The sequence below is a fragment of the Macaca thibetana genome, chromosome 1, assembly GCF_024542745.1.
Source record: "Macaca thibetana thibetana isolate TM-01 chromosome 1, ASM2454274v1, whole genome shotgun sequence".
NCBI lineage: Eukaryota > Metazoa > Chordata > Mammalia > Primates > Cercopithecidae > Macaca > Macaca thibetana.
In genome coordinates, this window is record NC_065578.1 from 57,662,474 (window position 1) to 57,806,652 (window position 144,179).

The 144,179-nt window shown below is 40.2% G+C and overlaps 2 protein-coding genes across 6 annotated transcripts; both read right to left on the reverse strand.

Moving 5' to 3' along the window:
- Positions 1-30,776: 30,776 nt before the first annotated feature.
- OMA1 (OMA1 zinc metallopeptidase) lies at positions 30,777-98,165 on the reverse strand. 5 transcript variants are annotated; one of them, XM_050803953.1, is made up of 9 exons: positions 98,077-98,165; positions 90,136-90,652; positions 87,850-88,078; positions 84,610-84,783; positions 84,405-84,512; positions 81,056-81,184; positions 78,013-78,087; positions 49,702-49,851; positions 30,777-31,234 (listed from the first exon to the last, which is right to left on the reverse strand). In XM_050803953.1, exons 2-9 carry the CDS (start codon positions 90,633-90,635, stop codon positions 31,025-31,027), a joined length of 1,575 nt encoding a protein of 524 aa, XP_050659910.1. In that variant the 5' UTR covers positions 90,636-90,652; positions 98,077-98,165; the 3' UTR covers positions 30,777-31,024. The 5 variants fall into 5 exon arrangements, with proteins under 5 accessions (XP_050659910.1, XP_050659930.1, XP_050659899.1 ...); XM_050803973.1 differs by having other exon boundaries at positions 98,064-98,132; XM_050803942.1 differs by having other exon boundaries at positions 98,038-98,121.
- A 28,948-nt stretch (positions 98,166-127,113) lies between these two features.
- On the reverse strand, positions 127,114-129,441 carry TACSTD2 (tumor associated calcium signal transducer 2). The gene has a single exon (XM_050803994.1). It carries the CDS (start codon positions 128,832-128,834, stop codon positions 127,863-127,865), a length of 972 nt encoding a protein of 323 aa, XP_050659951.1. The 5' UTR covers positions 128,835-129,441; the 3' UTR covers positions 127,114-127,862.
- Between the last annotated feature and the right edge of the window lie 14,738 nt (positions 129,442-144,179).

Genomic DNA, 144,179 nt, shown 5'->3' on the forward strand with positions numbered 1-144,179 from the left:
CTGTCATTCCCCTGAGGGTACGGCATGTCCTTTTGGTCTGCCACATGCAGCCTCATGCAATGGCTACCACAGCTCCAGGCATCACATAAGATGACAACATTCTGGGGCAGAAAAGTATGTGTTTCTTTCCCTGCGGCTCCTTTTTCTTTTGCAGAAATACTTTCCCTATGTCTTCCAGCAAACATATCCCTCATGCCTCACTGGCCAGAATTTCAACACATGCACATTCCTAAAGCACTTGTTGGCAAAATAAAGGAATTACCATGATTGGCTTAGATCAAGATTAACCCACTGGGGGCTTCAACCTCCTCCCCAGAAGTGTGTGATTACTTGATATCTATATAAAAATAGAGTTTTGTTAGGTAGACACATAGATAGGTAGATAACAGAAGGTAGATAACAGAAATTTTGCCCGTGATCAATTTTACAATTAGAAAACTGAGATCAAAGAGTTGCACAACTTGCCTCACACAATTTTGAATTGGAGCACAGATGAATCTGACCCCAATTTGTGCTTTTCTCTTTATACTGAAGCATGCAATGAGGATCAGATCCACAGGGAACTGATTCTGTGCTCCAAGATGGGGGGCTGGCCCTGGTGTTGAGCTTGCAGGTGAAGGAGCTCCAATTACAGGAGGAAACAAAAGGCTAGGAGCAGCAAGAGCCCAGTACATTTTCAAGGGAGAAATTTGGGGACAGGGGACACAAGCACAAGAAACTATAACTAGGGATCCCATTAATGTCTCAGAAATATGGGGAAAATCCCAGCTACTGGAATCCAGGCTCTGGTAGGCAGACTAAGGGAATGAGTAAAATGCTTGCATTCCTTCCCTGTCTCACCAATGAACTGCACAGTTGCCTCAGCTGTGAGGACAGCAGGGCTAAAGAATGTGAGAGTAGGGCAGATTATGAGAACAGTTCAAAGGTAGTCCATTCACATTTACAGAGTAGAGAAAAAAACAGAATCAATCAAAAGAAAGTGGAAGAAATAATCATTGAGGTAGAAAAAATGGAAATAGTGTAGAAGGCAGAACAAAATTTTCATAGCAAAGGGATGGTCAAACCAAGGTCTGGCATAGAATATGAGTGGGATACACTTGGATACATCCATGAATGCATGAATGAATAAATGGTTGAATGAATTGGCCAAGCACAGAGGAAGGGCCAGAGAGGCTGTAGTACCTGCATATACAATGGGAATGAATCTTAGCTCCCAGGGGTTGGAATCGATGAGAAAAGAGACAGATGGAATGCTCTTGAGGATAACTGGTCAATCTCAGGACTTGGGTCCTCTTGGACGTGAACATGGGTGGGAGCCAGGTTACCCCCACCCTTTTTCAGATGCAGCTGCAAAGTCAGGCTCTGCTGCCTTTCTGCCCTTCATAGATGATGTGCATGTCCTCTGACAAACTGGCCAGGGTCCTTGAAACAAAGCCGACACTACTGCAAATAACAGAAAACCAAGCAGATGGAACCTCCCAGGATGGGTGAGAACAGGATAGGACAGACCAACCACCAAATGTAAATTTTCTAAACTCAGGGATGACCTTGGAGGAGTCCTCGTGCTCCAGCCTAGGATTGTGTTCAGTCACACCCCTGTCCTGAAATCTCAGGAAGGCCTAGGTCGGAGGTAAGACACCACTTCTTCAAACATGCCCCCTTGATTTCCTAATCCAGTGTCTCAGTGCATGCTGTCCTTTCAAAGTGAAATGCTTGCCTACCCCACATTGATTTGTCCCCAAAGGAGACAACTCCCTGAAGCCAGGATGTTTTCTTACAGATCCCCTCATTTAAGGCAGCTGGGGCTTCCATATATCATAGCAGTCATTCCACTGTCTTTACAGCTGATAATTCGTCTGTTTTCCTTCTAGCCCAAGAATTTTTTTGAGATAGGAACTATATTTCATGTCTGTATCTGCAGTGACTAGCATAACACCTGATTATGTGGTCAAATCAGGGGTATTGATTGACATATATATGATTTTATGAGCAGGTATATAATAATGCATAAAAGAATGAGGGATATGTGAATGAGTGAATGGGAGTGACATAATTGGAGAGTAAAAAATAAATAAGGGGTTTCTTTTTCCAATCAAGATGGTATATTCACCCTTCACTCTGTCTTGCTCCTACTAAAAGCAACTGAAAACCCTGCAAAGAAATCATAGAGCAGCTATCTAAGGACTCTGAAAAGCAAATGATAGCAGGTGAATCTGCAAAGGAAACAACTTCAAGTAACAGCAAACTGTTGGTGAGTTTCCTGTTGATTTTTCCTCTAGGAGTCCCCCATTGCACCCTTGACTCAAAGGTGGCCTGAAATCTAGAACCATGCACTGGGTGAAAATAGAAGCCCTAAGAAAAGTCTTCTAATCCTGGTCCACGGAGTGGCTTCCCACTCCAGGAGGTGGAGCTCAATTTCTTTCCCCCCGCATGTGGGCTGGATTTAATGACTCATTTCCAAAAAACAGAATATGGAAAGTAAAAATAAAACAGTAACTTGACAGAGAGAAATGTGGCAGACAAGTCTGTAACCAAGTGATCAAGGTTAAGGTCAGCGGTTATGTTGGTATCAAGTATCTCCTGAGATGATACAATGAGACAGGCACTTCACCTGTGCAAGCCTATTCTATCATAAGAAAGTGTCAGACAACTCAAATTGAGGGAAATTTTACAAAATACCTGACCAGTACTCACCAAAATTGCCAAGGTCAGGAAAAACAAGAAAAGCCCAAGAAAGTGTTACAAATCAGAGGAGACCAAGGAGACACAATAACTTTTTAATTAATTAATTAATTAATCATTTTAGTGATGTGATTTTGCTCTGTCACTCAGGGTGGAATGCCATGACGCAATCACGACTCACTGCAGCCTCAGCCCCCTAGACTCAAGCGATCCTCCCGTCTTAGCCTCCCAAGTAGCAGGGATGGCAGGCACGTGCCATACACCGAGCTAATTTTTTTTTATTTTGATTTTTTGTAGAGGCAAGTTCTCACTGTTTGCCCAGGCTGATCTTGACCTCCTGGGCTCAAATGACCCTCCCACCTTAGTCTCCCAAAGTGCTGGGGTTACAGGCATGAGCCACTGAGCCCATACCTGACACATGATAACTAAATGTAATAAATCCTGAATTCGATCCTAGAGGAGATAAAAAGTCTTTAGTAAAGAAATTCATGAATCCAAATTAAAGTCTATAATTTGGTTAATAGTATTGTGCCAGTGTTAATTTCTTAGTGTTGACAACATATCATAATGTAAGATGTTAACATCAGGGGAAAATGGGTGAAGGATACATGAGAACTCCCTGAATACATAAAGTTATTCCAAAATAAAAAGTATATTTTAAAAGGTAAAGGATAAGGAAAGACATACTCTACAAATACTGATCATAAGAAAGCTAGACGGGCTTTAGTAAACATCAGGATAGAAAAAAATAGCAAAGATAAACAGATGGAGAGACAGTTAATGATAAACAGAGCAATAGAAAACAAACGACAAGTTAAGACTGGAAGAAAATATTTCCGGCTCACATATTCAATGTAAGACTTATATTCAGAAAAACATAAAGAAGTCTCAAATCTCAACAGTTAGAAGCAAAGCATCATTTTTTTTTCTTTTTCTTTAGATGGAGTTTCACTCTTGTTGCCCAGACTAGAGTGCAATGGTGCGATCTCCGCTCACTGCAAGCTCCACCCCACTGGGTTCAAGCGATTCTCCTGCCTTAGCCTCCTGAGTGGCTGGGATTACAGGTGCACGCTAACACATCAGGCTAATTTTTGTGCTTTTAGTTGATATGGGGTTTCACCATGTTTGCCAGGCTGGTCTCGAACTCCTGACCTCAGATGATCCACCCACCTCGGCCTTCCAAAGTGCTAGGATTACAGGCATGAGCCACTGCGCCCAGCCTGCATCCATTTTTTTAAAGGGCAAAAAAATGAGACACTTCACCAAAGAAAGTATTCATATGGTAAATATGCACATAAAAAGATGTTAAACATTATCGGCCTCTAAGAAAATGCAAATTAAAAACCACAGTGAGATAGAGACACCACTATAACCCTGTGAAAATGGCTAAGAAAAAAGAAGACAAAGCCAAGTATTCACAATGATGTGGGTCAACTGAAACTTTCACTCACTGCTGATGAAAATGCAAAATCACAGAGCCGCTCTGCAAAGAGGTCTGCAGTTTCACACAAAGCTAAACCTACACTTGCCATATAGCTCAGCAGTCCCATTCCTAGATATTTAATGCGAAAAAAATGAAAAAGTATGTTCACAGAAAATCCTGCACATAAATGGTATAACTTCTCTTTTCATAATTACCAAACACTGGAAACAATGCGGCGTGGATAAACAAACTGCAGTTTATCTATACAATGGGATACTACTTAGCAGTTAAAAACAATGCCAGACAACATGGATGAATCTCAAAGCCATCGTGCTGAGTGAAAAGACCATCTCAAAAGATGATACTATGCATGATTCCATTTATATGACCTTCCGGAAAAGGTAAAACACAGTCAGAGAGAACCAGTGATCACCAGAGGGTAGAGGTGGGGGAGTGTGAAGCACTCAAAGCAAAGGGCACAGGGAGTTTTGGGGGTGACAGGCTCCTCTGTGTCCTGAAGGTGATGGTAGTGTCACTAATCTATACATGTTTACTCAGGGAAAGGAAGTCGACTTGACTGTATGTAAGCTCATATAATAATTACAATTGAGAATAGCATAATAACAATGGTGAATGGTTGTATTCCTACTGGCGAGTCTTTGCTCACACTGTCCCGACCTGAAAGGATCTCCTTCACTCCTGTCAGCCTATCTGTACCTATAGCAATCTCGACTAATTCCTGGAATCCTGCCTCTGGAAATTCCTCTCCTTTTGAATCTCGCTGTCCCAGGTGGCCTGTGACCCGAGGCGTGCTGCAAAGGCTTTGTGAAATAAGCCCCTCTGGAGTCAGCCTCCTTGGTGCGCTGGGGATGCCATCCTCGCCTCTGCAGAAACACTGCTCACTGCCCTCAGGTGCTCTCCAAGGGCTACAGCTACCTCGGGTTCTGTTTCCACCAGGATTCTTGGCTGTATGGAGGAGAACCTCCCCCACCTAGTGCTGGCTCCAGTAGAAGGCATTAATTGATTGTAGGACTTCACAAAGATCTCACAGAACCTGTGACAGAAAACTAAGGAGAGTCAGGACTCAGGAATGGAGACCTGACCTCTAGCTCCCAGGCCTGCCCAGCCTCTCCTTTTCCCCACGGGTCTGCTCCAAGCCCCGGCTCTCCCTTACACCTGCTTTCTCCTGCTTGCACATCAGCTTGTACAAGGCCCCCAAGTCTTCCAGCTCCACATCACCCCCGCGCTACACACTAGCAGCAGTCTCTTTAAGTTTTCAATTCCAAATCTTGGAGAGAAAAATCAATTGGCTCAGCCCAACTTTTTAAATCTGCTACACAATTCTGGGCTTGGATTGGGCATTCACTTCTGGCCCAATTAGCAATTGGATAAAGAACGGGATCAAATGGCCTATGAGTTGCTCCATTGAGGGGCTGTGGCAAGAGCAGGCAATACAATAATTGCCTCTGGAATTAGCTCACAGAAATGGCAGGCTACAAACACACAGCTCTCCCTGGGATGCAAAGTCAAGACCAAACATCCAGCTGCAGGAGCAACTGCAGTTTGGGGGCAGCCAACGAAGCCTCAGCTTCAGACCCATTCAGATGGGCCAGAGCAAGAGGAGGCCCTGGGTGGGTGAGGTCAGGAGGCCTGCTAGAGCCAGAGGCTTGCAGGAGTCGTTGACCCAAACTCAGAGTTCACCTTGAGCAAGAGACGCCACAGCAGCACAGAAAGGCGTTGTTGACAGATGTCGGGGCAGGCCAGGGGCGGGTGCGGGGCGTGTCTGTGAAGGGTACTCAAGGAGGCAAGGAAAGGAACCCACGTCCGAGGGCCACACCTCCTTACTTTCTAAGTAGCATCGGCCTCCTCCTGCTCGCCACCACCTGGGGACCCTCCCTCCTCACCCAGGGCTTGATTGAGAGGCGGCTGCCTTGTCCCCTCTGCTCTAGGCCTTTCTGAGATTTCATCAGTTCCACCTGCTCACAGACAAAACAATTCTCCAGACCCAGTTTGTGACAGTAAAGTGCTCTTCTCCTTTCTCAGGAAAGAAAATATGTGGTCACACTCTCTTCCTACCTTTGAATATTTATTTGTTCTGTAAAACTGAAAATCCCTCCCTTCTCCTACCACCCCAAGAGCAGATCTAGCCTGACCTGCCCTCGTGCTGCCTTCAGGTCACTCAGCGGTGACTTGCACCGTCCGAAACTGCATTTGCACATTTTCTCTCCAGCTCACGAGCTCTTTAAAGAGAATGTCTTTTCCATCTGTTTCCCTATCACCTTGCACAGTTCTGAGGAAGTGTCTACATTTGAGTTCTTCCAGAAGCCACTCTGCGCGAGGGCAAGCAATTCAACTGGAAGAGGATCCCAGGAAACATCTGCAGTGGAACAGGAGCATGGGAGGGGGAAAGAAAGGCAGCCAAGGGCTGATGCATTTAAAATCCAGCTATGATTTTTGGGCAACTGGAGCCTAGCCCCACTGGGAAAGCCCTGGGAGTGCAGGATACACACTGCAGAGTCGCCCCTCCACAGGGCAAGGGAGCTGGGGTGGTTACTCACCAATACCTGTCAGCCATGTGGGAGGGGTGCTTCTAGGTGGCCTTAATACCCTAGGATTGCAGGCCCCCCCCCCCCAACAGACAGGCACAGTGCACGGCAGCAGTCAGAGATGGTCCTCAGCAGAGACATGCAGGCACTGGCCATTGGAACTTGGCAGAATTGGAAATGAAGTGGTCAGGAGGCAGGGAGAGGGGTGAGGTGGTGCAGTTTAGTAAACACCTACTGAATTATGCTCAATGAACTTCAGAGGTCTTTGGGAATTGACTGTTTTTCTTTTCTATCACTACAAAGGGATACACACAAAAAAATGAATGTTATTCTACTTAATTATTTACAAATTTGCAGAGAATCTTAGGCTGGTTACTTTGGTGTACTATTCCCTCCCAACTGCCTTTCCTTTAAAAAACAAATACACAAACGTATCCTCTAATTGGGTATCTGTCACCCATTGGACGGTTGATTCTGACTCTGTGGTTGAGTGAGTGGGTGGGTGTCTCCTTCTCTCCTTCCTCCCCTCTATAAGCATCTATCGCAGAGCTATGAGGTCAATCAGAGCAGAAAAAAATGTCCCCAAAGGGATAGCTCTTCATCAGTCAGGGGTACACATGCAGCAGGGACTCCAAGTCAGCCCAGAGCAGGGCCCTGGCTCTACCTCCACTCCGTGTAAGACAGTGGGCAGATTACATCACTTGTCTGTGCCTCACTTGCATCATCTACAAAACAGACATCTATCTCGCTTAGTTTTGTGGAAATGAAATTATATAAGGTATGGAAAGTGTTCAGTACTATGCTCAATACTTGGAATCTCTCAATTTTCTTTTCTTCCCTAAATTCAGGGTAACACTGTAAGGGAGGGTCAAAAGGGGGGAGAGCAACTGATTTCAAAGACTAGGATCGTGGGGATCCCCATACACATAGGAGGGAATTGAAGCACAGAGAGGTCAAGAAAATCATCCCAGATGACACAGCTCAGCTGGGATTAGAACCCAGATTGTCTGGCTACAGAGTCTACACTCATAAACACTATGCTTTACTGATTTGTCTGAGGGCAGGGTGTGAGTTGAATACTAGAAGTGGGAAGGTGATGAAATAGGTTCTTTGTAAGGCAAGAACTCAGAAATGCATTAACTACGGTCCAAAGCAGAGCAGGCAGGGGTGGGAGTGGAATGGAGGCATGGACAGAGGGATGTGGCAATGGAGGAGTGTGAGGACTGGGGAAGGCTGAGGGAGAAGGGGAGAAGGAAGAAAGGATCAGCGGGGATTTGTATTTGGCAAGCCTGTGGTTGGTTTTTGGCATGTATAACTTAGGGCCAGAGAGCAAGGTTTGCAGAAAGATGATGACACAAATCTTTAAAATATCCATTAAGTCACCAAATACTTAAGAAACTCCAGCTACATATAAGCTCCACCACCTCCAATTAGGCCTTAAGTATGGCTCAGAAATACCTAAGGAGCTCGCTGTTAAAATCCTAGCACTCAGACCTTACTATAGACAATTAAGTTAATATCTCTGGAGGTGAAGCTATGGGCATTGGTATTTTTAAAAAACATTCCAGGTGATTTTAATATGCATTCAGAATTGAGACCCCTAGAATTCATTATCTCATTTAATTCTTACAGCATCCTGGTAAGGTTCTATTATTATTATCTCAGAGAGGCTAAGAAACCGCTCAGAAGGAGCAGAGCCAGGGTTTAAACTTTAGTCTACGTGCCCGCAAAATCCATCCTTTCTGCCACTATGCAAGCTTAGAGCGTAAGGGAGTCTTAAAGGTTGTCCTGTTCCATCTCCTCCCATTTTGCACAGTAGAAAATCGAGGTCCCAGGATTGGAATGAATTGTCAGAGGTCACCCATACCAGTCATGTCAGAGTCCAGACTCCAACCTGCCTCTCCTGGCCCTCCGCGAGAATTCATTCTTCCCAGTCAGGCTGCATTCTCTTTTAGACTAGAATATTGATCCAAGAAGTAGTGAGGAAAACCACCCGAGAGTAAGGCAGTGCTCCCTCCCTCCCAAGGCTGGAAAGACAGGCACCATATTTCAGGGAGGTAGTGAGAAAAGGAGCCCCAGCTGGCCACCTCCTCATGTCTGCACTATAGCTCCAGCTCAGTGACAGCGAAACCCCTTATTAAGCGGCCTGTGCCATCTCATCTCCTGCCCTTGCTGAACTTACACAGCTCATGTTGTAGAGATTAGGGGAAAAAAATTCCTCAACCCCGAGGCAGAGCAATAACAACATGGAAGCCAACGGGGAAGGCAGTTCGTTGTCTTGGCTTGAAAAATAACGAAGGTGACATTTAGGGCTGCTCTGGCCTCCCTGTCATGGAGTCTCATCATTAATTTAACCGTCTCTGTTACAGACAAACTTCCTAGTCAGTCTTGGAGTGGGGGTGGGGGCTTCCTGTCCTCTGTGGCCCATTAAAGATGTAGGGGTCTTCTTTTATTTCCCTCTGTCCCCGCAGTCACCTGAAATCTAGTCTGTCCAATTCCTGGTGCTCACATGACATTTCTTCAGGAGAGCATAATTGGCTGTTGTTGACGGGGAAAGGTGGGGAGAAAAGGCAAGAAGGGTCCGCTACACATCAACGCTCTGCCTGGCTGATAGATGCTATTTTTTGAAAGCCCACGATGGACCACTCACTCATTCATACATTAATTCATTCAATAATTAATTACAAGTAACTCATTTGTGTCAGACACTGTACTAAGTGATGAACATGCTGTTTGATCCAAACAGGCATGACCCCTGTCTTCTTGGAGCATAGAGTCTAGTGCTGCCCAACACAGTGGTCACAAGATTCAGGTGGCTTCTTAAATTCAAATTGATTTAAATTACATATAATTAAAAATTCAGTTTCTCGTTTGTACTAGCCACATTTCAAGTGCTCAATAGCCACATGTGACTAGTGGCTGCCATATTGGATAGACAGGAAACAGTTCCATTGTCACAGAAGGTTCTATCAGACAGCACTGGTCTAGTGGAACAGGCAGACACTTTCTATATATTCTTGCCTCTACCCCTCATAGATCCTTTGGAGGTAGGTGTTGTTTCCCCATTTTAGAGAGGAGGAAACAGTGATCAGTTGGTCAATTTGGAGCCAGAATTTGAATCCAGGTTTGTTCTACTCCAAAATCTGTAAGTAACAGAAAGTTACCAGCATCAAAGCTACAGGTAGCAAAGTGGTTAAAAGAATATATTTTGCAGGCTGGGTACAGTGGCTGGCCTGTAATCCCAGCACTTTGGGAGGCCAAAGTGGGCAGATCACTTGTGCTCAGGAGTTTGAGACCCACCTGGCCAACATGGCAAGACCCCTTCTCTACTAAAAATACAAAAATTAGCTGGGCATGGTGGTGCATGCCTGTTATCCCAGCTACTTGAGAGGCTAAGTCAGGAGAATCACTTGAACCCAGGAGGTGGAGGTTGCAGTGAGCTGAGATTGAGCTGAGATCATGCCACTGTACTCCAGCCTGGGCGACAAAGATTCTGTCTCAAAACAAAACAAAACAAAACAAAAACAAAAAAACACGGTTTGCAGTCTACTTACCAAAGTCTAAATATTAATATGGCTCAGGTTTTGTTAACCTCTCTAAGCCTCAGTTTCCTCATTATATAAGGACAGTCATATAGTCACTTCATATTAAGGTAGAAATGAGTAGTGAGATAATATATGTGTGCATGATGCCTGAAATGGAGAAAGTCCTCAATGCATGGTAGCTGTTGTTTTTGATGAGAAAGCTGAGCTCAAGATAGGAGAATTAACAACAGCAGTTTAGGACCAGAACAAGATTAGTCCAGAAATCATTTCTTTGGAAAACTTGAGAAGACAAAAATTAAAACCACTGAAGAACATAGAGAGTGGGCTCAGGATTTTGAGCATTGCATTATCTACTACAATGTTATAAAATCACCCAAACCTAGGATCTTAAAACAATAAACATTAATTATCTCACTGTTTCTGAGGTTCAGAAATTGGGGAACAGCTTAGCTGGGTAGCCCTGGCTCAGGATCTCTTGCAAGGTTGCAAAATAACTGTTGGCTGGGGCTGTATTATCTGAAAGCTTGACTGGGGCAGGAGAATCAACTTGCAAGAGGATTTAGTGATCAGGCTATTGGCAGGAGGCCTTGGTTTCTCTTGGGCTATTGGTGATCATCCTGGATCTTTGCCACATGGGCCTCTACGCAAGGTTCCCCAAGTACTCTTAAGATTGGCAGCTGGCCTTTCCAAGGGCAAGAGGCCCAAAGGAGAAAGAAATAAAAAGAGAGGGAACAAAAATAAGAGTGCAGAGAGAGAAGGAGCATCCAGTCTTTTTATAACGTAATTTCACAAATCACATACTATCATTAATACCATATTCTATTTATTAGAAACAAATCACAGGGCCGGGTATGGTGACTCACACCTATAATCCCAGCACTTTGGGAAGTCAAGGTGGATGGATCACTTGAGGCCAAGAGTTCAAAACAGCCTGACCAACATGGCAAAACCCCATCTCTACTAAAAACACAAAAATTAGCCAGGCTTGATGGTGCATGCCTGTAATCCCAGCTACTCAGGAGACTGAGGCATGAGGATCACTTGAATGCAGGATCCAGAGGTAGCAATGAGCTGAGATCATGCCACTGCACTCCAGCCTGGGTGGTAGAGTGTGACTCTGTCTCAAAAAAAAAAAAAAAGGAAAAGAAGAAAATCACAAAGTCCAGTCCAACCTGGACTAAGAGAGGATTTATACTCCACATCTTGAAAGGAAGAGTATGGAAGAATTTGTGGACATATGTTGAAACTACCACAAACATGAACTGGGCTGAGTGCCCAGAGCTCCCTTTGAGCAGAGAGCATGGATGAGTCCACCAGAGTTGAAGCACAAAGGCTAGGTATGTATATACCATTTTGCTATCCAGGAGCTCTGGGTCAGACCTAGAGGGTATTAAGATGCCTGATCCTGTCAGAGGAGGAAATTGGCTCCAGTGGGACATATCTGTGGTAGAGATGCACATACGTGGGACTGGGCAGGGAAGGAGGGTGCATTATCTGTATTTTAATAGGATATGACACTCAGTACCCATATAACCTTTCTTCTAATTGGGGTGTTGTGTTTGGAGAGGTAGGACCAGAAATACTTCTACTGAGAAACATTTCCAAAATTGCATTGTTTTTTATTTCTGGCCAGAACTGAATTCCTGTCTCCCTTCCTTCACTTGGCATCAGGTTGAATAGTGAGAAGGAGAAGGAAGAAATGAATAGTTACTGAACACTTACTATGCCATTTTATTTATTTCTCATAACTCTCTTATCAGTTAGGTGTCACAAGCAGATTATTAGAAAGAGGGTCCCTTCCCACGCATGTGTGTAGCTGTCCGTTGTCCTGAATCTCATTGTTCTCTGAGTGGGCTCTACCCAGACCGTGTGTGTAATGATTCATGGGAGCTACGGGGAAAAAACATACTGGCCTTTCAATTTAGATATTTAAATGTAAAGACTATGAAGGTTTACTAAGATGCAATTTACAGATGAAAACTGATGTTCAGTATTTGTCACCTACTGTTTGTCAGAGATCCTGGAGAAAGTGTAAGTGCCCCATGGTGCAGAAGAGCCACCCATAACACTCTCACTTCATGTCTGGCTTTCAACATTTTATGGTTGATTAGGGATGACTTGTGCCCAGTCAAGTAGAGTTACAGATTATATTATTTAAAATACTACAGCTGAGAAAAGATTATGAAAACCTTCTGTATCAGCTAGAGGTTCACTGGTTATCCCAGTGGGCTGGGTACTTAAAAGAGTCTTCCGTGTAAGCAAGCATTTTTCTTCCACTAATAAATTATTTTAAATTACTATTTATTTTTATCTCACGCTTTTTAAAACTTCATCTTAAAAATGTCCACTTCTGTATGTTTTAGAAAGAAAATACTAGTACAGAAGTTAACTGTGTACTGTGTTAATATAGAAATATATATACATCGGTACTAGAAGCTCAAAATTTTTATTGCCAGTAGAGGAATATGATCAAAAAAGAGTGAAAACCACTGCCTTAGAGTCTAGTCCTTTCTTTTACAGTGATTGAAACTTGCTCTCATTCTTTTGAAGCAATTAAAAGGAAGGAAAAGGCAGGGGTAGTTAGAAGGGAGAAAGCAAAAATGGAGACACAGAAGAGATGAAAGGCTTTGGAGGGCCAGCACTACTCAGGGATGGCCCAGGAGAAAGCAAGAGAAAAATCTGTCTGAAGCTGTTTTCACATAATCACAGTAGCCAAGGACAAAACCACAGTCAACCCCAGCTAGCCTACTAAGCAGCTAAAAAAGGGTCAGAAAGGTACACGTCAAAGGATGCGGAGCCAGCAAGTGTGGATGTGAACAACGGTGGTTCTGTGAGCACCCCAAAGAGTACCGACGAAGGCGCTGAACTCTCTCCATGGCTAAATTATTCCCATCCGCTCCTGATTTTTTTCTGTTTTTATTTTCTATACTGATGAGAAATGCGCAGATTTTCACCCTGTCTCAGGACAAATAGAACTTTGACATGTAGTTCACAATTTATGTAACTGATTTCATATACTTCTGCCAGTTGTATCATGTTTCTGACAATTACAAATGTTTCTCTCCTCACTCCAAGGAATTGTGAGGCATCCACAATCATGCTGCTATCCCTTGTATGCTGCAGTCTGGGTGCTATTACTTCCATCTGACGCTGCAGGCAAACAACTGAGGCTGAGAGGGGTGACGTTACTTACCCAAGGACCCTGGGGGTAATTGGCAGAGACAGGATTGGGATCCACGTCGATCTGAGAAGGTACCTTAACTAAATTCTTTTCTGTATTCTAGGTGTTAGTCTGGATACCCTCAATCCCAAGGCATCTCAACCAGTAGCAATTTTTAGAGGTTCAGGGTATCCCCAAGTTGTTCTCAAAACTTCAAAAGTCTCATTAAAATGGCACGATACAGGGTTTTTTTTTTTTTTTTTTTTTTTTTTTAATGAATAGTGTTTGAATTGGATGAAGTCTTTCAAAGGTGGAGTTAATGATGCAAGAAAATCAGATAGGTGGTCAGCAGTGGTCAGAATATGGGGAGCCATTGTTTAGATTTTCACCCAGAAGACAAAGAGCCCGCGTTAAATCCCTTTAACTTTAATAGCATACAGCTTGGCCAGACTGTTTACTAAGTAGGTAACCTCAGGCTGTTCATTTGACCTATGTGCTTCAGTTTCCTCCTCTGTAAAACAGGGATGAAGACAGACATACCCGAGTGTTATTGTAAGGACTGAAAGAACTGAAACATGTACAGAACTTAAAACCGTGCCTGACACATAGTAGGAAGTCAGGGACAACGGTTGTTCTTATCGCTGTAACCTCAGCTTCCTTGTCTGTAAAATGGGGGTGGTTTATATACTATCTACCTCATAGGATGATTTTAAGACTCAAATGAAATGGTGAAAAAGTCCTTCATAAGCAATATCATGCTCTGCAGATGAGAAAGTATGCTGTAATTTTCACTCCTATGTCTCACATATGAAACAAGTCTAAGAACAGTGTATTCCAGCCAAGAAATTAAAAGCTTTGTTCCTTTGGAGTCAGAGTGTGTCCCTGCACAGATCAATGTTGCTGAAGTGAAAAGAGAGAGATTTAATTACCTTGAGCCTTAGTGCCTTCCCCACCGAGAACAGAGAGTTCCTGGTGAGAGGAGTAGCTGAGTGCGGAGCTGACAGGTCGTCGTATGAGTGCCTGGGGACTCCTAGACATAAGCTCCGTCACCTTCCTAGGGCCAGACAACTTGACAAGGGAAGAGCTGGCTCCAAGGAGAAGGTGTGAACCTGTGTCTTTGAAAGGCCATGATCTGTGATGAAATCTGTTCGAGTGTGGCACCCGGGGAGAATGAGGCTAAGGCTGCCTTCCTGGCCTTGCATGGCTGTGTGTAAATCTTCATGTTCAAGGCGTATGGTGTTTGCATACACTGGTATCCACATTCTAAGGGGTATGCGCACCCACATACTGAGTCTCATATGCATAAGGTCATATGCATGCTTGAGAGTCTGTGTGTACATGTATCTATGGCCTGGGCACATCCTGCATGCATAAATGGGTTTGCATGTGAATGCTGCTTCTGTCTCCATGGGCAAAAATGTGCATCTGTGTCTCTGCACTTGGCCTGGTGGACACGTACAGATGTGGATGGCCATGTGGACCCACCTGTGTGAGTCCATGGCGTCACAGATGTATGAATTCTGTACATGTCCTTGCCATGTGTTTCAGTAGAGTTTGAGAATCTGAGACAGGCTGTGGGGTTGTCCACCGGGACTATCTGTGGAGCTGGGTCTCCAAGATTGTGGGTGAATGCCCCAAAGCTAGGAAGAGATAGGAAGGTTTGCATGAGAGAAGCTGAGCTCACAGCTCCAAGCAAATGGATCCTGTATCCAGCCATAGGGGTCAAGGAAGACCAGATACTAAAGGACAGGAGGTGCAGAGCCTGGGCTGTGAAGAGGAGAGTTGAAGAGCAGGGAAGAACACACTGCAGAAATGTGGAAGCAAAGTGCTCTGGCCACCAATCCACAACTGCCAAGCAGGCACAGGCAGAACAGGATTTTCGTCGTTTAATTAGAGATGCTTCCTTAAAGGTATCATACCAGCTGTACCGTGTGTATGCATAGAAGACATCAGTGTGTGTATTGTCGTGTATATACTGAGGTCTGTGTTTGTACAGGTCCTTCCCGGGGCTTGACATATGATGTGATTGCACGTCAAGGATTTCCACTGTTACTCAGACAGCATTTAGACAGCACTTACTGTGTGCATGATGTGTTTGGGAGAGAATGGAATGAAGTGGGATCATGTCCCAAGTCCCTGAGGTTTTTATATTCAAAATGGGGCTAGAAACAGAGAAATATGCAATGCAGAGAAAAACTATAAGCAGCATAAATAAGATGGGTAGGAATTCTGCCTAGACTTGTGTTTGAGCCTGAACTCGGCCTTGTACTAGCTGTGTGGCCTTGTGAATGTTATTTAACTTCTCTGAGTTCCTTTTCCCTCATCTATCAGACATAGCATCAATATAACACCAAGATATAGCACTAGGTTGCTGTGAGAATTAAAGGAAGTAATATATCAAAGGCACCTAATAAAATATAAAGTACAAAGCAAATACGATGGATGTGGGCTTGCTCAGGCAGGCTCCTTGGAGGAGGAGGTGAGAACTGACCAGGGTGATGGGCAAGGCTTACCTGAGCCCAGGAGAGGATGCGACCATCCTAAACTCCATATCTGGCAACCCTTGCCCTCACACCTCAGCAGTATCCAAACACCATGCTTCCTCTAATCACTGCATATTGGGGCAGGAGAGGACCTTAGAAACTTGAATCTAACCCATCATGTTGCTAAGGCAGAAACAGACTCAGAAGAGCTCATCGAAGCCTTTCCAGAAGTTTGCAGCAGTAGCTGACACAGTGTGAGGCACTGTGCTGTTGCCTCACATTCTCAGCCTGGGTTATTGGCTGAGCTGTTGTTTACCAATACGGTATCTTTATCAAATAAGAAAAGTACCCGCCTCTGGACAGGTGCAGTCCATCAGAAACTCGCATGACAAGCTGTAAGCAATGTTGTGTGAATGCGAACTAGAACACTGTGCCTCCTTCAGGCAAGCACAGCCCCTGAGCCCACCACTGGTCACCCAGTCACAAGGTGGACTGCAGTCCCCCTCTCCTCTCAGGCAAGTGCCCTGCATGACCCTAGAGAGTGGCCCTGGGTTTGAGCCTGGCTAAGGCAGGGGTCAGCCAACATGTAGGCACTGATGATGCGGCAGGAAACAGGACATCGTCCTCACCCCCACAGGAACTCTCAGTTTATTGCAAGAAATGAAAACAACAACAACAAAACGTGCAACCAATCACTGTAAAAAGTTCCATGGGAAAGGGAGGCTACAGGCTCAGAGGAGGACCCCAAAGCAAGCCTCAGGATCAGGAGCAGCTTCGTGGAAAGATGGTGAAGGATTCAGGACAGAGCGAGGTGTAGGTATATTTGGCACGCAGCAGCGGTGGGAGTACAGGGCTTTTACATTTTGATGCAGCCTCATCAAACCAATGCATTGCAATGCCCCCTAAATCAAAAATGGATCTATTAAAATAATAATAGGTACCATCTATTGGGCACTTACCATGTGTTTTAATTCATGTACGTCTGTCACAACCTTAGGAGACAGGAACCGTTATTATCCACACTTTCCCACGAGGAAACTGGGGGGTTCAGTGCCTTGCCCGTGGTACCCATGGTCAGTGGCAGAAATGGGGGCTGCTGCGAAGCTGTGCCCCTCACCACTACCCGATGCCACCTTTTCTCAGGACTGTTTCCCTTGGCAGAGCCCAGGAACAGGGGCTGAAGCAGAAGCCAGACGTGGAGGGACACCAAACCTAGGGGAATGTGGTGGCCATGGAGAATATTCCTCTCAGATACCCAGCTTCAGGGAGCATGACTGCCCAGCGGTTCCCACAACTGCTTTCCCAAATCCAGCACAAACACTGTCCTGACTGCCCCTGGCCACCCCCAGCCGATGAAGGAGCAGGGCAGGGATAATAAGGAAGGGCCCTTCCTAGAGACTTGGGACTCCTCTCGTGGGCAACCTTGGCTCCAGGACTCCCAGACAGCCCTGCCAAAGTTTCCGTAGGATTGTCTAAAACACTTGCCCCATCCCCCCACTTCCCTCCCTTGCTCCTTCGCCGGGAGTCAGGGCTGCATCGTGGACTTGTGGCTTTTCCAGCCTCCCCCGGTCTCCACATTTTTCCCCACACGCATTTCCTCTAACAGATTTCTTGCATGTTTAATGCTGTCTCGGTTTCTGCCTTCTCGGAGGGCCTGGATTAACACAGATGTGGGTGGGTAGGTCTGTGTGGAAGCAATGTGGGGGCCCAGGGGAGGTCCCTGAAGCCAAGGACTCAGAGCCTGGAAGGCAGATGAATGGGATTCTTGGGTAGAATGCACAAGCGGCTGTCACGGGAAGCCCTGACACTCTGCTCTTTCATCTTCAGGCCTCAGAGAGGCTGCTCTTTCTTGAAAGGGACAATCCTCCTCCCCTGCCAAACACGCTCCTGTCTTCCCTCCACCTGGGTGACCAGTGGTGGGCTCAGGGGCTGTGCTTGCCTGAAGGAGGCACAGTGTTCTAGTTCGCATTCACGCAACATTGCTTACAGCTTGTCATGCGAGTTTCTGATGGACTGCACCTGTCCAGAGGCGGGTACTTTTCTACACGGGTGATGTTTCGCCTCCTTTTACCACCACAGCCCGGTTGACCAGCGCCTGTCCCATAACTGGTCTGTGACTGCAGGGAGTGCCGTGTTTGTGCATCTAAGCCCCCACTAGCTGGGGGGTTCCTTGTGGTGGGTGTCAGTCTGAGCCATTCATCACTGTATCCTAGTGCCTGGCGCAGTAGTGCCTGGAATGCAGGTGTTGTTCAATGAATGAATACATGAATACGTGAGTGAGTGGCCCCACAGCAGATCCGCGGCTTGCCTTGTGTGACGCAGATACAGTGCCTGGACGCAGTGCCTCCCAGGGGACAAGTGGGACCAGAGAGTCTGATATGAACCTGACCCTGCTAATGAGCAGGTGGGTGGCTCTGGCCATTCTCAAATTCGCTGAGCGTTAGTTTCCTTATCTGTGAAAAGCAGTGATAATGCTGAACTCTCCAAGTTGTGAGGATAATGCCAAACTTTTTGCCTGAAACATATAACAAAGTGGCTGCCACTGTAACAGGAACTCAAACATGTCAGGCCCTCTGGCCTGGCCCCCAGCTGCCCCACTGCAGACCTATTGCCCATATGTAGCAGCGCTCAAACGAAAGCACAACGTCTGCTTTTTTGATTATATTGAAAAAATAATTACTTAGGCTTTGCCGTCTGCACTACCTGCCATCTCTCTCCCCAGTCCCCGTTTTCTCTTCTCCTGATTATTAAAAACATAATAAACACATATTGCTCCCTGGCTACTGTCATAGCCACTGGGGATTAAGAAATAAGGAGATGAGAGTCTTTTTTCTTAGAGCTTGTGGTCCAGTGAGGGTTGGGGAGAGAAAGAGAATAGAAACAAACATAAAAATAAATAATTGCTATTTGGTGCAGTAAAAGCCACAATAGAGTAAGACCTCAACTGCTGGCATGTGACAACATATATCTGAAATTTCCCAGAACATAGCCAATTTCAAATTATTTTATTATTTTTCACTCGAGGCAATTTGTTGGGTATGATTTAATATGTTTTAAATTTTTATTATGAAATACTTCAGGCATATAAAAAGCAGAGGTATTATGAACAACTGTGTACCAACCACGCAGTTTAAAATACAAAACCTGTTTGCATTTTTCTTTTTCTCCTCAGTGGTAACCTCTCTCCTGAATTTGGGTTTATCTTTCATTAGTGTGTTTTTGGTTTTTTGTTGGTTGGTTTTTGTTTGTTTGTTTGTTTGTCTGTTTTCAGACGGAGTCTCTCTCTGTGCCCAGGATGGAGTACAGTGGTGCGATCTCAGCTCACTGCAACCTCCACCTCCCGGGTTCAAGGGGTTCTCCTGCCTCAGCCTTCCTAGTAGCTGGTACTGCAGGCGTGCACCACCACATCCAGCTGATTTTTGTATTTTTAGTAGAGACAAGGTTTCACCATGTTGGCCAGGATGGTTTCAATCTCCTGACCTTGGGATCTGCCCTCCTCAGCCTCCCAAAGTTCTGGGATTACAGGCGTGAGCCACCGCACCCGGCCCTTAGTGTGTTTTTATGCTTTTGTCACATATGTACTCATCTACAAATTATATATGACATTGTCTCACAAGTTTTAAAACTTTGTATAAATGTTACATACTGTAGGTATCACTCTGCAACATTTTTGTTTTTGCTCAACATGTTTTTAAGATGTATGCATGTTGATACCTATATCTCTAATTCATTCATTTTTGACTGCCATATAGTATTCCATTGCAAGATAATATCATAGAATTGATCTGTTTCCCAGGTGACAGACATGTGGGTTGGAGAAACAGAGTCACCGTGTCTTTCCATTAGCATTCTTCAGGAAGTAGACACCAAGATGGGATTAGCTGTGCATGAGATGTATTGGAGAAGCTCTTGTGCATGACAAAGGAGAGGATCAGGAGCAGGCAGGGAGAGCCTTCAGACTATGATGTGGGTCCCACATGCGAGAAAGGAGAGTGGGAAAGAAGGAGAAGGAAGTAGGAAGAGCTGTGACTACAGTGCAGTTTTAAGAAAGTTTTGGCCAGGTCAACAGGGAGTCCTCATGCAATAGTCATCCATGACACCATCTCATGTGCAGCAGGAATGGCCCAGCTCTAGTGCCCCTGCTATATTCAGTTACTATGGGTCTGAAGGTGTGGCAGCTAGAGCATTTGTCAGTCATGCACTCCACAGAGGACTCACTTGAAGAGTGATCTGAGTGGTACCCCTCCATGGCCGCTACACTCTATATTTATCCTCTATCTTATGAAAAGAAAAGTGAGATGTTAGAGAAGGTTATCACAGGACAGTGTCATTAAAGCTGGGTCTTAAGGGACTGTCGCAGGCATCATTGCTGGCCAGCAGTCACAGCAAGTCACTTTCATTTATTTTTTGTATCTATGTTGATCTGTGCTGCCAGGAATCTGCCATCAATGATCCAAGAGGCTCCATGGTAAGGCTTTGGAATCACACAGACCTGAATTTTATTCTCATCTCAGCCATTTGGGCATTGCATAACATTGCATAAGTCTTTTCACTGATGTAGGTCTCACTTTTGTTATCTGAAAAATGAGGATGGCCAGACCTATCTCATGCAGTTGTTATGGGGATTAAAAACATGGTGTAAGCATAGAGTCTGGCACCCACAGTAGGTACTTTAAAAAAAAATGTTAGTTCCTTCCCCATCCCACTATGACATTATTGGGGAAAAGAGATCTATTCTTACATGTAGTAATTTTTCTCAAACTGATAAATGTTAAAAAACTTAGGGTCTTAGTTCTGTAAACTCCAGTTATCTATAGCAATCGGGGTGAATCAGAATGATCTCCACTGAACCTTCTAATTCACACCCATCACTCTTTCTAAAGCAGCAATTTGTGATTAATCTCACTCGAGGGCTAAATCAGTCCAAGCGCTTCCAAGGCACTTGATAAAGAAGCTCTCTGATTTATAGCAAACACCATTATTGAGCGGTGGCAGGGAGAAGCCATTGGGGATTTGTCTTGCTGGAAACTCTCTCTGTTGGAGCCATTTCTTCTATTTTCCTGGGTGAGAGCTCAATTTATTTCAAAACAGATGGATGGAGTTCCTCGGTGAGGTAGGAGGAAGAGAGGACTTAGACAATTTTAAAAATAAATTATAATACTTAATATTTTAAATTTGTGAAATTCTTTTGGCTTACACAGACATCAGGACTTGACAGAAGGCTAGGCATGTAGTAGGCCTTCCATAAACGTTTGTAGAAGTGTACGATCATCTCATTTACTCTTCACAGCAGCCCCAGGAAGTACACTGAGGCCATTATTCCCATTTGAGAAAGAGGGAATTTGAGGTTGGCAGGTACGAAATAGCAAAGCTGGGACTTTCTCTTTATTTATTTATTTTTATTTTTAATTTTATGTATTTATTTATTTTTGAGATGGAGTCTCACTCTGTCACCCAGGTTGGAGTGCAGTGGTGCAATCTTGGCTCACTGCAACCTCTGCCTCCCAGGTTCAAGCGATTCTTGTGCCTCAGCCTCCCAAGCAGGTGGGATTACAGGTGTGCAGCACCACACCCAGCTACTTTTTGCAGTTTTAGTAGAGATAGGGTTTTGCCATGTTGCTCAAGCTGGTCTTGAACTCCTGACCTCAAGTGATCCACCTGCCTCGGTCTCCCAAAGTGCTGAAATTATAGGCATGAGCCACCGCACCTGGCCAGAGCTGGGACTTTCATGCAGATCCAGGCCTGATCCTTACCCTTCACCATGCCATCACCCTCAGCGGTCCAGGAGCAGCACTGTCAAACCCATTCCTGGAGCACGGATGTCTGAAGCACTGTCTCATCACCAAACTGGAAGTCTGGTTAGCCAAGACTGCAGTTTCTTTTTTGCCTATTCTTTGTGCCCATGCGGTTCTATTCCAGAGCACATTTATGATACATTTGCGTCTCGCACGCGGTCTGTCTTCTTGACTCCTGTCTACTTAGAGCCTGGCTGTTCTTCCAGTGACCTTCATGAATGGCTGTCTTATCTTTGCTTGAGCTTCTCCTATGACTGAGAACTCCCTACTCGGCTGCCCAATGTCAAGAGCTCTTCTTACTTGATTGAACCAACCTATTGCCCCTGGAATGTAATTCCCCTGGACTGTATAGACTTGGATCCAGGCAGAATCGTAGCAGCAAAAGCTTATTAGGCCTTCCCACTTATGAGCTGTGTGACAGAGGGGAAGGGATTTCATTTTTTTAAGTCCTGGTTTTCTCAATTATAAAACAGAACCAATACTATTTTATCAGTAGGAAAACTTGTAGGTGCAAGTAAGAGAATACCAAATTAATAGTGGCATAAATAATAAAGACATTTAATATTTCACTTCACAAGAAGTTTTGAGGCAGGCAGTGCCAGCACCACCCCAGCAACCCAGTGCCACTAGGGTCCTGGGGTTCTAGGTTGGTATCCCGGGGATTTCCTAGGCCATCATATCTTCACACAACACTTGGAAGGCAAGGATAAAAGACATAGGTAAAAACAAACAAGCAAAACAGACTTTTCTGTGACCTCTCTCTTCTCAGGGAGGAAAATATTCGCTATTCTTGGAAAGTACTTGACTTTGCTTTCTTTCTTATTCATCAGATATAGCTACACACCCATTCCTAGACCTGGTCCTGGCTTAGGTGAATAGCATTACATAATTGACTTAGACATTCATGATGTCTCGGGCAGGGCGTACTGCCACCTAAACAAAATGACGGTTTGCAGAAAAAGAAGAGGAAGAGTGGCTGTTGGTTGGTGATACGGTTTGGATCTGTGTCCGCATCCAAATCTCATGTCGAATTGTATGTAATCCCCAATCCCCTTTTTGGAGGTGGGGCCCAGTGGGAGGTGACTGGATCATAGGGCAGGTTCTGATGAGTGGTTTAGCACTATCCCCTCTGTGCTGTTCACGTGATAGTAAGTGAGTGAGTTATCACAAGATCTGGTTGTTTTAAAAGTGTGTAGCAGCACCTCCCCGCCGCCCTGCTCCCCCCATCTGAGGTGCCTTGCTCCCCTTTGCACTTGTGCCATGATTTTAAGTTCCCTGAGGCATTCCCAGAAGCTGATGCCACCATGCTTCCTGTACAGCCTGGAGAACCATGAGCCAATTAAATATAGTTTCTTCAGAAATTAGTCCAGGTATTTATTTTAGCAATTCAAGAACAGACTAATACAGCTGGGCAACAACAGCATTATTGGATAATATATGCAAAGTGTTTAGTAGAGTTCCCAACACCTTCTGCTTCATAAATGTTGACTATTACTATTGCCTAGTATTATCATAAACTTTCATAAAAAGTAACCAGGGTCCCTCTGATCATCTCTTCTCCACCTAGGACTTCTGTTCACCTTCAATTATGCCCTACCTTGATAGTCATGCTCCTTGGAAGAAAAAGACACCCTGGGTAGGGCTATCTTATTGCCTAATCCCATGGAGTGTTACTCACGTGTTACTCCAGGAGAATGTACCCTCTGGAGGTGTGACTGCTAGCCTCAATCCTGAATAGGAGTAAAATAGTTCTTCCTCATCTGTCTTCACTACTTCATCTTATCTGAGATGTGGCCTCCCCTTGTCCTTGGTATATTTTGTCCTGATATAATTTTATAGTTTTTATTTTGTTGTATTTTTGTCATTGGCACTTTTCATAAGTCTTGCTTAGAAACTTAGCCTGAATCAACTTTTCAGCATCATGGGTAAAAGAGGGAGAGGTGGTTCCCTTCAAGTGAGTCAGTGACCAATTGTGGCCCCTGAGCTTGACCATGGGTGCGCTATCTGTTCTTCTTAGGTCAGTGGTGATGTGGGGAGGGGGCCTCCCCAGCTCTGCTGGGACATTTGAAATAGTTCAAAGAAAGAGACCTCACCAGTAGAGGACAGAAAATCCAAGGTGGGTAATGGCTGGTTATTACTTAAAGCTATCTTGAGTAAAAAACAAAAGACTGATGAAAATCCTTTTTTATACTTGTCTCTTGAAGTTCTCTGCCTTACAAAAGAATCTCTTAAATAAATGCAGTCCTGGCAAGAAGTGAATATGCTCTCAGGCTTTGGGCCCAAAATTTTCCTTTGTAAATCACGTGTGGAAGTAGGTGGAGCATATACCACAAAGCAAGAAGCAAAGAGCAGCAGCTAGCAGTGGCCACTCACCATGTGCCAGGCCCCTACAGGCATAAACCCACTGCCTTCTCAGGGTGCTCTATGGGCAGGTGCTATCGAAGATTTGTTAAGACAGGAAGTAGTCCCAGGAAAACAAAGTAATTTAAATGACATTTCCCCGCACCGCACTGTATTGCCATGCTTTACAAACCATCCAGCCAGCCAGAGCCAACCTCCCAATGCTTAATGCTTCCAAATGGCATTTCATCTGGGACCCAAGAGCTTGCGAGGCCCAGGTAAGTCTTACCTGGGAAGTCTGAGTCAAGTCACTCAGACCCTCTGGGCTCGATTTCCTCATTCATAAATAACATGGGACAATTTTATCTGCCTCATAGAATTGTTGCGGGAGTCAAGCGAGCTACTGCATGTCAAGTGCTTTCAGAGCTTGGTTTGTAAGAGGTCTCAGTAATGAACGGTGGCCATTATTATTGCTTTTGTTACTGCTCTTATTGTTAGGAACTTGATCTTACCAAGCCCTAATGACCCCATCTCCAGAACAGTCTGACCCAAGGACACTCTGCAGAGAAAGTCTGAACACCGCCAAGCAAGCTTCCCAAGACTGGTGTGTCTTCCCAGCCTGCGTTTCCTTCACATTTCAGCTCCGACAGATTTCTGTGTTCTGGATGAAGCTGTTGAGCGCTAACTCTGCAATCTGTTCTGGCTGTTCAATAAACTTCTCTTCCCGGACAAGCTGACACACGCATGTAAATATCACTTTATGCCTGGACTTTGATTTCTGAGTCAAACTTCTACTTCATGGTGGCTTTTAGGGTCATTCCCAATCCAGAGCCTAGGAATCACCAATAAAGTATCAAGCTTTCCTGTGGAGCGTGGATGAAAAAGATGAGGATGAAAGAGCTTCTGCCCTCAACGAGCTTTCAGGGCAATAGCTAGCTTGCAGCACAATGGGGTAGCTGCAGTAATATAGCTCTTTCCATTGCCACAACATACAGGTGACGATAAACTGAGCTTTCGAGAGGCTTAGTGACTTGGTGGATCTCACAGCTGGTAAGGAAGGCAGGATGTGAACTCAGATCTTCTGACCTTGAATCCCCAGTGGTTTCCTAACCTATAGGTTTATGCAAAAGTAATTGCCTTTTAAAAAGTGCCATTTAAAGGTAATGACAAAAAAAAAAAAAAAAAAAAAAAAAAAAAGCACTTTCTTTCGCACCAACCTAATAGCTCCCCCTGGGAGAAGGAGTTGGTTCATTGTGATGAGCTCAAGTCAAAGCTGGTGGCCCATGTGACTTTAGGTAGCTATTAGGGTCCAAAAAGTGTCCTAACTTCTGTGTCACCAAGGGTCAACTGTATGTTCCTGAGGCTGCTGGGCCTGTTTCATGAATACCTTTTAGTTAGTTGATTGGCTCATTGCAAAGGGAGCTGGTGTTGAGAGACGAGATCATGGAAAGTTTCAGGGACTATGGAGCAGGATAAATGCTCTAGGCATGCGAACAAAGCAAAGATCCTAAATAAATGTTTCCCACATTGCCCTGCCAATTGCTCTCATTTCTTGTGTGCGAAGGGAGGCGTATTAAAGACAGTGAAAGCCTTTGAGTCTCACAGACCTAGCTAAAGTCCTGGACTACTAGGTCAAGTTACACAGTCCTGTGAACCCCCATTCTCTTATCTGTAAATTAGGAGGATAAAACATGCCTCACAGGGTTGCTGTGAAGATTAAAAGGAGGGAAAAGTTGTAGAATCTTGCCTCAGTAGGGCTCAACAAATACTAATTCCCATTTTCCCAGTCCATCATCTGGCGAATGGATTGGTGATTCCAGGAAAAGACTGGCCTTATTTCGCCAGATTTAAACATTAGAATGTAGAAATTGAAGGAAATCAGGAACAATCTCCAGACAGGAGCCGTAATGGATTAATAGAGTTAGGTTAATTATTATTAGTAGTAGTAGTATTGAGACTGAGTCTTGCTCTGTCGCTCAGGCTAGAGTATAGTGGCATGATCTCGGCTCACTGTAACCTCTGCCTCTCCTGGGCTCAAGTGATTCTCCTGTCTCAGTCTCCCGAGTAACTGGGATTACAGGCACCTGCCATCATAACCACACCTGGCTAATTTTTGTATTTTTAATAGAGACAAGGTTTCACCATGTTGGCCAGGCTGGTCTCAAACTCCTGACCTCAAGTGATCGGCTTCCCAAAGTGTTCGGATAACAGACGTGAGCCACTGTGCCTGGTTGAGTTAGGTTAATCAAACACACACACACACACACACACACACGAACTAAAACAAAACATGCCATGTTACGAGGTGATTAACAGGAATTTCATCCTTCACATGTATACCTATGCTTAAAATGGATATTTTTACCATCTGTCATAGACTATTAAAATGGGTGCTTTTAAATAAGGGAAAAGAGGTATTCGCCCTGCTATTCACAAGTGAAGGGTGGAGGGAAGTGCACATTTTTCATCCTCACTTCCTATATGAGATTTGTTCAAGGAAGTGGCAGTACATGGAGGAAGAGGACGGACTTTGGAGTCAGAAGATGAGAGGGTTTGAACCAGTTCTGCCATAGAGAGGTGAGTAGTGCTGGACACACATTGACTAATATTTTTGAGCTTCAGTTTCCAGGTAAGTGGAGGTAACAGCTCCCTTTCCAAAGAATGCAGTATTGCAGAAAGAACACTGGATTACAAATCAGTGAATTCCTTAGTTCCAATCCCATTTCAGCCATTTACTTGAATGCATACTTGGATCACTTGCCTAATTCCTCCAAGCTTTAGTTTTCTCCCCTATGAGTAAATAATGCCATTTGTCCTTTCAATTTCATAGGCTGGTTTTGAGGATATAATTCAGTACAAAACAAGACAAAACAAACAAAAAAACCTTGTAAATAGTAAAGCAAATATGCTAATGAAAATCTGCTATCATACCAATATAAAATTTAAGCTACTTTTTTGATCAGATTAAATGTCATTTCAGATAAAATTCTCAAGGGATCTATCTTGTTTCTTTGCCTACTGAAAGGATAAACATTAGGTTTTAATTCTAGTTCTGGCACTTACTTCGTAAGCCCTGTGGTTGCATATCTCCCACCATGCAGTAGCCATTCTCTTTGAGTGGTGTTGACTCGTACCCATCCTCAGCTCCAATGGTGGATCCTGATAAGTCCAAGCCAATCAAGATAATGCCATCCCCTGCCAGGCGATTGCTTCAGGGGTGCAGTTAGAGTGTTAAAGGCTTTGCTTCAATAGTTGGGGTGTGAGTCAGTCACACATCCAGCTGGATGTGAAAGCATGCAACCCTGGGAGCTGCTGGCAGCCATCTTGATATCACCAGGGAACAGCTGAGAAAGATTGCAAAGAAAAGAGCCCTTGCTCTGACAATTGTCATGAGCCCCTGGATTAAACTGTGCCTGAAGCAGCATACTTCTGGGCTTTTCTGTTAGGTTGAGGCAACAAATTTTCTTGGTTGGGTTTCTGTTGGTTTCTCTGTTCTTGCAAGTAAAAAACCTTAAGAAATACACCATGTAACCTTGAGCAACTTCCCTTACCCTCTAAACTTCAGTTTCATGATAACAGGGCATAGTAGAATAGAATGCCTACAATAAATAGGGTCACTGTGGGGTTCGACAGTGCTTGAAAAATGCTTAGCACCATGCATAGTTGATATGGTTTGACTCTGTGTCCCCACCCAAATGTCATTTCAAATTGTAATCCCCATGTGTCAAGAAAGGTAAGTGATTGAATCATGGGGGCGGTTTCCTCCATGCGGTTCTCCTGATAATCAGTGAGTTCTCACCATATCTGATGGTTTTAAGGGGGAGTTTTCCCTGCTCTTGCTCGCTCTTTCTTGCCTGCCACCATGTGAGACATGCCTCTTCCCCTTCCGCCATGATTGTGAGATTCCTGAGGCCTCCCCAGCCATGTGGAACTGTGAGTCCATTAAATCCCTTTTCTTTATAAATTACCCAGTCTCCGGTGTGTCTTTATAGCAGTGTGAAAATGGACTAACAGTACAAAGTATGCATTCAGTATATGGTAACAATTTTTATTACATTTGCAGCTCTAAACTTTGTGTTAAATGCTTTAAGTATATCATTTCACTTGGTCATTGGTCAAGCTAGGAGGACTTTTTTGGTCCCCATTTTACAATTAAGAAATGAAGGTTGGAGAGTTTATGTGACTTGTCCAGGGTTCCACAACTACAGAAGCAGAGATTTTACAGAGTATGATTGTTTCTCCTTTTTTTCAATCCTTTGAACAGATGATTATTGTACAGTGTCAATAAAATGTTAGTTGAATGCCTATAATGTGCAAAGCATTATAAGTATATAGCAGTAAATATATATGCTGTCCTTCAGTTTTAGAGGATAGTCTCACACTATCTGAATTATAGAGAAGATCACGTTGAGTTTTTGTCTTGGATTTATTAGCATCATGCTCCTAACAACTAAGTTAACCAGCCTATCATCTAAATCCTATAGGCACATGAAAAGTATTGACATGAACAAAGTAGTTCTGCAACTAAGTGTAGAACATAGAGCTTATTTCCATATAAAATTAAATATATATACACACACACACACACACACACACACATACACACACATCTTGTATTTCAACTGCTATTTAATTTCTTCTAAAACATTGAACTGAACTGTAACATTCCTTTTACATTTGATTCCACTGGTTAAAAAAAAGTCTTTTTCATATACTATAAAGATATTATCTCTGCTCTTTCTGACATGGTGTCAACTTATATATGTTTCTAGCAAGTCTGAACAACACTATTAGAAGTGACAATGGGATGGAAGAAGAATAGGTCTTTGCTACATTGTTTTCTTAGGAAATCTGCAGGAAAATCTAATGCTGTGTTTTAGTGTTTACCTTTAGGTGACATTCTCCAAGTGTCTTTATGTGTTATGGAGTGCCTTTTACAATACTCCAATCACAAGGCGTGTAAAAAATGATTATATGGAGAATAGTTAATGTAAACCTCTTTATGACCAATGTTGTCTTATGTGCAGATCAGGAAATTCCTTACAAGTAATGTATAATAAGCCCTGAGAAACATAAACAGCCTCTGAACTTGTCTTCTTAACATCTAGATATTTTGTCTAAGAAGATTTAATAGTGTCAGGACACATCCCAAATGAGATTTCACAGGCTTTCACAGGCAGGGGGAGAGGTTCTACTCTCCTACACTGCCTCATCTTCAGCTTTTCATGTCAATTTTGATAGAAGGGTCTGAGAGAGAACCTATAAAATCAACCTGCAGAAAACACAAGTGGTCCCTGATTTCATAATTGTGAGATTTTTACTTATATTGAAGCCATATGTGGGGAAGCTAATGAACAACTGAGAATAGTTTGTTCCTTGTCTTGATAGCTTAGTCTTAGATATCTGAGAGTTGTGAAAAAATGGACAGATTTGTAGTCAGATAGATTCAGCTTTGTTCTATCTAGGTGAGAGACATTGGGTATATTATGTAACTTCTCCAAGCCTATTTGTCATTGTAAAGTGAGAATAATAAAAACTAGTAGGGTTATGGAATAAAGATAAATACAGGGCCCCATTCATAGCAGGTACACAATACAAAGTAGACCCTTTCCTCTTTAATTCTCTAAGAAAATATTTATTTAATATAATGTATTTCAAGAAAAATGTCCTTCTTAGAAATATAACCTAAGCATAACTAGATTTCACTAGTTTGGGAATACAAATATTAAATAACTCGTATTTCCACATTTATATAATGCAGCAATTTCTGGGCGCCACTGGGGGTGTGTCTTGTGCTGCTTCTCTTGTCGTTTTCCTCCAGTCCCCTTGTTGATATCCGCTGCTCGGGAAGGTCAACTTGGGGAAAGTGCCTTGCCTCAGCCTCTTTTGATGGGACAGTGCCTTGCCTTTGCCTCTTTTTCTTCTCTGGGAACCCCAGGGATTCCCAAATGGTAATCTCATGGAGCAATCAAATGACACAACCTTGTTAAGACTTCAGTGTACCAGGAACATGCTGTGTCTCTGTGGAAATGCCCTCTTCCCAGTTCTGTTTCTTGCTTTGTCATCTGAACCGCTAACTGTACTTCTTTTGCCTCCCTATGAAAATGTGGCACATATACACCATGGAATACTATGCAGCCATAAAAAAGGATGAGTTTGTGTCCTTTGTAGGGACATGGATGCAGCTGGAAACCATCATTCTTAGCAAACTATCACAAGAACAGAAAACCAAACACCGCATGTTCTCACTCATAGGTGGGAACTGAACAATGAGATCACTTGGACTCGGGAAGGGGAACATCACACACCGGGGCCTATCATGGGGAGGGGGGAGGGAGGAGGGGGGAGGGATTGCATTGGAAGTTATACCTGATGTAAATGACGAGTTGATGGGTGCTGACGAGTTGATGGGTGTGGCACACCAACATGGCACAAGTATACATATGTAACAAACCTGCACGTTATGCACATGTACCCTAGAACTTAAAGTATAATAAAAAAAAAAAAAAAAAAAAGAAAGAAAATGGCTTCTGCCAGTAGCATTTTCTCCAGTCATCCACAGGTGAAGACAAGGACATTCTCTATCCTGAGGCCCCCTTTTCCACATAATCCCTCCCCAGTGCAAACTATTTCCTGCAAAAAGATAGCTTCAGACTGTTTCCTACTTCATCAAAACCACCCAGACTTAAAAATCCAGTTTAGGCTCAGCTGAAACCTTCTCTACAATAAAAACTACTGTATGTGCTCATTTCTCATCCACTAGGGGTCTGCCTTCTAAATCAAAAGCAAGTAGAAGACAGAGTAAAATGTGTAATATAAATTTATTCTGTGACATTTTCCTCATTCAAGATATTTTAACATAGATTAAAATATATCAATATTTCATGAAAAATAAATTCTAGAAGAATTTAGATAATATCTGTAATATACATGATTTGACCCTGAATATCCTTTTTTTTTCTTCACTTCAAACATCATTTTTTAAAAAGTAACATAAAATGATAAGGATTGCAACATTCTTCATATATCTTGTGTCTCATAAATTTTAATTCAATTGCCAGTTCTTTTCTCAACTACGTATGTTAATGGTATTTGCTCCTGTTTTTGAACGGAACGAGTATCCATTTTCTGTTTCTTTGTGATATTTAGGTCTTCTTTCTCTGATTCTTCAAGAAAATGCTCCATGCTGAGTTTGAATAGTAATCGAGGGTCTGGTTTAGACAGTGGTGGGCAATTACACATCTCTCTAATTTTGAGAGCCTATAAAGACATAATAAGATAAAAAAAACTATATATACATCAATATATTCAGATTGTTTCAGTAATCCGTAATATGTTCCATGTAAAACAAATAAAGAATGCATTGTGTATTTTTTTAATAAAAGGTATCTTGATTATGACACATAAAAGGGAACCACTGATAAATCCACAGTGAACAGTTGTTTTCATGATTTGGTCAAATAGTATTATTTTAAAAACAACAACAACAATAGTATTAATAATCTGTAACCACTGCCCAAATGCTGTTTTGAGGGTAAACAAATCTTAGAGATAGCTCTGTGGTTTCAGTTAAACTCTAGCTGACCTGAGAACAATCATTCAGATTTTAAAAGACTCTATGAGAGGTTTTCTTCAAGAAAAAGAAAACTGCAGAATATAGATGACATACTGAAAAAAGATATATATAACTGATATAGTCTTGGGTAAAATTGATGATAAAAACCTAGTGATACAGTTTGGATACGTCTCCACCCAAATCTCATCTTGAATTGCAGTTCCCATAATTCCCACGTCATGGGAGATAACTGAATCATGGGGGCAGGTCTTTCCCATGCTGTTTTCATGATAGTGATTAAGTCTCACAAGATCTGATGGTTTTATAAAGGGCAGTTCTCCTGCACATGCCTTCTTGCCTGCTGCCATGTAAGACATGACTCTTCTCCTCATTTGCCTTCCACCGTGATTGTGAGCACCCCCGCCAACCCCCGGCCATGTGGAACTGTGAATCAATTAAACCTCTTTCCTTTAAAAATTCCCCAGTCTCAGGTATGTTTTAGTAGCAGCATGAGAATAAAACATTGCAAAGGAAGGAAAAGTAATCACGGTGTACTATGGGGCTCAGCTAGGACTAGTGCTTACAGTTGAAAATACCAAATCTTGATGAAACCAAAAAGTACGATTTCATCATACTGAGAAGGGGAGAGCTCATGGGTGTGTGCATGCACAGGGTGTGACACTGGAAAGAGAGGGCTCACGTCTCATCCTGTACAGTGGAAAATAAGTAAGGCCCAAAATTGAAGTTAGAACGTAGCAACATAAGCATGTTATTTAGACACAATGGGAAATACTAAACAAATCATCCAATAGAACTGGAAATAGTCATCCCTGAAACAGATGGCAGGGTCGGAGGACTGGCTGCCGATTTAAGTAACTAGCCTTAGAACTATTTAACTCTTCAAAGTGGGTATATGGATAATTTTAAGATATAAGAACTAAAATAATTTTAAGGAAAAATGGTCTCAGTATTTAAGGAGTTTTAAAAGAAAGACATTTAGGAGAAAAAGCTAATTTAGTTTTTTACTACTTCTGGCTTTCTGATACTGATGTGTCTTAAGGGAAGTTAATAAGGCAGTAAAGGAGACAATGTTTGGGGGACAGGTAAAATCTTAGAAAGACTATCCAGGCAAGGCCTCACTGATAAGATGATGATTTGGGGGGTCAAGAGGGGGGACAGACCTGAAGGACATGAGGAAAGAGACCATGTGGCAACCTAGGGAAAAACCATTCCAAGAGGGAGCTGCAAGTACAATGGAGATGGGAGTGTGCCTGGGGTGTTTTGGAACAGTGAAGAAGCAGGTAAGCTAAGTGGAGCAGGGTGGAGGGCAGGAGCAGATTATGTAGGACCTCACGCTAAGGTCATGCTAAGGAATTTAAGTTTTACTCTAAACAGCCTGCCTCTAATATTTGTGGGGTCCATGACAAGAATGAAAATGGAGGCCCAGATACCATGTCTCTAAACACCTAAAAGCAGTAAGTCAAGCTAATACATTACTACATAAAATCTGTTCTATTCTTCTACTTTGAGAAATACACATTCAAAATTACCTGGAAGTCCAGGTACAAAATTAGAATTCTTGAATTTCAGAACACGTAAGACTGCAGGGAGCTTACTGTGTAGCTGTTGACACTAGCCTGCCCCTCTCCCAGTCCTAGCTTATCTGGCACTGTAAAGGGCCTTGTGTGCATGTGTCCAAGGAAGAGGTCCACATGGGCCCTGAAAGCAAGCTCAAACATGTTTGGGCAAGGAATTCCAATATCTCAGATACCCTGAGTTGGGTGTGGTAGGGGCACAGGTTCTTGTATGCAAACATTTCATTGAGTACCACAGGAGAGGGGGACTTGTAGTCAGAGACGAGCCAGGTAGACGTCCTCTAAGTGAATGGGGTCAGGGCAGAAGCTTGGGTCTAGGAGCACTTCTAGCTCCCATGAGGCTATGAGTTACCATTAAGGTAAGCTAGAGAGTTTGAAAAAGCATTACTTAGTATGAAATTCTTCAGTGGCAGTGGCCTTGTCTTATTTTTCTTTGTATTTCACAGCAGATTTAAGATGTTCCTTATATCTACTGAGTGTTAAGGAAATGTTTAAGTAAACTGAATTGACATAAAAAGAAAATGTTTCCCAACTATAGCACATACAGCACTTAAGTAAACAGAAAATCAGACCCTCAGCTAAATGGTGACCTACTGTCCAAACTGGGATACCTTTGAGAATGAAAGGAGATGCTAGTGAGATTTGCACTGAGACATCAGGCATGAGCCAAGACTGTCTCCGCAAAACTGGGACGTACGGTCACTCTTGCATTAGCTCCTTTACAACCATGTTAATTTTCTTTCCCAAGTGAGAAGTTTACCTGTCATGGCTGCTATATCAGTGTAGTGCCTACGTCTAAGCACTGCACTGGGATCAGTAAAGGGGGAGAGTACAGACTCCAGCAGGTAACAGCTGGCACAGCTGAGTGTGGCAATGAGAGATGCAAAGCAACAAAGAGAGGAATAGGATGCCATCCCCTATGATCTCTGTGTATTCAGTAAAAACTCTTCTATTTTTCTTAAATTCTCTTATTCAGTCTTTTTAATACAACAAATATTTAGAACACCACAGTGAGTAAAGTGCTAGGTACACATTGGTCAGAATAGTCATGGTCCCTGCCCTGATATAATTTACTTTGTATTTCTCCATTACTGGGCATTAGAATTGTCCCCATAGTTGTGTCTATTTGGCTTTTATAAATTACCCTGCTATAAAAATCTTTGTTTAAAAAAATCTTATTTTCTCACCTCCATTTGGAGTTATGTGAAGTCTAACACCCAAAACAGAATGATCTGATCAAAGAGTAAGTGCAGGTAGATTATAATTTATGTTATATAGGACCAAACTGTTCTACCAGAAAGGCTTTGTCAACCTTTAATGTCACCAGCAATACAGGCATACTTGAGTTGTTCACAGTTATTCACATAAGATTTCATGACTTTTATGTAGATAATGACAGAATTTCAAACCTCAGAATCTTTAGAAAATATCAGTTCAATTTTACAGATGAGGAAACTGAGTCTCAGAGAAGTTAAATGCCAGGCAAGGAACAAAAAGCTGGCTTGATCAATGTTTTTAAGAGCTTTATTTGCTAAAACTTCGAAATAACCAAGATGTCCTTCGACAGGTGAATAGATAAACCGTGGGATATCCAGACAAAAGAATATTATTCAGATCTAAGAAGAAATGAGCTATCAAGCCATGAAAAGATATGAGGAACCTTAAATGCATATTGCTGAGAGAAAAAAAGCTAATCTGAAAAGGCTACATAATTCCAACTATATGATATTCTGGAAAAGGCACAACTATGGAGACAGTAAAAAGATTAGTGGTTGCCAGGGGCTAGGGGGAGGGAGGAATGAGTAGGCACAGAGTGTATTTTTATGAGAGTGAAACTACTCTGCATGATGCTATAATGGTGGATACATGTCATTATACATTTATCAAAATGCACTGAATGTACAGCACCAAGAGTGAATCCTAATGGACTTTGGGTGATAATGATGGGTCAACATAGGTTTATCAATTGTAACTAATATTATCAATCTGGCATGGGATTTTGATGGTATGGGAGGCTGTGAGTATGCGGGGGCAGATACATAAGGGAAATCTCTATACCTTCTACTCAACCTAAAAGTTGAGGCTTTAGAGTCTAAAAATAAAAGAGTTTATTATTTAAAAAAAAAAAAAAAAAAGTTGGCCTGGAAGTAAAAAAGCTGGGTTTAGAACCTGATTTGTTTTTATTGCTTTTGCCCTACATGCTTTTTGTGCTCATGCTTTTTTGCACCACATGATGTTTCTTGAGTGAATTTTTTACTGAATAAACATACTTTGGAGATGTCTGAGCTAGGTTTCTTTAATTGCTAGAAATACTATATATTCTTCATACAGGTTTTCTATCACCACTCCTTCATGTGTGAACTGCTTCTCCTCTCCAACTATCTATCAAGCAGAATCGTGTTATGACCATACATATTTCTATCAAATCTTCATCTATTTTGCATAGTAAGATTTTATCGGATGTCTTGGTAACTTATTTTTTCTTTTTTCCTTTCCTTTCCACATTCATTTTATACATTTCAGGGTGCCAATGTCTTTTTATTTTTATAAATTCTATCTTATTAAATATACCTTCATCTCTTCAAAAGTGAGCAAAATTTTCCTACCATATAGCTAGACTATGTCTTTCCACTTCCTTTACTTTGTTTTCTGTGTTTAACTCCATGCACTGCACCTAATAGGCACTTAACAAATGCATGCTAAATTTTAAACAAACGTTTATAGAACACCAGCTATGAATAAATCATTATGATAAATGTCATAGAGAAAATACTCTTAGGAGTTTATGGTTTAAGAAAAAGCAGGAATGTATTCTAATAGCAAGAAAGTATGGTTCTGAGAATCCTGAGGAAGATTTGAAGTTAAATATAGAATTAGCCAGCCTAAAGACCACAAGTGAAAGAAACTAACATCTACTGTTCACTTTCTATGTGCCTTTCACTGTGTGAGGTATTTTACACATCTAAATTGACATTGGAATTTGAACCGCTTTTGAAATCTTGGGCCTGGCATAAAACACTTATCATTAAAGTGTCTATGCCAAAGAAAGGAGGACAAGGGAGAGAAGGCAGCAGGACCTTACCTACAGAAATGCACAAGTATGTACATCCAACATCCAGGAGATATCGCTTTCCTGATTTCACATATGAAGAAAACTAAAGGTTGGATTAGGTTAACTTTCTTCAAGTTAGATGGCTGAGTCAGAATTAAAACCCAAGACCCCTAAGACCACTGTTATCTTTATGTTACTATTTCCTGTGACCATCTTTCTCCCGTTACCAACTATTAATTTCCTACATGCTAAATTTCTATAAGGGAGTGGAAGTACTGTTCAATTCTACTGCCAATTTTTCTATTTTTCACCCACTATTATATTGCTTATCTTGCCTATTATCACACATCATGCAATAATTTAACAAATATTCACGGCTGGGTGCGGCGGCTCACGCCTATAATCCCAGCACTTTGGGAGGCCAAGGCGGGTGGATCACGAGGTCAGGAGATCGAGACCATCCTGGCTAACACAGTGAAACCCCGTCTCTACTAAAAATACAAAAAATTAGCTGAGTGCGGTGGTGGGCGCCTGTAGTCCCAGCTACTTGGGAGGCTGAGGGGGGAGAATGGCATGAACCCGGGAGGCAGAGCTTGCAGTGAGTGGAGATCGCGCCACTGCACTCCAGCCTGGGCGACAGAGCAAGACTCCGTCTCAAAAAAAAAAAAAAAAAAAATCACTAAGCATCTCAACTTGTCATAGGTACTATGGATACAGCAGTGTACAAAGGCCTTACACTCTAGGGTAAAAGACAATAAACAAATAAGGTAATTTTAGTTAAGTACATGAAGAAACTAAAGAGTGAGGTGTGTTGGACGGACAATGAGTACATGGAAGGGAGGCAATTTGAGATTGTGAGATCAGAGAAAGCCTCCCCAGGACAGTGACATTTGCCTAAAGAACTGAGGGAAGAATGTTTCAGACAGAGAAATCAGCAAGTAGAGGAGCTGTAAGGAGGACACTAGCTTGACGGGGAACATACATTGGTCTTGTATGTTTCCCAGACCAAGGAAAGCCTAAGGAAAGGAGCATGTGGTGAAGTTGGTGAGGTAGGCAGTGGCCAAATTACAAGACTGGAAGACCTAGGAAGAGTCTGGATTTTTATTCTAAGTTATGGAATAAGATGAGAGGTCACTAGAGGGTTTTAACCAAGGAAAGGACATTACAGTGATCACTCTGGCTACATACTGAAAATAGGTTGTCAGGAGTTGAGGTGAAACGTGACATCATGAGGTGAAAAGTGGCAACAGGAAATGACTGGGTAACGTGGGAGGAGATGATGGTGACTTTTACTGGGAAAGGAGCAGTGGTGAAGTTGAGAAGGGCATGGATTCTTAATGTACTTGTTGAGGCAGTCAAGAAGATTTTTTCATGAATAGGATACGGAAGTGAAGGAAAGAGGAACTGAAGATGAGTCTTAAATTTCCTCTTCTGTTTTAATAGCTTTTCTTTTATGATGCTGCTCATGCATCTGAGTATAATTAACTTGCTCACAGTAAATAATTACTATAATGTAATATCATATTGTCAATTAATGACCCCAGCCCATAAATTCTTTTAAAGTTATTGTTTTTATCAAATTGTCAAAACAAAATCATTTATGCTCGTAAAATTAATCAGAAACTTAGTAACATACCTTTCTATACTTTGAAGGTAAAACTAATTAGTAACTAGGCAATTGTTCTCTGAATTTTTGAAAAAATTCTCCAAATTAAATCCCATCAGGGCTAGGCGTCCTTTTCTTTGCTAATTTATTATGACTCTATGGGCTCTAATATAGTTTTAAAATTTGATTTATTTATACCTTACTTCTTTCTAAAATTAATTTGAGAAGCTTCATTCTAGCTATAATTTCTACTCCTAGCTGCAACCACTCTGGCAATTCCCCTCCCCCCTCAACACACATACACTTCAATTACTTCTGATTTTGACCCGAGCTAATAATTAACATCATCTAACTAAAAATAACATTCTCTCAAATATTTTGGTTTTCTTGCATGTTACCATACCTCTTCTCCTGATCCTATTTACATTTTACTCTTTGTCTAACTAATCTAATGATTATGACTTTGACTAAATTTCCCAAAGAACTGTCATTTTGCTTATTTCTGCTTAATTTTATTAATTATATTTACCCTATTTGAGACACTTATAGTTCTATATTTCTTTTCTCTTTTTCTAATATAGACATTTAAACTGATAAAATTTTCTTTAAATACAGATTTATTAAACACTCATGAAAATATAACTACATCATTATACAGTTCATTGGTTTTAAGGCATCCTCTTATTGTCTATAGATTTCTCTCTTGCTTTACATGTGCAGAATTTTAATTTTCATGCGGTTATCCATCTTTTAATTTTTGTTATATTAATTTTACTATACTATGTTCTGATGATTGGAACCATAACTTTTTATTTATTTATTTACTTATTTATTATTTCAATAGGTTTTCGGGGAACAGGTGGTGTTTGGTTACATGAGTAAGTTCTTAAATAGTGACTTTTGAGATTCTGGTGCACCCATCACTCAAGCAGTGTACACTGTACCCAATGTGTAGTCTTTTTCTTTTGAGACGGAGTTTCGCTCTTGTAGCCCACGCTAGAGTGCAATGGCACGACATCAGCTCACTGCAACCTCTGCCTCCCGGGTTCAAGCAATTCTCCCGTGTCAGCCTCCCGAGTAGCTGAGATTACAGTCATGCGCCACCACGCCTGGCTAATTTTTGTACTTTTAGTAGAGACAGGGTTTCTCCATGTTGGTCAGGCTGGTCTTGAACTCCAGACCTCAGGTGATCTCCTGCCTCGGCCTCCCAAAGTGCTGGGATTACAGGCATGAGCCACCTGCCCAGCCCCAGTGTGTAGTCTTTTATCCCTCACCTCCTTCTCACTGTTTCCCGAGTCCCCAAAATTCACTGTATAATTCTTACGCCTTTGCATCCTCATAGCTTAGCTCCCACTTATGAGTGAGAACATAACATTTTTATATCATGTACAGATATTTCTGTCCAAGTTTTATAATCAATATTTTCACGAAAGATGTGTATTTGAAAATACATTCTTTTTTTTAGGATTTAAAATTCTTATGCCACTTAAAATTTATTTTTCATACTATTCAGCTGAATCATTTGGTAGTTCCTTACTTGATCCGTGGTTTTCTAAGAATGGCAGGGTGCAAGCTAGTTACAATTATAAACAAACAAAAAACAAAACTGTATATTTTATCTAACTCCTGATGGTTAGTAGATTCTGGAAACAGCACTGTTGCAACCAAGCACTTCACTGACATATTGTATGTGTTTCATTTACTAAGGATCTTCCATCATAAAAAAAAAAGTTAGTTTTTCTAGATATCATACCAAAGTGTATTAGTTCCACTGTTTTTTGTTTGTTTTGTTTCTTTTCTCCTAAACTCTTACACTTCCTCCAAGAGCAAGAAGTATAAGAACTTAGAGGGAAAGAAACATCTTCCTTATACTTACGAAAAGCAAGGTCCAAAGTCATTCTTACTCTTGTATGTCTTTAAGTTTTGTCTTTTTACCTAGTAGCTTGTAAGAGCCTGTCTTTGCAATGAAGATTAAACACTTCATAAGTTTAAATATCTAAGCATTGTCATTTCAGGGCTTCTCATGGATGATACTCTGGGAATCTCCTAAAAATCCATCTTAAGAAATGTTACCTAAATAAAAAAATGTGATATAGAAACTACAATCAAAGAAATGAAGACATGTACAAATGAACGAATGTATCTTTCCCATTGTTATATGCAGCTTGGATTTCCTGGTGCCTTTTCAATATTCTTTCATTTTCTTAGACATTTTTTTTTTTTTTGCTTTGGGCTTTTTAATTTGGTTGTGCTATGTTCCTCTATCTTCCGCATCAATGAGTCTGTGCTCTGGGGTATCAATTCTGCTCTTTACAGCCTCCACCGAAAGTTTTACAGCTTCTCTGCTGAATTCACAAGTTTAACAATTTTCTGAAATGGATTTATCTTACATTTGTAAAGATGTTCTTTCAGCTTCTGTCACTTTCAGTGCAGCTAAATCAACCTTATCATGCCAGCTTCAAGTGGCATTGCTTCTATGTTCTTGCCACCTTGCCCATCCTCTCCCATAAAGTAACATTTTTAAGTTTGACCTGAGATTTGGTTTTGTTTTTCATATTTCTGCTCTTTAAAACTTATCTCACTGGGGAACAATGAATATTTCAGAGGCTTTGTTTTGTGTTGCTATTGCTGAATTTAGTTTACATGAGGGTCCTTGTGGAGTTATTAAAGACACTTAGATATTCAATACTCTTTTAACTAAGATTACCCTCATTTTTCCTTTCAACTCTGTTTTTCCAACTCTTGTACACTTACCGTTCTGATTTTTTAAAAGTCTCTCTTACCTACCTCTTAAATCTATTCTTAAATAAGAGAAAAGTGTCTGCAACATCTTTTATTCGTAATTTGTCCGGTCTGAGTTCTAAATAGATTCTACATAGATTTCTCCTGAAGGCACACTTCTCAGGTTGTTTGAAAACTGATTATTTGCAGAGGGGTGCTAAATTATCACCCCACAATCACTTGCTGGCCACAAGGAAGAAAACCACCTTTACAAACAAAGAACCAGGCCATCACCATCCAACTCCCTGATGGCCTTCAGCATCACCAAATGTGGGGCAGCCAGGTATTAAGAGACTTCCAATGCAAAGCACTTTGAAGCATAGTTGCATCACCTATAAAATACCGTTCCCAAAATTTAACTTCTATTTACAGGTATACATAGAAACAAGTTAGAAATACCATGAAGAAGCAATCAAGTAAACCCGGAATCTACAATGTGGGATTATATGTACTCAACAATTCAATGACAAGTTTTAAAACAAACAAAACAAAAGGGAGGGGGGCACTGTTCTAAAGTCAAAAGGACTTTAGGGACGTAAGGACCAAATGCAGTGTGTGGATCATGAAGTATCCTCATTTAAACAGGCCAATTGTAAAACCGTTGAGATAGAGAAATCTGATGTAGACAGAATATTTAATTTTAAAAAAATCACTATGAGTTTCCTCAGGCATGATAATGTTATGATTGTGGAAGAAAATGATACTACTTTCTGAAATGCATACTAAAGTTGATGGAGCACAGGACATATCATTCCAAAATATGACTCCAGGAGACCAGACTATGCCACCCCAAATATACCTCTTGAGCGTAAGAGTTATTTTCTACTAATTATTTTGGGAACTAGCAGACATAGGGGAAGTTCTGAAAACAGGAAGAAGTTACCCTTTTCTCAGAAAAATATGTATTTATACAGGAAATCTCTAAGTGTGTCTCCCTCTCTGTACCAGGAAGAGAAGGATGACTCTAAATCACTGGAAACTCTTATCAACAAAGAAGGTACAATCTACCTAACAAACCTTACCCTTGCTCACTGTGCTTTTCCTGACCACCTCCTCTACAACCTGGCTTTCCCTACACCCTTCTGTCTTTGTTTCAGTTGAAGATGGTATTTATGCCTGAACTCAAAGCCACCTCTTGGAGAATTATTCATTCCGTGGGTATCTCCCAGGTATACAGGAAGTATACCTGTTAATAAACTTCCATTTACCTCTTGTTAATCTGTCTTTTAATACAGGGGTTCATCTCAACTAAGAACTATGAAGCATAGACAGAAAATAATTTTTCCTCCCCTATAAAGCCCTGATATCTGGGCTTTATCTCAAAATACTTCTGGGAAAAACAGAGAGATGGGACAGATGAAGCAAGTGTACAAAAGGATTATACTGTTCAATATCAGTGAGTGAAAAATAGGGGCTCATTAAGCTATTCAAATTATTCTCTATCTTGACATGTGTTTTAAACATTGATAGTAATAGTAAAACTAAAAGTTAAAGAAAAAAAACAAAAACCTTTTCCATTGTCTTCCATTCTCCTCTACCATTTTTGCATTCCTATAACTTCACTCTTGATTTTATAACTATGTTTTAGTTCTAAATGGCTCATGAGAGGTTTAAATCTTAAATATTTCTCCTGGAAAATAAAACTAGTCACTTTATTACCACCTCTATTTCCAACTCTCTCCCTTAATTTCTAAAAGCAAGCATATACTTTTCAGAAGGCCTAAGGAGTTAGGTATCAATGACTCTAATCCAAGGACTCACTATGCAATAGATTTAACAGAAATTAGTCAGAATACTGGGTAACTACTTTAAAAGACAGAAAAGAAATACAACAAGGATAATGCCTACATGGCTACTTATTAACAGAACAAAAACTCTACAAAGGAAATCTCTAAGTCATTTCGGCATTCCTTATTGTCTATATATCTATGTTTCTTGAATTCTCTTTTGAACTAGTTGTAACATATTACAGTTTCTCTCATTAATGAGTTAAATAAAATCTCAGAAATGTGTTCATTTTATATTTGAATGATTCATGATTTCACCTTTTAAAAAAATTATTGTTTAATTCATTTAATTTCCTTTCACAAACACTGCAATGGAAATTGGAGTCTGACTAGTTTTTGAAGTGTTCTAAAGTAAATAGGTATAAATAACTGAAGTAAATACTTTAAAGTAAATAAACATAAAAAATTAAAAATTAAGGCCACCTTGACATAGGGCAATTATCCTCTGGAATGATAAAATAATTAGGAAAGGTTTTCAAACAAACCTATAAAAGCATTTGATAATCAACTACTCCTAAATATGAACATGATAAAATCCTATCATTTGCAACAGTATAGATAAATCTGGAGGACATTATGCTAAGTGAAATGAGCCAGGTACAGAAAGAAAAATACTATATGGTCTCACTTACATGTAGAATCTAAAAAAGTCCAACTCAGAGAAATTGTGAGTAGAATAATGATTACCACAGGCTGGGGATTGGAGAGTAGGAATGGGGAGGTGTTGGTCAAAAAGTATGAAGCTTTGCCAGCCTGGGCAACACAGCAAGGCCACATCTCTACAAAAAAAAAAAAAAAGGCCAGGCATTGTGGCACATTACTATAGTCCTAGCTACTCTGGAGAGTTGAAGTGGGAGAACTGCTTTAGCCCAGGAGTTCAAAGCTGCAGTGAGCTACGATCACACCACTGCACTCTAGCCTAGGGAACAAAGCCAGACTCCAGACAGCTAGCTAGCTAGCTAGCCAGATAGGTAGGTAGGTAGGTAGTAGGTAGGTAGGTAGGTAGGTAGGTAGATAGATAGATAGATACATACATACATACATACATACATACATACATACTAAAAAGCACAGTTTCAGTTAGGAAAAGTAGCTTCTGGAGATCTGCTATACAGCACTGTTACTACAGTTAACAAAACTGTACTGTATATTTGAAAATTGCTAAAAGAATAGATTTTAAACATTCTTGCCACACAAAATAAATATGTGAGGTGATGAATATGTTAGTTGGTTTAATTTAACCATTATACAATGTATACAGATATTGAAACATCACGCTGGACTCCATAAATATATAAAATTTAAAAAATTAAAGTAAATAAAAAATAAACACTCGTATTAAAAAAAAAAAAAAACACTGGCTATACTTATTCCCAGTAACAACTAAGTATTTACGAAACAACTACTAATACACATCAGTATTCTGACACGTATTACATATCAAGTAAATCAAATACTTACTCACACAAAAAAAAGTAAGTTTAAAAAAAAAGAAAAAAATGGAAAAAAATTAATACCAGAGAGTCTTCATGACTGGATTAAAAGCTTCCTTTGAAAACAGAAAGCAAGACATTTCAAGGGGGAAAAAAAAATCATCTTACTTTTTAGCATGTTCTTCTAAAAATATCAATCCTTTCCCCTTTCCCTTCAAAAGCAATTTTTTCTAATAGCCCATTCATTTCAGCCTCAAGTAGATACACATCGCATGCACCATAATGTTTTTTTTAAGGGTTTAGACAATGTTACTGTCAGGCTTCCTGGCTTTATATGATTCACAGGCCAATTCAATTACAGTAGCTGCTATGATATTTGCCTTTTCCTCAACACTCTTTATGTCAGACAAAATGAAATTCTGTAAGGTGAACAGTGTATGTTTGTGTACACTGGCCAACAATGACATTTCACTTCAATGTTAAACACTCTCATATTTTCTGCTCAAGAGATGTATAATATTAATGATTTATTCATTTACTTTGTCCAATTATAAATGCATAAGAATGATTTACATGAGTTCAAACCCCTGGCTTCCTGAAAGTGTAAAGGATTCAGAATAAAATGAGATTAATATGAATGCAGCCATCAAGTGATTCTGATATCTAAAAATTGAATGAAGTGAATTTGATAAAGATTTTTTACAGTTTCTGAATAAAGCCAGAATTGAAAGCTCTAAAAACGTTCAAATATATATCCTATTCAAATTATGATTATAAACATAACCATAAACAATGAGTAAGTTCAAATTAAATATTTTTCCTATACATTCTATCATTCTCCATACCCTTCACCCAACAAAGAGGGAATGGCAGAGAGAAACGGGGTTCATAAGTGAAGTGGAGAATAAGAAATTCAGTCTAAATATTCTCAGTTTTAAAATAAATCTTTGAAGCAGATTTCTCTTATTCACATCTATTCATATTTTATAACAATCTTTATAGAAAAAAGTTAAATAAGGTGTCTCAAGGGCAAATTATAATATACATAAAGTCTGAACAGTCTAACTATAGTTTTAAAACTGTCATACTATTAAACATCAACAAATTGATACATCTCTCTTCATTTTTTCACCCAAGTTGTTATGATAACCAAAATATGTGTAATATGTGTTTAACTGATTATTTCAAGTAAATAAAATTATAACATCAGCTTATTAACTACAAGTAATAATTGCTACAAACCTGTATTTATCCTTTTTAAATGCTAATGGATCACAAGATCATATTTAACTAGGCAATTTATACATGTTTAATCTTGAAATTCACATTTTAAAAAGCAAAGATTTGCTTTTTTTTCCAATGTGATGTGTTATCTTGACTTAAAAACAAAGCAAGAAAGGAACTAATCTATTTTCTGAACAATATACTATGGTAAAATGATCCAAAATTATATTACGGTACTGCTTTGCAGGAGTTGTAGGTCACATTGTTTTCAAACATAAGTGACCTTGTCACTCCTCCAGTCCTCTGCTCAAATCCCTCCACTAGTGTCCCATCTCTGTGAACAAAAGCCAAAGGCCCACGCCCTCCTCCTTCCCTTGCTCACGCCATTCCACCCACACTGGTTTTCTTGTTGTTGCTCCTGCCCCACAGCCTTGTACTCTTCCCCAAGACAGCCACAAGCCTGGCTCCTTCACTTATTTCAAGTCTGTGTTCAAGTATCAGCTTCTCAATGAAACCTTCTTTGATTGCTGAATGACCCCATTTTACACTGCTATTCCTGCACCCCTCCCATCTCTGCTCAAACATAACTGTCTGCTAAGGACTCATGTGTTCCTCTAAAATTCATATTTTGAAGTCCCAACCTCCAGTGTAACTATATTTGGAAATAAGGCCTAAAAGGAGGTAACTAAGGTTTAATGAGGTCTGAAGGGTGGGGCCCTGATCCAATAGGATTAGTAGTTTTATAAGAAGAAACAATACATTTATAGTAAGAAACAATACATTTTTTGTGACGATATGCAAGGAATCCAATAAGAAATAAAAATATGCAATCTTAAATAAGCTAATGTTTAAAAATCACAATGGTGAAAATTTGTGTTCTAATCACAGAACCACAGAATCCTGCTTTCTTGGTTCTCCTTCTATGAATCTGAACCAACACAGGCTCTGTCTTCCTCCCATCCATTAAATGTGGAAAATATGTAATACTCTTACTTTGATCTTTTTCTCTAATCACTTCCTACATGAACTCATCCATTCTCATTGCTTCAACTATCGCTTCTGTTTAGATGACTCTGAAACTCTGAAATCTCTGGCCTGGACTTGTCTGTGCTCTCTAGTGCTGTATTCTCAACTGCCTTTGAGGGGATTGTCACTTCACCATACTGCTAGAGATGTCAAAGGACAGGAGCCTTAGGTAGAACATAACATACGCACTAGAGCATGCTACATAAAATATAATTTTAAAATGTAGTAGTAGTATATAGACTCACATAATTCTATACACTGCCTGAGAAACTGCCTTCTTTCATTACAGAAATTAGACTACGATAATAGGGAATTCCAATCTTTTGAGTTATGACTGTGTATTCTAATTAACAATATACCCTTGTACTATCAGTTTCACTTCAACCACTGAGTTATTCCCAATATTGCAATAGAGTTTTATTACTTTCAAATTGAATTTAATCACTTGGGGTGGGGAATATAAGAAATTATATGAGGTTTTCAAATTAAGTTTCTGAACTAGGATAGTTTATTTTTAGAAGCAAAATGTGTCATGTCTTTGTCTTCATCATTGGCTCACAAATAACATTTGTTTCTCTAGCCATTTTTCTTCCTACTCATTAATGAATTCATTATTATTTTAAAGACTTCTCTAAAGCACAGTTTTTACCTCTCTGAAGATGCTCAGTAATTTGATGATGAAATGACAACTCAAAATTTAGGAAAGTCTTCACATGAAAAGTTGGCTAACAATTTATTATCTAATTAAACAAACCACATATTTTTAGAATTTCATTGAGCAAAAATACAAAGAAAAAATCCAAGAGAAAATCATACTGTTATTATTGCTTTAGAGACAGGCCCAGGCCTCCCAGGTGCAATAAAGTCCTGGGGGCCTTGGATAGCATGAAGGACCTTATAGTCAGTGATCCTCAGTACAAGTCAGTTACTGATGAAATACATAATGTCCCATGCCTATAGTCCCTTTTTAAGAGGAATAATTACTACATATTATATCAGGTAAATTTCACTGCTACTTCTTTCTCAAATATTTTTTATTCAAATTAAGAATATAAATGACATCTAGTTAAGATAGGTGCTGATATAGACTGAATGTTTGTGTCCCGCCAAAATTTGTATGTTGAAATTCCAACTCCCAGTGTAACGGTATCAGGAGGTAAGAGCCTTTGGCATACCTTGTCATAAGGGTGGAGCCCTCATGAATGGGTTAGCGCCCTTATCAAAGAAGCTATTGAGAACTCCCTTGCCCCTTCTACCATGTGAGGTTACAAGGAGAAGATGGCTGTTTATGAGCTGGGAAGTGGGCCCTCACCAGACACCAAACCTGTTGGAAATTGGATCTAAGACTTCACAGCCTTCCAAACTGTGAGAAGTAAGTTTCTGTTGTTTATAAGCCACCCAGTCTATGATATTTTGTTATAGCAACCTGAACAAACTAAAATAGGTGTTAAGAAGTCAAGCTTGGCTGTCCTCAATGCTCACAAAAGGCACAAAGTATGCCTAAACTACCAACAAATCCTGTCATTACTCCTTTCAAAATATATCTAGAATCTGACTGATTCTCTCCCCCATTTTCTGCTACCAGATACCTTGGTCCAAGCCACCATCATCTCCTACCAGGATTACAAGTCTCCTAAATAATCTCCCTGCCTACTAGTCTACTCTCCACATAATAATGCCAGTGATCACAATAAAACATGAGTCAAATCAAGTCATTCCTCTGCTCAATATCCTCAACTAGCTTCCCCTATCACTTAAAGTGAAAGTCAAGTCCTTAAAACGACTTAGAAGATCCTTCATGGTCTGGTCCCCCTTCACCTCATCTTGAACTGTTCTTCCCCTCCCTTACTCCATTCAGCCCCAATGTCTTCCTTGCTATTCCCTGAACACATCAAACATACGTTCACTTTAGGTTCTCTGCATCAGCCGCTTCTTCAGCCTGAAAGGCTCTCTCTCCCTCCAGACAGCTAGAGGACTTGCTCCCGTGCTTCCTTCCAGATTCTGATTAGTGAGGCCTTCCTTGACAACAGAACATAGACTAATACCCCTTCTCTGCCGCCCCTCCCCTCTCCAATACCTTTAACCTGCTTTATTTTTTCCCAAAGTGCTTATTATTGCTAGGCATACTACATGTTTGTTTCTTATCTGCATTACCTAACTAGAATGTTAACTCCAAGAGAACAGACTGTTTTGTTCCTTGCTCATTCCCCAGCAATAGAATATAGAATAGATTATCAGTAAGTATCAATAAATATTGATCAAATGAATGAATGAATAAATCTTGCACTAGTTTCTTATCCCAAACCAGATGCAGATTCATCTTCCTTCAAACTGTATACCACTATATTTTTATTTTTCTTATGACAAATCATATCCTTGTATTAATAATCATTCTTTATGTATGTTAGCGTCCTGTAAATATCAAGAACCATGTCTTATTCCTCTTTGTATCCCCCACATCTAGCATCATTTCTTTCTTTTAAGAGGTACTCAGTATTTGTTGGGCTGAATTTGAAGTTATACTGAAAGATACTTTTTTTTTTTTTTTTTTTTTGAGACAGAGTCTCACTCTATCGCCCAGACTGGAGCACAGCAGAGCAATCTCGGCTCACTGCAACCTCCGCCTCCGGGGTTCAAGCGATTCTCCTGCCTCAGTCTCCCAAGTAGCTGGGATTACAAGCACATGCCACCACACCGGGCTAATTTTTGCATTTTTAGTAGAGATGGGGTTTCACCCTGTTGGCCAGGCTGGTCTCGAACTCCTGACCTCAGGTGATCCACCCACCTCAGCCTCCCAAAGTGCTGGGATTACAGGCATGAGAAAGATACTTCTATAATACACCTGGATCTGTTGTGCTATGCTTTAGCGCGTGGCCCAGTACCAATTCTTAAATTGCTAAAAAATGTTCTGCTTTCATAACAAGCCACCAAATTTAACACAAGTGAGATAGAAGAGAGCGTGTAACCTGCCTCAGGTTACAAGATAAGATAAGCAACCTTGCCTAACATCCATTTTGTCCTGATATGGAAACCATAAGAACATTTTGAATGATGTCAACAAATCAAAAGATTTTCAGAGGATACTGAAAACTGCTTGGCAGAAAGCCACCTCAGCTTGACCCACTTATGAATTCTACAAAAAGAAAAGCCAGAGAGCAAATGCTTCACTCTTATCTTCATAAAGAAATAAATAACCAGAAACAAACTAACATGAAGATTTTTTTTTCCTAAAAAAACAAATTCCAGCATCGCTACTACAATTAATATCCATTTGACCCAAAACTTTTGTACAGCTCACTAACTGGGTATTTTTAACAAAAAGCTTAAATCACCAAGGAAAGATTAAATTATCATCAACATGTTTAAAAAACTTAATATGCCTTGAGTTTTAAACTTTCATCAACTCAGTTAAAATTCAAGTCTCACACTAAAGGAGTTAAACCTTCATTATTAAGAAAAGTCAACCGTACACAGCAATTTATTCTCCAAGACTTGTGGACAAGCAGAATTTTGCTTTTCAGTCAAATTCTTTGACAACTGATAATCCATAATTATAGTAATCAAAATAGTTAATAGGCTAGAACTCTCTTTTACCAGGCAGAAGTGACAGCATTAAAAATAAATGATACAGTAAAAACAATGTCCCACCTTCTACAGTGTCAGCTCACCTGAGGTATAAGTCTGTCCAGATGTTCAACTCGATTGCCATGAGAAGGGTGTGTAGATAACCATTCTGGCATCTTGGGTAGGCCATGCAGGCTATCGACAAACTCCATTTGCTGCCAAAACACTGAACTGGCTCTTATGTCTGCACAAGCCTAAAACCAAAATTAATAAAACCACACAATGAGTTCAGTTTTGAGGATTGTTTTTTAAATACAACTTTATGTCACTACATGCTTTAAAGTCATTTTCTATCATCATTTTAATAAAAGTAGAACATGCCCATTGCTTAGAAAAAGACCCACCTCAAACAACATGGTATCACAGTACTGAAGTAACAGAATGCCTGCCCCTCCCATATACAACATTCACAATAACCCTGCTAACCAAAGATAGCTCACTATTTTCAGTATGATGAATATTAAGAACATGTATTAAGGGTAAAATCTTTTACACAAATTAAAAATTTTGTTTTCATAAAAATAAAGTTTTAAAATATCTGTTATTAAATTGCATTAAAGGAACTTTACTTCTATGCCACTAGACCAATCAGAAAAAAACTTCAAATAAACATAAAGAGAAGACATTTTTATTGTGCACATCAATTTACCCACTTTTCTCAATGTATACGGAGGATATATTTAATTCATATTATACCTTATAAAACACAGTACCTTATAAAAGTATAATATAAAAGTACATTAGTGCTTTTTAAAAGAATATATGTAGATATTGTGTATGTGTATGCACAATTCCATCATACACTCATATACATACTCATACATATATACTTGTATATGCACAGAACATATCTGAAAAGCTATTTAAGAAATTGTTAACAGTAGCTACCCTAAGAATGTATCTGAGGTATCTGATAGTGGAGAGGGAGCAGGACTTTTATTTCCGAACTATATTAAAATACATTATTTTATAATTAAAATTATTTTTAAATCCTCCATAAGGTGGATTATTAATAAATATTTTATTAATTTGTTCAATTTATTCACATTTCTTAACTTATTCTTTCTATAATAAGTAACTGGAAAAAAGTGATTATATTTCCCAATCATTTTACTTTTCATTAAAACTAAGAAAAAAGATATATACTATACTGACTAAAATGTACTTTCAAAAAGGTTTATAATAGTGTAATTGTGAAACCCCAAAAGGCAAATATATTAATAGAACACGGCATGCTAGTCAATATCCATGCTACATCGTTTCTTAACAAATGCCATTAAAACATTTCCAAATGTTAGCAAAATAAAAAATTTTAAATTCAAGTAAATCTTAATATTTAAAGAAATATAATTCCTTAAGACCTCCGAGTATTTTAAGTTGAAAAGAATTCAAGGTACTTTACACACTATTGCACAGATATGGATATACATGTTTATATGTATATAAACAGGAATATACAAGATAAATGTATATAACAAACATAAACATGATTCATGTTTGTACACATATACTTATCTATATATGCAAGATGTGTGTGTGCTTATGTGTAAAGTACATATGTAACATATATATCTATGCAGAAATAATTATTTGATGCTGAATTAGAAACACCCACAGGAATATGTCCCTCAATAATAGGTAATCACATTCACAATAAAAATAAAAGCTGAGATTAACAAGTATTCTTCTAAAATAATTCATAAAAATATAAAATGACTCGAAAGAATTCTAACAAACAAGAAACCCCTCTGAAAACTGGAAGATAAACATTTGAATGGACTACAAATTCGTGAATTATCTAACATGAAGTTTGTGTGGTATACAAACCAAAAGCATACTTATCTAATATTTTTAGCCTAAAACTGTTAATCAAAAGACAAAATATTTCCCTATTCAATCTTTAAGTAACACAGCTGAAGGGAATCTTTAAAGCAATATTTGATATCCAGAAATAGAAAAAGAAATTAATTATCCCCACAGACTAGAAAGTATTCCAAACTAAAAGTATTCAAAAGGGACTTGAGATATCTACTTTAATGTTAAGATAAGAGTGTTGAGTTTGTCTGTACTTCTCAAACCCAGTTCAAAGACCCACTAAAGTCAGATAATTTTGTTTCCAAAATCAGTATTTTATTCATATTTTTCCAATTTAGGAAAAATAAGTAACAGGGTGACATCAGCAAGACGGAAGAATAGGATGCCCTGAACCCTCCTTCCCCACATGAACACACTGATTCAACAATAACATACAAATTCCCTTTGTGAGAAATCCTGAAACTAAAGGTGCAATGCTTCTGCACCTGCACAAATACGAAATGAACCACATCAAACCTGGTAGAAAATTGGAGACACCTTCTTGCCATAATCTGCAAGAGCAATTACGTACCCCCAATACAGCGCACCATATGATCATAAGAACACCCGCAGCTCCCCACCACTCCTTGGGGAAGGAAAAAGTTGGCTTGTGTATCTAACATTCCAACTTTTTTAAGAGCTGCCCTAGGAACTGGCTCCTGTCTTGCCAGCCTTGTAGCACTGATGGAATCTAGAACACACTAGATGTCTAGGGGCCAGTGATAACGCAACAGAAGTTTGAACAAGCATACAGGCAGTTGCCATGACCACTCCCTGAAGCTCAGCATTAAATGAGTTGAAGAAAAACTCCAGAGCCCAGTTTCTCCTGGGGCAGGGCTTGGGGGAAGAGGTAGATCATGTGTCCAACATTCTAACATTTCTGAGGGCTGTCCAAGGGACTGGCTTCTGTCTCATCTGTCTTGTAGCACTGCTAGAACCCAGCATATGGACCAGATGAACCAGAGAGGACCCTAGACGCCTAGGCACCACTAAGAATAAAGACAGCAGTTTGGACTAGCATGAAGGTTTGAGAGGTTCTCGGAATCTCTGCTGTGCTGACTGATGAAGATCTTCTCCTGTACAACGACAGTCGGTAAAGGCTAAGAGGTTGCTGTTTTTTCCTAATGTGTAGATATCAACAGTAAGAGTGAACAATATAAACAGAGAAATACGCACCAAAGGATCAAGATAAATCTTCAGAAACTGACCCTAATGAAAGGGAAATATATTATTTATCTAACAAGATAATTCAAAATAACCATCATAAAGACACTCAATGAGGTCAGAACAATGCATGAACAAAGTGAGAATTTCAACAAAGACTCAGAAAATGTAAAAAAGTACTAAACAGAAATTCTGAGGCATACTCCCAAACTACACACTCCTGTACAGCCTATGGGTCAAGGAAAAAAACAAAAAGAAAATGATTTTGAGACAAATGAAAATGAAATCACAATATAACAAACCTGATGGGATACAGCAAAAGCAGTTCTAAGAGTATAGTTTATAGTGATAAACACCTACATTTAAAAAAAGAAGAAAGAAAGCAAATAAACAAACTAACTTTATACCTGTAGATCTAAAAAAAAAAAAAAAAAAAAAAAAAGAACTAAGCCCAAAGTTTGCAGAAGGAAGGAAATAATAAAGATTAGAGCATAAAGGAAACAGAGAATTAAAAAATAGAAAAAAAACTAAAACTAAGAGCTTTTGGGGGAAAGATTTACAAAATTGACAAGTCTAGAGTAATTAAGAAAAAAAAGCCTTAAATGAACAAAATCAGAAATGAAAGAGGACACATTACAACATACCATTATAACTTATACCATACAAAGGATCATAAGAGACTACTCTGAACAATTACATGCCCACAAATTGGATAAGCTAGAAGAAATGGATAAACTCCAAGAAATATATAACCCACTAAGATTGAATAATAAAGAAATAGGAAATATGAACAAATCTATAACTAATGAGATTGAATCAATAATAAAAAAACTTCCCAACAAAGAAAACCCCAGAACCAGAACCAGATGACCTCACTGGTGAATGCTACCAAAAACATTTAAAGAATTAATGTCAATAACTCTCAAAGTCTTCCAAAAAATTGAGGAGGGAACACTTCCAAATTCATTTTATGAGGCCAGCATTACCCTGATACCTATGCCAAAGACACTACAAAAAAAAAAAAATTACAGGCCAATATCCCTGATGAACATAAATGCAAAAATTCTGAACAAAATACTAGCAAACCAAATTCAAAAGCATATTAAAAGGATCACACCTCATGACCAAGGAGGATTTATTCCCTGGTAATCAAGAATGGTTCAACACACAAAAATCAATTAATGTGATATACCACATTAACAGAATAAAAAAATACATGATCATCTCAACGGATGCAGAAAAAGCACTTGACAAAATTAGACATCCTTTCATGATAAAAACTCTCAAACACTAGAGATAGAAAAAAATTATCTCAACATAATTATAGCTATATATGAAAAGTCCACAGCTAGCATCACACTTCAGAGTGAAAAACAAAAATTTTTTCCTCTAAGTCCAGGAACAAGGCAAGAATGCCCAATCTTGCCATTTCTGTTCCATATAGCACTGGAAGTCCTAGCCAGGGCAATTAGGCAAGAGAAAGAAATAAAAGGCATTTAAATCAGAAAGAAAGAAGTAAAATGATTTCTGGATAATATGATCTTAAAAGTAGAAAACTAAAGACGCCACACACATACACACAAAAACTCGTTAGAACTAATAAATAAATTCAGTAAAATTAGGATACAAAAATCAGCATACAAAAATCAGTTATGTTCTACACACTAACAACAAACTATCCAAACAGGAAATTAAGAAACAATTCCACTTACAGGAACATTAAAAAGAATAAAATACTTATTAAACCAAACTAAGGAGGTGAAAGCCTTGTACACTAAAAAGTATTTTTAAAAAACCAATGAAAGAAATTAAAGACAACTCAAATAAATGGAAAGACATCCCATGTTCATGGATTGTAAGACTTAATATTGTTAAAATATCCATACCATCCAAAGTGGTCTACAGATTCAATGAGATCTCTATGAAAATTCCATTGGCACTTTCTTATAGAAACAGAAAAAAAATCCTAAAATTCATATGGAGCCACAACTAACCCCAAATCGCCAAAGCAATCTTGAAAAAGAGTAAGACTAGAGGCATCATGCTTCCTGATTTCAAAATATATTACAAAGCTACAGTAATTAAAACAGTATAGTATTAGCATAAAGATAATCATTCAATGAATGGAACAGAATAGAGAGCCCAAAATTAAGCCCACACAAATACAGATCTTTGATGAGGGTACCAAAAATATACAATGGGAGGCCAGGCATGGTGGCTCATATCTGTGATCCCAGCAGTTTGGGAGGCTGAGGCACATGGATTGCTTGAGACCAGGAGTCCAAGACCAACCTGGGCAACATGGTGAAACCATTTCTACAAAAAATTAGGCAGGTGTGATGGTACACGCCTGTGGACCAAGAGGCTTAGGTGGGAGGATTACCTGAGCCTGGGGAGTCGAGGCTAGAGTAAGCTGTGATCACGTCACTGCACTCTAGCCTGGGTGACAGAGCAAGACCCTGTCTCAACACACACACACACACACACACACACACACACACCCCACAATGAGGAAAAAGCAATCTCTTCAACAAATGGTGCTAGAAAAACTGAATATTCACATGCAAAAGAATGAAACTGGACCCTTATCTTACACTACACACAAAATCCAACTAAAACTGGATTAAAGATTTAAACGTAAGACCTAAAACTATATAACTCCTAGAAGAAAATATAAGGGAAAAGTTTCATGACTTTGGTCTTGGCAATGATTTTGTGAATATGATACCAAAAGCACAGGAAACGAAAGGCAAAAATAGACAAGTGGAACTACCAAAAAGCTCTGCACAGCAAAGGAAACAGAGTGAAAGGCAATCTATGGAATGGGAAAAACCATTTGTATACCAAATATCTGATAAACAGTTAATTTCTAAAATATATAAAGAATTTCTACAATTCAATAGCGAAAAAACAAAAAACCCAATTCAAAAAATGGGCAAAGGACCTCAATAGACATTTCTTCAAAAAAGACATTCAAAAGTAGGTAACAGGTATTAGAAAAAATGTTCAATATCACTAATCACCAGGGAAATGCAAACCAAAATCACAATGAAATATCACCTTACACCTGTTAGGATATCTATTATTAAAAAAACAAGAGAGATAAGTGTTGGCAAGGATGTGAAGAAACTGGAATTCTTGTACATTGTCAGTGAGAATATAAAATGGTGTGGCCTTTATGAAAAACAGTATGAAGATTACTCAAAAAATGTTTAAAAAGAACTAACATTATGATTTAACAATCCCACTTCTGGATATTTATCCAAGAGTTGAAATCAGGATCTCAAAGGGATTTGCACTCCACATTCATTGCAGCATTATTCACAATAGCCAAGAAGCGGGAACAACCTGAATGTTCCTCAACGAATGAACAGATTAAGAAAATGTGGTATAAACATACATTAAAATATTATGTGGCCTTAAAAAAGGAAATCCTGTCATATGCAACAATATGGATAAATCTTGAGGACATTAAGCTAAGTGAAATAAGCCAGTCACAAATGGACAAATACTACATGATTCCACTTAGACGTGGTATGTATCTAAAGTGGCAAGCTTGTAGAAATAGAGAAAAGAATAGTGTTTCTCAGAGACTGGAAGTAGGAGGAAATGAGGAGTTGCTATTCAATGGATATAAAGTCTCAGTTACGCAAAATGAATAAGATCTAGAGATCTAATATATAACATGTGCCTATAGTTAAGTGTGTATTGTACAATTAAAAAGTTAAGAGAGTAGATCTCATGTTAAATGTACTTACTAAAAAAGAGAAAAAATGTAACAAGGATAGACCAAAATAAAGACATTTTAAAAATAAATACTCAGTTTATCACAAGTCTAACTCATCTGCTTCAAGAAAATTATTGAAGAAAACTAACAACTTATTAAGCAACTGATATGGTTTGGCTGTGTCCCCATCCAAATCTCATCAACAACTGTAATCCAAATTTTAATTCCCATGTGTCGAGGGAGGGACCTGGTAGGAGGTGACTGGATCATGAGAGCAGTTCCCCCATGCTGTTCTCATGATACTGAGTGAGTTCTCATGGGATCTGATGATTTTATAAGGCAGTTTTCCCTGCTCTTACATACTCTCTCTCTCTCCTGCCACCATGTAAGACGTACCTGCTTCCCCTTCCACCATGATGGTAAGTTTCCTGAGGCCTCCCCAGCCATGCAGAACTGTGAGTCAATTAAACCTCTTTCCTTTATAAATTACCCAGTCTTGGGTATTTCTTTACAGCACTGTGAAAATGGACTGATACAGCAACTAATTCAGTCTAACTCACTGCTTCAATAAAATTATTGAACTGAACTAAATAACTTATTAAGCAACTGGAGGTACACAAAGAAAGAATTAGACTCTAGGTAACCTTTCCTTCTTAAAACACAACTAATAATGGCTACCACTGGCCAGAGAAACATAAGAAAATATGTCTCAGTGAAATACTTTGGTCCTAGAACATTTTTTGAGACAGTAAACTATGATAATGGAAAGACTACAGGTTTTAGAACCAGAAATATCTGGGTTCAAAATACTAATTATTTTATTTATTAACAGTCATTTATAGGACACCACATACTAGGCACTGTTTTAAGTGTATTACAAATATTAACACATTATATTAGCTCATTTAATCCTCATAATAACCTCATGAGGTAAATATTGGTAGGACCCTCACTTTACACATTAGATGAAGAAACCAAGATCCACAGTGACTACATAACTTGACAAAGCTCAAACAGCTAGTTAAGTGACAGAGCCATAATTTGAAACCAAGTAGTCTGGAGACAGAGTTTTTGCCCCTAGGTCAATAATTTAGTCTCTAGGAGTCTCAGATTCATCTGTAAAACTAAATTAAAGCAGTGAATTATCAAGTTAAAATGTGATAATTCTTGCAAAGCAGCCAGTCTAGGACTCAGAACATAGTAGACACTATTTCTATCCTTCCTTTCCCCTGGTGAGCAACCAGAGGCCTATGGTAATTGCGAGATGCTATGTTTGGTCCTAAGTGATGATGTCATGAATTTACAAGAAGGTTCTAGTACAATCCAGAGAATATAAATGTATATGAATATGCATTAATGCACATATTGAGAAAGAATTTGCTACTATTAAATTATAAACTCAGTGGGACATATTCATAAAGAATACAGTAGTATAAAAATTGTTCTTATAATTTCACCATTTCCCAATGCCAAAACAATACTAGAGAAATATGTATAAATAGATCTAGACCAAGTAAAAGCCTAACTGTACCGTTACCTGTAGCCAACGTTTTCACTAGAAATGCAAAGATGAAAAGTATCTCTGAATTTTGCTGTCTGTATTCACTAGACGCTCCAACAAAGCTCCTCTTAGCCATCACCCCCTTCCAAAAGTAAATCCTAACACTGAATGAATCTGAATCTTCTTTTAGGAAACCATTAACACCCTATACTTGTCCCAGTCATTGTAGCATCCTCTCCTGTATTCCACATAGACATGTGATAGGTAAAATAATCATCTGAGACAATACTACAAAGGATTGTGGCCGGGGGAGTTGGGCTCCTACAGCTAGCAAAATACACTGAGGCTGTTATAAGATTTAAAGGGACCAAAACAGATATAAAAATGATCATTATTTTAGAGGCAATACTGCAGAAAACCAAAACTGTTTCCAGCAGGCAAATATAAGATGGAAAGCTCCCTCTCAGAAACTAATCTATCTCCACTTTGGGAGGCAGAAACCTTACTGTCTGTGAGAGCTTTGGCAAGTTACTTAACTCCTCCATCCCTCAGGTTTACCCATACCTCACAGGGTTGTTACGAAGATCAAAAGAATGAACACATGTAATACACTCAGGACAGTGCCCAGCACATTAAGAATGTTACTGAAGCCGGGTGTGGTGCCTCACGCCTGTAATCCCAGCACTTTGGGAGGCCGAGGCGGCCGGATCACGAGGTCAGAAAATCGAGACCATCCTGGCTAACACGGTGAAACCCTGTCTCTACTAAAAATACAAAAAATTAGCCGTGCGTGGTGGCAAGCGCCTGTAGTCCCAGCTACTCAGGAGGCTGAGGCAGGAGAATGGCATAAACCCGGGAGGCGGAGCTTGCAGTGAGCCCAGATCGAGCCACTGCACTCCAGCCTGGGCTACACAGCAAGACTCTGTCTCAAAAAAATAAATAAAATAAAATAAAATAAAATGTTATTGATTATTATACACTACCATCATTATTGTCATCATCTACCAGAAACTAGTTCATTTCAGTCTCACATACTTCCATAGGTTCATCATTTTCCAATATTGCTGATGGCAGCACTTCTTAAAGCTCATTTTATTTTGTAACCCACTTATTCTCTAAACAACATTTTTCTAGTCAATAATTTAAAATTGCTCTTTTCCAACTAAATGCAACATAATCTTGAGGTAATTTCAGCTAAGCCATTCGCAGTATTTGCCAATCCCTCACACTAAGAGAAAATTTATCAAAAATACTTCACGTGCTCCAACATAGAAATGAAAGACATATGTTGGTCATTTAATCTTGATTTTTTGCCCAATTTTCTGCATCTTTTGATTGCCAGCATGTCAGTTCACCAATCAATAAATTAAATTTTGATAAATTTTCATGTTACTTTTTTCCCTCTATCTTAGGTAAAGTTTTATCATAAGACTTAACGGCTCAAATCATAGCAATGAAAAATCAGATGAATACACACAGCCTATCTCATTTATCTGGGTGATAAAATTAAGTTCAAAATAATGTATGCATTATGAAAGTTACTTTACAACATACCTATTAAATAAGATGGTCTCCTTACTTACTGATTATTTTCTTTCTTAAAAGAATCATTAAGCAAAGAACCTAAAACAGTAACCCAAATAAAACACAAAGATAGTCTGCTGTGATGAAAGCTCAGAATACTAACCTGAAAAACAAGAACTAAGGGTCTTCCTACTAACTAGGTATAGGTTATTAGATAAATCACTTCACATCTTTGGATTCTGGTTTTCTTATCTGTAAAATGAGAAGGTAGATTAAATTAGCTCCAATTTTCCTTCCTGCTCTAAAAGTCTACGATTCTACAAGGTACTATTTTAAATAAAGTTTAGAATTTGAAATTTTCTCATTTCTGTGATGAAAAGTAGATTTTGCTTATTACCTAATGCCCTCACTAGATGGTGCTATTGGCACAGTTATCTCAGGTTACTTGAGGAAACTAGCAGGCCGTGTTTCCCAAATGGGCCACTTAACAGGCTTTGGGGATTACTCCCAGTGACTGCTTTCCAAGCCACCATAGGATATTTATTATCCCCACTCCCCTCCCATTAAACATCAATAATTCCCCCCACTTCCCCAATAACTGTGACAATCAGAAACAATCATACACAATGTCATCCAAGAAAGCTACCCCATCCCAGTTCAGAACCACCAAAAGAAACTCAGTTTTCCAAACTTAAGAAACTGTTATGAAAAAATTAAAACTGACAGTTTTGTTGCTTGTGAAATTTTTAAAAAGTCATTTCCATAATGACTGTAAAGTGTCAAAAGTTCTTTACAGTGACAAATGAATATTCATATCCCAAAAAATCAAATACTTAACAGGACATCTTTTGTCAGCTGATAACTGAACAGCTTGCTATTCTATGCTTAATTCACATGTTGGTCCTACCAGTCATTACTAATTCTATATTAATCATTCTGATAATTTATATAATGATAAATTAAATGCCTTCCAAATGAAAAATTAAAAGAACGCCTATAAAAATGTAAATATGCACAATAAAATCACTCATAGCCAAGAGCAGAGGAGCAGCAGAGAACCCCAGGGAAAGTAGGCTGCCTACTTTGAAAGAGGCTTCATGAGTAACATCATTTTTGTGAATTTTGCATATTGAAATCTCATAAATCCAATGGGACTGCACATGACCAATAGAACCATCTCTCAGAAATAGTTCCCATTAACCAAGCTCACAAGATTGACATAAAATCAGAATGCAAACTTCTTAATTTACAGAGATAACTACAGCTGCCCAAACCAGCAAGAGCACAAGCATCTATGTCCTTGGGTCAGCATTTTCTCTCCCTTTTAGGCATGTTACACAGGAAGCCAGGCTATAATCAAAAGGTTGCCTAGGAAGGAGAGAATGAGGAAAAGGAGGATTATGTTGACATGATTTGAATGCTACAATGGCAAGAAGTCAAGGGAGCCTGATGCATCAGGGTCCAAAAAAAAGATATAAGCCACAAAGAAGAATCAAGTCCAGGAGGCGGTTCCAAGATGGCCAAATAGGAACAGCTCCAGTCTACAGCTCCCAGGGCAAGCTACGCAGAAGATGGGTGATTTCTGCATTTCCAACTGAGGTACCGGGTTCATCTCACTGGGGCTTGTTGGACAGTGGGTGCAGGACAGTGGGTGCAGCGCACTGAGCATAAGCCGAAGCAGGCGAGGCATCGCCTCACCCAGGAAGCGCAAGGGGTCAGTCAGGGAATTCCCTTTCCTAGCCAAGCGAAACTGTGACAGACTGCATCTGGAAACTCGGATCATTCCCACCCTAACACTGCGTTTTTGCAAGGGTCTTAGCAAAGGGCATACCAGGAGATTATATCCTGCGTCTGGCTCAGAGGGTCCCACACCCACAGAGCCTGGCTCATTGCTAGCACAGCAGTCTGACATCAAACTGCAAGGCAGCAGCCAGGCTGGGGGAGGGGCGCCTGCCACTGCTGAGGCTTGAGTAGGTAAACAAAGCAGCTGGGAAGCTCCAACTGGGTGGAGCCCACCACAGCTCAAGGAGGCCTGCCTGCCTCTGTAGACTCCACCTCTGGGGGCAGGGCATAGCCAAACAAAAGACAGCAGAAACCTCTGCAGACTTAAATGTCTCTGTCTGACAGCTTTTAAGAGAGTAGTGGTTCTCCCAGAACGGAGTTTGAGATCTGAGAACGGACAGACTGCCTCCTGAAGAGGGTCCCTGACCCCCAAGTAGCCTAACTGGGAGGTACCCACCAGTAGGGGCAGACTGACACCTCACACGGGCAGGTACCCCTCTGAGACGAAACTTTCAGAGGAATAATCAGGCAGCGACATTTGCTGTTCAGCAATATTTGCTGTTCTGCAGCCTCTGCTGCTGATACCCAGGCAAACAGGGTCTGGAGTGGACCTCCAACAAACTCCAACAGACCTGCAGCTGAGGGTCCTGACTGTTAGAAGGAAATCTAACAAAGAGAAAGGACATCCACACCAAAACCCCATCTGTATGTCACCATCATCAAAGACCAAAGGTAGATAAAACCGCAAAGATGGGGAAAAAACAGAGCAGAAAAGCTGAAAATTCTAAAAATCAGAGCGCCTCTCCCCCTCCAAAGGAACGCAGCTCCTTGCCAGCAACGGAACAAAGCTGAACGGAGAATGACTTTGACAAGTTGAGAGAAGAAGGCTTCAGACGATCAAACTTCTTCAAACTCAAGGATGAAGTTCAAAACCATCGCAAAGAAGCTAAAAACCTTGAATAAAGATTAGACGAATGGCTAACTAGAAGAACCAATGTAGAGAAGTCCTTAAATGACCTGATGGAGCTGAAAACCATGGCACGAGAACTACGTGACAAATGCACAAGCTTCAGTAGCCGATTCGATCAATGGGAAGAAAGGGTATCAGTGATTGAAGATGAAATGAATGAAATGAAGCGTGAAGAGAAGTTTAGAGAAAAAAGAGTAAAAAGAAACGAACAAAGCCTCCAAGAAATATGGGACTATGTGAAAACACCAAATCTACATCTGATTGGTGTACCTGAAAGTGACAGGGAGAATGGAACCAAGTTGGAAAACACTCTGCAGGATATTATCCTGGAGAACTTCCCCAACCTAGCAAGGCAGGCCAACATTCAAATTCAGGAAACACAGAGAACACCACAAAGATACTCCTCGAAAAGAGCAATTCCAAGACACATAATTGTCAGATTCACCAAAGTTGAAATGAAGGAAAAAATATTAAGGGCAGCCAGAGAGAAAGGTTGCATTACCCACAAAGGGAAGTCCATCAGACTAACAGCAGATCTCTCGGCAGAAACTCTACCAGCCAGAAGAGAGTGGGGGCCAATATTCAACATTCTTAAAGAAAAGAATTTCAACACAGAATTTCATGTCCAGCCAAACTAAGCTTCATAAGTGAAGGAGAAATAAAATCCTTTACAGACAAGCAAATGCTGAGAGATTTTTGTCACCATAAAGCCTGCCCTATAAGAGCTCCTGAAGGAAGCACTAAACATGGAAAGGAACGACTGGTACCAGTCACTGCAAAAACATGCCAAACTGTAAAGACCATTGATGCTAGGAAGAAACTGCATCAACTAACAAGCAAAATAACCAGCTAACATCATAATGACAGGATCAAATTCACACGTAACAATATTAACCTTAAATATAAATGGGCTAAATGCTCCAATTAAAAGACACAGACTGGGAAATTGGATAAAGAGTCAAGACCCATCAGTGTGCTGTATTCAGGAGACCCATCTCACATGCAGAGACACACATAGGCTCAAAATAAAGGGATGGAGGAAGATCTACCAAGCAAATGGAAAACAAAAAAAAGGCAGGGGTTGCAATCCTAGTCTCTGATAAAATAGACTTTAAACCAACAAAGATCAAAAGAGACAAGGAAGGCCATTACATAATGGTAAACGGATCATTTCAACAAGAAGAGCTAACTATCCTAAATATATATGCACCCAATACAGGAACACCCAGATTCCTGAAGCAAATCCTTAGAGACCTACAAAGAGACTTAGACTCCCACACAATAATAATGGGAGACTTTAACACCCCACTGTCAACATTAGAGAGATCAATAAGACAGAAAGTTAATAAGGATATCCAGGAATTGAACTCAGCTCTGCACCAAGCAGACCTAACAGACATCTACGGAACTCTCCACCCCAAATCAACAGAATATACATTATTCTCAGCACCACATCACACTTATTCCAAAATTGACCACATAGTTAGAAGTAAAGCACTCCTCAGAAAATGGAAAAGAACAGAAATTATAACAAACTGTCTCTCAGACCACAGTGCAATCAAAGTAGAACTCAGGATTAAGAAACTCAATCAAAACTGCTCAACTACTTGGAAACTGAACAACCTGCTCCTGAATGACTAATGGGTACATAATGAAATGAAGGCAGAAATAAAGATGTTCTTTGAAACCAATGAGAACAAAGACACAACATACCAGAATCTCTGGGACACATTTAAGGCAGCATGTAGAGGGAAATTTATAGCATTAAATACCCACAAGAGAAAGGAGGAAAGATCTAAAATTGACACCTTAACATCACAATTGAAAGCACTGGAGAAGCAAAGCAAACACATTCAAAAGCTAACAGAAGGCAAGAAATAACTAAGAACAGAGCAGAACTGAAGGAGATAGAGACACAAAAAACCCTTCAAAAAAAATCAATGAATCCAGGAGCTGGTTTTTTGAAAAGATCAACAAAACTGATAGACCACTAGCAAGACTAATAAAGAAGAAAAGAGAGAAGAATCAAATAGATGTAGCAAAAAAATGATAAAGGGGATATCACCACTGATCCCACAGAAATACAAACTGCCATCAGATAATACTATAAACACCTCTATGCAAATAAACTAGAAAATCTAGAAAAAATGGATAAATTCCTGGACACATACACCCTCCCAAGACTAAACCAGGAAGAAGTTGAATCTCTGAATAGACCAATGACAGGCTCTGAAATTGAGGCAACAATTCATAGCTCACCAACCAAAAAAAGTCCAGGACCAGATGGATTCACAGCCAAATTCAACCAGAGGTACAAGGAGGAGCTGGTACCATTCCTTCTGAAACTATTCCAATCAATAGAAAAAAAGGGAATCCTCCCTAACTCATTTTACGAGGCCAACATCATCCTGATACCAAAGCCTGGCAGAGACACAACAAAAAAAGAGAATTTTAGACCAATATCCCTGATGAACATTGATGCAAAAATCCTCAATAAAATACTGGCAAACCAAATCCGGCAGCACATCAAAAAGCTTATCCACCATGATCAAGTGGGCCTCATCCCTGGGATGCAAGGCTGGTTCAACATATGCAAATCAATAAACATAATCCAGCATATAAACAGAACCAAAGACAAAAACCACATGATTATCTCAATAGACACAGAAAAGGCCTTTGACAAAATTCAACAGCCCTTCATGCTAAAAACTCACAATAAATTAGGTATTGATGGGACATATCTCAAAATCATAAGAGCTATTTATGACAAACTCACAGATAAAATCATACTGAATGGGCAAAAACTGGAAGCATTCTCTTTGAAAACTGGCACAAGACAGGGATGCCCTCTCTCACCACTCCTATTCAACATAGTGTTGCAAGTTCTGGCCAGGGCAATCAGGCAGGAGAAAGAAATAAAGGGTATTCAATTAGGAAAAGAGGATGTCAAATTGTCCCTGTTTGCAGATGACATGACTGTATATCTAGAAAACCCCATTGTCTCAAACCAAAATCTCCTTAAGCTGATAAGCAACTTCAGCAAAGTCTCAGGATATAAAATCAATGTGCAAAAATCACAAGCATTCTTATACACCAATAACAGACAAACAGAGGGCCAAATCATGAGTGAACTCCCATTCACAATTGCTTCAAAGAGAATAAAATACCTGGGAATTCAACTTACAAGGGATGTGAAGGACCTCTTCAAGGAGAATTACAAACCACTGCTCAATGAAATAAAAGAGGACACAAACAAATGGAAGAACATACCATGCTCATGGATAGGAAGAATCAATGTCGTGAAAAGGGCCATACTGCCCAAGGTACTTTATAGATTCAGTGCCATCGCTATCAAGCTACCAATGACTTTCTTCACTGAATTGGAAAAAACTACTTTAAAGTTCATATGGAACCAAAAGACAGCCCGCATTGCCAAGACAGTCCTAAGCCAAAAGAACAAAGCTGGAGGCATCATGCTACCTGACTTAAAACTATATTACAAGGCTACAGTAACCAAAACAGCATGGTACTGGTACCAAAACAGAGATATAGACCAATGGAACAGAACAGAGCTCTCAGAAATAATACCACACATCTACAACCATCTGATCTTTGACAAACCTGACAAAAACAAGAAATGGGGAAAGGATTCCCTATTTAATAAATGGTGCTGGGAACACTGGCTAGCCATAAGTAGAAAGCTGAAACTGGATCCCTTCCTTACACCTTATACAAAAATTAATTCAAGAGGGATTAAATACTTAAATGTTAGACCTAAAGCCATAAAAATCCTAGAAGAAAACCTAGGCAATACCATTCAGGACATAGGCATGGGTAAGGACTTCATGTCTAAAACACCAAAAGCAATGGCAACAAAAGCCAAAATTGACAAATGGGATCTAATTAAACTCAAGAGCTTCTGCACAGCAAAATAAACTATCATCAGAGTGAACAGGCAACCTACAGAATGGGAGAAAATGTTTTGCAATCTACTCATCTGACAAAGGGCTAATATCCAGAATCTACAAAGAACTTAAACAAATTTACATGAAAAAAACAAACAACCCCATCAAAAAGTGGGCAAAGGATATGAACAGACACTTCTCAAAAGAAGACATTTACGCAGCCAAGAGACACATGAAAAAATGCTCATCATCACTGGCCATCAGAGAAATGCAAATCAAAACCACAATGAGATACCATCTCACACCAGTTAGAATGGCAATCATTAAAAAGTCAGGAAACAACAGGTGCTGCAGAGGATGTGGAGAAATAGGAACACTTTTACACTGTTGGTGGGACTGTAAACTAGTTCAATCATTGTGGAAAACACTGTGGCAATTCCTCAAGGATCTAGAACTAGAAATACCATTTGACCCAGCCATCCCATTACTGGGTATATACCCAAAGGATTATAAATCATGCTGCTATAAACAGGATTATAAACACAAGCACACTTATGTTTACAGTGGCACTATTCACAACAGTAAATACTTGGAACCAACCCAAATGTCCATCAATGGTAGACTAGATTAAGAAAATGTGGCACATACACACCATGGAATACTACGCAGCCATAAAAAAGGATGAGTTAACGTACTTTGTAGGGACATGGATAAAGCTGGAAACCATCATTGTCAGCAAACTATCGCAAGGACAAAAAACCAAACACCGCATGTTCTCACTTACAGATGGGAATTAAATAGTGAGAACACTTGGACACAGGAAGGGGAACATCACAAAACGGGGCCTGTCGTGGGGCTGGGGAAGGGGGGAGGGATAGCATTAGGAGATATACCTAATGTAAATGATGAGTTTTGGGTGCAGCACACCAACATGGCACATGTATACATATGTAACAAACCTGCACGTTGTGCACATGTACCCTAGAACTTAAAGTATAACAGTATTAAAAAAAAAAAAAAAAGAATCAAGTCCAGGATACCCAAAATAACCCTTTGATGGAAATACTATTATTATTCTCACTATTCAGACTATAAAACAGATTTGAATAGGTTAAGTGATTTGCTACAGTCATGTGGAGGAGACAAGAGCTCAAACACACATCTGGACTACTGAACCCAAAGTCCTGACCCCTATGCTACACAAGGTGTAAAATCCTTAAAATTACTAATAAAGAAGTTTCTGCCTACCCTTCAGTTTTATCTGTTGCCATTGGTGCTCCTGAACTCTGCTGACATGTTAACGATAATAAATTTTCAATTCCTGGAATAAGCCATTGTTTCTCTTGCCTTTGAAGACACCATGCCAAACATTACACCTATCAATATCATCAGGATAATTACTATTTATCTTTTGGATCTCCATTTTAACTATTTCTTTCTCAGTCTAATCCCAAGACTAAGTTTTCCTGATCCCTCAAGTTACATCTCTGCTATATTCTCCCACAGAATGAATGTTTCCTGTATCTCCAATTCATAATACTTCAAACTTTGTTAAAATTATTAAATTACTGTCTCTTGAATTCTAATGTCCATGAAGATATTATATGTCCCCATAATCTGGAAATTAATTACATTCAATTAATAAATGAAAATCATCATAATGGATCAGAGAAGAGCTAGCACCTAGGTCTGTAAGATTAAACTGTCTTTTGATTGTATTAACGTTAAATGTCAATCCGAAGTGGGGGACTGGTCAGGTGAGAAAGGGAAGTCTGGAGGAAAATTCTGGTCAATGTCTTCTTAAAGTCTTATCTGAAGAAAGTGAGTATCAGGACAGGCACAGTGGCTCATGCCTGTAATCCCAGCACTTCGGGAGGCCAAGGAGGGTGGATAATCTGAGGTCAGGAGTTCGAGACCAGCCTGACCAACATGGAGAAACCCCATCTCAACTAAAAGTACAAAATTTGCCAGGCGTATGCCTGTAATCCCAGCTACTCAGGAGGCTGACACAGCCACAGAATGAAAGAAAATATTTGCAACACCCCTGTCTGACAAAGAACTTGCACCTAGCACGTATATGAAAAACTCTTACAACTCAAGAATAAGAACACAAACTTCTTTGCCCAATTTGAAAATGGGAAATATATCTGAGAAGATAATTCACAAAGGAATATAAATGAAGCGCCAACAGACACATAAAAATGTTCCACATTACACAAATAATTATAAATAAGAAATGCAAATATATATATTTATTGGGAAAAGGGAGACCAGAAGAAAAAACACGTGTAGGGAGAAAGTAAGAATTTAATATTGAACATACTGGGTTTGAGACAATGTATTTGTGAAATAAAGAGGAGATAGCAGACAGTCATTTTAAGATAAATGATTTATCCACATCCTCTCTAGCACCTGTTGTTTCCTGACCTTTTTTTTTTTTTTGAGACAGAGTCTCACTCAGTCGTCCAGGCTGGAGTGCAGTGGCACGATCTCGGCTCACTGCAAGCTCTGCCTCCCGGGTTCACATCATTCTCCTGCCTCAGCCTCCCGAGTAGCTGGGACTACAGGCGCCTGCCACTACACCCGGCTAATTTTTTTTTTGTATTTTTAGTAGAGACGGGGTTTCACCGTGTTGGCCAGGATGGTCTCGATCTCCTGACCTCGTGATCCGCCCGTCTTGGCCTCCCAAAGTGCTGGAATTACAGGCGTGAGCCACCGCGCCCAGCCTGTTTCCTGACTTTTTAATTATCGCCATTCTAACTGGTGTGAGATGGTATCTCATTGTGGTTTTGATTTGCATTTCTCTGATGGCCAGTGGTGATGAGCATTTTTTCATGTGTCTGTTGGCTGTATGAATGTCTTCTTTTGAGAAGAGTCTCTTCATATCCTTTGCCCACTTTTTGATGGGGTTGTTTCATTTTTTTCTTGTAAATTTGTTTAAGTTCTTTGTAGATTCTGGATATTAGCCCTTTATCGGATGGGTAGATTATAAAAATTTTCTCCCATTCTGTAGGTTGCCTCTTTTATTTCACTGAGCAGTGGTTTGTAGTTCTCCTTGAAGAGGTACTTCGCATCCCTTGTAAGCTGGATTCCTAGGTATTTTATTCTCTTTGTAGCAATTGTGAATGGGAGTTCACTCATGATTTGGCCCTATTTGTCTGTTATTGGTGTATAGGAACGCTTTTACACTTTTGGTGGGACTGTAAACTAGTTCAACCATGTGGAAGACAGTGTGGCAATTCCTCAAGGATCTAGAACTAGAAATACCATTTGACCCAGCCATCCCATTACTGGGTAAGGATTATATATCTTGCTGCTATAAACAGGATTATAAACACATGCACACTTATGTTTATAGTGGCACTATTCACAATAGCAAAGACTTGGAACCAACCCAAATGTCCATCAATGATAGACTGGATTAAGAAAATGTGGCACATATACACATGGAATACTATGTAGCCATAAAAAAGGATGAGTTAATGTCCTTTGTAGGGACATGGATGAAGCTGGAAACTATCATTCTCAGCAAACTATCACAAGGACAGAAAACCAAACACCACATGTTCTCACTCATAGGTGGGAAATGAACAATGAGAACACATGGACACAGGAAGGGGAACGTCACACACCGGGGCCTGCTGTGGGGTGCCGGGGGGGAGGGATAGCATTAGGAGATATACCTAATGTAAATGATGAGTTAATGGGTGCAGTGCACCAACATGGCACATGTACACATATGTAACAAACATGCACATTGTGTACATGTACCCTAGAACTTAAAGTATAATAATTTTAAAAATAAGAAAATTTTTTTAAAAAGACGAATGATTAAAAGACAGAAGCTCTAAGAATTTTAATTGTATTAAGTGTATGAGATAGGTCCAAGTACTGTTCCTATCCTACAGATGACAAAAGTTGAGGCACAAAAACAATAAATAACTTGATCATAATCACACAGCTAGTACTCTCTCTGGCAAAGCAGATTCTCAAACTTAGGCAGTATAGTTCCAGAGTTAATGCATTATATCTACACTTATCGCTCGCTTCTTCGGCAACTGGTTGATTACCCCACACTACAGAGATCCCAGATTTAGTATTTGACATCCAAGAAAGAAAGGTTGAGGTATAAGGGTCATAACAGAGAATTTTTAAAAGTCTCCACAATTAATGGGAAAACCCTACTCCCTTTTCCACTGCCAATCCTCAAACAATGACAAGCTAGTTTTTTTGCTTGTTTTTTATTTTTTATTTTTGTGGGCACTTGCTAGGTTATATATTTATGGGTTACATGAGATATTCTGATACAGGCATGAAATGTATAGTAATCACATCAGGGTAAATGGGGTATATCCAACAGCCAGTTTTTACAGGATTCATCTGCAGACACTTGAATGACCACAGAGAAAAGGCCGATATATATTCTATGGGAAGGTTCCCCAAAGAAAGAGCTAGATCGCTATCCTATCATCTTACAGTAGAGCTCATCATCCCAGCCTATGCAAACTCAGCTCAGGCTCTGAATGAGTGAAGAGATCTGCTATGCTCTAAGTGACCACTTAGCACAGAGAATCCCTCTGATGGAAAAAAAACATATCATTCAAAGCCAAGAGAACTGTTTATATGAAATACCCAGCATTCAATCAAAAATAAGCAACCATGCCAAGAAACAAGACCAAAGGCAAAAACAGACAACAGAAATGGACCCAAAGATAATACAGATATTAGAGTTAACATGAATTTTTTTAAAAAAATGATTAACATATTCAAGAAAATATAAACAAAGAAACATATGACAAAATGGATAATTTCACCAGAGAATTGAAATGTATAAAAGAGAATTAAAGGGATATTCTAGAATGAAAAGACAAAGTAACTGAAATTTAAAACTCAATACGAGTTTAATGTAGAACGAATACAGCTAAAAACAAGATTAATGAACTTCAAGATAGGTAGTAGAAAACATACATTCTGATACATGGACAGACAGAGGTTAAGTGATTAGCCTATTGCATGTTCTCACTCATAAGTGGGAGCTAAACATTGACTACACATGGACACAAGATGGGAACAACAGATACTGGGGACTACTAGAGGGAGGAGGGTAGGAAGGGAGCAAGGGTTGAAAAACCACCTTTTGGGTACTATGCTCACTACCTCAGGGACAGGATCATTTGTACACCAAACCTTAGCAACGTGCAATTTACCCATGTAACAGACCTGCACGTGCAATGTACCCTGGAACTTAAAAGTTGAAAAAAATAAAAAAAGAGCAAGTCACAGAATGAAAGAAAATATTTGCAAGACACATATCTGACAAAGAACTTGGACCTGGCATGTATATGAAAAACTCCTACAACTCAAGAGTAAGAACATAAACTTCTTTGTCCAATTTGAAAATGGGAAAAAAATATCTGAGAAGATAATTCACAAAGGAATATAAATGAAGCACCAATAGGCATATAAAAATGTTCCACATTATATAAATAATTATAAATAAGAAATGCAAATTAAACAAATAGACTAACTTTTCCCCAAAAAGGGCAAAGATAAAACCAACAGCAATGTTCTGTTTACAAGAGCTACACACGTAAGAACACAGGAAGTTTGAAAATAAGAGAATATTAAAGATTTACCATGCAAGCACTAACTGAAAGCAAGCTGAAATAACAATACTAAAAGGAAAAAGTGAACATCAGGCAAGAAGTATTACTAAAGACAGAGTGATTTTATTGTGAGAAAAGGATCAATCCACTAGGAAAATCTAACAATCTAACAAGTATGTATACCAAAGATATTTTAAGATGTACAAGGCAAAAATTAATAGCACTGAAAGGAAGAAAAGAAAAATCTACAATCATAATGAAATATTACCAAACGTCTCCTGATAACTACAAAAAAAAAAGGAAAAAAAAATCAGCAAGAATATAGAAGATCTGAAACAACAAAATGAACAAACTTGGCAAAACTGACATTCACAGAACACTGCACCCACAACGGCAGGATCCACTTTTAAGTGCACATCATTTTAACAAAATTGATCACACCCTGAGCCACAAGGCAAGACCCAACAATTTTCAAAGGATTCCAATCATTCAGTGTATTATTCAATCAGAGTGTAACTAAGCTAGAAGTTGAACACAAAAGGTAACGTTAAAATCATCAAATGTTCAAAAACTAAGCAATATACTTCTAATTAACCCATGAGTCAAAGAAGAAACCACAGTGAAAACAAGAATACATTTTAAACTGAAGAAAAAATAACATATCAACCTTTGCAACATAACAAGTAAAGATGCTCTCAGAGGAAAATGTATGGCCTTAAATGTACGTAATAGGGCAAAAAAAGAGTTTAAAATAAATGATGGTAGTATTCATCTTAAGTTAGGGAAAGAATCGCATATGAAACCCAAAAAATGAATGCAGAATAAAATAATGAACACACAAGAAAAAACATGGTAACCAACATAACAGAAAACAAATATAATAGAGAAAATAAGCAAACCCAAAAGATGGTTTTGAAAAGATTGATGAAAGTGATAAAATCTGGCAAAAAAAGACAAGACACAGATTACCAATATTAACAAAGGGGACATTTAAAAGATGCCTGTAAAATACAAGTATCCTTCAGACATTAAAATACAATAAGAGTATATTAAAACAACTTTATGCCAATCATTTTGAAAATTTAAACAAAAATTCCTAGAAAAACTACAAAAACTGAAACAACAGAAAAATCTGAATAGTTCTATATCTATTAAAGAGACCAAATCCATAATTCAAGACAAACTTATAAATAAATCTTTAGGCCTATATGGCTTTACCCAGGAATTCTCCAAACATTTAAAAACTAAATATAGCTAATCTTACAAAAACTCTTCTGGAGAAGAGAAAATGAAGAACACTTCCCTGACCAATTTTATGAGGCCAGCATAACTTTGATTCTAAAACCTGATAGGACATTACAAGAAAAGAAAATTCTAGGCGACTATCTCCTTTGAACATAGAGATAAACATTCTAAACTAAGCATTAAACTAATTCTAGCAATATATTATGGGATAATTGACAAAATGGATTTCCCCAAAATAGCAGCTTAACTTTTTAAAAAATTAATGTAATTTTCCACATTAACAGATTAAAGGAGAAAAATCATATAATCATCTCAATACAGGCAGAAAATGCAAGGGGAGGAAGAGTATCAGGAAGAATAGCTAATGGATCCTGGGCTTAACACCTATGTGATGAGTTGATCTGTGCAGCAAACCACTGTGATACATGTTTATCAATGCTACAAACCTGCACATCTGCACAGGTACCCCGGAACTTAAAAGTTGAAGAAAAAATGCAGAAAATGCATTTGATAAAATTTAATATACATACATAATTTTTTTAAATCTTAGGATATTAGAAATGGAAGAGAAACTCTTTCATTTGATAAAAAGCTTACTACAAATATCATAATGGTGAAATACTGAATGCTTTCTTGCCCCTAAGATCAGGAAGATACAAAGTTGCCCATCACCAACTTTGTACTAAAGTTTTTGGCTATTGCAATAAAGCAAAAATTAAAAAGTACATTTGACCCTTGAACACCACGGAGGTTAAGGGCACTGACCCCTCTGTGCAGTCAAAAATCCACATATAACATTTGACTCCCCCAAAACCTAACTACTAATAGCCTACTGTTGACCTTGCCAGTAACACAGTAAATTAACATGTTTTGTATGTTGTATTATACACTGTATTCTTACAATAAAGCTACAGAAAGGAAAATGTTATTAAGAAAACCATAAAGAAGAGAAAATATGTTTACTATTCATTAAGTGGAAGTGGATCATCATAAATGTCTCCATCCTTGTCTTCACACTGAATAGACTGAGAAGGAAGAGGAGAGTTGGTCTTGCAGTTCCAGGGGTGGCAGCGGCAGAACGGGAGACAGGAGAGGTAGGCACAATCCGTGTAACTTAATGGAAATACTTTGTAATTTCCGTCATAAAATAAGTCAAAAGTAGTCTTGAATAATCAGAATCCTTCTGCTAGATTGTCTAATGTCAATTTGTTTTCTGGCACTACTATGTCTTTTCTACCTGGCACCATTTTGGAAGCACTCATTTCCATCAAGTCATCCTCTGTTAATTCCTCTGACAAGGTGTTTCTTTTAGCTCTTGAATTTCTCTAAGATCCATATCTTGAAACCCTTCACTCCCCACCTTTTTTGCCATATCCACTATCTTTTCATCATTTTCTTGACTGACTCTGTGGTCACGCACAACATCTGGACAGTCTGCTTCATCAACAATTTACTATTTCAGGCTTGATGGCTTTTTCTATAACAATGATGGAATCTTCAGTGGTGTAATCCTTACAGACTTTCATGATGTTCTGTGGGGGTTCTCTTCCATAGCAGTAACAACCTTTCCCTAAAGTACCCTGCTGTAATGAGGCTTAAAGGTCCTTATGGCCCTCTGATCTGAGACTCAACCAGAAATGCTGTGTTTGGGGGCAAGTAGACCACTTGGATGCCTTCAGTGTTGAACTCATGGGGTTCTAGGTGGCCAGAGGAATTGAGAATGTAAAAAGAACTGGCAGTCCTTACTGGCAAGATACTTCTTAACTTTAGGAACAAAGCATGGATGGAACCAATCCAGAAAAAGCGTTCTCATTGTGTAGCAGGCCTTTTTGCTATACAACCAAAAGACTGGCAGTTGGTATTTTTTCCTTAGAGGCTCAGGGGTTACCAGCTTTATAGATAAGGAAAGTACTTAGAAATCCAACTCCATTTCCGCAGAATAGTAGAGTTAGCATATTCCTTCTGCCTTAAATCTTGATGCTCACTTCTCTTCCTTACTAATAAATGTCCTTTACGGCATTATCTTTTTTCCAAAATAGCACAGTTTTACCTGCATTAAAAACCGGTCCCGGCAGTTGTTCTTTCTCCTCAATGATTTTCTTAAAGCATCTGGGAACGCATCTGCTGCCTCTTGGTCAGCAGAAGCTGCTTCTCCTGTTATCTTGACATTTTTAAGCCAAATCTCTAAAACTATCAAACCATCCTTTGCTGGCATTAAATTCTCCAGCTTTAGATCTTCCATCTTCCTTTTAAGTTGTAATACAATGACTTTGTGCTTTTTCTTGAATCATATTACAGTCTATAGATATGCCTTTCTTATGGCAATCCTGCACTCACATAAAGGGTGCATCTTCTATACAAGATGAAAGTCTTTTGCAAAAAGTGCAAGGTTTTCATGCTTGCTGGTATAGTTGCACCTACGGCTTCACAAATTTTCTTTTCCTTTTTTCAATGGTCCTTATTCTGGATTCATTTATTTTGAAATGGCAGGCAACCACAGCTACAGACCTCAATCTACAGTATATATCAAGCAACTCAACTTTTTCTTGTAATATCATGAGTTTACTTCTTGGGAACATTTCCAGTATCACTAGCAGCAACTCATACGGGTTTCATGGTATTATTCAAGGTGTTTATAGTATTGTACGAAACACAATGAAAAATATGCAAGAACTGCAAGAGACCATTTATTAAGATACTCAATTTACTGGAAAGAAAGCTGCTCACATGGAGATGATTAGTGTCGAATGGTGTTTTAAGCAGATATTCACAACATTTGAGATCACTGCAATAGCAACAGGAAGTAAATACAAAACTATAAGAGTAGTACAATAGGTATCACAGTTAATTCTGTGCAGTTATGATTTAATACTGCATCTTTACATTTGTTTACATTTCTCTCAACTGCAAATGGCACCATGTATGGTCTGTGTAGGCACACGTTTTGATAAATTTTCATAAAAGATTTGTATTTTATGGTAGCAAATTATAACACAGACTAATATCTACATGTATTTTATGCATTTGTGACATATCTTTTTCTTAATTTTTTTCAGTATTTCTAGGCTACGTGGTTCATCTGAGTTTTTCCAAACTGTTGCACATTTCCAAAAAACTTTCCAATACATCTATTGAAAAAAATCCTGCGTATAAGTGGATCTACACAGCTCAAAAACATGCTGTTCAAGAGTCAACTGTATACAGATTGGAAGGGAAGAAATAAAGGTTGTTGGGTACAAGGCCAATTATAAAAATCAATTGGATTTTTATATACAAGCAATTTACTTTAAAAATGACACTATTTATCATGACATCAAACACTTAGCAATAAATCTAACAAAAGATGTGTAATTCCTACATTCAAAAAAATTTCAAAACACCAAGAAAAATTAAACATCGAAACAAATGGGAAAATATATTCATAGACGTGAAGAATCAATACTATAGACACTAGTCAAGTGTCCCCAAATTAATGTAGAAATGCAATGTAATTCCAGTCAAAACCCCATGTGTTTTTCTATGTATGTATAGTTTAATAAGCTGTTTCTAAAATGTATATAGAAATGCAAAGGTCCAAGGATAGTCAAATCAATTCTGCAGAAAAACAGTGGAGGACAGAAGCTTCAGGTATCAACACTTACTACAAAGTTACAGTGATAATATGATATTGGCTGAAACATAAACAGGCCAATGGAACAGAATAGTGTGTCTAGAAAGAGACCTCATATATACACCCACCTTTATGACAAAGAGACACAGAAGTCTGGTGAAAAAAAGATGACTTTTTTCAATAAACAGTGCCGAGTCTATTAGTTATCCATATGGGAAAAAAAAAAAAGATGTTGCCCTCCTCCGCATAATATATATTTTAAAAATAGTAAAGTTCCTTAGAAATAAAGCAGGAATAACTTACTGAGATAAACAAAGATTTCCTAACCAGAACACAGAACACACTTAACATATAGGGAAAATTTGACAGACTGTAGTACATTAAAATTAGGAAATTCTTGATACAGCCAATCTGTAGCCCCCTTATTTGGGAACTTATTAGTGTATGCAGTCTGATAATTCACTTAACCATATTTATTTAACATTCAAAGAACTGATTTTGCTTTTGTGAAGGAGTAATACCTTGATTTACAAAATTAAATCCATAAAACTTATGAGGTTCAAATAAAATGATTATAGTTTTAACAACTACCAGAAACGTAACAAAGGATCAAATACAATTTGAATTTAATATGTGAAGTGGCATTGTTTTCACTCATTTTCTAAAATGCAGTTTTACTTCTAATCTTAAATGCTACTAATAACACTCAGTTATCACAGGTGATTGAAAATAGCTGCCAGGTGCCCTGTTAAGTAGACAGGAACAAAGTCAACTTAAATAAAAGTAAAGGCCCAGAGCTGCTCTCTATGGCTAGCAAAAAATAAAAAATAAAAAGCCATCTGCTACAACAAAAATAATCTAAATGTCTGTTTGTCTACTGTTTATTTAAATGGTGGAAAATCAGTTTGCTTAGCCAAGATCATAGCTACAACAGGATTAACCTGTCTTCAAGTGGGGGAAACAACTACCTATCATCCTGTTTACTCAAAAAGCCTCCTTACATCAGAGAGGAAAGGGGTAAAATATTGGAGTACTGGAGTAAAATAAAGATAGCATTAGCTTTCCAGAGGCAACAAATGTTAAAAGGCCAGAGGGGATGACACATTACATACTCAAATGTTTTAAAATTTCAATTTATATGTCTATAATAAAAAAATTTACACATGCAAAAAATTATTTCTAATCAAGAACTGACTTTCTTTTAATAGAACCTGATAATTACTATAATCTTATGGATTCTGTCTAAGGCAAAATACAGCTTTAAATATAGAAGGGAATTGAGTATCTTCAGTTATACATTCTTTCAAGGTCCATAATCTTCAAATTTCTAGATTAACAGAAATTGCGTAAAGCGCTAATACAGTCCAACTCTCATTCTCTGCTTATGCCAAGCCTCATTAAAATAACACACATTTATCTTTCACTTTGGGAAGGGCATTATGTATTCTCAACTACTAAACACTTTACCTTTGCAGCAAGCAGTAGTCCAATTTTGTCAGCTTCAGCCTCCAATTTTCTGCTGTATGGTCTATTAAACATATACTAAGAAGAAACAGGACAGAAAAGCTCCATTAAGACAATTTTTTCATGACAAAAGGAGTAACAAAGAGAAGTTTTTTTTTTTTTATTTTAAAGTTTCATGGAGTATCTAGGATAAAATTCCTATACTGTCTACTAACATTAAAATAACTCCATAATATAAAATATAAACACAGCCTTTATTTCCCTGATTAGAAATTAATACTTTAAAAACATGGTAAGAATAGAAGTCATGCCTATAAATTTCTTGACAGTCTGTAGTATGAGGAATTTACTTCTATTTTTCCAATTATAGTCTCCACCTACTGAGTACAGGATTCACTAAGAAAGCTTATTGATGAAGGCTTTTAATATGGCCAAGGAACATTATGACCTTGAGTTTTAAAAGAAAATCAAGAAAACGTAGGTATATAATACCCAATGACACTACTAGACAATTTATTTCAGTAAGAAAATTAACCATATAGCAGAATGTTCTTTCTTTGATAAATTATCTTAATTTCCTTTTTCTTTTCTAAGTATTGATTCGTTGGGGAAATGAAATTTTCTTCTGACTTCAATAAAAAACACACGTAGATATAGTAACTTTAATTTTCCTAATTACTTGTATTTATGTGAACGCTTTCCAGTTAAATTCTAATTTTCAGTAAGTACTAAAACTTTGTAGGAGATGAATCAATAGGCAGGACTTTTGAGAAAAGAGCTATTAATTGGGGAAGCAATCTTTCAAAGGTAGCCACATGTCTGTGATGGCCTGAAATAATACAATAAATCTGATATACAGTGTGTGACCATTAGAAATGACTTCCTTCCTTTTCAATCAGTTTTAGGTCGATGATGTATATCATATAGTGCCTTCATTCTCCATGAGCAGGCTGCATGTGCCTCCATCAAGTCTACTGATAGCATAAGGATTTAAGACGTTGGCTTTAAAAAGACAGAAACTTAAGTTCAAGTCCAAATGCTGTTAACTTATTGTTAACCCGGAGCTAATTGTTTAACCCCACTAAACCCAGGAGTATCATACGTAAAATGAAATGAGTAACAGTGCCAAGCTCACAGAGCTGCAGAGGGGATTAAATGAACAAAAATAATAGCTCATATTTATTGAGTCCTTATTTGTGCCAGGTATTGTGCTAAGTGTTTTAAATTAATGATTCTAAACCTAGTGTGATTTTGTCCTCCAGGGACATTTACAAATGTTTGGAAACATTTATGACTGTCATAACTGAGAGAAGGGAGAGCTACTGACATCTAGGGGATGGGGGTGAGAAATGCTACCAAACATCCTACAGTGCCCAGGACAACTCCCCCACAACAAAGAATTATCCAGTCCAAAGCATCAGCAGTGCTGCGATTGAGAAATCTTGCTTTAAATGTATCATCTGTCCTCACAACAAATGAACCTCAGCAATTCCCACACCCTTAGGACTTCACTATCAACATTCCTCTCTGTTCTCCAATCACAGTGAGCAACTTTCTAGAGAAAAACATCTCCTTGTCACCAGAATTATTGAGGGGCCTTGATTTAGGGAAAAAGAATTCAAACAGAATCATTCCTACTTTATTTTCACGGAAGAATTACAGTGAAGTGGCAGAATTTATCAAATATTTAAAGAAAGAAATAGCTACATGTTATCTTTCTTATGACCCACTCTGCTGATTCCATTACAAAAAAAGCAATCTACAGATAGATAGAGAAAATAACTAAATTAATTCTTTTAATTTCCTGGCAGGTCAGTGACAGAAACAAAATTCAAAATATGAGATCCTATAACCTAAGGAATAACTATTCTTTTGTTCTCTCTTTAAGAACCTTTACTTCAATATAAACGAAGCCAAATAATATGGTAATACTGAATAACAGACTTAGTTATCCAATCTCAAAAACAATTTGTCTCATAGAATTTTGCACATTAGATTTAAACAGCACCCAGATGGCACTCTGATGGGTGCTCCACAAATCATTAAATAAACAAATAACAGATTGTTTCTAAATAACCAAACCTCCTGGGACAAGAGGAACTATTCAAAGAAAGATGTCAAATAAAATAATCATAGTTAACAAAGTAGTTATAAAGATTGCAAGACCTACTTTCAGTAGTACAGTGTTTTGAACAAAACGAGGCACTCAATACATTTTTGAGATGATTATTATACATAAGCACTAAAATCAAAAGTTAACAAACACCTAGTAAGACTTTCCTTTCAATAATTTCAAAGCAATGATAGTTCAACAGAGAGAGAAGGAAGGAAGGGCGGTAAAGCAGCTTTAGCCAATTCTGTGCCCATTAAAGTTCACAGGTTTTAATACTGCCCCATTAAAATGCAAATACAGTTGGCTCTCTACATCTGTGGATTATGCATCTGATGGATTCAACCAATTTGGATAGAAAATATTTATGAAAAACAATTAAAAAAAAACTACAACAAAATTAAAAATATATAGTAAAATAACAATTTACATAGCATTTACATTGAATTACACATAATCTAGAGATGATTTAAAGTATATGAGACGATGTGCATAGTGACATGCAAATACCATGCCATTTTTTATCAAGGACTGGAGCATACTCAGATTTTGGTATCCATGAGAAGTCCTGTATACCAAGGGACGGCTGAAATTGGGGAATGGGGGAGGCATTCAGTTACTATGAAAGGAAGGGTCAGTGGCTGGGTTTTCTCTTTGTAAAACCAATAAATATATTTTTGAAAATCATATTAGCCAAAAGTTGCCAAGCCCTTCTAACCTAATCCATACCCATCATTTGAGAGATGTAGTATTCCTTAACTTAAATATTCATATATAAGAATATCCCCTAAAAATGAGAAAACATAAGACACTAAAAATTTGTACCCATATTTCATAGTGAAATGTAAAAACATCTCTGGATTTGCTGCTTTACAGTAGTATTAAAATATCCTCACCACAGGCTATGATCAATTCAAGTTATTGTCTCAGACTTACCTCCTGCAATTTAGACTGTATCCACTGGCCCAAAAGTGCCAAACTATCTCGAGGACAAATGGCCCAAATCATTGTGAGGAAAATCATACCTAGGAAATCCAAAAAATGAACCATGCCAGCCTTTTCTGCCTGAGAATAATCAAAATAATAAAAATTACATTTCATACATCGAGACAGTATATGCTTACATTTTCTAGTTCATCAGGTGTTACAATTACCCGACCTTCTCCACCTAAGACTGAGAGTTCTCTTTTTCTTCTTTTGCTTTTTCTTTCCTGGTCTGCTTTTCCCTGCCTTTGTTTATCTACTTATATACCTATTCATTCGTTTAACTAGTATCTACTGAGCCACTTATTATTACAGGATATTAATCTACAGTTTCTTGCATTAACACGCATAATAATCTTGTGAAATAGGTACAATTATCCCTACATTTATAGATAATGAAACTGAGATAGAGGTTAAAAGAGTTGCCCAAATTTGCACAGCTATTACTAAAAGGACCAGAAATCAAACCCGGTCAGTTCTAGTTTTTTAATACAGTTGCATCATTTTAAAATATCAAATAAATGTTTCATTTTACTAATATTTTTGGATGAGGACTAAACACTAACATATGAAGCACTTAAAACAAGAAAAAACTCAGAAAAAGACTGGAAGTTTATTTTAAATAAATGTATTCTGGTCTTCAAGACCTAATATATGAAACATTACTCCTTTATACAAGTTTGTAAATTTGTAAGTCTAGTATTTATCATGAGAGAATCGGGTTCTATGAATTTTTGTATTTACTTATATCAGTTACCAAAAAAGATTTTTCATAAAATAGTTGTTTTGAGTAGTAATATCTAAATATAAGTTTAATGAACTAGATTGTTCATGGTTTGCCAGTAAAATTGATTAGTAAATGTTAATGTTGTAATGCTGAAACTGAAAAAATAGCAGTCATTACTTGAATGTATGAAAAATGACTGAAAACTAAAAACAATGACTTAGAATACTGTCCCTTAACAAATATTGTACCCTCACAAAACATACTTTACCTCCTTATATTTGCCTCATTACTTTGCCTCAAAACACAACTGTGTATTTTGAAAAACAATTACGGATTTTTTTTTTTTTTTTTTGAGACAGAGTCTTGCCCTGTTGCCCAAGCTGGAGTGCAGTGGTGAGTCTCAGCTCATTGCAACCTCCGCCTCTGGGTTCAAATGATTCTCCTGCCTCAGTCTCCCGAGTAGCTGGGATTACAGGGGCCCACCACCACGCTCAGCTATTTTTTGTATTTTTAGTAGAGACGGAGTTTCACCATGTTGACCAGGCTGGTCTTGAACTCCCGACCTCGTGATCAGCCCACCTCGGCCTCCCAAAGTGCTGGGATTACAGGCATGAGCCACCACATCCAGCCCAATTATGGAATTATTTTAACATGAAAACATGAAACTCAAAATAAGGAAGTCGTTATAGAAGAGAAAGCCCTTGTTATCAAAGAATATAATTGCTATTACACAGTCTTAGAAAACTGGAAATACACACACAAATGCCTGTATTTGTAGAATAAAGAAAACATAAAAACCTAGATAAAATCAAAATTGAGACTCCCCAAAGAGAAAATATTGTGTTGACAATATTTAAGATATCTGCAAAAACATACTAATAACTATGTTCTATTTTTAAGGCTGTTGTTTGCTTTTTACATCTCACCTACTACTGTTCTTGCACTGATAGAGATGACAATACACTGAATATGAGGCACTGAACTAGATGCCTGAAAAACAAATGTACTGAATAGTAACACCTTTCAAATGCTAAAATGGCCAAAATTGATTTTATGATTTTATGATTTCAAGTTATGAAGCCATTACTTGAAAGATATTAGAGTGCATATAGTAACACTGCTTAGATGTACTCTTGTGTATATTTAAGAAAAAAAGATTTTTTCTTTGAGACAGTGTCTCACTCTGCCACCCACGCTGGAGTGCAGTAGTGCGATCATGACTCACTGTAGCCTTGATCTCCCAGGCTCAAGCAATCCTCCTGCCTCAGGCTCCAGAGCAGCTGGAACTACAGGTGTGAGCCATCATGCTCAGCTAATTTTTTAAATTTTTCTGTAAAGACAGAGTCTATGTTGCCCAGGCCAGTCTCAAACTCGTGGGCTCAAGCAATCCTCCTGCCTCAGCCTCCCAAAGTGCTGGGATTACAGGTGTAAGCCACTGCACCCGTCAAGAAAAATGTTTTTAAAATCTTCCTGTAACTCAGAAGAAATCAAGGAGATAATTACTTTTGGTGCTTCAGAAAAACACTTTGGCCCATCTTATTTTATTAATACTCTAAGGAATAGGTAGAATTTGAGATGACTCTTAGAAGGATTAGAATCATTATCATTTCTATTTGAAGTTAATGTTACTTGTATTTCTGATTTAGCATTTCAGTCACTTCACTATGTACCTTTGTGTTTACAATTAAAAAAATACTTATCTCTAATGTAGACAAAAGAGCCATTCATATTTTTAAATGAATAACAATTTTTAAAAATCTGTGAAATAGATGTGTTATTTTCCTGGACTCATATCAAGATGAACAGACAGGTATTCACAGGAGCATACATCAACTTTAATTCTATGACCTATAAGAAAAGTGCTGCTAAAAACCAGGTAACTATGGTGAAAGGAAGAAACACTGGATTAACATACAGAAGACCCAGGTTAAAGTCCCAATTCGGTTACTTTGTCAGGTTAGTCATGTTACTGTTTTTCTAAACATTAGTTTTCTCTTATATAAAATATTAATAATAAATACATACCTCATTTGGTATTAAAATTATGAATGAGAAGCTACATAAACTAAAAAGCTCAGTAAACTGTAAAATGGCAAGGTATCGTTATTACTCTGCATTAATTATACATGACACATCATTCTAGAAATTGTCAAAGATGCTCCAAGCTATCTTCTGAGAATGAATAAAAAAGAAAGATGATTTACCCACTTAAATAGTAATATCACTTTCCTACAATTAATTTTCTGACTAGATTACAAGTATATTAATAATTACAGAAAGTTTAAAATTTCATTTGAAATAATTAGGGGTTAAGAATAATTACTTTTTAGCAAAAGAGACAGGTGATAAAAATAGTATTTAAGCAAAATCTTATTCAGTATCAAATACTAAAGACCATAAAAATTCTCAAAATTAGCCAATCACATTTTTTCAGGTAGCAGATTAAGGCAATTACTCAAAACTAAAAGTCCATCATTTTAAAAAAAAGCTAAAGAAAATCAGTTCTTCATAAGATTTAACTTGTTAACTTCAAAGCAGTTTTTCCAAACCTGAACATTCATTTTAGGTACTTACAGCATGTCCAAGTACTGCATGTGCTATTTCATGGCCCAGAAGGAAAGAAAGTTGATCAATATCGGTTACACTTTTTAACAATCCACTGAAAACAAACATTTGTCCATTCTGCACCACAAAGAAAATAATATAAGCAATTAGAACATCATAAAAAACAAGGACAATAAATTTAACAACTATAATGCATTTGAGAACATTTACTTACTGGAAGCACAAAGGCATTATTAATTGGGGAATCAACCACATGAATAATCCAATTGATCTGAGAAATCCCTGGAATATCTTTATTGCATTCAATTAGATGACAAAGCACTTCTTTAACAGCCAGGTATCGGGCATCTTTCTCAGTTAGCATATCATTTTTAAATTCTTCCATGTGCTGAAAGATTAAAAATTACTTCTTATTTTAAAAGAGCACTACGAAATGCTTACTCTGCTTCATGGAAAGTTATATGACTATTTATTGTTGAACATTTTAACTATATAAAAATCTGCATATATTAAGCACTCAAATTTCTCAAATCTGAATTATTCATGCAAAGACAATGTGGTTTCTCGCAAAGGAATAAATTCTAATACTAAGATTTTTTTATGGATTGAATAGATTGACATCAAAATTTCACTCTTTTCGATTAAACTACAAATGAATACTTAAGTATTATTTCTACTTTCCTAAGCATTTTAGAAAACACTGCCTAGGCCAGGCAAGATGGCTCACACCTGTAATCCCAGAACTAGGGGAGGCCAAGGCAGTAGGATCACCTGAGCTCAGAAGTTCAAGACCAGCCTGGGCAACATGGTGAAGCCCCATCTCTACCAAAACACAAAAAATTAGCCAGGGGTGGTGGCATGCACCTGTGTTCCCAGCTACATGGGAGGCTGAAGTGGGAGGATCGCTTGAGCCTGGGAGGCGGATGTTGCAGTGAGCTGAGATCTCACCACTACACTCCAACTCCAACCTGGGTAAAAGAGTGAGACTCCATCTCAAAAAGAAAAGAAAGGAAAAGAAGGAAAGAAAGCCTAGAGAACTTAAGATTTCATCTAAGTAAAATACAAAAGAAAATTACATTCATAAAGCATTGAACAGAAAAACACCCTAAAGTTAAACTACCAAAATAGATATTTCATTAATTTTAAGGTGTTTTATTTACAGATTGAAAGGAAATTACTGAAATCTCAGAACCAATGAGCATATCACTGTCTCTATATGATGCTGATTAAGACTAGCCATCATAGAAGATACTTTTTCTGAAGTTATATTCATGAGAGCTCTTTCAAGTGTACTGAGAAAATTAAAAATGTTCTGAAATATTACTTTAACTTTCATAAAGTAGCTGGGTGTGGTGGCCCATGCCACCTCAGCACTTTGGGAGGCTGAGGTGGGCAGATCACAAGGTCAGGATATCGAGACCATCCTGGCCAACATGGTGAAACTCCATCTCTACTAAAAATACAAAAAATAGCCGGGCGTGGTGGCAGGCCCTGTAGTCCCAGCTATTCGGGAGGCTGAGGCAGGAGAATCACTTGAACCCGTGAGGTGGAGGCTGCAGTGAGCCGAGATAGCCCCACGTACTCCATGCACTCCAGCCTGGGTGACAGAGGCGAGACTCTCAAAACACCACCACCAAAAAAAGAATCAACAAGTTAGTAACTTTTCTCCTTGAGATGCATTAAAAAGACATTATTTTATAGAATATGAACTTACAAGTAGTTTTTATTTTAAATACTTCTAAAAAGCATAATTCACCAATGTGAACTGCCTAAAACAGACAAAAACCCCCAGGATTTATTAACTCTTCTGAAGTAGATAAAACAAGAATAAACGTAATTATAGCACTTTATAATATCCCTATAAGAACATGTGTTTAAATTTTCCTATCACACAGATATTACATCTGTAGCTAAAATAAGAAAAAAAGAAAAATGCATCTATGTCTATATGTATATACATGTACACAGATATACATAAATTTTAAACAATTTCTTAGCAATGTGAATGGTAAAACATGCACTAATACTAGGCCTGTCTCAATCTTTCCAGAACACTTTCCTTAAACCTGCCTCTGACTAAAGCCTAAGAAACACCTCAAATCTCTGTATACACTCTACTAAAAGAGACTGGTCTTGCCTGGACTAAGAAAAATTTGTATAACTAAGAAAACATTATTTCTTTTTTTCATAGTAACTTTCCATTGACAAACTCAGAAGTTCATTTGCAATAAAAAGATTTAACCATGCCAGGTACAGTGGCTCACACCTGTAAACTCAGCATTGTGGGAGGCCGAGACAGGTGGATCACCTGAGGTCAGGAGTTCGAGACCACCCTGGCCAACACAGTGAAACCCTGTCTCTACTAAAAATACAAAAAAATTAGCCAGGCATGGTGGTGCACGTCTATAGTCCCAGCTACTCCGGAGGTTGAGGCCGGAGAATAACTTGAACCTGGAAAGCGGAGGTTGCAGTGAGCCGAGATTGCACCACTGCAGTCCAATCGGGGCGACAGAGTGTTTCTGTCTCAAAAAAAAAAAAAAAAAAGATTTAGCCATGCCAAAGCTGTCGAGTGAGGCCACTGGACATGAATTCAACAAATATTAATTGAGCCACAGGGCACATAACATGTATATGTGCTATGAACTGGAGAGAAAATGATGACCTCTGTCGCGAAGAAACTCACTAGGGTATAAAATGTTTAACTACCTAAGTTATTACACTTTCCAAAGAGGTAAGACTTCTAAATTACAACTTCAGTTTGGATTCAAAAAACATAGTAAATTGCTAAAACTGATGTTCGGAGAAAAATGATCTTATATTACTTGATTTTCAAAGTATAAAAATTCTGACAATAAATCTATTTATCCAATAGATATATACTAAGCACTACTCTTACACACTGTGTTAGTATTTAAAATAAAACCATAAACAAAAACAGGCAAGATCCCTGCCCCCATAAAGCTTAGTCTAACAAGGGACACGGACTATCGAATAAATAATTATGCAAATAATTATGTTACTCTCACGAGTGCTTTGAAGGAAAAGTACAGTATGCAGAGAAAAAAAGCCTAGGAGACCTAACCCCAGTAAAGCCAAGCAATGGGCACAACTACAAATGAGCTGGTTCATAATTCAGTTGGTATGAAGGATACCTCCTCGGGCCTCATCCAGTCACCCGCGTAACCCAGTCTGGTTATCATGGAAGGCTTTCCGGAGAAAAGTGGCATTTAAGGAGAAATGTGCTGAGCAGGAGGTGGCTGGGTGAACGCTAGGAAAAGCAATGTAGGCAGTAGGAATACTAAGTGTGAAAGGTCTGAGGCCTTCTGGAAAAAAAAATGCTAATTTCATATCAAAGACTAAAATTTAAAAACAACGTATCTTTCATATTTAAGATACTTTCCTACTTTGAGTGTTATACTAAGCAGTCTAATTAAAAACAATTCTTACTACTTACTGCTTCATATTCCAGTTCTGATAAAAGTCTGAACTGCTCTTTCCCCAATAATAGTAGCTTGCTCCTTCCTGTGACTGGACTTACTTCCAGGTGAGTAAAATAAAACACCACAAAGAGCAATCCAAAACTACTCAAACCAAGGAATAGCTTCCATTTATTCTTCCTTATACTTTGTTTAAATAGTTCCTTCTTGTTAGGAGGAAGTGCCTGCCACCATTTCCTTATGCCCCTAAAGCAAAAAGAAAAATTCAAAGTTCTGATCATCATTACAGCACATATCACTAAAGCTCAAATGCATACACTAGAATTTTATGTCCTCAAACACCTGAATTTATATATTTTGCTGAATACATCGCATTTCCAGTTAACAAAATTCTTAGCTAAATGATGAAGAAATCATCAACGATATAAAGTTACAGCTAAAAAATTCTAATGCTCATCGAAATTTTCTTCTTCAGCTATTTTAAGGATAAACACTAAATGAGATGCTAATTTACTATAACTACCACTGGTTAACATTTATTACTATCTAGTATATGCAAAATTCTCTCTCTCTCTCTCTCTCTCTCTCTATATATATATATATATGCCATCTCATTTAATCTTCATAATAATCCTGTCACAGAAGAGAAAATTGTTAGGTAACTTGTCCATGCCACCCAGGTAATAAGAGTAAAACCAAGCAATGAAGTCAATGACATTCCAGAGTCTGACCACTTAGCCACTTAATAGGGATAACTGTCTAATTAATTATGTAAGAGGTTACAGTACAATAAATCTATACCTGGAACTACTATTCTTCCCACTGCTCCTCAGACCTCCAACACAATTTGCCAGTGATTCAACAAGGTACAAGGAAAACTGCCTCAGCATTCATTTTGGAAATAAATAGTGCTCAGTAGCAGAAACTCCACTATCCTCTTCAGAAAATGAAAAAGCAGAGGTAATAATATCATAGGTACTCATAAGAAAGTGGGAGATTTTGTAGATAACATCTGAGAAGGTCCAATTTCTACCAGGCAACAATACTGTCTGCTGCTTAGCAGTGTTCAGAAACTTTTCTGACAACAAGCAATATTTTCAATACTGGGACAAACATTTTCCTTGTGAGTTGATCTGTAAAACCACAACAAAAATTTACCATATATACATGATTCTCTTGACAAAAATTTATTTTACAAAATAACTTCTTAAAGTTCTCTTTGTGAAGTGACACACCCCAATGCCTTTACACAAAGTCTCAATTTAAAGGGACATAAACCAAACTATGGAGTACACTTATTTCCTATTTAAAGCTTTACATGACATTATCATTTATTTAAAATGTATGAAAGACATATTCTAAATGAAAAATTTTAGGTGATCAACAATAGTAACGAAAACAAGAAAGTTAAAAACAAACAATTTAAAAGGATGAGAATGCATCAGAAATCAGAAAGAGCATCCCAAGAACCTGGGATGAGCGTATTACTTCAACCAAGAGTCAGTACAGCTGTATCTCCTCTGGGTGCCAACACCAAATCATGAAGAACACAATAAATTACAAATGGAAGTTCTTGGTTTTTTATCAAAAGCAAACTGGTTTGGTTCATGTGGAAGTAAGAAGGCTAGAAGGGACTTCACAGTCATCAAACACAAGAAAGCTTTATGAAGAAACAGCGATTCGCTTTCTTCAATCTTCATAAAACAAATAAGAGAAAAAGGGTTAAAGTACTATCAAGCTGTGAAAGTTTATTATAAAGGATCTCCAAGGAAAAAAAACAAAGATCTGTTGGGAACAGAATAGAAAAAAAAGCAGCATTAATGATTTAAGAGTTAACTAGGAGTGGGCCCACCCTTATATAAGTAAAGTTCCTCAGTTTTATGATTTGCTGCCTTTAAATTCCACAAATTAAAAAGAAATGTTTGTAAGTACTCTTCTTATATGTGAGCGATAACCAACACTTCTGATCCACATATCCTAAGGTCTTGTAATCATAAATATAAGACTTTTTTAAAAATGCCTATACAATACGTAAGAATAACTTTTTAAAGAGACCATATTTCTATACCATAAATTAATATGCAGGAAATTGTTTCAGGATTATTAAATCATACATAACAAAACTGGGCAGGAGCTACTGTTTAGAAACTTCACCTTGAGCTAAATGAGGGGACACGGGATCTAACAAGGTTTCTTTAAAAGTACAGTTTTATAAATAAAAAAATTTAATTTCTAAAAGTTAACACAAAATACTAATGCAAAAAGTTAATACAAAAGTTTAGTTTTCTAAAAAAGCATTTTACCTGCCTACAATGATTGCAAATAACTTCTGCACTGGTTTAAGAATCATCAACAAGAGAGGAACCGGAGCAGCTTGAAACCGTGGAGAAGTGTGGAAATTCCTAATAGCTCTTACAGGAGAAGGGCTTAGAGGATGCAATACTGACAGACTAGGAACTGCTGTAACTTCTTTTATTAGTAGCTGTCTTGAAAAAGAGTCATTCCATACAGTACGTTTGCTGGTAATCATCCAAATTTCCTTATTTTTGGTACTTGAGAGGCATCCTGTTCTTTTGTTGTTAAAAGTCCTATAAAAATGGAAGTTTCCAGGCAGAAAAGTCCACCTATCACACTGATTTACTCCCAGTCCCTGATACTTATTTACTATATGGTTAACTTGTACTTGATGACAGCCCTGTGAGGTTGATGCTAACGTGTTACATTTTCTCCAGTTAGACAGTGAATTAAATCGGAAGAAAACATGGTTTCTAGCAGCAGACTGCAATCCACAGATGAAGCTCATCTTTTTCACTTGATTACCTGAAACACAAAAAATAAACTATAAATATTTGTGGAAAATATTTACTTACCAAACTGGGAATATAACACTTATTAAATAGGTGTGTCAGCTGTTCTTCTAACACATCTCAGGCTAAATTACCTTGGGTTTCAACTCATCACCCCTACAGCAATGCCTTTCAGCAAGATAAACCAGAGTATACATAACATGACATTTACTATGCAATGTGTACTTTAGAAGCTTGCATTTTTTTCATTTCATTTTTAATTTGTAGTTAAGGGAGAGCCATTTTTATTTTAATGGCAAATTATTTGGGCAATAAAGTGGATTAGATAAAAACAATAGTAAAACTTTTATCAGTTTGCAATAACTGGAAGGAAGCATGCAATACGGAAGAGTAAAATCTAACTTATATAAAATGCACTGGACATTAGGCACTGAAGAACAGTGATCCCTGAGAAATGGGAAACAGAGCCCTGCAATTGTCCTAGCTTATTGCCTGGAGAGTGCTTCCAGGCCACAATGCAGACAGGGTAAACCTAGGTGGAGCCCAGTGATTCCCCTAAATCAAAGAGATAAGGCTGTGAGGTCAAGCAAACCAAGGTTGCTAGAGCTCACAGGACAGAGGACAAGAGAAGAAAAGAGCTGCACAGAGATCTCTAGAGTTCTGCAGAGAATCCCCCTCCCATATTCAGCTAAGTCCTGCCTGGGCATATGTGTAAGAAAATCCCCTGGAGCTGGGAAAGGACCACCTGAAAAGACTGGAGAGAAGAATATACACGGCTCACACATGGCATGGTATAGTGTCTGTCCCCTCCGCCAACCAAAGTGGAAAACCTTATCATTCATCAAGCACTCAGAAGGGTTTTGCCTCAACATTAGAGAAAGATTAGTCCTAGGCCAAAAGCTGCTGTGGCCCCACCTAACAAATATTAAAAGCAACACCCAAAAAGATTAAATGCTTCCAAGCAACAACTGCATCCCAGAAAAAACAAAAAACAAAACAAAACAAAAAATCTCAAGAACAGGTATTAGGACACAAAACTATTTAGCACTTAACAAGGTGCAATTTACAATTAAAAATCACCAAGCATGCAAGAAGCAAGATATGTGATCTGTAATTAGAAGACATATCAATCAGTGGAAACTAACTCCTGAATAAACAAATAACAGCATTAGTAAACAAGGATATTAGTTATTGTAACTATAATGCACAAGTTTAAGAAGCTAAAGGAAAATATGAGCATGTTACATAGAGATATATAATATATTTCTTTAAAAGACTTACACTAAACTTTTAGACAGGAAAACTATAAGACATAAGATGAAAAACATACTAGATGAGACAATAGCAGATTAACATTATAGAAATAAAGATTTGTGACTTTGAAGATGTATCAACAGAAACCATCTAAAATGAAACGCAGAGAGAAAATACAATAATAAAAAAAGGCACAGGGCATCAATGAGGTATGTAATAACTTCAAGCGACCTAATATTCATCTAACTGAAGTCCCCAGAAAGTGGCGGGGGAGGTGCAGACAGAAAAAAGAATACTTGAAATAATGGCCAAAAGTTTTCCAAACTTGATGAAAACTATAAAAGAACAAATTCAAAATGTTTAACAAACTCTACACAAACGAAATACAAAGGAAAAAAACTGCAAGGCACATAACTTCCTAAAATCAATGAAAGATAAAATCTTAAACTGGACATCTTAGATGAACTGTATAAATTCATTAAAAAACACAAAAAAGGCTGGGCATGGTGGCTCACGACGTGTAATCCCGGCACTTAGGGAGGCCGAGGCAGGCGGATCACTTGAGGTCAGGAGTCCGAGACCTGCGTGGCCAACAATGTGAAACCCCTATCTAATAAAAATACAAAAATTAGCCAGGTGTGGTGGCACTTGCCTATAATCCCAGCTACTTGGGAGGCTGAAGCAGGAGAACTGCTTGAACCTGGGAGGTGGAGGTTGCAGAGAGCCGAGATGTCGCCACTGTACTCCAGCCTGGGCAACAGAGTGAGACTGTCAAAAAAAAAAAAAGAAAAAAGAAAAACACACAAAAAAGTATATACTCTGATTCCATCTCTATAACATAAACTGCAAGAAATGCAAACTAATCCATAGTGACAGAGAGATCAGTGACTGCTTGAGGAGTGGTAGGAAAAAGGGCCAGGGGAAGGGATTACAAAGAGTAGCGCTTGCCTATAAACCCAGCTATAATTGGGAGGCTGAGGAAGGAGAATCACTTGAAACTGGGAAGTGGAGACTGCAGTGAGCCAAAATTGTGCCACTACACTCCAGCCTGGGCAACAGAATGAGAACCTGTCTTTAAAAAAAAAAAAAAAAAAAAAAAAAATCAACAACCAAAAACAAACAAAAAACCCAGATTGAGGGAATCTAAAAATGAACTGAATTTCAAGTTGTTTTAGGTAATTATTATTTTCTTAGGTGATAATATTGTGGTTATGTGACTATTTTATTCCTGGGATACTTGCTGAAGGATCTGTTCATGATAAATAAAACTCACTTTCAAATTGTACAGCAAATGTGCACACACAAAGGACATAAAGTCAATAAATAAAATATCAGCAATCATTGTATCTCAGTGATAGTTACATACGTGTTCCTTAAATTTTTCCTCAATTTTTCTGCATGTTTCAACACCTTCATATAAAAGTTGGGGGGAAAAACATGTAAAACTCAACCTAAGCTAATACGATATTATCTAGAAAGACGCTTCAGGACTACCAGTTTTAATAAATAGTATTATCTATATATCAAACTATTTGAAAATTACTCAAATTTATTTTTTATGTAATTCATACACCCTGCCCTTGCACTGTTAATGTATAATGTTAATAAAGGGCATGCTAAGTAAAACATTAACTTTGAGTTAAGTTAACCCTTTTTGAAATACTACCAATTTTAAATTAGTAAAGTCTAGGCTGATATATAATAGTTTGACATTATTAACAAGATACTTTGTTTTTACTTTTTTGAACCAAGCTGAAAAGTGGTAAAAGAATTTAAGCCTAGAAATCATTTCAAAATTCATATTGGAGTAGCTAGTAAGGTTTTCAGTGGCTAGGGGGCATGTGAGTTATGCAGCACAGAATATAGTCCTGCTTTCATGGAGGTTATAATCTAGTTAAGGAGACAAAATTGAACCTAAGTAAGACTATTAGGGGATAATAAAATTCAGTTATTAAAAATACATACTGTATGCATTTTTAAAAAGACATCCATGAGTAGCTGAAGAGCTCAGGAAGGCAGCAATTATTTTTCATGCCATTTAGACAGATCAGAAAGAGAAAAAACAATGGAAAGAACTGTTTTCAATGGGAAAGTGTATTAAGGTTTAAATGTGAAGTCTTCTAGAAGTCAAACTGCAAAAACAACACAAGCCCACTTTCTTTCCTTGACCTCAAATCTGATGATTTACTGTAGTAGATAAGCTTCAGACACTTGCCCAAGCACAACTTCTTTTCCAAATGTGCTTTTATGGCCTCAGTTTAGGGGATGAGCCTAGTTGGCCACATTCATCCCTAGCAACCCCTACCATTAGCTACAGAACTAGGAGTAGGCATTTGACACTAAAAAGATTTTACATAAAACAGTATCCCGCACAGGAATATAAGGGCATGTGTAAGTTGGGTCTACAGCAGGTGCTATGGCCAAACAAAGCAATATGTAAGCAAGAACTACAAACAAAAAGCTTTTTAAAAAAAAAAAAAAAATGGATCCACAGAAGAGACAACGGAATACAAGTGCAGGCAGAAGATAAGTGAGAGACCACGAAGCCAGAGTGAACACGAGAGAAAAAGACCTCCCTGTTTCCCATGAAACCTTGTACTTCCTACACTTAATTGAGCTTCATGAGCTTTTACTTTATCCCCAAAATAATTCCCTTTCTTCAATGAGTTTCTGTATTCTACAAATAAATGATCTCTAAGACGTTTACATGGTATAAAACAGTTGCACATTTGTTTTTGTAAATCTACAGCATTTTAATATTATACATGTTGTTTACTGGAACTAGCTGAGGGTTCCTCCTACACTTTGCAAAGCCAAATTTACCAATTTTCAACATTTAATCAGTTCCAGAAATACTGGATTATCTCTACAGCAACTTTAGCATCCAAAATATCTCAGCCCACATTAAATCAGTCATGTCAATTCCACCTCCTTCTTATCTCATTCTAGCCTTTCCTGGGCTCTGTGGTCTTATGGTGTTGATCACTACACACCTAATCTCCCTGCCTGATTTCACCACCAACCCCTCCCACTCCAGTTTGACCCCAAACTGCAGCTAAAGCACTATTTCTAAAATGCAAACCCCAGCAACAGAATCCTACCCCCACAATTTACATACAGTCCTACCCTGGTAAATACCATGTAATCATTTAAAAGATAACATGGTGATCTGTAAATCTTCATAAGATTTAAAAGATAGCAATCTCTGGCAAAGGGATACACAAGTTTAAAAATAATAATAAATGCTACCTAAAAACTTCTGTATAGCAGAGGTGGCAAACTCAAACGTCTAAAGAAGCACCATACAACAGACCTTTCTGCAATGATAAAAATGTTCATGTCTGCACTGTCCAATAAGGTAGCCCCTACAGGTGGCTACTGGGCATTTGAAATGTGACTGGTGCACCTGAGGAATGAAATTTTTAACTAAGTTAAATGGCCATATGTGGCTAGTGTCTACTGTATCGCACAGCACAAGTCTGTAGGGTAGAGGCAAGTGAGTATCAGTAAAGCGATATTGATGTGAATGCAGATTCATGCCCATCTAAAGGAAGTGCAAACAGTATGATGGAATTTGAACTTGCTGTGGCCAAATGATTCAAAACTTTCAAGTAAAGCCAGAATTTCAGATTTTATGTGAAATTTATCAATTTTTAAATGTTGGCAATGAACTTAAAAAATTTTAATGACCTTAACCAAACATTCAGATTTTGTATTTTGGACCTCTGAACTGTATTACTATTCATTCTTTCTGAAAACGTTTAATGAGTGCCCACTAAGTGCTAGGCACCATTATGAATGCTAGAGATACTGCAGAGAACAAAATAGATTTAAAAATCCCTCCCTAGTTTGCAAAAATAGTAATGAGAATATATGCTAGTATATACAAAAATAAATCTGAAAAAAAGATACACCAAACTATTCACAATTATTTTGAATGGCAGGATGGTGGTTAAGAGGCATTATTAGTATTTTCACCTTATATATTTCTGTGCAGTTCAAATTTCTACAGAATGTATTATTACTTTTTTAAGGCTCCACTCAGGCAACTATTTCTGTAATTTCCATTGTTTTTCTTTTCTTTCCTTTTTGCGACAGGGTCTCACTTTGTCGTCGCCCAGGCTGGAGTGCAGTGGTGCCACCTTGGCTCACTGCAACCTCGCCTCTTGGGTTCAGGCAATTCTCGCACCTCAGTCTCCTCAGGAGCTAGGATTACAAGCATGCGCCACCACACCTGGCTAATTTTTGTATTTTTAGTAGAGACGGGGTTTTGCCAAGTTGCCCAGGCTGGTCTGGAACTCCTGGACTCAAGTGATCTGCTCACCTCAGTCTCTCAAGGTGTTGGGATTATAGGCCTGAGCCACCGCACCCTGCCAACCCAGTTAATTTTCCAAATTTTTTCGGTAGACACGGTGTGTCACTATGTTGCCCAGGCTGATTTTTAACTCCTGGGCTCAACTGATCGTACTGCATTGCGAAGTGCTGGGATTACAGTCATGAGCCACCAAGCCTGGACTTGCATTGGTTTTCCATGGCTTTTATAAACTCCTTCATATGGTGAACCAGGCCCTCCTACTACTTCTCCAGGCACCTTCCCCAACCCTCCTTCACCCATTCCTAAATTCCAACCTCCCTGATTTACTTACAGCCCCCAGAAAAGGAAAGCTCTCATCTCCATGTCTATGCACATCTACTCACACTGCTTAGCTCTGCTCATGACAAGCAAACTCCTTCTCATTTCTCATGACTTGTGTAAAAATTTTAAAAAAGAATCCTACTGACACAGAAGGTATAAGCAAAAGCCCCAACACTACATGTATATAATTAAAACCATTATCATTTCTATCACTGACAAGCAAGTGTCATTTTGAATAGAAACAGTGCCTGATATTTTGTAATCCGCGGGTTATCCTGAAGAAAGGGTAAAGAATGAGGGAAGAAATCTATTCATGCATTTTCAACGAGCCAATCACTAGACTACGGAGCACATAAGAAAAAAAATCAGGGCTGACACATTCTCTTCAAAGAGCTGTGGCGGGTCAACAAACATAGCTGGCAGACTTCTAGGATTACAAAATTAATGATGTGAGAAAATTAAACAATTTGGATTGTTAGCCTCTAAGAACATTTCAGATCCTTAATTCTTTAAGTACCATCTCAGAATGAGCAAGTGCAGCACTCACTGGCACTCATTGCTGAAGCCTGGAAGACAGTTTTAACAACTCCTGCTGAAAATGACTATTTCTTCTCTAGTTTCTATGGAAACAGCTGTCAGATTGGCAAAAATAGGACACGTACTTTAAAATAATCATTCAAGCAAAGTACACACATGATGGAAGGCTTTAAAAAAGAATTGGACGGCAGCAGACTTGGTTCTTAAGCTTCCAAATGTCAGACTACACCCCTTCACCCCGACTGAGAATGACGGAGATGAACCTAAATCCTTTTAGCGAGGGTTGCATGGCCTTGATCAACGCCTGAATGCCAAATAAGGGATTTTCATCTCCCTGGACTACAATTTCTTGTTGATGATTGCACGGCAATAAAACAATAAAACTGTTGCTCCACACACAGACGACATTTACACAGTATACAGTGAGTTCTGTAGAGTTTACCAGGAAGTTGTTAAAACTCCCCGGAACTGCTTAGACGGGGAATGTTCTGGTTTGCCCTGCCGAGTTAGGCTGGAAAACGTGTTCAGTTTCTCCTGGAGAGTGAAGGGGTGAAAGAGACTGATGCCCGACGCGGCGGGAGGTGCCGGGTGAGGCGCCCGAGGCCACGCGGGTGAGAAACGCAGCTCTGAAAGCGGGGCCGCCAATGAGGGCAGGCTAAGGGGGAGGGCAGGCTGAGGGGGAGGGCAGGCGGCCCCCGAAAGTACTGCCGCGGGGCAGACACACGCGGTCGCCGGCGTGCCCCGGGCCAGGCGAAGGGAAAACCAGGCTCTCCCAGGACAGATGCCCTCCGTCTCCCGCCCCCGCGCCCCGCGCCCCTCCCTTCCACGCAGCCTTGTCGCCCACCCACGCCTCCTCCTGTATCCCCTTCCCCACGGATCCCCACTCCTTGCCCTGGCGCCCCCGCAGGCGCTCTGCGCTCCGCCCCCTCCCCACTCCCGCATTCTGCCTCCTGCCCTGGGCACGAGCCTACTCGGAAAAGCTGGGGAAAGGCGTCACCGTGAGGACTGACTCAAGCAGAAGCGAAAGCTGTGACACCTCCGACCCGACCTATGCGCAGGCGCGCACCCGCACTTCCTGCCCGCCACACCGGCCTGGGCGCCCTTCGCTCCGCCCACACCGGGCAGTCAATACAGCCGCCCTGAGTCTTTCTCCCAGTGGCCCCGGGCCCCGCGCGGACTGCGGCGCTCTGGCGCCCCCGTGTGGCTTAAGGAGGGACATGGCTCTGGGCTGGGCTGCTTCCCTGGGGACAACTTTCTCCTGTCCTTGGTGAGTTGGGTCCTCTAAAGAATGATCCACCGAAGAATGTGTCCGTTGTAGTCTCTACGGCAGTACCGGCCAGAAGGGAAGAGACTCGAAGGCTGCCAAAAGACGAAGGCTTCCTGGTTCTGAAGCTGCATTCATAGAAATAGTCTTTGGAGTGTGGGAACAGTGCTTTCATATGATTTTTGGAGGGACGCATTTTAAGAATGATGAAATATAATCTTAAATGTCTGGAAGTTAAAGTAGCTGGCTCCAGAATTATGTGTATAGTATGTTTCATTCATTTCACCAAGACATATTTATTGAGCATCAACTACATTTTAAGTGCCAGGGATGTAGCAGTGAACAAGACAGACCTGTCCTTCGTGAAGTTTATATCACAGTGAGGAAAGAGGCTATTTAAAAAAAAAAGTGTACAAATAAACAAGCAAAATATTGGATTGTGATGGATGAGTAGTGAGATCCCATATTAGTTTATTATGTTTATACTCTGTGCACAATGAAAACATCTCAAAGGACATAAACACTATGAACAACTCTAGGTATCTCTTTTGGAAATTTTGTAAGTTACTGTTTCTTTTATCTTATGTGTACTTTATTATTTGCCTTTTACTTTGAAAAGGATATCCTGGAAAACCCCTGACCACTGGATCCCTAAAAACCGAAGTAGGAGGTTCTTCAGTCTTCGTACGGTTTATCTCCCAACCTCTGAAGTGCATGTGTCTTACCAAAGTTTCCAACGTGCTAGCCACCTCTTGCTCATCCTGCCTGATTAGCATAATGTCATTGGTGAAATAGATGGATGTGATGTGCTCTGGAATTTCCAGGTGATCCAGCTCGTTTTGGACTGTGCAGAGCCATTATGTCATTCTCCTGGATCCACCTGATTTCCAAAGGGGCCAGACTGGCAATTTAACTAGAGATATGACAGGGATGACCAACCACCCTTGTATACTTCAGGTCTTTAATTATGGCATTAATCTCCACCATCATCTCATTATCCCCTCCGATGAAATATCGGTTTTGATTTGTTATCTTGACTTGGAAAGAAGGACAGCTTCAGAGGCTTCCCATTGGCTTTCCGCACCATGATAACTCAAGACCAAGGACCTTGAACTTCTTATCAATGTGGAGATTGCTCCAGCTGCCTAATATGTACTCCCAATTATGCACTCAGGAACTAAGGAAATGACTGCTGGATGGGTCCATGTATTTCTGGACCCACTGTAAGCTGGACATTATCCAGGACTCTGCTTATTACCTGATCCCCATAAGCCCCCACACTTAGAGAGGAGCCATGTGTGTTACACACTTTGGGTGTCTGGGTAACACCTGTGAAATGTCTGGGTATTCCTCTTTCCTCAACATATATTCAGTCAACAAAATGGCCACAGGACATAGACCAAAGAGTAATCATTAATTACAGTAAATATTTGTTTCAGTATTGCAGGATTCTTCTTTCTAGGGACCCAACAACCTCTTAAGTCAACAGATTCCGTGGTCTCAGTGTGAAGGTAGGCTCAGGTCTGAGACTTGAGCAATGAGCAGTGCTTTTTATTAAACAACTGCTCCCTGCGTAGGGTAAATAGCTTCTTGTCTTCCTCCAGTTGTAGATGTTAAGCAACACTATTGTTGGCTGCCCATCTATTTTTCCCCTAGGGAGATCTTATGCTATTAAAGCCCTCCACTACCTCCTGTGGATCAAGCCCTCTTGGTTGCGCCTCTGCCCTTGCCAGGTGTTGCAGTAATCTCATCCTCTGGGGTCCTCATGGTTAAAGCCACCACCTGGCTTCTACTACTTCAGGATCCTGTTATCCCAGTGGATATTATCAAGCCCAGCCTTGTGATCGCCTCTCCTACCGTCATCCCTTCCCTTCAGAGGAGAGCCTCTCTGAACTTCTTAGTGATTCTAGTGCCCCTCACGCCAGTGCATTCCCCATGGCCATAGTAGATGATGCGTCCTCTGGGCCTCCCATGAAGCATTCCCCTCTCTCTGCCTTTGGGCTCTACACAAAAAAATTCATTCAGGCAAGTCCACTTCCCTCAGCTCCTCTGTCCTTCCTCTACCATTTCCAAGGGCAATTCAGGCATTCCTGCTTTACTCTGCATGGACCATGGCTTTCTCTCAGCTTCTAATAGTCACCTAGCAGTGAGTTTACCCCATCTTCTACAGTCCCAAGTGCTGAGAAAGTGCCCCCAAGACAATTAATTTGTATTTAGCCAGGCTTGTTGTGAAACAGGAATTAAAAGAAATTAAAGAATGTGTAAGCAGAAACTCAGTTCTATGTAAGAAAACCCAGTTCACCCTGAGAAAGAGAAAGAGCTGGAGTCCTGTAAAAATTAACTGCCTGTTTTTCCGTGGCTAGTGAGCCTTATCTCTCCCTTTCCCAGGCATTGTGAAGACCCTGTTTCTCTAGCTGTGCAGCTGCAAGGTCACTAGACAGATAAACTCAAGCCATAAAACATGTTTTTACTTGAAAAGTTAGAAATGATGTAATGCATGTCTCAATTAATTAAATAACTGTCTTTGTTTCTCGCTTCTGTAACATGCTTCTCCCCACACAGATCTCCCCCAGCCCCATGAAATGTTTAAAAGGTAACTTGACTCTTTGTTCAGGGCTCAGTCCTTTGGATGTTAATCCAACTGGGCCAGTGCACCTAAATAATAAATCCTCCTCAACCCCTCGGTCTCTCTGATTCCTTATCAATCCCACCACAGTTCCTGCCCACTTTGATCAAGCACCTTCAGAAATCCAATTCCAGGGGTCCTCTCCTGGCTCCTGCTGGTACATGCTAAGTAGTTCTTTTTTTTTTGAGTCTCGCTCTGTCGCCCAGCCCAGGCTGGAGTGCAGTGGCGCGATCTCGGCTCACTGCAAGCTCCGCCTCCCGGGTTCACGCCATTCTCCTGCCTCAGCCTCCCGAGTAGCTGGGACTACAGGCGCCCACAACTGCGCCCGGCTAATTTTTTGTATTTTTAGTAGAGACGGGGTTTCACCGTGGTCTCGATCTCCTGACCTTGTGATCCGCCCGCCTCGGCCTCCCAAAGTGCTGGGATTACAGGCGTGAGCCACCGCGCCCGGCCCATGCTAAGTAGTTCTTTTGGCTCCTACATTATGCGATCTTCCTCCTCCCACCTTACCAGGCCCAACACATCCCCAGCTGGGTGATGCTGGAATTTAACCTGAGTTATCACCCTGGCAGATATCTAAGAGGAGATGGGGCAGCTCCTGAGTGGGCACCTGTTTATTCCTTGTGCTAGAGGCTTCAACACTGGCTTCCCACATGAGGGAAGTGTTAGCTTTGACTAGGGAAGGGTCAGCCACCTCTGCAAGCTGTCAGGGTCTGCAGAGTCAGTATCCTTAGGGATTCTATCAGGATGTCCCATTTTGTGCTTCAAGGTTCCAGATTTTCCCAACCAGGGCCCAGACCTGCCTTGGCTAAGCATTTAAACATCTCTGGGGCTCTGCAACTCTTATCATGAAAATCTCTTGTTTCTCTGCTGTCCACACTCCTCCACTGCAGGAGATAAGAGCCTGTCTGTTACCTACCAAGGAGACCTCTGACTCCCACTCAGCCTTAACTGTTTACTAATGACCCTCTCTTTCTCATTTTCTCATGCAGGCCATCAACACAACGTAGCAATAACAAGCTCACTGCACTGTTCTTTCAGACATTGCTCCCTCCATCTTTCAAGTGCCTTAACTATCCCACGTAAATGGCATTGCCCTCCACTGGGTCAGTTTCCCAAGTCACCATCACTGAAATCCACATGTGGGCCACTATCTTGTGCCAGACACTATCCACGACCCCACAGTCCACGCAAGATGGAGTTCTTGTAGCCGGTTGGGCAGTTAGTGAGCCACTCTCAAAGCCAATCTTACCATCTTCTCAAATCACCCCACTTCCAGTCCACGTGTATCAACGGGCCCTCTAAAGCAGATGCCAAGGTGGAATCAGATGTGCAAGACTTATTTACTGGGTGGAAAATCCTGGGAAGGATAATGGAGCAGGAGCAGGAATAGACATGAAGGGCCCTCAGATCATGACACTGGTTAAAGGAGAAAGGGAAAGAAGAAAGATTGGATAAGAAGCACCTCAGGTTGTAGCACAGTTCCAAGAAGGTTTTGAAAATGAGGAGTCCTTGGGCCAAAATTGCCTGCTAGAGGAGTTCCATGTTTCACAGAGATGGGCATCCACTAGTGTTCACACCGTGCGTGATCATTGGCTAAGAGCAATATAGGGGGAGCTTGCGCTTGTTACAAATGGAGTTGGGGAGCCAGAAGGTCAGGGGCAGGGCCTGGCAGTCAACCATGCTCCCCAGAGCAGATCTGAGCAGCACATTTTCACAATCACAGCTGCTGGAGGATTTAGAGTTTGAATAAGTCTTCTGATCTGACTGTATGTCTTCTTTGTGCTGCCCTTTAAGCAATTTTTTAATCAACGTGCTACGGACTGAATGTTTGTATCCCTCTGAAATTCTTATGTTGACCTCTAAATTCCCAGTGTTACAGTATTTGGAAATGGGGGCCTTTAGGAGGTAATTAGGTCATGGGGGTGGAGCTCTCGTGAGTGAGATTAGAGTCTGTAAGGAGATAAAGAGATCGGAGAGCTCCCTCTCTGCCACGTGAGGATATAACAAGACAGCTGTCCGTACACCGGGAAGAGGGTCCTCACCAAATCCAACCACGCTGGCATCTTCATTTCAGACTTCCAGCCTCCCAAACTGTAAGAAAAAATAGTTTGTTGCTGAAGCCAGTCAGTCTATAGTACTTTGTTGTAGCAACCTGAACTGACTGTGACACATGATCAGATTCCATTCTCAGAACCAACCTTCCAACCAAGCAATATTGATTTGCTATGCTTTAAAGTTTTGCTTTTGTCAAATTTCCCAAGCTATTTATCCCATCTGAATTGAGATGAATAATTTAGATAATTGACATGAATAATTTCCTTTGGATATGCCCTTGGGAAAAGGGCTTCATTTTAAGCACAGCTTAATGAGGTGTGAGAAGCTTTTGAAGGTGTTCTTTACTGAGCATTCATGGTAAGAGGGTTGCTTGAAGGGTTACACTGAAGACTGTGTCCTGTGACAGCATCACTGAAGTTCGACTTTGGATAGAACACTGAAAGCAGGTGCTGTGCTGCACCAGCAGATCGCCATTCACTGAGGTTCTCATTCTGGCAGCTGCCTGCCTCCCTAGAGATTTCCCTTGGCTGGAGACACCTGCTTCATCCAAGGATCGGCCCTCTGCCCAGCGACAGCACTTACCCCACAAACTGTGGGAGGACACAGTCCTGACTCCTATGCTTCGATTGAGGATAACACTGCAAGGCCATCCAAGCTGCAGAGACCTCCATGGGACTGGAAGCTCCACTTCTCCCTCTACCCAGTCCTCTTTCCCTTACTCCCTTTAAGTGTTGTTCGTTGGCGGGCACAGTGGCCCACACCTGTAATCCCAGCAACTTGGGACGCCGAGGCAGGCAGATCTCTTGAGGTCAGGAGTTCGAGATCAGCCTGGCCAACATGGTGAAGCCCCCTTCTCTACTAAAAATACACACACATACACACACATGCACACACACACACACACGCACAATTAGATGGACATGGTGGCTCGTGCCTATAGTCCCAGCTACTTAGGAAGCTGAAGCAGAAGAATTGCTTGAAGCTGAGAGGCTAAGGTTGCAGTGAGCCGAGATCACACCACTGCACTCCAGCCGAGATCACACCACTGCACTCCAGCCTGGGTGACAGAGCAAGACTCTGTCTCTAAATAAATAAATAAATAAATAAATAAATAAATAAGTATTGTTCCTGAGATCTCTCCCCTATAAGCCTGCACACAAAGATTTATCTCAGAATCTGTTTCCAGGGAACCCAGCCTAAAACAATTCAGTCTTCCCAGTGGAAAACTATATTAAATGCCGTGGCACAGAAAGACATTCATTCACACCTCCTATAGAAAGTGCTGGATGCTGAATACTGAGTTAAAGAAGAGAATGACTCTGAAGAATTATGAGGCATAGCTTGTCTTATAACAGGTTTAGACAGAAGTTCAACAGACAACAATCAGGCCTCTGATGATCTAGATTCAGGATGAGAACCTGGTGAAATAGCCACAGGATTTGATGAGGGTCACATACTTGGAAGGCTGCAATTTATGGGTGGCACCTTGACTGAAGTGGCCTTTCATTTTTCTTGAATATGTGCCAGGCATGACTGTCCAAAAGGGTTGAAATGACCGATTGTGAATTTGAAATCACTCCAACACAGAGAATTTCAGCATCTTCATTGAAACGTTCTACTCCAACGAAAATCAGCTCAGCGCTTTCTTCAACCGCACTTCTTTTTCTTTCTTGTCATCCCAGCCCTTCTTCCCACGTAACATGAATAAATCTGCCATTTTAAAGTTAATTTTTGCTTGAAGAGAATAGTCACACCAAGTTCCAGTGTGTTATTTTTACAAATTATCATCTAAATTATTAATGCTCTAGTATCCTGACTGGTCTCCCTGTCTCCAGCCTCGTCCCTCTTGTCTATGCTGCAGGCACCAGGACCCAGCTCCTGAAATTGGGTGTGGGACAATTCAGTATGGCTCAGTAAGCTCCACGCAGGGCCATGATGGAAGGTCTCACCGTGGACATGCCCTTGCTCACTCCCCAGAGATCAATTATTCAAAGATGCGAGGTGAGCACTTTCCTTAGTGTCAGTGCAAACTATTATTTCTTTATTGCACAAGTGAAATTCTAATACCATAGAAAAGCAAAACAAAAAAGAGAAAAATCATCCTTTATCTCACTATCCCAAAATAACCACTATTGACATTTGGATACGTAACCCACTTGAAAAGCAAGATTTAAATTACTTTAAATATTTAAAACATTGATGAGATCAAAGCTTCCTTGTTGTTTTGATGTGCATTCCTTTGATTCATAATAATGTAAATGCTTTTTCATGCTTATATGCTGTTTGGATTTCTTCTTTAGCAAATGCCTGTTCATGCCCTTAACCCATTTTTCTGTAATATATTCATTTGTATTTTATAAACTTAAATTTTTTTTTATACATTTAAGAATTGTCTGTCGTTTATGTAGCAAACATTTTCCCCATTTGAAGTTTGTCTTTCAACTTTGTTGATTCAGGGGAAAAATATACGTAATTGCTAAAATTTTGATACAGTCAAAGATATCCATCTTTTCATTATGGCTTCTGCCTTCAAGATCATATCTACTGTCTGTCTCAAAATTAAGATTAAATATTTATCATTATTTTCTTCTAGTACTTTAATGACTTTGTTCTTTCTTAAATCTTTTAAAATATTTAATCTACCAGGAATTTATTTCAGCATAAAATAGGAGGAAAAAAAATAACCTAAAATATTTTTGGAATAATTAGGCCAGTGGAGCTTTTACAAAGGATGCATGCATGTGCTCCTCCATGGATAGGACCACCAAAGTAACTGCTGTCCCAACCATTAATTTAATGTGTCCTGACTGACTTAAAGCATCACTGTTACAATATGCTAAATTCCTGTAAATATCTACATATGTTTCTGCAGTTTCCCTTTTTTTCCCTTGGTCTGACTGTTCTGGAGCTAGTGCATGATTCTTTCTATTTATTGTAACTTTGTAGTATACATTTTATTTTCGAATATTGTCTGGCTCTTACACATTTGACCTTCAAGATGAATTTTTGAACAATTTTTTTCGGCTCCCTTCCTAAAAAAGAAAAGGAATTGGGATTATTAATTCTGTTATTGTTGTTGTTTTTAATCTTGGATTAATTTGTGTGAGATGTATATCTTTGCAATGTTAACTATCAATCAAGGAAATATGTGCATCTTCATTTATCCAGGTCTTCTTTTATGTCTCTCCATAAAGTCTTACAGTTTTCTTATATGGGTCAAAGCAGTACATTTTTAAATGGAACTATAAACTTTACTTCTTAGGATTACGGAATCTCAGAGCTGGAAAGGACTTAAAAATCACCCTACCGGCTGGGCGTGGTGGCTCACGCCTGTAATCCCAGCACTTTGGGAGGCTGAGGCGGGTGGATCACGAGGTCAGGAGATTGAGACCATCCTGGCTAGCACGGTGAAACCCTGTCTCTACTAAAAACACAAAAAATTTAGCCAGGCATGGTGGCGGGTGCCTGTAGTCCCAGCTACTTGGGAGGCTAAAGCAGGAGAATGGCGTGAACCCGGGAGGCGGAGCTTGCAGTGAGCGGAGATCGCGCCACTGCACTCCAGTCTGGGCGACAGAGCGAGACTCCGTCTCAAACAAACAAACAAACAAACAAACAAAAATCACCTCACCCCATCTGCTGCTGAGTCCTCATCTCAGCCAAAGATATGCAGCACATTTTTAGTGCCTTTTTTTTTTTTTAACATAATGATATCACACTATGAATATTTTCTGTAACTTCCAGGTTATCACTTGCACAACATGCCTTGGAGAAATGTCTTTATCAATACTTGCAGATCAATTTAATCCATTTTAAGCACCACAAGATGTCCTCTGGAAAAGATTTTGCGTCATTTATTACTGTTGATGGACATTTAAACCATTTCTATTGTTCTGCTCTCACAAACAACTCAGCTCACAACCTTGAGCTCTAACTAAAGTAAGTCTCCAAATTCCTACAGCACACACCACTGGGGCCACAGTTCCCCTCCTCATATATCACTATCAGGTGATGCAATGCCTGTTCAAAGAAAGGCATTCCTTTACCTTTCCATGGAGTCTCAATTCTGTTCAACAAACATCTATTGAGCATGAATTATTTAGTAAGTACTGGGCTTTTTGTTTTAAATCACTAAGATTTATTTTTTAGGGAAATTTTAGGATCACAGCAAAATTGAGCAGAAAGAGGGTGTTCATCTACTCCCTGTCCCTACGTGGGCACAGCCTCCCCCACCACCAAAAGAGGTACATTTGTTAAAATTAACACGCCGTTATCACCCTAAGTCCATAGTTTATATTATAGGCATTTTGAACTCACTAATTTTGATACAATAAACAAATCTGTAAGTTCAATAATACTATGGAGGCTATACTATATGCCAGATACTCTACAGAACCTGGTGCTCCAGGGAAAATAGGCAATCCCCTACTCCTCCTCTCAACCTAAACAATTCCCAAAATAAAACATGGGTCATCACATCATGGTATCTATTTATAAGCACAGGTAACTCTTCATCTATCAGATCACTAGACCAGGTAGCAGATTTCCAAATAATTTGGATAACCTCTGGAATTTGCCCATGCTTAAATTTCCGTGTTCTTGTACATGCTACTCTTTCTGTGTGTCTCCCAAGGAGACCTCCCTATTAGACAGCATCCCACACAAAAAGAGAAGCATGTATAAGACATGGATACAAATGTGACAAGCACAAAGATTCCAATACAAGTAACTTATTTGGGAGGTGATCCTAAGAAGCACCCATTGGTAAGTAGAGAAGTGAGACATGGAAGGAAAGGAAGCTAATAAAGAATACATTAACAAACTATTTACAAAAGGGGCCAATGAAGTGTCATCCCTCTGAGGAATGCTAGAAGAACGTGTAAAACAGGCCACAGAGTTTTACCAAGTGAGGATGAGGAAGCTGGGCTATTTACCCACCATTCCTATCAGTAGCATTTGTTGAGGGCCATCCTAGTAATAATTAATTCTGTGACACCTCTGGCCTCCTGCATGTGCACACAGAGTGGGCTCCTACAGGCCAGAGAAAGACTCAAGCAAGGAGCTTCAGGTTCTGGCAGTGGCAAATTGAACCAGTATGTGCAGAAATATAGGCCAGGCACCAACATAAAGGGAAATGTGAGTGGACACCGGTGGCATCTGCTACAAATGCCTTTTTCTATCAACACCTGGCTAATTAAACACAGGGCAAAATCGTCCACTCTGGCAAGTCTTGCATGTATCTGCACCAGGCCTGGGGAGCTATCCTACTTCTGTATACCTGGGGCACTTTGTGCTTATGTCACTCCTACTAAAAGGTTGTAAGTGGTTGCACTGAGTCCAGGTTGGCCTGACTCCACATCCCAAGCTGAAACCACTAAACCAATATAAGTGAGCCCCCTTAGCCCATAGATGCATTACTCTAATCTCTGCCTCCATCTTCACATTGCCCTATTCTCTGTGTTTCTTACTGTCTCTCTTCCTCTTGTAAAGACGGTAGTCATTGGATTTTGGCCCACAAGATCATTAACTTAATTAACATCTGCAAAGACTATTTCCAAATAAGATCACCATTTTATTATTATTATTATTATTATTATTATTATTGAGACGACGTCTCTCTTTGTCTCTCAGGCTGGAATGCAGTGGCACAATCTCGGCCCACTGCAGCCTCGGCCTCCCGGGGTCAAGCGATTCTTCTGCCTCTGCCTCCCAACAAGTAAGATCACCATTCTGATTTTCCAGATGCACATAAATTTTGGACTCTCTTCAAACCACTACATGGACAAAACAGACCGATTAGACTAATATCATATTTGATCATTGAAGGAGATAAAAATTCTGCTGTGTGACTCTTAAATTAGGCGAATACAAGACTAGTACTACTGATGTGCATTTTGGCCATGATGAGGAAAAAGCTGGCCTAGAAAATAAAATGAAACCAAGAGCAGATGAAGATATTAAGAAATAGACAATCAGAATAAGCTTATATCTATTAAGGAAACTGATCCAATAATTAATAATCTTCCATAATGGAAAACCCCAGGCCCAGGTGAATTTAATGGTGAATTCTACCAAACATTTAAGAAAGAAATTATACTAATTCTCTACAATCTACTTCAGAAGATAGAAACAAAGGAATACTTCCAAACTCATTCTATAAAGCCAGCATTACCTTAATACCAAAACCAGACAAAGACATAAGAAAATAAAAGATATGAATGCAAAATTCCTCAATAAAATGCCACCATATTTAATACAACAATGTATAAAAGGAACCTTATAGCACAATCAAATAGGAATTATTCTAGATATTAATGGGTCAACACTTAAAAATCAATTAATGTAATTTATCACATCAGCAGGCTAAAGAAGGAAAGTCACATGATCATATTAATACATGCAGAAAAAGCATTTGACAAAATCCTATATCTATTCATAAAAACAAAAACCTCTCAGTAAACTAGGAGCAGAGGGAAACTTCCTAAACTGATGATCTCTACAAAAAGCAAAGAGCATGCTAAAAACTTTTCTGTAAAGGGTCAAAAAGTTTTTTCAAGCTACAGACTCAAACTGGGATACAAAAAACAATCAAACATAGTATGTAAATAATGGTGAAAAACTTTATTTGTGATGCTTTCTCTACAAAAAGCCTACAGCTAACATCATACTTAAGGATGTCCCCCCTCTCAAGACAAGGATGTCCCCTCTCACCACTGCTTTTCAACATTGTACTCGAAGTCAAAACTAATGCAATACAATGAGAACAAGAAATGTAAGATATATAGATTGGGAAGGAAGAAATAAAACTGTCTTTGTTGTGGATGACATGTTCATCTAAAGACAGAATCCAAAAGAATTAACCAATAAAAGGAAAACAAAAAACCTCCCAAAACTAATAAGAAATTAAAGCAAGGTTGCAGGATACAAGATTAATATGCAAGTCAACTACTTTCGTACATGCCAGCAATAAACAAGTGAAATTTGAAATTAAAAACACAATGCCATTTACATTAGCACCACTCAAAATGAAATACTTACGTATAAATTTTTCTTTTTAAGTATAAGATTTATATGAGAAAAAGTACACAATTTTAATGAAAGAAATCAAGGAGAACTAAGTAAGAGATATTCCGTATTCATGGATGGGAAGACTTAATATTGTCAGTCAGCTCTTCCCAACTTGACCTACAGATTCAATGTAATTTCAATGAAACTCTCATCAAGTTATTTTATAGATATTGCCAAACTGATTCTAAAGGCAAAATGCCAGAGTGGCCAAGACAATATTAAAAGTGAACAAAATTAGAGAACTGACTGACACTACCAGACTTCCAGACTTACTATGAATCTATAGTAATCAAGACAGTCGTGTATTGGCAAAAGAATAGACAAATAGACCAAAGGAAAAGAAAAGGGAGTCCAGAATTAGACCCACATAAATATAGTCAACTGATCTTTGACAAAGAAGCAAAGGTAATACAAGGGAGAAAAGATAGTCTTTTCAAAAAATGCTGCTGGAACAACTAGATATCCACATACTGAAACAACTAGATATCCACATTTAAAAAAAAAAAAAAGGATAGCATTAGGAGATATACCTAATGTAAATGACGAGTTAATGGGTGCAGCACACCAACATGGCACATGTATACATACGTAACAAACCTGTACATTGTGCACATGTACCCTAGAACTTAAAGTAAAATTTAAAAAAAAAATGAATCTAGACACAGACCTTACACTCTTCACAAAAAATAACTAAAAATGGATTACAGATGTGAATGTAAAATGCAAAACCATAAAACTCCATTTTGCATTGTAAAATGCAAAAGTATAAAAATAGATTTTCTCACTGTGTTGCTCCAGCCTGGGAGAAAGTCTAGATGATCTTGCATTTGGCAATGATTTTTTTTTTTTTTTTTAGACAGAGTATCACTCTGTCACCCAGGCTGGAGTGCAGTGGCACGATCTCAGCTCACTGCAAACTCTGCCTCTCGGGTTCACACCATTCTCCCGCCTCAGCCTCCAGAGTAACTGGGACTACAGGCACCTGCCACCACGCCCGGCTAATTTTTTGTATTTTTAGTAGAGACAGTGTTTCACCGTGTTAGCTAGGATGGTCTCGATCTGCTGACCTCATGATCCACCTGCCTCAGCCTCCCTAAGTGCTGGGATTATAAGCATGAGCCACTGCGCCTGGTCGGCAATGACTTTTTAAGTGCAACACCAAAGGTATGATCCATGTAAAAAACAATTAATAAAATGGACTTTATTGAAATTAAAATTTTCTGCCCTGAAAAAGATACTGTCAGGAGAGTTAAAAGAAAAGTGACAGACAGGGGAAAGTATTTGCAAAAGACATACCTATTTTTAAATGTCATTCAAAATATACAAAGAATTCTTAAAACTCAACAATATAAACACACAAAAAAATATGATTAAAAATGGGTCAAAGACCTTAAAAAATATCTCACCAAAGAAGAAATACAGATGATAAATAAGCCTATAAAAAGATGCCCTACATCATATATCACCAGGAAAATGCAAATTAAAACAACAACGAGATACCACTACACACCTATTAGAATGGCCAAAATGTAGCACACTGATAACATCAAATGCTGGTGAGGCTGTGAAGCAACTGGAATTCTCATTCACTGCTGGTAAGAATGTAAAAATAGTACAGCCACTTTGAAAGAACAGCTTCTTACCAAACTAAACATACTACTTTTATCAATGATCCAGCAATTGCACTCCCTGATAGTTACCCAAAGAAGTTGAAAACTTATGCCCACACAAAAACCTACACACAGGTGTTTATAGCAGTTTTATTCATAATGCCAAAATTTGGAAGCAATAAAGATGTCCTTCAGTAGGTAAGTGGATAAAAAAAGCTGCACTACATCAAGACAATGGAATATTATGCAGCAATAAAAAGAAATAAGCTATTAAGCCATGAAAGGACATGAAAGGCTGGCTGTGGTGGCACATGCCTGTAGTCCCAGCTGCTTCAGAGGCTGAGGTGGGAGGATGACTTGAGCCCATGAGTTCAAGTCCAGCCTGGGCAACATAATGAGACCTCATCACTAAATAAAATAATAAAGAAATAAAGTTTTGAAAGAAAAAGGCATGGGAGAAACATAAATGCATATTACTAAAATCAAGGAGCCAATCTGAAAAGGTGACGTACTGTATAATTCCAACTATATAACATTCCAGAAAAGGCAAAATTATAGAGACAATAAAAAGATCAATTGTTGCCACAAGTTAGGGGAAAGTGAGGAATGAATAGGCAGAGCCCAGAGGAATTATTTTAGGGCTGGGAAACCACTCTGTATGATACTGCACTGGTAGATAATGTCATACATTTGTCCAAACCCATTAAATGTACACCACCAAGATTGAGCCCTAATGTAAACTATGTACTCTAGATGATAATAATGTGTCATTTTAGGTTTATCAATTGTAAAAAGTCTACCACTCTGGTGAAGGCTGTTGATAACGGGGGAGGCTATGTGTGGAGGAGCAGGGGATATATGGGAAATCTCTGCACCTTTTGCGAAACTTTGTTATGAACCTATAAATGCTCTAAAATATAGTTTATTGTGATGGTTAATTTTATGGTTAATATGATGGTTGATTTGACTGGGCTAAGGGATGTCCAGATAGTTGGTAAAACATTGTTTCTGGGTGTGCCTCTGGGGTGTGTCTGGAAGAGATTAGCATTTGAATTGGTAGACAGTAAAGAAATAATCCTCACCAGTGTGGGTGAACCTTATTCAGTCTGTCGAGGGACCCAATAAACAAGAAAGTGGAAGAAGGATGAATTCACTCTTCCTATTTCAGCTGTGACATCCATCTTCTCCTGCCCTCACTCATTGGCACTCCTGCTTCTTGGGCCTTCAGACTTGGACTAGGATTTACACCCCTGGTTCTTCTGGTTCTCAGGCTTTCAGGCTTGATCTAAAACTCACCGTTGGCTTTCCTGGGCCTCCAACTTGCAGATGGCAGGTGGTGGGACTTCTTAGCCTTCATAATCACGTGAGCAAATCCCTCAGAATAAATTTCTCTCTCTCTCTCTCTCACTCACTCACTATCCTATTGCTTCTGTTTCTCTGAAGAAGCCTAACTAATACATCTGTTTAAAAAATATAAAGATATTAAGAAGGAAAGAGAGTCCTGACAATGTTAATTGAACCCTTGGATCCAGCCATGACTAAAGCTAACACCGCCCCTTCACTTTTCAGTTACACAGATCACCATATTTTCTTTTTGCATAAACTTATTTGAGTTGAATTGCTAACATTCATAGCTGAATAGTCCTTGCTAATATAGTCAGTTATTGCACATCTAGTTTCCTCTGCAATACATTTTCCTTTCCTCTTCTTATACATGACAAGCTCCTGTTTGTCCTCAGGTCTCAGCTTAAGCAGAACTTTCTCTAGCAGATCTTCCCTAAACTGATTCCTATTTCCACTTCAGCTTACATCAGTTCTCCTTGGTGGATGTTCTCATAAGGCCCTGTATTTCCTCATAACACTTATCCCAGACTATTGTAATTACTTGTCTCATTTATTCTCCCTGTTCTACCACCACTACCACGCTGAACTATTAAGATCTTCGAGAGCAGAAACAAAATATTCTGTTCATTGCTATATTCCCATTTCTATTGTGATGGAATGAAGTGGGTAGCCAGTGTCTGTTCATTCACAGATTTAAATCTCATTTGATTTTCAAAATTATAGTAAAATAAATTATGAGCGAGTGTAAGTGTTTTTGTATGGTTACTAGACAATTGTAATATGTTCTGATTAATTTTTAGCATAAAAGCTAGTAATTGCTTTTACTTAGGGAGTTCTAAATGAAACTGTAATAATTTTTTTTAAAACTCCCCAGGCTGATCAAAAGGAAAAATTTGAAGAAGATAATTATGCACATGGAGGATGAAGATTATTACTTCAATAGTATTTAGCAGTCTGATTAAAGAAAGAGAGAATCCAGTCTGCCAGTTCTTTGAACATTTTCTGAAGATCTGGATTGAAATCTAAAGAGATTCCCAATCCGTGCATAAAAATCACAAGCATTTCCATACACCAATAATAGACAAATCATGAGTGAACTACCATTCACAATTGTTACAAAGAAAATAAAATACCTAGGAATACAACTTACAAGGAATGTGAAGTACCTCTTCAATGAGAACTACAAACCACTGCTCAAGGAAATAAGAGAGGACACAAACAAATGGACAAACATTCCATGCTCATGGATAGGAAGAATCAATATTGTGAAAAATAGCCATACTGCTCAAAGTAATTTATAGATTCAATGCCATCCCCATCAAGCTACCATTGACTTTCTTCACAAAATTAGAAAAACATACTTTAAATTTCATATGGAACCAAAAAAGAGCCCACATAGCCCGCTAAGCAAAAAGAACAAAGCTGGAGGCATCACGCTCCCTGACTTTAAACTATACTAGAAGGCTACAGTAACCAAAACAGCATGGTACTGGTACCAAAACAGATATATAGACCAATGGAACAGAGCAAAGCCTCAGAAATAATGCTACACGTCTACAACCATCTGATCTTTGACAAACCTGACAAAAACAAGCAATGGGGAAAGGATTCCCTATTTAATAAATGGTGTTGGGAAAACTGGCTAGCCATATGTGGAAAACTGAAACTAGACCCCTTTCTTACACCTTATACACAAATTAACTCATTTTGGATTAAAGACTTAAATGTAAGACCTAAAACCATAAAAACCCTAGAAGAAAATCTATGCAATACCCAATAGGCATGGGCAAAGACTTCATGACTAAAACACCAAAAGCAATGGCAACAAAAGCCAAAATTGATAAATGGGGTCTAATTAAACTAAAGAGCTTCTGCACAGCAAAGTAAACTATCATCAGAGTGAACAGGCAACTGACAGATGGGAGAAAAATTTTGCAATCTATCCATCTGACAAAGGGCTAATATACAGAATCTACAAGGAACTTAAATTTAAAAGATAAAAAACAATTCCATCAAAAAATGGGCAAAGGATATGAACAGACACTTCTCAAAAGAAGACAATTATGTGGCCAAAAGACATATAGAAAAAGCTCATCATCACTGGTCATTAGAGAAATGCAAATCCAAACCACAATGAGATACCATCTCATGCCAGTTAGAATGGCAATCATTAAAAAGTAGGAAAGAACAGATGCTGGAGAGGATATGGAGAAATAGGAACGCTTTCACATTGTTGGTGGGAGTGTAAATTAGTTCAACCATTGTGAAACACAATGTGGCAATTCCTCAAGGATCTAGAACCAGAAATACCATTTGACCCAGCAATCCCTTTATTGGGTATATACAAAAAGGATTATAAATCATTCCACTATAAAGACATATGCACATGTATGTTTATTGCAGCACTATTCACAATAGCAAAGACTTGAAACCAACCCAAATGCCCATCAGTGATAGACTAGATAAAGAGAATGCAGCACATATATATCATGAAATACTATGCAGCCATAAAAAAGGATGAGTTTATGTCCTTTGCAGGGACATGGATGAAGCTGGAGACCATCATTCTCAGCAAACTAACACAGGAACAGAAAACCAAACACCGCATGTTCTCACTCATAAGTTAGAGTTGAACAATGAGAACACATGGACACAGGGAGGGGAACATCACACATTGGGGCCTGTCAGGGGTTGGGAGACTAGGGGAGGGATAGCATTAGGAGAAATACCTAATGTAGATGACGGGTCGATGGATGCAGCAAACCACCATGGCACGTGTATACCTATGTAACAAACCTGCACGTTCTGCACATGTATCCCAGAACTTAAAGTATATCGAATAAAATAAAAACCACACTCACACAAAAAATTCCTTTTGTTTAATTTCGGTATAAACAATACCCATATAGTACACTTGCTTAGCCAGCTTAAACTGAAAATTTAGGGGAAAAACCAAGGAGGTGTTTATATCACAGTTCCATATACATCGCTCATTCATGTATTCATTCAGCAGTCGTAATCTTTAAAATAAATGGAATATTAGAATTCCTTTTTCTTAGTCAAGTCACAAACTAGGGGTCTGATTGATACGGGAGTTAAGAAGAAATCACTTAGTCAGATAGTAAGGGCATGGGAGTCCACGGCGCGGCTTTTCTTTTTAATGAAAAGCAGTCCCAAATCGTTTTCTAACAAAGAGCAAGCCGGGAACTTGCATGGATGAATGCTGGCAGGAACTAAGAACTAGACATTTTCAAGATGGCAGCTCCATCTTCCCTTGTCTGCCAGCCACATGTACTATAAAGGAGGAGAAAAGATGGTTCAGGTTAAGTGGAAATCTCCTTTGCATAAGAAGATTAGGGTGAGGTGACCAGCCTTCCCGTGCACTATGTAAACGTCATACCTGATGGAACCAATCTATGAGCCCTATGTAAATCAGACACCGCCTCCTCAAACTGGACTATAAAACTTGGGGGATTCACCACCAACTGGTCCTTTCCTCTGGGAGACCCCTTCCTCCATACAGGAAGCTGTTTCTCTTTCTCTTCTTTTCTACCTATTAAACCTTTACTCCTAAATGCCTCATGTGTGTCCATGTCCTAAATTTTTCTGGCATGCAACAATGAACCCCAGGGGAATATACCCCAGGTAATGTAGCCACTTCATGATCTCAGTTGAATAGTATCCTCCCCTAATTCATGTCCACCTGGAACTTGTATATGTGATCTTATTGGAAATAGGGTCTTTGCAGCCATAATCAAGTTAAGATCAGTTCATGCTGGATTAGGGTGGGCCCTCATTCGGCAAGTGGTGTCCTTATGAGAAGCCGAAAATTTGGACACAGAGATACACACAGAGGGAAGACAGCGATGTGAAGAAAGCAGAGATTGGAGTTATGCTGCCACAGGCTGGGGACTGCCCACAACCGCAGAAGCTGGAGGATGCGAGGAAGGATTCTTCCCTAGAGCCTTAATTTCAAACTTCTAGCCTCCAGGACTGGAAGAAATTAATTTCTGTTATTTTAAGCCTCCGAGTTTGTAGTAGTTTGCTATGGAAGCCCCAGGGTACTAATTCATGGTCCAATCTTCTGCCAAGTGACCCTTCCTTTCCCCCCACCACCCAGCCTCCATCCAATTCCAAAACAATTTCTCCCATGTCTTTTTTGTTGTTTCCTTTTAAAGGAGTTGGGTTTTGCCACGTTGCCTAGGCTGGAATGTAGTGTCTGTTCAAACGCTCGATCCCTCTACTGATCAGCACAAGAGTTTTGATTTGCACCATTTCTGACCTGGGCCAGTTCACCCCTCCTTAGGCAACCTAGTGGTTCCCCGATCCCAGGAGGTCCCCAGATTGATGTCAAACTTGGTATGGTCATCCAATCAACATAGCACACAGCAACCCAGAACTCCTGGGTTCAAGCGACCCTCCTGCCTCAGCCTCCCCAGTAACTGGGACTCCAGGCTCCAGCCACCAAGCCCAAGTCTTTATGGAAAGCAGTTCAGGATCTTTCGCCCCTCACCCAAGCAAAGGCCTTCCCTTTGCATATAGGAAGGCTCAGACTCTGCCTCACCAAATGGGAGGCGCCTAGATGAAGCAGGTTTTCCTTTCCTCCACCCTAGCAGGCTCTTCAAAGGGTGAAGAGTTCAGTAAAATGGGAATATAGTAGAACAATTGATTTCTCCACTGATTAAAATTATAGCACTCCCTTGAAGTTTAAAAAAAGAAAGACAAAAAATAAAAGAGAAAATGAAAGCAGTTACAATCGATTTGGATTTAAAACAACAAATTTTGCATTTAAAATAAGTTTGTTCCCATTTTTAAAAAATGGAGTCATTTCATAATTTTGTTACTTTCCCCCCTCACTTAACTCAACAGTATATTGTGAGCATTTTCCCATATTAGAAAGTCCTCAAGGATGATACCATAATGTACACAGATCCACAATCCCTTGTCCACAGTTCGGGACAAAGGAAGCTCCTTTTCACTCTCTGAACTTTCCCTGGAAAATCAGCTTACAAAGGCTGATTAGTTGGACAAAAGGCATACAAATTTATTTAACATATATACAATGGGAACCTTCAGAATGAGGACCCAAATCCCTAGTGGGGGTGCAGAAGTTTGTATACCATCTTTAGGTTACAGAAAGAATTTGGGGCTTGGATCCTGGCAAAACAGTTATGGGAGGAGAAGTCAATGGGCTTGAAGAACATATAATGGTCTGTTGGGCCCACAGAGTGAACGATGACTTGTGACAAAAGTCTGTCCAGATTTGGTGTCAGACTTCGGTCTTCCTTCCTGTAATACGGGTTCAGTTAATGAAAACTTAAGGAAGGGATTGGAGGTAATTGTCTTCTTTTTTTGTAGGTCTGGACTTTAGGCAGATAAGGAAGCTTTGGAGAGCAACTTTGTCGCGTGCTTTGAGAGAGATGGAGGTGGGGGCAGATCTGGAGAGAGAAGTCCGAGAGACCTTGAGGCTGCTTTTTCAGTTTAGCATGTACGAAGCACTACATTTTGGGATATCGATTTCTGAGCCCCGACACCACAAATCCCAAAAACTGAAAACCCAAGAGTTGTTTTAAAAGTTTGGCAGCAAAACTGACCTGAAGTGACCTAAGCCTACTTATGGTCTATTTATACCACTTAGTGTGACTGTTAATGTTTCACGACAGAAATCTAAAGGTATTGATTAGAGATGCTGTCACAGACCCTGCTGAAGGGATTAAAAAACATGCCCCAAATTATCCTTCTAAAATCCGAACACTTTTGAATTCTGAAACACACTGGGTCTCAAGGAGTTGTGAACCTATATAATTATCCCCCTGTAGTTAGATATTTATTTTCACGTTTTTACTATTATAAGAAGTGCTGCATGCAACACGTTATACATGTGAATCTTGTTTGCATCATTATTCATGTCCTTAAGATAAATTCTTTGATATGGAAATAGAAAGTCAGAAAAACTAAACACGTTCTTGGTAGATATTGTCTACTTGTTTTCCAGAAAGGTTATACCAATTAACACACCCCTCACCAGCCCTGGAAAACATCAGCTTTATTAATTTCACAAAGGAAAATTGTCATACCATTGTGCTTTTAACTCATTTGGTTACCGGTGATGTTAGATATATTTTTAAAAAGAGGTTTATTAGTATTTCGAATTCCTCTCCTGGAATTGTCTATTTATGACCTTTGTTCCTTTTCTACTGAAGTTCATCTCATAAGCTCGCTTGTGTATGTGCTGCACAAAGGCCCCTGGGGGTGGGGACCAAAATCAAGCCTGACTCTGATCACCTACCTGTGTACCCTCCACAGAGAAAGGATCACTTTTTCTTCTCTGAACGGTGTCTCCCCACCTGGTACACTTGTCAAGCCCTGTACTGCAAGGGTGAGTCCAACTAGATGGACTGTCTTTTTCTAATTTGTCTGCCCAGAGCAAGCAGGATGCCCTTTCTAATTTATACAAAAGTACCAAGCTGAGATCTTAACTAGATGAATTGTGTTTCTAATTAATTTGAGTTTAAATGATTTAAATAGGCTGGGTGTGGTGGTTCACACCTATAAAGCCAGCACTTTGGGAGGCTGAGGCAGGTGAATCACTTGAGCAGAAGAGTTTGAAATCAGCCTGGGCAACATGGTGAAACCCATCTCCACAGAAAAATACAAAAATTACCCAGGCATGGTGGTGCATGCCTGTAGTCCCGACTACTCAGGAGGCTGAGGCAGGAGAATCGCTGGAACCCAGGAGGCGAAGGCTACAGTGAGCCGCGATCATGCCACTGCATTCCAGCCTGGGGGTAGAGTGAGACCTGGTTTCAAAAAACACAAAAAAGGTTCTTTATCTAGTAAAGCTATTATATTAAATTTTCGAGTGTTATATTGTGCGACTGTATTTTTCTTGCTTATTGCTTTGTATTTGTTTGACTCATAAGTTATCTAAACGTCTTCCATTTTGCTTTTTCTTAAGAAATGTTTGTGGAGCTCTAAGTAGCTTTGTTTTTCTTCCTTTTGCTTCTGAATATTATTTTAAGTGGTGCAATGTGGGTAGAAACGTATGAAATCTAATCCTTGAACAGTTAATCCCAGCTGTCAAAGGGACCTACTTGGCCCTGTTTAAATGCCCAGACCAGAGATAGTCATTCTGCAAGACATCTACACCCATATCATCTATCCATCCATTCAACCAGCACTAATTATTGAGCACCCAGTATGCTCCAGGCACTGTGTGAGACATTGGGAATACAGACATACATAACAGAAACCAGAATTCCTTCCTTTATGGAGCTTGCAATGGACACCATGTGTTCAAGTTTCATATAACCATAACAACAGCTAACATTTAGGAATGCTTACTGTGTGCAGGCACCAGTCTAAGTGCTTTACCTGCATTAACGTATTTACTTCTCTTAGCAACCCTATGAGGAAGTAGGTATATTATTGTTCCCATTTTACAAGTGAGGAAAATGCACAGGGAGGTTAAGTAACTTGATCCAAGATCACAGACAGGCAAATAGCTTGGTTACTCGTAAAGTTGTACCTAGCAAGTCTTCATCACTTCCATTTCCCATGTCACTTTCACAGATTTGTCACTTTAACTGTCTACTTCAATCCTCTCTTTCTTCCTCTTGGTCTGGGGCTTTGCTTCCACCAATGCTTCCATGCCCCGCGAAGAAACTGCTCTGCCACCCGTGACTTCTGACTTGGCCTTTATCCCCTGGTAGTAGTCTGGGCTTGTCTTTTAGTCTCCACCCCTGGTTTTGACCTTTCTTGGTTTCCTTTGCCAACTCTCATCTTTCTGGTCCTGATGTGCTACAGTCTTTTAAAGCATGGTGCTAGTTTTCTTCCCTTTTCAGTCTATCACCTTTCCCTAGACAATTGAATTTCTAACCCTGGCTTTTAAGTACTACCTATAAACCAGTGCCTCCCAAATTCCCATCTCCAGTTCATAAAACACCAGACTGCTATAGTCAGCTTCTGGATGCAAGTCTGAACTCAACTGTCCAAAACCATCCTCATCATTTCCGTCATACCAAACATGTTTCCATTCCTGTGTTCCCTTTCTCAGAAAATAGTGCCACCAACCAGTTATGAAAGCGAAACACTACAACTATTCTTAACACTTCCCTTGTCCTCACCACCCCCATATAAAATCTATTCCCGAGTACTATTTATTTTATATCTGAAATATTCCTCCAGTACATCCACTTCTCCCCATCATCATCACTATTTTCTATTCCTGACCCTCATCCAAGTTACTTTTTTTTTTTTTTTTTTTTTTTTTTTTTTTTTTAGTTGGGGTTTCTCTCTTGTTGCCCAGGCTGGAGTGCAATGGCAGGATCTCAGCTCACTACAACCTCCTGCCTCCCAGGTTCAAGCAATTCTCTTGCCTCAGCCTCCCGAGTAGCTGAGATTGCAAGCATGCACCACCACGCCTGGCTAATTTTGTAATTTTAGTAGCGACAGGGTTTCTCCATGTTGGTCAGGCTGGTCTCGAACTCCCAACCTCAGGTGATCCACTTGTCCTGGCCTCCCAAAGTGCTGGGATTACAGGTGTGAGCCACTGCACTTGGCATTCCCAAGCTACCTTTATCTTTCACCTGAAATACTCCTATTACTGGTCTTTTATAGTTTCCTTGCCTCTATTCTTGTTCCTTTTCAGTCTATGCTCCATACTCCAGCCAGAGTGATTTTTTCAGAACATGAATCTGATTATGTCACCCCTGCCTTAAAACAAATATTTTTTTTTCAAGGATTTCTCTATGCTCTTGACAGGGCAGGGGGTGAAACTATGTCAACAGGAAAGTAGGGGACCCTTATTTCTTCACACAAAGGCACCTACCAGCCCATTTGCCAAATTTGGCACTGCAGGGTGAAGTCCAACTAGATAGGAAGCCTTCTTCTAATTTGTCTGCACAAGGAGTATGCCCTTTGTCATTTGCACAAGGTCAGAATACGTAGTAGGCTTGAAAGGCCTTCCATTGTCTATCCCCAGCCCACTTCCTCAGTCACATGCAGCACCAGTCTTCTTGTACCCACAATCTACCCGTGCTGGTCTACTCTCAGGTCCTCAGATAATCCACACTTGCTCCTGCTTCAGGACCTTTGCACATGCTGTTCTCTCTTACTGAAATGCTTCTTTTTATGCATAAATAACATCTGCTCATGCCTTACATCTCAAATCAAGCATCAATTCCTTAAGGATACGACTTCCCCCAAGACTAGGTCAGAACATTCATATTTACTTTTTTTCTTTAGAGCACGTATCTCATTTTTAAATTGCACCCTTATTTACATGATGGTGTTGTTAATGACTGTCTATGCTGTAGCCTTTAAGTTCATTAAAGGCAGAGACTCTACCAGTCAGGATTCTTGGCTGTAAGCAACAGAAAAGGATTCTGGCTAAACTTAAGCATAAAAGGAATTTATTGGAGGATTTGGATTAAGTTCACAGAATCAGTGGGAAGGCTGGTGAATCAAATACAGAAAATGACCAGGACCTAAGGTTGCCTAGGCAGCAGGGGATGTGGCCAACATCAAGCTGTGGGGCAATCCAATTGGGATATTCTACCAACGCTGCTGCCACTGGACACTGGCACCCATGGAACAGCTGTGCTCTTGACAAAGCCAGTACTGTTCTGAGAAAATTTCTCAATTGTCCTGATTTATGGCTTCATATCCTCTAGATCTCTGCCCAGGCAGGAGAGTTCAATTGGCTGAGCCATGTTACATGCCCATATCCCACCTGCCAGGAAACAGGACCATCAGGCTTCCCATCAAGGTTCACACAGTGTGGGCGTTTCCCCCATTGAAAACATTGTGGGGATGCCAGGTAAGAAAACAAATAAAAGCACCAGAGAAACCACATTGTTCAATTCATTGTTCCCCAAACTAGTATGATATCTGACATCAAATAAGACAAAAAAAATATTTGAGGGAACAAATAAATGACCAATGCTGGGCATCTCTGAGGACACAGACTGTCCAACTTGTGCCTGCTTTAGGGTAACCGCTGATAATCACTGGGGCCTTTGCACTCCAGCTAGAGCCAACACTGGTCAAACTGGCTGCTTAGTCGAGTTCACCCCAGTCCCACTGAGATCAGATGAGGAGCCAGGAGCTCTATGAGCTAGAGTGAGTGGATATCACTAGACTCATTTTATAACGCAAATGTGAGGTGCAGGGAGGTGAAGTGCCATATTCAAGATAATACAGTTGGAAAGCAAGAACAAGGACTTGAAGCCTCATCTGCTGGCATAGTTTGGTACCTTTTCCCACCTTCTGTATTATGTTGTTTCAATTGCATATGACAATGTGCTTCACATAAAAATATTTGGGTGGCCGGGACATTTCCTCCAACAGTATCAGATAACAAGGGAGTTGAGAGTGCTGAGGCCACCGAAGAGACTCAGCTACATCCAGCATGGGAGAAGGGTGGGCACAAGGATTCCAAGGAGTTAATGCTTATCTAGTCCAGATCCCTTTCCTTGCAAGGAGACAAGATGCTTTGGTAAGCTGAGCTGCCTGCTGATAAACTGCTGGTTAACATGTTCGGGCTATCCCTCTGGATCATTTATCTTTCCCTTCTTACTCAGATTGATTTGGCCTCCTTGTACATCATGAACCTGAGAATTTCCACTGAAATTGATGACATATGGCTTGCTGCAGTGCCAGGGGACACAACCCCCTGTTTACAGTATAATTCTCTAACAGTCAATGGACCCAGCCCCTCTATCCATCCCCACCCCTCCCAACAATTCCTCCTTTGAGCTCACTAGAAAAGGCTATAATGAAACCTCTAATGATATTTAGCAATGACAGGGAATGGTTCCAGGAGGGAAATTACAACTGGAAGATATCCACCAGGACCTGCTAGTAATTGTAAAGGAAATCTACTCAGTACTCACAGGGTCCTTTGTTTTACATAAACAGGAGGCTTCCAAGGTTGCTCTAGCCCCCTCTAATAGCAGAAGTCTATGGAGAGATGTCTGTTTCAGAAAGTGGAGTGGAAGTTCTGTTCACATTACATTAGAAAGAACTCGCCCATTACTAGTATTTTTCTCCCAAGTTCTTGGGGGACCTTCCCCTAGTTCTAACAAGAGTGACTATTTACTAAATACATCATCGGGAGACTAACCAGGGAGGCAAGTGGAACATTAGATAGGATAAAGCCAGGGTGTTAGAGCTCTAGGGTGTCTCCACCCCTCTCTGTCTTACTTGGGTGAATCCATTCTCCTCTGTGAGCTTCAGTGTCTTCATCTGTAGAATCAGAATGTTGAACTAAATGACCCTCTAAGCTTTTTCCAGCTCTGACATTACATTCTGTGATTCCACTTGAAAAATGATGAAGCAAAAAATATGTAAGCAGAGGGAGGAATGGGTGATCTTTTAAAAAATGCTTCAATAAAAGAAACAGGAAGAATGGATAAAGCCCTGGTGACCTACACAAGGAAATCAGTCGAGTGTCCTCAGGAGGCTCAGAAGGCAGGCTGCAACTTGCTGGGCAAGCCACACCTACTCCCCACATTCCTTCCAAGGGCAGCCCCAGGTCTGAGCTCTGGGCAGTGAACCAGTGAACCAGTAAGGTATTTTGTTTGTTTGTTTGTTTTGGTGGGGAGGTGGGCGGAATCTTGGAGGCAGCTGCTCAGTCCCTGAAGATAGCTGGTTCTTAAGACCTGACCCCAGCAGAGGAAAGCTGAGTTTCAAAACAGAAGCATGAGGGGCCTCTTCCTTGGAAGAAGTGAGCAAAAAAGGCATCTTAACCTGCTGGGTACCCAGCAGGAAAATGAAGAAATAAGTGTAATGGAGACATGTGGCTAGTTTTTACAGCTAACAGGTAAAACACGTCTTTAAAGCACATTAATAGTAAAAATCTTAGCTACACAAGGCAAAAGTCCCAAGCCCCAGATTTGGTATATGCAGGGTGTGTGTTCATGAGTCTACTCAATGTCTTTCAAATCTCAGTTTGCTGACATGTGACATGGATGTAATCTAAACAAGAGAAAATTTAAAATATACGAAACTTTCACTAAGTACCAGATTGTTTCAGACGCTCATATCAATTGCCTCATTTAATCTTCACAATTGTGAGAGAGGGATTTATAGTTTCATTTAACTAATGAGGAAACAGGGGAGGTAAGTGACTTCTTGGCCCAGAGGAGTAAGATTTGACCTCAGGTTTGTCAACATTTGGGTTACTTCCAGTAAGTCAATGGCTCAAAGAAGATCATATGTGTGAAAATGCTTTGCAAATTATAAATGCTATAAAGTATAAGAAGTTATAGTCCTGAATTAATGCAGAAACCTAAATATCATCCAGAATCAACATTCTGATGGAGGAAGGGGCTTTTTCAGGGAGCCTTCTTTGTTCTGTTGCCCACTGGATCCTTTATTTATTTTCCAGGCAGACAAGTGAGTTTTTAAAAGTGACTCTTGAAACAATGAGACTCTCTAGTTCCAGCTGTGCTACAGAAACATTTATCTTGAGAAGTCACTTGCTCTTTTCATGTATGAAAAGTGGGGTTAGGTCACAGGTGATCACCAGGGTCACTTCCGTCAACGCATTCAGTGACTCAGAAGTGGAAAGCACCCAGCGAGACCTAGAGTGGGCCGTCTCACTCTCATTGTTAGAGAGCCAGTTTAACATCAGGTACTTTGGCCATCCTTCCTACTGTGGGAGAGCCTGCTCACATCCACCCTCTTCCCTTTGGGAAGTCTCATTTGATCCTGGAAGGAAGTTTGGAGCCTGGACAGAGTTTCTCCCTTGGTGAGTGGCCACAGACTTTGAGATCTCTGGCAATCTTACAGTATCCACTCCACCAGCACATAGCAGCCACAGCCCTAAGCTGAGAAGCCAGTGGGTGAGAGCTCTCTCTCTCCCCCAGTTCTTACTGGTGTTTCAGTCTTGAGAGGTCATCACAGACTGTAGAAACAGCATGGGAGGAGGGGCATGAGATGGATTCCAGGGGAAGAAACTGCAGTCCTGGATCTAGCTTAGCTGTTGCTGAATATGTGATATACCAACCACTCCCTCCTTTGTACACACCCAGTATTGTATGAATTTCTCAGTTACTGCAGTAACTTGTTTACTTGTGGGGTACGCCACAGCCACACACATAAATGACTGTGAATGAGTGAAAAGGAAGAGATAAATGTAAGAGGGACAAGTGGCTAGTTTTTACAGCTAATAGGTAAAACACATCTTTAAAGCACATTAATAGTAAAAATCGCTGGGTGCGGTGGCTCACACCTGTGATACAGCACTTTGGGAGGCCGAGGCAGGTGGATCACCAGAGGTCAGGAGTTCGAGACCAGCCTGGCCAACATGGTGAAACCTCATCTCTACTAAAAATGCAAAAATTAGTCAGGCGTAGTGGTGGGCACCTGTAATCCCAGCTACTCAGGAGGCTGAGGTAGGAGAATCCCTTGAACCCAGGAGGTGGAGGTTGCAGTGACCTAAGCTCACTCCACTGCCCTGCAGCCTGGACAACATAGCAAGACTCCATCTCAAAATAAATAAATAAATAAATAAATAAATAAATAAGCAAGCAAAAGTCTTAGGAAAACAACTTGTGCACACCCAGCAAAAGCATAGGGCCCACTGCAGGCTGGTTCCAATTATGTGGGAAAGTCATTTAATCTTAGAGCCACAACACTTTGAGATTAAGTAATTTGCTCAAACGCTGAATGGAAATAGTATCACCTATTTCAAAGTAGGGTTGGGATTCAAAGGAGATACAGCTCTTGAACTAGAGTTTTCTGTCTCCATTGGTGACAAGCCTTGTTTAGAGATGACCAAAGACTGGCACTCTTTTTCATAAAAGCAGCTAGTTTTAGCTTCCTCCCTCATGCTCACCCTCCTGAAGTTTGAAGGAAGTTTCCAAATAATCTTATTCAGAAAGAATAGCATTTACACTGGCCAGTTAGGATATCTTAGGACACACCGGAATAGCAACATGAAACACCCATTTTTTGGGGAAAAAAAAGTGTTATAATTTGAAATTTAAAAAAAAATACAAGTCTTGGGAAATTAGAGGAGACCAGAGTGATAGAATTCTGGAGGGACTTTTCACAAATGCCAACTTTTGGTTTGTGCCTTTCCCATATTTTATTAAATTCATGTTTTTTTAAAAAAAAAATCACAGCAACATTATCAAAGACAACATATGTACAAACATTTTACAAAAAAGAACATTACCAATATCAGTGGTAGTAAGGCAAGCTGAAGAATAAATAGACTGAGTTTCCGGGCAGTGTCTGTCCTCAAAGACATCTAAACTGCGTTCAGGCAGCTGAAACAGGCTTCTTTCCTGGTGACAGGCATATGTGGTCAGTAATACAAACGATGGTTAATGAGGCTACTACCTAGGACCAATTAACAAACTCCTCTTCTCTTCGAGTAGGCCATGATACAAGTGGAACTCATCAAATAATTTAAACCCAAGGCGATAACGCTATTTCCCATCTAAACTCATTTAAGCCTTCACAGTGTCACAATGGATTCAGTTACCTGCAAACGATCCCGGGTTGTCATACAGATACTTGTTTTTTACACATAACGCAGCGCCATCCCTTCCTTCACTGCCCCAGTCAGGTTTCTTGTTGTTGGACCGAAAGGGGATACATTTTAGAAATGCTTCCTTCAAGACAGAAGTGAGAAAGAAAGGAGACCCTGAGGCCAGGATATATTAAACCTGGTGTGTGCGCAAAAGGGAGGGGGAAGGCAGGAATTTGAAAGGATAAACGGCTCCTTTGCGCCGAGAATCAGGAAGCGTGACTCGCTTGGGTCTGGGACGATACCGAAATCCGGTACCCCACCCAATCCCCTGCCCCGCCGGGTACCTACAAACTCGGTTCCTTTCTCAACTCCCCCAGTTCCTTGATCTCCACCTTCTTGTACTTCCCCGACTTTCTCCGGTTAGTGATCACCAGGACGGCCACGCCGGCGACGAGGGCCACCACCACCACCACGATGACGGCGATGAGGCCGGCGGTGAGGCGCTTCATGGAGAACTTCGGGGGAATCTCGTCCAGGTAATAGATGAGCGTGCGCTCCACCTGCAGGGGCTCTCCGCGCACGCGCAAGTCCAGGCCGCCGCGGCCCTGGAATAGAGACTCGCCCTTGACGTCCCTCTCGAAGTAGTAGGCTGCATCACCGATGTCCACGTCACCTGCGGCCTTCTGCGACGTGTTCTGCCGCAGCTCGATCTGGATGGTGGGCTGCTCGTAGTGCACGGCCGCCACAAACTTGGGGTGCAGCCGATAGCGCTCGCGGAAGAGCCGCCTCAGCTCCGCGTCCAGGTCCGAGTGGTTGAAGGCGCCGGCGGTGGGGCGGTGACGCAGGTCAATGAGGATGTGGTGGGTGCGCACCAGCTCATCGCAGCGCAGGCTCAGGTCGCCCTTGTCGGTGCGCCGCACGCCCACCGAGTTCACGCACCAGCACACCGACGTCTGGTTGCACTGGCGCGCCTTGAAGCGGCCCTCTGGGTCGCAGTCGGGGTCGTAGAGACCATCGTTGTCCACGAGCGCGTGCTCATTCGGCCGCACCAGCGTGCGGGCGTTCTTGGGGGCGCTCATGCGCGCCTTGAGCAGCAGACACTTGGAGGTCAGCGTGGAGCAGTCGACCGCCACGCCCGAGCCCAGCGCGCGGCACTGGCAGCGGCCACCGGGGCCGTCGGGGCTGCACACGGTCATCTTGTTGGTGGGACACGTGCAGTTGTCCTGCGCGGCAGTGTGGCCGGTCACCGCCGCCAGCAGCAGCAGCAGCAGTGGGAGCCGCAGCTGTGGCGGCGCGAGGCCGGGGCCCCGAGCCATGGTGGGGCGGAGGAGCGCGGATCGGACGCGGGCGGATGAGGCGCGGGGACTCGGCGGGGCTCGGGCTCCGGCGTCCGGGATGGTCTGCGGGCGTCTGCCGCCCGGCCGCTTCCTCCGGCTCTTATACTCGGCCCGACCTGCCCGGCTGGTTCCGCCACCGACCGTCCCTACTGGTATTTGGGTGACACATCCCGCCCCCCTCCCCGTCCCACGGAAGGCCCAGCCGGCCCTGCGCCGCCCGCGATAGGATCAGAGCAGGGAAGCTGCTCCCGCCTCCTCCGGACCGAAAGCCGGGAAGGGGAGAACCGATACTCACCTGCAGGCTTCTGGGGACCCGCCCTCGGCGCGGCCTCCTACTCCTGGCGCGTCTGGGCCGCTCTCCCGGCAGAAAGTCTAAAGAGTTTCATTGCAAAGTGTGGCTCGCGACTGTCGCACTCTCCCCTATCCCCGACTCCCTTTTCGTTCTTTCCCGGGCCCCTAGCCCGCCCTTAATTTCTCTCACTCCCTCTCTTCTTTGTCCAGTTCTCACAGTAGCACATATTTATATAGTTTACAGTTCACAAGCATTATCTCATCCTCACACCAGTCCTGACAGGTAGGGACTATCAGACCTGTTTTATAGGTGATGCTGAGGAGGCTTAAAGACCTGAAGTCACACTGCTATCAACTTCCCCATATTCCTGAGAGGGGTCTTTGGCACCTTAAGAGTGATGAGACCTTAAATAAAATGTTTGTGGACACGAAGTGATGCAGAATCTGAAGGTCAGATGTCGAAGTTAGGGAAGCAGTTCTGTTACTCACCATATCAAGGGTTACACACAGGTATCCTGGCGTCCAAAGGGTTAAAAGTTCTGTTAAACACTAAGTTTCTGTCCTGCACAGAAGCGCACACACAGAGGTGCACACGCACATAATATTTATGTGTGCACTGGCTATAAAGAGACAAACAGGAACAAATTCTTAAAGAGCCAGCAAGACTGTAAAGAGTTTTTTGTACAATTTGATTCTAATACAGCAAATCATTGCTTTTCTTTTCCTGTATCCCACGTAAGTAGCTGAACCATGTAAATAATGAAAGAATGGAGCCTGTGAGAAATTGCTTGTCTGCCGCTGTGTGGCTACTTTCATGGCATAAAGAGGTTGCAATCTCTTTTTGAGTCATTGAGAAAGTCCCGAGTTTCAAAGCTGTGGTAAAATTAACAATAATTAGCAAGCTATAATTATTCCCAGGTCCTCCATCAAAGCACATTTTATTTGTTCAGCATTTAATGTGCACCACCAGTCGTGCGAGGGTATCGTTTAGCAGATGAAAGCCAGCTGGACCTCTGTCCCATTAATTTTCATGCAATTCCTGAGGCAGGAAGATTAAAATCTATTCTGCCTTGACAGATAGAGGAAGCAGAGATGTGTGAGGGACAAGTTCTTTTTTTTTTTTTTTTTTTTTTTTTTTTTTCTCCCAGGTTCACACCATTCTCCTGCCTCAGCCTTCTGAGTTGCTGGGACTACAGGCACCCGCCACCATGCCCGGCTAATTTTTTTGTATTTTTGGTAGAGATGGGGTTTCACTGTGTTAGCCAGGATGGTCTGTATCTCCTGACCTCGTGATCTGCATGAGGAACAATTTCTTATCCACAAACATGAGGAATTGTGCGATAGTCCTCTGCTGTCTATCCCCACTGTCTCTGTTCAGGTCTTCCTTGGACAAATATCTGAGTCAGGTTCCAGTTTCTTTTCCCCTCTCTGACCTCAGTCCACCCTGCATCCAAGAAGACTTCCTAAATCACAAGTCTGTGCCCACCTCCTCTCTGCTAAGTTCAGAGTGAGGGGGTGCTCTGGGCTCTCCAGATAAAATTCATCCTTCTTATATTAGCCCTTAAGGTCAATCCTATATGATGTTATAGGCAAGCTACGTCTCTGTGCCTTAGTTTTGTCATCTGTAAAATGGGGATAATAAAAGTACCTACCTTAAAAGGTAGGTGTTATAATTAATGTAAATAAACTGCTTTGAAGAGTATCTGTTCTAACAGTATCTGCACATAGTTAGCAACAGATAGATGTTAGCTGTTGTCATTTATCATCATCATCGTGCTCCTGCCAACCTCTCCAGCTCTCTATATGTTTTCAAGCCTTTGCAAAGTCACCTACCTGGAGTCTCCCTTTCTTTATTTAGTGCATAATTGTGTTTTTCTACTCAGCTCTTGAGTTACCTCCAAGACACCTTCCCTAATGAGACCCTCCCTGTTACACTCAGGAATATGCCTCTCCTCTATTCTTTCCTAATCTCAGACATACTGAGATGGCAACATTAACTTTTCTGGGCTTTTGTCCTCCCATCTGTCAAATGGGCAAAATACAGCCTGTTTCATAGATTATGCTGAGAATCATATACAAAGAGATGAGATGGTAGATGTCAAAGCTTTGTAAAATCTCAGACTCTGTAAAAATGTTAGATTTCACTTTTATTTCTAAAATATATATACCCTCTTCTCGCTTTTCCAGGTATTGACTAGGTAGCCACAGTGCTCTACAACTAGCAGAGTTCTCTATTTGCCATTCCATCAGGTCCCAGGCTGGCAAGAGGAAAGCTGATGAGAGAGGGTTCTCAGGGCTGAGGAATTTGTATGATGATGTCATTTGACTACCAAGCTAGAACGGCCCCAGATGAGTGTGCATCACTGGGGCTAGTGCTCTGAGGTCTCCAAGCCTTTGCTTCTTCCAATTATATTAGGTAGTGAGAGTACAGGAATAGAAGGGGCCCAGCCTCAATATCTTCTGTGGAAGTGAGAGTAAGCCGAAGATGACCTCCTAATCCCTCCGCCTGCTGCCCGAATCCACTTGCTTAAATTCTCTGGTTCTGCCAGGCTTTCCCCAACAGCTCACAAAGACCACAATGAGTTTATTATGTAAACACAGTCTCAGCTGTGATTCTCCCTTTTCCCTTCGTCCTTTTTCTGCCCAGTTCTGCAAAATAGCGTGCTAATGCATTATGCCAATGCTTTATCTCTTTTTGTTTTATTTATTTATTTATTGAGACAGAGTTTTGCCCTTGTCACCCAGGCTGGAGTACAGTGGCATGACCTCAGCTCACTGAAACCTCCTCCTCCCGGGTTCAAGTGATTCTCCTGTCTCAGCCTCCCAAGTAGCTGGAATTACAGGTGCCCAACATCATGCCCGGCTAATTTTTGTACTTTTAGTAGAGACGGGGTTTCACCATGTTGACCAGGCTGGTCTCAAACTCCTGACCTCAGGTCATCCTCCCGCCACAGCCTCCCAGAGTGCTGGGATTACAGGTGTAATCCCACTACACCCGGCCTGTATGTTTTTACTTTAATTTAAAAAATATTTAACACAAGCATTTCAGGCTTGTCAAGTGTTTATGAGGGGCAGGAAGCACATCTAAGCACTGTGTGTAGCCCCAGCACCAGCATATATTAGGCACTAAGTAATGTTTATCGGATTAACATTGAGTTGTGCCCAGGATGTTTCAATATCAATATATTCTCCTAGGAGTATTCATGTGGACCATTTCAGTGCTTCTCTCCTTGTCTAAGCCTCACCACCTGCCCCAACGATGAATCTCTGTCCCTACCCTAACCCACCCTCCAAACACCAAATTTCAAGGAAGACTGGGTAATGATGCCCTTATTATCATTTTTGCACAATCCTTAATATTTGTCAGCCTTGTGCCTTCAAGGATGAGGGATATGATCTGAGGACGCCAAGAGCAGCCAAAGATTCTGTAAACAAGTGTATAACGTAGTTGAAAGAAAATGGACCTTGGATCCAGTGAGACTTAGGCTCAAATTCTGGCTTCACACCACTCACTGCTGTGTGTTTTTGAGCAAGTTGTTTCAGCACTCTGCCCCTCAGCTTCCTTAACTGTAAAATGGGGGCAACAGGGCCTATACTGCACCAATGCCTGTGAAAAAAAATGATTTCCCACCTTGTAATTAAGAACACATTTTTCCCCATTGAACTTCACACTTCAGCTATTCTTGTGCTCTTTGATAAACTCTTGGTGATTATCTGATTCTCCTTGGTATAAGGCCGATACCAGCATGTGAGTTTTATATTAAAGGGTATGATATATAAAAACAAAACATAAAAATAAAACTGTTTGATTAATTAAAAATAAACAGCACTTACCATCGAGAATTATTTTAATGATTCCAGATAAAGAATATAAAATACTCAACATAATGTTTGGTATGTGCTAAGTAAAATAATCTTAGCTATTATTATCAGCTGTCTCAGGAATGTGACGGTGCTTTAAGATCATTAAAGGGTTCTTCACAAGGCCAGTGATTATGGGGATTGCTGAAGATCAAGTATAGGGAGCTGAGTGCTAGGCAGGAGAGTGGCCTGAGAGCCCCCACCATCCCCTGACCTCCAGGATGCAGCAAAATGGAGAGTATCTAGATGCAGATAGAGCTTTAGTATATTTGCTCCCACTATCTGCTGGGATCCCTACAACACCTCTGGGGGTTAGGCAGGGAAGATATTATTATCTCTTTTTTACAGATGTGGAAACAGAGGCCTTGGGGGAAGAGAAGGATTTGCCCATGGTCACATGCTTATAAAAGGTGAGGCCAGGCCTAGAATCCAGGTCTCCTGACTGCAAATGTATATGGAAATTAACAAAGATGGAATTAACAAAGGGTTGAAAGAGCTTAGAGACTCATCTCATGTTTCTCAGGTTTTCTTTTACTTTTCATTCCTTCCCTTAATTGTATAAATATTTTGGGGAAGTTCTGGTTTCAAGAAGAATGATTAAATAATTTATTTTCTAGGACAGGTGTGAGCCCACACCTGAAGACCCTAATGCCCAGCGCTATCCAGGGAGGAGTCCTCACTCTTCTTTCTAGCCTGACAACCATTAGCTTCAGCCTCTTTTAAGGAGCACCTTTTGAGACAGTGGCAGTGCTGGAGGGCCAGAGTTTCCCTTTCTCTTCAGCAGAAGCTTATAGTCCTAAAAGAAGCAGTATTCAGCCAGAATACTGATAATGCAGAGAGAGAAGTTGGTTGTGGTGATTGTTAGTTCAGGCTGGAGGAAGGAAGCCCCAAGAAACAGAACATAGAAAAGGAAGCTGGACAGGGTCCAGAGGGTAGAGGTGTGGAGAACAGGACAGACAAGGGCTACACAACTGTATCTTCAGTGTTTCATTTCTTTAAAAATGTGATTTAAGTATTTCAAAATACTGGAAATCAAGAGCTAGGGAATGGGTGCACTCTCCATATTTCGTTTGCTTAAAATATTTGTAATAAAAAAATTCACATCAATTCCTCAAAGTAAGTTTCGGAGGAAGTATTTGGGAGTAATATTTTCTGTTTTTGCTTCCTTTTATCTTTTTCTCCATTTCTGTAGTTATTTTTATTAACATAAGTTGTCATTTATTGATCATCATCATATAAATTCCCTGTAATTCCCCCAGCAAGCCTACAAAATAATTACTCTTGTCCACATTCACCTGATCATGAAGCTGAGGCTTAGAGTCACACAGTTAGAAACGAGTCCAGGAAGGATCTGAGCCCAGGTCTGGTGACTGGGACATTTTTCCATTGCACAGTTTAGTCTCTCACTGACGGGTCTTGAATAAGCGAGAGAGGTTGGAAGATGTTCAGCTGGTAAATTGGGTGTGGTCTGGGTCCTGGCTGCCCAGGAATGTTTGATCTTTTCACTTTTCTGGGAAGACAACATGTTTCTGTTTGTGCTGGCTCATTTGGGTGGGCCCTACTCAGTTTCTTTCAGGAGAGGTTGCCTGTGATGTGTACAGTTCTGCTGGGTTTTTGTGGTTCATCTGGATTTGAAAAGTGACTGCAGTTTCACCTTACAAGTATGTGTCATGGTTTCATTTCAGAATCCTGCCATCATCTTCTCTTCATGGTGTCCTTGTTCTGAATTGCAAACCATAAATGGCCTCCCTCTCATTCTGGTCTCCTCCTCTAGGGGCAGTCAGCTTCTTCTGTAAGGGCTTTACACTCTGGGGAAACCCAGTAAAACATTCAGTGACTTTTAATTTCACTGGGTCCAACAGCTTCCGGAGAGATTTGGCAACAAATAAAGAGAGATTGGGAAATCTTCTCCCTACATTCCTGAGGCAACCACACTGCTCGAACCCCACACTGATGAGTCACAGTGCTTCCTTTCCCAGAGCTGGCCTGGTGATGTGTGATGCCCTGTTAAGGGGGTGTGGAGGTGTTGACTGTTTTTAACCACTTTGAGCTGTCCTCGAGGTAAGGGCAGGTGGTGAGAGGTCTTAAGCGGGCTGCTGCCAGTGACACATTCGTCTGCCTTTCTGGGCAGTCCTGCTCCAAGTGATGCTCCTTAGAGTTATCAAAAGAGGTCTTAGAGGACATGTATTCCAGTCTCCCACCCAGAGGTAGCTCAGAATGCTAAACAGGTGCTTGTAGGCTACCTGTGATGATGAAACATCCTTCCTCCCCACAAGACAACCCATTCCAGTCCCAAGCAGCTTTACTAAGTTCATCATAATTAAGGAAATTCAGTGCCTCTGTAATTTTCACAAACTGATCTAAATTTCTATTCTTGGAGCAAGAAAGAGTAAGTAATTTTCTCCTTTCACTCCTTGGTTCCTCAGGTATTTGAAGCCAGTTCTCCTGTCCCCAGCCTTTCCCCTTTCCTGCTCTTTCCCTACCTCTTCCATTGCCTTTCTCTAGTGGAACGTCCCTATCCCATCATCCTTCCTCCTGTGCCAACCTCACACCCTGGGTGGTGGCGGGCACCATCTCCACCAGTGACCCAGTCCAGCAAATGATGTTATGAGAGAGATCAGCAGAGCATTCTAGGGAAGCTTTGAGGAGGTTTTACTCCTGTTATCTTGCCTCTCTACTCCCCTGTCTATGAAGGCAGGAGTAACCCCAACGGCCCCTTACCTATCTACCAATTTCCTCTTTTGTAGGAATAGATGGTTTCTGGGCAATACTTATAATAAATATCTACAATGTATTGAGAGCCTGTTACCAGCCAGCAACTCAACATGTGTTACCTCTATCCCTATAACATCTAAAGGGGGTGGGTTTTGTTATTCTCACTTTACAAATAAGGAAACAGGCAGAAGGGCACTTGTCTAAGAATACACAAATAGTAAATGGAATAGCTGGAATTGACATTCTTTTCTAAACATATTTTAGAGACAGGATCTCTCTCTGTTGCCCAGGCTAGAGTGCAGTGGTACAATCATAGCTCACTGCAACCTCAAACTCCTGAGCTCACGTGACCCTCCCACCTCAGCCTCAAGTAGTTAGGGCTACAGGTATGTGCCACTGCGCCTAGCTCACAACCCTTTTTGCCTGGTTCTGAGATTATGCTTTTTCTGTGACATCATGCTGCTACAGACCATATACATTTCCTGAACCCAAATGTTTAAAACTCCAGCACAGTAGTGTAGAAGTTCACTGGTATACAAGTTCAAGTTATACCCTAACCTCTCTTACTCCTGCTGAATCAGGACATCAAAAATGGCCTCTCAAGAGAATCCAAGTAAGGATCAGGTTTTGATTTTATCCGACAACTTATTATCTTTAGACGGTAAGGATAGTAAGTTTTGCTATCTTCTCCTTTTGGGAAGATAGACAAGTATTATGGACATTGTGGATGAATACAGTACAGCCTAGTGCAGGTGAATTTTGTTTTGTTTCGTTCAAAACAGGAAAGCAGGACAGAACCTTTCGGTCTCCCTGGTAGAAGACACTCTCCTTAGCTCTTGTGCTGCCCTTCCCACAGACATTAATACCCAAGCTACATCCCTCCCTGGCCCTGTTCCCGTCCATCCCAAGACATCTCCAGTCACATCAGTCCAGGGCTGAGTGTGCTGAGGGGCTCAACTCCACTCCTACTCTCAGCGGTTATGAGCCACAAGACTCACACCAGGGATGGAAGTAGAGGCGAGGAGGAGTGGGAGAGCGGAAAAGTTCAGAAGTCGGGGAAGAATGAGGCAGGCAGGAAAGAGGAGACTTCATTGTTCTCTAATTCCGGGATGTGTGGGCCCAAGACAAAGGGCAAGAAAGTCCTTGTTGTTCCTCTGGCCTTAGTGGGATGTAAGAAATTGGATTAATTTCTTTGGATTCATGTGAGAAGTCCTGACTGTCAGCTGATCTTCAACTAGCATCTTTCAAAGCATGACTGATGGGAAAATGAGGACTGCCCTCAAAAGCTTCTCCAAGATCATGGGAAGCTGCCAATTGGAAGGTACCAGAAACCAACACAACTAAATTGCTCAACACCCTGAACCTCTTTCCCCCCACCCACACTACTGATTTTTCATATACTTTCCAGTCTTCTATTCATCCATCTCTTCAGCCAGGCAGGCAGGCAAGAAGGCATCCTCACTGAGTGCCTCCCAGGTGCCAGGTCTGTATTAGGCTGAGGGGGTACAATGGCAAGTTACACCTAACCCCTGGCTCCTTGGAGCTTACAATCCACACAGCACCACCTAGTAGGGGCTTAGTACATATTTGTTAAATAAATAACATGGAAATATATGAATAACTACAATATGGATTTATAAACCATATCTCCTGTCCTCCCCACTAATACAGATGATTTATCTAGAGTTGCAGGATACATCAGTAGAAAAACCTCACTGGCTCTTAAGGTTGTCTGTTTTTCTCATCTTTTAAAGGCAGTGAGTATGTAGCAATTTGGAGGTGGGAACAAATACAATCCAATAGATAACATTTGTATTTTAAAAGGCACCTGAAATAAATAACATTTGGGCAGAAAAGACAACCTAAAGAGATAGCACACGAGGAAAAAAATCCAAATAAATAACATTGAAGAATGTTCAGGTTGGAGATAGCCTTCCAAGAAAGCTAGTCCAGTAGTTCCAATCTATTTTGAGTCACAGAATCCATTTCTGAAGACAGTGCTAGATTCTCTCTTCAAATAAATGCAACTGTGCACAAAGACACTATATTTTGCACAGATTCCAGTGTCGTAGACGCCCTGAAATTCATTTCAAGGACCTTCCTGACCTCATTTTAAAATCTCTGATGGGACTCATCACCTTCATCTCACTTAACAGGGACAGTGAAATGACTTGCTCAAGATCATCAGCCAGTTAGTGAAAACATTAGGCGGTTTGGTCTTAAGAAGGAACTCAGAAACCAGTTGCCGGACTTCAAATTTTGCCTTTGCCATTTACTAGCGCCTCAATAAATCATTTAACCTCCCCCTGCCTCTATTTGCTCTTCTGTAAAATGGGGATAGTAGTAGTTAACCTACTTCACAGGGTTATTGTGAGGATTAGGAGTTAATCCATGTTAAAAAAAAAAAAAAAAAAAAAAGTTGGAACAGGGGTTGGTTAGCAAACTATTTAGTTAAAGGCTAGATAAACAATTTAGGCTTTGTGTACTAAGGATCAAAATTCAAGATGGGACTGGGTGCAGTGGCTCACGCCTGTAATCCCAGCAGTTTGGGAAGCTGAGGTGGGTGGTAGCTTGAACCCAGGAGTTCGAGACCAGCCAGGCAACATGGCAAAACCCTATCTCTACAAAAACTTTAAAATTTAGTCAGGTGTGGTTGTGTGTGCCTGTAGTCCCAGCTACTTGGGAAACTGAGGTGGGAGGATCACTTAGGCCCAAGAGGTCGAGGCTACAGTGAGCCACGTTGGTGCCACTGCACTCCAGCCTGGGTGACAGAGCAAGACCCTGTCTACAAAAGAAAAAATTTTTAAATTTCAAGATAATTATGAAGTACTTATATAATTATTTAACAATGTAAACAACATCTCGGCTGGGCTCGATGGCTCACACCTGTAATCCTAGCACTTTGGGCGGCCAAGGAGGGTGGATCACTTGAGCTCAGGAGTTTGAGACCAGCATGGACAACATGACAAAACTCCATCTTTAAAAAAATCCAAAAATTAGCCCAGCATCGTGGCATGTGCCTGTAGTCCCAGCTACTCGGGATGTTGAGATGGGAGGTTGGCTTGAGCCCAGGAGGCGGAGGTTGCAGTGAGCTGAGTTGTGATTGTGTCCAGTCTGGTGACACAGCCAGACCCTGTCTCAAAATTTAAAAGTGTCTCAGCCCATGGACCACACAAAAACGGAATTTGGTCAGTGTAGTTTGCTGACCCTTAGCTTCAAGTAGCATCTGGCACACAATAAGTGCTCAATAAACGGTAGTTTCTATTATCCAAATCAGGGCTCTTTCGATTGCTCTGAACTGCTTATGCTCCATGTAGCATAAATAACAGGAAACAAAGCGCTGGCTGACCAACTTAGCCAACCTGTTTGTTTAGACACAAGCCAAAGTTACCAAGATGTAAAACATCTCCGTGCTCCTCCCTGTATCAGAGCCTTCCTATTCGTGCCCTGCTCCAGTAGGTAAAGCAGCCAATATTCTAATTGTTCTCAGGGAAGCCTCAAGTCAGGTGCCATATGAAGGCAGGTGGGAGGAGCTGGAATGGTTTCTGGGCAGAGGTAGAGACCGGAGAAGGAGAGAGGGGCCCATCCCACAGCTCTGCAGTGTCCCAGACTCTGGAGCACTGTGCTATCTTCCAGCTGTGGCATCCTGGCCACATCCTGCCTCTGGTACCTGTAGAACGCCAGTTCTGTCCATCACCCACCTCCTGCCCTACTTTAGAGCAGCCCTGCCTGGGGCAGCTCCAGACATAAATTCAACCACAGTTATGAGTTAGAAGGAACTCCATCATCTACTTCCAATCACCCCATTTTACCAATAGGAAAATTAAGGCCTGGGTTGGAGAAGTGACTTACCTGAGGTCACATAGCAGGCACAGTTATGCTGGGATTAAAAACCCAGGCTCCTGCCTCCCAGGCCAGTGCTTTTTTCCTGCCTGAGTTCCTGCAGGTTTCTCTTTGGCACATAATGGAAATACCAATGGAGTTGTCTGGTGCAGTTTTTTATGCTTATCAGAGTGCAGCTGGATTTGACCTAGATATAGCCCTCTTCAGAGTGTATTCTCCTGTTTATCAACATTCCTTGAGCTCCTTCTACGTGCCAGGCTGTGTGCTGAGCACAAAAGATGAAAAGAGAGCCAATGTCTTCTTTCAAAGGCTCAGTTTACAACTGGGTGTGATTATTGTTTCTCATTGGTTGGTTTGCATATTTGTTCATTCAGCAAACGTTATTGAGCACATACTTTGTGTCAGGCATGGCACTAGATGCTGGGACTAAGCATTAGTAAAGTCTCTGCCTTTGTGAAAATTATGATCTAGTGAGATACACAGTAAACAAAATAAACACAGAATAGTGTGCACATAAGTGTTTGAAAACAAGTTCTCCAGGAAAAAAAGAAAGTACCCTGTCGTCTTGGTGACTTTCAAGTAGCTAGTAAATGGTGAAGTCAGGATTTGAACTCAAGCAACTGGTTTCTGAGTTCCTTCTTAAAACCAAATTGCCTAATGTTTTCATTAACTGGCTGTGTGACCTTGAACAAGTCATTTCACTATCCCTCTTAAGTGAGATGAAGGTGATGAGTCCCATCAGAGATTCTAAATTGAGGGCAGGAGGGTCCTTAGTGTACTCTCCCTGTGGCCAATTTCAAGCTGTCAACATGGTGTCACCAAGTGTCAATTTAGGAATGATTCACACAGTTGGCTCTTGCAGCCCAGTATTGCATGGACCCTAGACAGATGACAAGTGCTCTGAAGGAAAAGAAGCAGGTTATAGGGTGGGAGAGTGAGGGAGGTTGTGCTATCTTAGGTTGGCTGGTCAGGCAGGATTCTCTGAGGGGCAAGATTTGAACAGAGACCTGAATGAAGTAAGGAAGCCAGATATTTAGTGAATATTCAGGAAATGAGCATCCCAGGCAGAAGGCACAACACGTGCAAAGGCCCTGAGTCAGGACTGTGCTTGGCCCTTGGATGAATGGCTAGAAGACCAGTCTGCAGTGAGCACAGGATTTAGGGGAGCACGCAGAGTGGGAACTTGAATTCAATAGGTATGTACAGCAGTAGTGAGAGCAAGATTTGCTAGCTGGACAAGGGGATGATATTTGCAGGGAATCTTAAAACATGAGGACAGGTTTAACCAGAAGGGTTAGAGTTTGGGCAGAAGTGGAAAGAGAAGAGAGCTCTGAAAAGAAAGAATGGTGTGAGCAAAGGTGCCAAAGGTTGGAACAGAGTAATATGGCTGGGGCATTGGGAGCATATCGCCAGTCAAGCCTGCACGGGTAAGAGCCACATCGTGAAGCTAGTGATAGATTTTCACTTGGGATAGACTTATAGGCAGGCATTTGTGGAAGATAAATTTGACAGGGAGACACAAAAGGCAGAGAGGCTACTCTGGAGGCTATTGGTACAGGATAGAAAGGATGGATGAGTGCCTGATTTAGGGAAGAGAGAAAGGGATGGACGTGGAACAGTAACCTCATGTCTCTGTAATGATTTACACTAAGGGCTTTCATGCATGCCATTGCTTCTCATCTTCACAACAGCCCTGCGAGGTAGATGGGATATGTGGTGTGGTGGGTTCAAGATGGTGGCAAATCTTTGGCACTCCTCCCTTCACTTCCCCTTGAATCTGGGTTGGCCCCATGTCTCATTTATAGCCAATAGAATGTAGCAGAAGTGACACAGAGGGACTTCCAAGGCTAGGTCAGAGGTAACCATTTTGTTTCTGCCTTGGCGTCTTGGCATGCCTGCTCTGTGGGAAGCCAGCTGCCTTGTGAGAAGTCAGCTGCCTTGTGAGAAGTCTGACTACTCTAAGAAGAAGTCCCAGCTAGGGAGGACACATGGCAAAAGAGGTGTCCAACCAGCCTCCAGACTTTCAGCCTTCTCAGCCCAGGTGAGTAAAAAAGCCACCTTGGGCATCAAGCACGGTCAAGCCTTTGGATAAGTCCAGCCCCGGGGGCCATCTGACTGCAGCTGCCCTAGACCCCAAGCAAGAACCACCCAGCTGAGCCCAGTCAACACGAACCCTGAGAGGTAATAATTGTTGTAAGCCATTAAGGTTTAGGGTGGTTTGTGATGCCACAGTAGATAATCAGAAGACACCTGATATTATCCCCATTTTAGACAGGGAACTGAGGCTCAGGGAGATCACGAAGGTTTGTCCAAAGTCACATGGCTAATAAGTGGTAGAGCCAGAGCTAAAATCCAGGTGTGCTGACATTTATAACTGCTGTTTGGACTCCTTTCTGCTCTGTCATTACCATCCTCTCCCATGCCCTGGGCCCAGAAAGATTAGGGAGGGAGGGAGACAGCCATCTTGAGTCTTTTTGCCAGCCCAAAGGAGAGGTCCACTCATGCCATTTATAGCAGCCCAGTTCTCGGGGGGGAGGGGGTGCGGTAGAGAAGTGTGTCCCCTCCAGCATCCTTATGCCCAAGGGGTACTCCCTTCTGGCATATCCCCATGTTCTCCCTCTCTCTATTCAAGTCCTTCTGTCAACCAGCTGTCCCCTTGGGAATGAAGAAACTCGCATTTACTGAGCATCATCTGCCTAACATTTTACATGATGTTAGCTCATAAAATCCATACAGCATGAATACGAAGTAGGCATGCCATAATTGGTGGTAAACTGAGGCTCAGAGGGGAAGACCTTTGCCCAGAATCACATAGCAAGTGAGTTTCAGAGCCTGGATTTCAACCCAGATTTGTCTATTCTACCATCTGCATTCTTTCCACTGGACGATGGGGCTAATGCTACACAGACATGCCACCAGAGCATCTGATATGACACAGGTTCTCAGTGTATACCACATTCCCTTCCACTTCTCTCCCTGTATTTCTGCTCCATCCTAGAGAAATTCACAACCTGCCAAAAGACAAGAGAAGTCCTTGAGTAGAAAAATAAGACTCAACAGTTATTGAACTCTGTGTGATGTAGGCTCATGGATTATCTTATTCTCACAAATACACTGTGAATTTAGGTGCTGCCATTAGCTCCACTTTCCATCTGATGAAGTCAAGACTTAGACAGATAAGAAACTTGCCCAAGATCATACATCTAGTAAGGGATGAATTCAAGATCGAAACCCTGGTGGTGTTGTCCCTGAAGTTCATGATGTTAAACAGCAAAGCCTGCCTCAGCCCCTGAACTGGGAGCTCCAGTGTCAGCTGCATGCCTGGCAGCCTGCCTGATGGAGCAGGACTGGGCAGGCTGATTAATGAGGGGACAGACCTGGGGAAGGAATGAGGTCACATTCCAGGACGCTGAGGCAAGGCAGTTCACGCATCACTTCAAAATACTCACTCTCTTGGAAAAATACTGGTAGGGTTGGATACTCATGCCAAATAAGAAAACTGGGTATACAAAATGGATGTGAGCACTGAGCATAGTATTCAACCTTCCAGGGCCATAGGCCTAAAGGGGACCAATTGCTCAGCCATGGGTCATAGCTCTCCAAGGACTTGTTCATGTCCTACCCCCTTCCCATACCTATCCCTGGTCTCCAGAAGGTCAGATGGCCTTCCCTCTGGCTTCCACCCCTCTTTGTATGTGACTTAAGCACATTACACGTTGTTATGAATAAATTCATTGACTTTAAAGATATTTTTTGGGCACCAACTTGATGTCAGGCACTGTGCTAGGAGTGGTGAATATAACATATTAGTTACCCCCTTGGCCCTTACAATCTAGTGAGGAAGGTAGACATTAAACTGGAGATGAACATTTTGATAGGTAAAGTATAGAGTGCTATAGGAACTAACGTTCTTCCTTTCTTCTTTCCCTCCCCCATTCCTCCCTTTTTCTATTTTTTCTTTCCTTCCAGAAATACTTATTAAGACCCTAGTATGTGCTAGCATCAGTTGAGGTGCTAGAGGAGAAAGCAGTGAACAGCAGAGATGCTTGGCCCTTTGGAGCTTATCCCAGTGATGACTGGGGAATTTGACCTGGGATAGGAAAAACTTGTGAAGGAACTTGTGAGCCATGCCAGAGTTTGAACTTTATCTTGTTGGTAAAAGAGAACCTAAAATTGAATTTAGGCAAGGGAATAGTCTGAGCAAATTTGTGTTTCAGAAAAATCACAGGAAAACTATATGGAGGATGAGTGGCAGGAGGTGAGACTGGAAGCAGCAAGATCAGAATGGAGGTTGCTGGGAGACCATGAGAGAGATGGATTGGTGCCCTAGACCAAGTGGGCTATTGAGAAAGGAAGAGAGCCCCATAGCTCACTCGCACAGGATGAGTAGTGATGGTGGCACCTTGGACAGGATGGCAAAGTAGCACTCTTCAAACTGATATTTAAAAAAACATAAACACATCTATTTGGTAGGCATAGAGAGAAACAAATGACCTGTTATTAAAAATTGCATGCCCATTGCTTTATGCTAATTATGTGTACTGAAGATGACATTTCAAATCATTTGAATTGTCTTTCATTTCACAATTTCTCTGTCACTCATAGGAGGGTAGC

Excerpts from the sequence above, each read along its gene's own strand:
- OMA1 (XM_050803953.1), bottom strand. The coding sequence starts at position 90,635 with ATGAGCTTCATCTGTGGATTGCAGTCTGCTGCTAGAAACCATGTTTTC. Across the intron at positions 78,088-81,055 it reads TACAGTCTAAATTGCAGGAG|TATATGTTTAATAGACCATA; the intron begins GTAAGTCTGAGA and ends GTTTCTTCTTAG. Across the intron at positions 49,852-78,012 it reads GACTACTGCTTGCTGCAAAG|GCTTGTGCAGACATAAGAGC; the intron begins GTAAAGTGTTTA and ends TTTTGGTTTTAG.
- TACSTD2 (XM_050803994.1), bottom strand. The coding sequence starts at position 128,834 with ATGGCTCGGGGCCCCGGCCTCGCGCCGCCACAGCTGCGGCTCCCACTG.